The 115,313-nt window shown below is 35.8% G+C and overlaps 11 protein-coding genes, 1 long non-coding RNA gene and 1 pseudogene across 19 annotated transcripts; 5 read left to right on the top strand and 8 right to left on the bottom strand.

Annotated features, from left to right (window-relative positions):
* The first annotated feature begins 21,262 nt into the window (after window positions 1-21,262).
* LOC142619599 (uncharacterized) lies at window positions 21,263-31,965 on the top strand. 4 transcript variants are annotated; one of them, XM_075792759.1, is made up of 23 exons: window positions 21,263-21,633; window positions 21,725-21,853; window positions 22,287-22,454; window positions 22,542-22,625; window positions 22,904-22,954; window positions 23,697-23,753; window positions 23,845-23,927; window positions 24,054-24,177; window positions 24,264-24,323; window positions 24,814-25,056; window positions 25,347-25,427; window positions 25,554-25,701; window positions 26,201-26,328; window positions 26,635-26,682; window positions 26,813-26,943; window positions 27,074-27,156; window positions 27,757-27,860; window positions 28,373-28,443; window positions 29,124-29,428; window positions 29,534-29,720; window positions 30,203-30,523; window positions 31,183-31,257; window positions 31,433-31,965. In XM_075792759.1, the coding sequence occupies exons 1-20, from the start codon at window positions 21,382-21,384 to the stop codon at window positions 29,686-29,688; spliced, it is 2,505 nt and encodes an 834-aa protein (XP_075648874.1). In that variant the 5' UTR covers window positions 21,263-21,381; the 3' UTR covers window positions 29,689-29,720; window positions 30,203-30,523; window positions 31,183-31,257; window positions 31,433-31,965. The 4 variants fall into 4 exon arrangements, with proteins under 4 accessions (XP_075648874.1, XP_075648872.1, XP_075648871.1 ...); XM_075792757.1 differs by having other exon boundaries at window positions 21,264-21,633; window positions 30,199-30,446; XM_075792756.1 differs by having other exon boundaries at window positions 21,264-21,633; window positions 30,199-30,523.
* Window positions 31,966-33,218: 1,253 nt separating this feature from the next.
* On the bottom strand, window positions 33,219-34,507 carry LOC142618309 (uncharacterized). The gene is made up of 3 exons (XM_075791219.1): window positions 34,272-34,507; window positions 33,824-34,068; window positions 33,219-33,670 (listed from the first exon to the last, which is right to left on the bottom strand). Exons 1-3 carry the CDS (start codon window positions 34,434-34,436, stop codon window positions 33,367-33,369), a joined length of 714 nt encoding a protein of 237 aa, XP_075647334.1. The 5' UTR covers window positions 34,437-34,507; the 3' UTR covers window positions 33,219-33,366.
* Window positions 34,508-37,988: 3,481 nt separating this feature from the next.
* Window positions 37,989-39,315, bottom strand: LOC142620889 (uncharacterized). Its single transcript, XM_075794196.1, has 2 exons — window positions 39,001-39,315; window positions 37,989-38,731 (listed from the first exon to the last, which is right to left on the bottom strand). The coding sequence occupies exons 1-2, from the start codon at window positions 39,160-39,162 to the stop codon at window positions 38,177-38,179; spliced, it is 717 nt and encodes a 238-aa protein (XP_075650311.1). The 5' UTR covers window positions 39,163-39,315; the 3' UTR covers window positions 37,989-38,176.
* A 3,039-nt stretch (window positions 39,316-42,354) lies between these two features.
* On the bottom strand, window positions 42,355-44,863 carry LOC142618998 (putative ribonuclease P/MRP protein subunit POP5). The gene is made up of 4 exons (XM_075792071.1): window positions 44,757-44,863; window positions 43,514-43,701; window positions 43,258-43,395; window positions 42,355-42,727 (listed from the first exon to the last, which is right to left on the bottom strand). The coding sequence occupies exons 2-4, from the start codon at window positions 43,689-43,691 to the stop codon at window positions 42,579-42,581; spliced, it is 465 nt and encodes a 154-aa protein (XP_075648186.1). The 5' UTR covers window positions 43,692-43,701; window positions 44,757-44,863; the 3' UTR covers window positions 42,355-42,578.
* A 1,476-nt stretch (window positions 44,864-46,339) lies between these two features.
* On the bottom strand, window positions 46,340-47,392 carry LOC142620064 (uncharacterized; annotated as a pseudogene).
* A 4,584-nt stretch (window positions 47,393-51,976) lies between these two features.
* LOC142618758 (uncharacterized) lies at window positions 51,977-53,870 on the bottom strand. The gene is made up of 2 exons (XM_075791772.1): window positions 53,653-53,870; window positions 51,977-52,524 (listed from the first exon to the last, which is right to left on the bottom strand). Exons 1-2 carry the CDS (start codon window positions 53,812-53,814, stop codon window positions 52,006-52,008), a joined length of 681 nt encoding a protein of 226 aa, XP_075647887.1. The 5' UTR covers window positions 53,815-53,870; the 3' UTR covers window positions 51,977-52,005.
* A 4,671-nt stretch (window positions 53,871-58,541) lies between these two features.
* Window positions 58,542-62,915, bottom strand: LOC142618519 (putative ribonuclease P/MRP protein subunit POP5). 5 transcript variants are annotated; one of them, XM_075791466.1, is made up of 5 exons: window positions 62,762-62,915; window positions 60,822-61,009; window positions 60,566-60,703; window positions 60,158-60,329; window positions 58,549-59,400 (listed from the first exon to the last, which is right to left on the bottom strand). In XM_075791466.1, exons 2-4 carry the CDS (start codon window positions 60,997-60,999, stop codon window positions 60,181-60,183), a joined length of 465 nt encoding a protein of 154 aa, XP_075647581.1. In that variant the 5' UTR covers window positions 61,000-61,009; window positions 62,762-62,915; the 3' UTR covers window positions 58,549-59,400; window positions 60,158-60,180. The 5 variants fall into 5 exon arrangements, with proteins under 5 accessions (XP_075647580.1, XP_075647578.1, XP_075647577.1 ...); XM_075791465.1 differs by lacking the exon at window positions 62,762-62,915 and adding an exon at window positions 62,669-62,721 and having other exon boundaries at window positions 58,542-60,329; XM_075791463.1 differs by lacking the exon at window positions 62,762-62,915 and adding an exon at window positions 62,283-62,656 and having other exon boundaries at window positions 58,542-60,329.
* A 1,521-nt stretch (window positions 62,916-64,436) lies between these two features.
* Window positions 64,437-66,100, top strand: LOC142621267 (uncharacterized). The gene is made up of 2 exons (XM_075794585.1): window positions 64,437-64,580; window positions 65,395-66,100. Exon 2 carries the CDS (start codon window positions 65,457-65,459, stop codon window positions 65,895-65,897), a length of 441 nt encoding a protein of 146 aa, XP_075650700.1. The 5' UTR covers window positions 64,437-64,580; window positions 65,395-65,456; the 3' UTR covers window positions 65,898-66,100.
* Window positions 66,101-68,592: 2,492 nt separating this feature from the next.
* Window positions 68,593-70,086, top strand: LOC142621266 (thaumatin-like protein 1). The gene is made up of 3 exons (XM_075794584.1): window positions 68,593-69,222; window positions 69,345-69,609; window positions 69,748-70,086. Exons 1-3 carry the CDS (start codon window positions 68,739-68,741, stop codon window positions 69,932-69,934), a joined length of 936 nt encoding a protein of 311 aa, XP_075650699.1. The 5' UTR covers window positions 68,593-68,738; the 3' UTR covers window positions 69,935-70,086.
* Window positions 70,087-70,793: 707 nt separating this feature from the next.
* LOC142621265 (uncharacterized) lies at window positions 70,794-77,076 on the bottom strand. Its single transcript, XM_075794583.1, has 13 exons — window positions 76,814-77,076; window positions 76,449-76,539; window positions 75,340-75,655; window positions 75,043-75,104; window positions 73,544-73,814; window positions 73,230-73,285; window positions 73,093-73,146; window positions 72,563-72,680; window positions 72,045-72,091; window positions 71,836-71,862; window positions 71,537-71,612; window positions 71,258-71,391; window positions 70,794-71,105 (listed from the first exon to the last, which is right to left on the bottom strand). The coding sequence occupies exons 2-13, from the start codon at window positions 76,494-76,496 to the stop codon at window positions 71,001-71,003; spliced, it is 1,314 nt and encodes a 437-aa protein (XP_075650698.1). The 5' UTR covers window positions 76,497-76,539; window positions 76,814-77,076; the 3' UTR covers window positions 70,794-71,000.
* A 2,501-nt stretch (window positions 77,077-79,577) lies between these two features.
* LOC142620899 (chloroplastic import inner membrane translocase subunit HP30-2-like) lies at window positions 79,578-84,451 on the top strand. The gene is made up of 6 exons (XM_075794206.1): window positions 79,578-80,019; window positions 80,945-81,060; window positions 82,915-83,041; window positions 83,799-83,947; window positions 84,070-84,132; window positions 84,213-84,451. Exons 1-6 carry the CDS (start codon window positions 79,723-79,725, stop codon window positions 84,253-84,255), a joined length of 795 nt encoding a protein of 264 aa, XP_075650321.1. The 5' UTR covers window positions 79,578-79,722; the 3' UTR covers window positions 84,256-84,451.
* A 1,173-nt stretch (window positions 84,452-85,624) lies between these two features.
* LOC142618227 (uncharacterized) lies at window positions 85,625-86,528 on the top strand. The gene is made up of 2 exons (XR_012841220.1): window positions 85,625-85,919; window positions 86,028-86,528. It is a non-coding gene; the product is annotated as an uncharacterized LOC142618227 (long non-coding RNA).
* Window positions 86,529-90,808: 4,280 nt separating this feature from the next.
* LOC142618485 (protein RESPONSE TO LOW SULFUR 3-like) lies at window positions 90,809-91,559 on the bottom strand. The gene has a single exon (XM_075791426.1). The coding sequence runs from the start codon at window positions 91,505-91,507 to the stop codon at window positions 91,163-91,165; it is 345 nt and encodes a 114-aa protein (XP_075647541.1). The 5' UTR covers window positions 91,508-91,559; the 3' UTR covers window positions 90,809-91,162.
* Window positions 91,560-115,313: the final 23,754 nt, after the last annotated feature.

Below are 115,313 nucleotides of genomic sequence, written 5' to 3'. Positions count from 1 at the left end.
GAAGAATATCGCTTTTTAGAAAAGAGACCACAGGGTCAATCCAGCTAGGTCTAGGCCTTATCAGATGGATACGGACGGCACTTGCAGTGGTCAAAGTTGGTTTTAGCAAGTCTTCGACAAGGATAATCCTAGGTAAACATTGAGTCGAGGATGTCGCCAAAGTGGCCAACGAATTCGCATGTGTGTTTTCACTTCTAGAAACGTGAGAAAGGAAAAAAGAATCAAACTCGGATTGTAAACACTTGACCTGGGTCAGGTACTCTTGCAATCTTGGATCCCTCGCCTCTATGGTCCCCGTCACCTGGCCCACAACTAACTGAGAATCCGAGAACATATGAACTTCCTTTCCCCCCATTCTTCATACCATATTCATACCAACCAAGACCGCTTCGTACTCGACCTTGTTATTAGTGGCCGAGAACGCTAATCTCAATGATTTTTCAAAGACAATCCCTTCAGGGGATACCAAAACAAGTTCGACACCAGACCCCCTCTGGTTGGCTGCCCCATCCACGGACACTTTCCAAATCGGAGGTCCTTTGTCCGTGATCATGTCAACTGATTTTTCATCCATGTGTGATTCCTTCGCAGTTTCTTCTAACGATGGTTCAGCGAACTTTGCCACCAAATCCGCGAGAACCTGGCCCTTCATCGAGGTGCATGGCATGTATTTGATATCAAAAGCCCCCAAAATAATTCCTCACTTAGCTACCTTTCTCGAGTAGTTAGCACTTCGTAACACTGACTTGAGAGGCAGTTGGGTCAAAACCACAACGGTGTGGGACTGGAAATAGTAAGGAAGCTTCCGCGTGGCATGGACTACAGCCAGAAGTGCCTTCTCTAAAGGCAAATAACGCACCTCAACTTCATTCAAGAATTTACTGACATAATAGACCGGTCTTTGTACCCCGCCGTCCTCCCTTATAAGAACCAGGCTAATTGCATGGATGGCTATGGCTAGGTATGCGAACAGGATTTCATCGACCTCTGGTCGAGACATAATGGGCGGCCGGGAAAGATATTCTTTAAGTTGCTGGAAAGCTAAAGCACACTCCTCGGACCATTGGAATCCTTTCCATTTATTTAACAGTTGGAAAAAAAGTCTGCACTTGTCAGCTGACCGAGAGATAAATCTGTTGAGAGCAGTGGTCATCCCGGTCAACTTCTGAACTTCTTTTGAATTCCGAGGTGGTTGCAAGCCCTGAATGGCTCTGACCTGTGCCGGATTCACCTCTATTCCTCTATGAGTCACCATGTAGCCTAGGAACCTTCCGGAACCCACTCCAAAAGAACACTTTGAGGCGTTAAGGCGCAGCTTGTACTTCCTAAGTATTTGAAAGGTGTCGTCCAGATCTTTCACATGCGTAGGTACTGCCTTACCCTTCACTACCATATCATCCACATATACCTCAATGGTCTTTCCAAGTTGTGATTCAAACATTCTGGTCATCATCCTTTGGTAAGTAGCCCCGACATTTTTCAATCCAAACGGCATCACTTTATAGTGATAGTTCCCTGTTGGAGTAATGAAAGCAGTCTTCTCCTGATCACCCAACGCCAATGGTATTTGGTGATAACCCTGGAAAGCATCTAAAAAACTCATCCGAGAATGCCCAACCGTAGCATCCACAAGCTGATCGATGCGTGGCATCGGGAATGAGTCCTTCAGGCAGGCTTTGTTCAGGTCTGTGAAGTCCACACATACTCTCCACTTTTCGTTCTTCTTTTTCACTACAACAGTGTGCACCAACCACTCCGGGTAGAAAACTTCCTTAATAGCACCAGCCCTTTTGAGCTTAAGCACCTCTTCTTTGACAGCCTCGGAATGCTCTTTGAAGGAACGCCGAAGTGGTTGCCTCCTAGGAACAACGACAAGGTTGACGTTCAAATGATGGAAAATGAAGCTTGGGTCCACCCTCGGAGCCTCATAGGGATCCCAGGCAAAGACGTTGATATTTTCTTTCAAAAACTTCACCAATTCCATCTTCTCTTGGTGTGGTAACCATATCCCAACTTGAAAGATCCTTTCGGGGTCATCGGCTATGAGAAACCTCTCCAAATCTTCACACATGGCCTCCTCTGCTGTCACCGCATCTGGCGCATCCAGAGTTGTTAATTGCTATAAGTCCTTCACAGCCGAGGCCGAGGACTCTGAAGGCTGCCAAGAATTTCTTAGACGTCGATATGCATTGCCTGGCCACTGATTGGCTGCCAAGAATTTCTTCGATGAATCTCCCAGAAGGGAATTTTACTTTAACATGCAAAGTCGAAGAGACAGCACCCAAAGCATGCAGCCAAGGCCTGGCAAGAATGGCCGTGTATGGGGAATATGCGTCAACCATAATAAAATCTACCTCGACCGTTTCTGAGCCAAACTGTACAGGTAATCGAATCAGTCCCTTTGGTATAATAGTCTTCCCTTCAAAACTTATTAATGGCGAGTCATAAGAAGTGAGATCCTCTAGTTTTAACTTAAGCCCCTTGAATAAGTCAAGGTACATAATATCCGCACCGCTGCCTTGATCGATCATCACCCTTTTGACTTCATAATTCCCTATCCTCAACGTAACCACCAGGGCGTCATCATGGGGTTGAATAGTCCCAACCTTATCCTCATCAGAGAATCCCAAGACAGGCGCACTCCCTCTGACCCTTTTTGGCTTCGAGCCTGACTCCTCGGCCTGGGAGTGTGACACTTCCATCACCCTAGTAGGACGGGAGCCGGTCCTGCTAAGTGCAGCGAAGATGACGTTAATCGTCCCATGGGCGGCCGAGATGAGCTATTCTTCTGATTATTTGAATCTGATTGACTGCCTTGCCCGTTTGGTTGGTACAGGTGCTGCTTCAATTTTCCCTCGCTAACAAGCTACTCCAAATGGTTCCAGAGGTTCCTACAATTCTCAGTGGTATGACCCACATCCTGATGATATTGACAAAAGAGGTTCTGATTCTGCTTCGTGGGGTCCCCAACCATCTTACTGGGCCACTTGAAGTAGGGCTCCTTACAGACTTTCTCCAGCAGTTGGTGCACTGGTTCTCGGAATACAGTGTTAACTGCTTGAGGAGTGGCTAGACCAGATTGCCTAGAGTAATCTCTCCTCAGCTATTGTTATAGTACCTGTCCGACCTGAAATCCCTTCTCTCCTGTGGGATAACCTTCGCCTTACCCTTACCCTGCTGTTGATCTTCCTCAACCCTTTTGTACTCGTTAATGCGGTCCATGAGGCGACGTACACTCCGTACGGGCTTTTTGGTCAAGGATTTCCTTAAATCATGATCAGTGGGAAGGCCCACTTTAAAAGTATTAATCACCACTTCATCAAAATCTCCATCTATCTCATTGAACATCTCCCAATACCTGTCGGAGTATGCTTTCAATGTCTCACCCTCCCTCATGGCCATAGGTAATAGCAAGTCCAACGGCCGAGGAACTCTGCTGCATGTAATGAACCGAGACGCGAATGCCCTGGTAAGTTCCATGAAAGAACCGACAGACCTCGACTTTAGTCCATTAAACCATCTCATAGCGACAGGTCCCAGACTAGAAGGAAAGACTTTACACATCAAAGTTTTGTTCTAAGAATACATCGCCATCCTCTGATTAAAGTGGCTCACATGTTCCACCGGGTCTGTCCGGCCATTATAAATGGTAAAGGTGGGCTGGGTGAACCGTCTAGGGAACCTTCCCTTCTCAATCCTGCGTGAGAATGGTGATTTAGAGAGTTGGTGTAACGCTCAGCTCATAGCATCGTTCCCCAAGCCCCTGGAGGGAAGCTTCCTATGCTTACGACCCGGTAGGTCATCCCCTTCGCAAGAGAGGGTTTCGATAGGGGGAGTCCTGGACCTTGAACTGTAACTACTTCCCCGGGATTCCCCTGAAGAAGGATTGGATGGGGGTGAAGTCCTTCTTCGTCTGACATGGCGTAGCTTTTTCTTGAGGTGGTCAATCTCCCTCTGCATGGCCCTAGCATCATCCTCATGGGTGGCACTACTTCCGCCACGCGTATGACTCGCGCTAGGATATACAGTATGAACACTTCCCTCTTGATCCCTTCGGCGCTCAAGGCGCTCAAAAAGATCTTCAGGCTGGGATTCCTGAGATTCTGTATGATGCGAACCTAAGCTTGCCATGATGTTCCAATTCCTTCAACGCTAGATTTTTCACAGATGGCGCCAATTGTAAGTGCATAATTGTACCCGGACCCAAAAGCAGGTGATGGGCTCAGGCCCAACGAGCCTTATACAATGAAATTTGTAGAGTATGGATTTGAAACTTAGGTTTGGGATGTTGGAAGTTCAATTAACAGACTAGAGTGCCACAATCTATGCAAATGATAAACAAGTAAAAAAAGGAGACCTCCTCGGACGTAAGCCGAGAACAATTTATATAAATATTCTCTTTCTATGCCAAGTTTACAATTTTTAGTTCTTTTTTAGCTAAGGAGTCGCGCCTCCTCTCTTTCCTCTCTCGTCTCCTTATATACTTCTTCTTCTTCACTGGTTCCTCCACGTGTCATACAAATCTTCCCCTTAAATACTTGTCCCATCCACCACATTCTTGAAGTCTTCAACTAATAGCAGGAAGGCTGAATTCTACTGTTCAGAGGTCATTTCCCATTAATGCGGCTAGGGAGGTAGATGCAGGGCCTTTAATGTGGTGGTAGCAGCTTTTTCCTCAAATATTTCTCACACGCTCTTGCTTCTAAAGGGTGCTTGGATCACCCTTTTACCCATCAGTTTCTCCAGAATCCTACCTCTAACCCATTTAGCAAGTCCCAGGGTCATTGCCGGGCTTGTCCGAGAAGGCACTCCTCCTCGGACAACTCCTCGGACCTCTACAGTGCGGAATGACTTGTGGGCCTAGAGGCCTTGATCAAAACAAATTGGTGCCAGCCAATCAGGCCCAAAGCCCAAATGTTTATTAAAGAGCTTTTACCCCCCACATTAATTATTTCTCTTTTGATGTTGATTTAAACTCTAAAGATTGCAAAATAAGAATCAAAGGTCCAAGATATTAGCTATTCTAATTATTTATGTTTTGATGTTGATTTTCCAATATCATATCCGGAAAACAAACAGATTAAATGGTTAGCTAATTCATTTATATATATATGGTTATTTTTTTGAATTCATGACCATCTGTACGGCTTTCTAAATGTTTTTTTTTTAATTTAATAATTCTTAACTTAGCCGCATAAATTTTAAAATTAAATTATAATAATGATATTGATAAACATCTAGCGCGCTTTCAAAAAAAAAAAACATCTAGGGCTGTAAACGAGCTGAGCTTTGTCGAGTAGTGCTGTAAACGAGCCGACCTTTGGTTGAATTCAATCTACTACCAATCTAAATCACACACACAAAAATAAAATACAACACAAAGAGGGGATCAATACAAACATTAACCAACACTGCAACACAAATAATCAGAGAAGTTTCACAAATTTAAGTAAATACAATAATTGATTCTCTCACCTGCTACATTGTGTTCCTAGAAATATATGAAAAGCAAAAAAGTAAACCCAATATAAAATTACTTGAACGACCATAAAACAAAAAAATTGGAGAGAAATAAAGTAATATGTTTTTATTAAGTCTTAACTCTAAAGCTTGCACAAAAAGGAATCAAAGATCATAACTATTAGCTATTTTAATTATTTCTCTTTTGATGTTGATTTAAACTCTAAAGATTGCAAAAAAAGAATCAGAGGTCAAAGATATTAGCTATTCTAATTATTTATGTTTTGATGTTGATTTTCCAATATCATATCCAGAAAACAAACAGATTAAATGGTTAGCTAATTCTTTATATATATAGTAGATATCATGACCATCTGTACGGCTTTCTATATGGTTTTTTTTTTTTTTGAATTTAATAGTTTTTAACTTAGCCATATAAATTTTAAAATTAAATTATAATAAGGATATTGATAAACATCTAATGCTGTAAACGAGCCAAGCTTTGTCGGGTAGTGTTGTAAACAAGCCGAGGTTTGGTTGAATTCAATCTACTACCTGTGGGGACTTGAAGGACCTAAGTAAGCATTTGGGCCTTGGGCTTTATTGATGGGTGCTGGTTTGTTTTAGACTAAAGGCCTTTAGAACTGCAGGTTGGCCCATGGGTCGAGAGTCCGAGGACTCGTCCGAGGACAAGTCTTTCCTCGGACGAACCCGCGAAGGCCCTGGGATTCGCCAAGAAGATCAAGGCAGTGCTCTGGACGAACCGTTGGTTAAGAGGGAAATCTATATACTTTCTAGATGCCATGAAGTGAAGGAAATATCTTAGGAAAATGCTGCTACCTCCCCATTAAAGACTCTGCATCTACCTTCCTAGCCGCATTAATGGGGAAATGACCCCTGAACAGTAGAAGTCAGCCTTCTTGTTATCATTTGAAGACTTCCAGAGGGTGGTGGATAGGACAGGTGTCCCGTAGGGTAATTTGCATTACACGTGGATAAAGTGGGAGGAAGAAGAAGTATTTAAGGGAGAGAGGGAGGTGATTAAAAGGAGGAGGCATTGTAACCTGTAGAAGAAAAGAAAGAGAAATAATATACATAAATCTGCCTCGGCTTACGTCCGAGGAAGTTGATTTGCACCATTTGTCCATTGTTTGCAAATACTGTAACATCTTAGCCTGTTCATTAAGCTCCGAACATCAGCAAACTGGATTGCAAGCCCACACTCTACAAATTTCATTGTTTAAGGCTCATTGGGCCTAAGCCCACGTGTGTTTTTTGGGTAGAGGCGCAATTGTGCACTTACAATTGGCGCCGTCTGTGGGGATCTAGTTTGAAAAAGAGCTTGAACACCATGGCAAGCTTAGGCCTGTACCATGCAGAATCTCAAGGATCGCAACCTAAGAATCCTTTCCAACGTCTTGAACATCGGGAGGATCGAGAGGGTAGCGTTCACACTGAATATCCTAAAGTAAGTCATACTCACGGTGGAGGCAGGGCCACCCACGAGGATGGTGCCAAGGCCATGCAGAAAGAGATTAATCATCTTAAGAAGAAGCTGCGCCGCGTCAAACGAAAGCGTGCGTCATCCTCATCTAGTCCCTCTTCGGGGAGATCCCGGGAAAGTAGTTACAGTTCAAGGTCATGGTCGCCCTCCAGCAGAACATCCTCTTCTGAAGAGAATGCTTTGCCAGGTTATAGGCATAGGAAGCTCCCCTCCCGGGGCTTGGGGAACGATGCTATGAGCCGGGCGTTGCACCAACTCTCCAAATCACCATTCTCGCGTAGGATTGAGAATGGAAGACTCCCCAAAAGGTTCACCCAGCCCACCTTTACCATTTATAATGGCCGGACTGACCCGGTGGAACATGTGAGCCACTTTAATCAGAGAATGGCAGTGCATTCTCATAACGAGACTCTGATGTGCAAGGTCTTCCCTTCTAGCTTGGGACCTGTTGCTATGAGGTGGTTCAACTGTCTTAAATCTGGGTCTCTATGTTCGTTTGGGGAACTGACTAGAGCATTCGCGTCACGGTTTATTACATGCAACAGAGTTCCTCGACCCTTGGACTCGCTGTTGTCTATGGCTATGAAGGAAGGTGAGACGTTGAAAGCATACTCCGACAGGTATTGGGAGATGTTTAACGAGATAGATGGAGATTTTGATGAGGTGGCGATCAATACTTTTAAAGTAGGCCTTCCAACCGATCATGAATTGAGGAAGTCCTTGACCAAGAAACCAGTACGGAGTGTACGTCGCCTCATGGACCGTATTGACGAATATAAAAGGGTCGAGGAAGACCAACAGCAGGGGAAGGGTAAGGCGAAGGTTATCCCGCAGGAGCGAATGGATTTCAGGTCGGACAGATACCACAACAACAAGCCGAGGAGAGATTACTCTGTGCCGTCAGGCTCGGCGGCACCTCAGACAGTTAATACTGTATTCCAAGAACCGGTGCACCAGCTACTAGAGAAGGTCCGTAAGGAACCCTACTTCAGATGGCCCAGTAAGATGGCAGGGGATCCTGCTAGGAGGAACCAGAATCTCTTTTGTCAGTATCATCAGGACGTGGGTCATACTACCGAGAGCTGTCAGACCCTCTGGAACCACTTAGAGCAGCTTGTCAATGAAGGAAAATTAAAACAGCACCTGTACCAACCTAACGGACAGGGCAGTCAGTCTGGCTCGAATAATCAGAGGAATAATTCATCTCGGCCCCCCTTGGGAACGATCAACGTTATCTTCGCTGCGCCTGGCAGGACTGGCTCATGTCCCACACGGGTGATGGCAATTTCGCATTCCCAATCAGAGGAGTGGGGCTCTAAGCTGAAGAGATTGAAGCTGAGTGTGCCCGTCTTGGGATTTTCAGAGGAAGATAAGGCTGGACTATCCAACCCCATGACGACGCCCTAGTGGTCACTCTGAGGATAGGCAATTATGATGTAAGAAAGGTCATGATTGATCAAGGCAGCGGCGCGAATATCATGTATCATGACTTGTTTAAAGGGCTGAAGTTGAAATTGGAGGACCTCACCCCTTACGACTCGCTGTTAATAAGTTTTGAGGGGAAGGCTATTATACCTAAGGGACAGATTCTGTTGCCCGTGCAATCTGGCTCGAAGACGGTTAAGGTAGATTTTATTATGGTTGATGCGTATTCCCCATACACAGCCATCCTCGCCCGGCCCTGGCTGTACGCTCTGGGGGCTGTCTCCTCCACCTTGCATGTTAAGGTTAAGTTCCCTGCAGGGGAATACATTGAAGAGATTTTCGGCAGCCAATTAGTGGCCAGACAATGCATATCGGCCGTAGTGTTGCACCAGACCGAAGCGCAGTCTTCAGCCTCGGCCGTAAAAGACTTATAGCAATTAACGACTCTGGATGCGTCCGACGTGGTGACAGCAAAGGAGGCCGTGTGCGAAGACCTGGAGAAGTTTCTGATATCCAATGATCTGGAAAGGTTTTTCCAGGTAGGGGTACTTTTACCACACCAAGAGAAGGTAGAATTGGTCAAGTTTCTAAAGAACAACATCGATGTTTTTGCCTGGGACCCCTACGAGGCTCCGGGGGTTGACCCAAGCTTCATTTGTCATCATTTGAATGTCAATCCTGCTATTCCTCCCAAAAGGCAGCCCCCTCGGCGTTCTTCGAAGGAGCACTCCGAAGCTGTTAAGGAAGAGGTGCTCAAGCTCAAGAGAGCTGGGGCTATTAAAGAAGTTTTCTACCCGGAGTGGTTAGCGCACACAGTTGTGGTCAAGAAGAAAAATGGAAAATGGCGAGTATGTGTGGACTTCACAGATTTAAATAAAGCCTGCCTAAAGGACTCATTCCCGATGCCGCGCATCGACCAGCTAGTGGACGCCACGGTCGGACATCCTCGGATGAGCTTTTTGGATGCCTTCTAGGGTTATCATCAAATTCCGCTAGCGGCAGGGGATCAAGAGAAAACTGTCTTTATTACTCCAACGGGGAATTATCACTATAAGGTGATGCCGTTTGGGTTGAAGAATGCTGGGGCTACTAACCAAAGGATGATGACCAAAATGTTTGAATTGCAGCTTGGAAAAACCATTGAGATATACGTGGATGACATGGTAGTGAAGAGCAAGACGATATCTGCGCACATGAAAGATTTGGATGACACTTTTCAGGTACTTAGAAAGTACAGGTTGTGTCTTAATGCCTCGAAGTGTTCTTTTGGGGTGAGTTCTGAGAAGTTCTTGGGTTATATGGTCACTCATAAAGGGATAGAGGTCAATCCGGCACAGGTCAGAGCAATTCAAACCTTACAGCCACCTCGGAATCCAAAGGAAATTCAAAAATTAACCGGAATGATCGCTGCTCTCAGCAGGTTCATCTCACTGTCAGCTGACCGATGCAGGCCTTTCTTCCAACTGTTGAATAAGTGGAGGGGGTTCCAATGGTCCGAGGACTATGTTGTAGCCTTCCAACAACTTAAGGAATATCTTTCCCGTTCACCCATTATGTCTAGCCCTGAGGTGGATAAGGTCCTATTTGCGTATCTGGTAGTGGCTGTCCATGCGGTCAGCCTGGTCCTCATAAAGGACGACGACAGGGTACAAAGGCCGGTCTACTATGTCAGCAAGACGTTGAATGACGCAGAGGTGCGTTACCTACTTTTGGAGAAAGCACTTTTAGCCGTAGTTCATGCTACGTGGAGACTTCCTCACTATTTTCAATCCCACATTGTTGTAGTTTTGACTCAACTGCCTCTCAAGTCAGTATTGCGTAGTGCCGACTACTCCGGAAGAGTGGCCAAATGGGAGACTATTCTGGGAGCCTTTGATATCAAATACATGCCACGTACCTCGGTAAAGGGCCAAGTCCCTGCAAATTTAGTGGCAGAGTTTGCTGAACCTTTGTTGGAAGAAACTTTGAAGGAATCACACATGGGTGAGAAGTCAGTTGGCATGATTACGAACGAAAGACTTTTGACTTGGAACGTATCTATTGATGGGGCAGCTAACCAGAGAGGGTCTGGCATCGGGCTCGTCCTGGTATCCCCCGAGGGAATTGTCTTCGAAAAATCCCTAAGGTTGGCATTCTCGGCCACTAATAATGAGGCCGAGTATGAAGCAATCCTAGTTGGCATGAACATGGTACATAAGATGAGCGGAAAGGAGGTTCACATGCTCTCGGATTCTCAGTTAGTAGTCGGCCAAGTAGCAAGGACCATGGAGGCTAGGGACCCAAGAATGCAAGAGTACCTGACTGAGGTCAAACGTTTGCAACCTAAATTTGATTCCTCTATTCTGTCTCACGTTTCTAGGAGTGGAAATTCACATGCAGACTCTTTGGCTACCTTAGCGACATCCTCGGCTCAGGGTTTGCCTAGAATTATCCTTGTCAAAGATTTGCTAGAGCCAGCTCTTACCACTGTTAGTGCAATTCAGATCCACTTAATAAGGTCTGGACCTAGTTGGATCGACCCTGTGATCTCTTTCCTGAAAAACGACGTTTTGCCGGAGGACAAGTCTGAAGCTGACAAGATCCGTCGAAAAGCGTCGCGTTTCTGGTTGTCTGAGGATCAGAAATTGTACAAACGATCCTTCTCTAGACCATATTTGTTATGCATGCATCCCGAATCAACGGAGGCGCTGTTGGAAGAACTGCACGAGGGAATTTGTAGGAGCTGTACTAGGGGAAGGTCCCTAGCTCATAGGGCACTCATTCAAGGATATTGGTGGCCGAATATGCAGAGGGAAGCTCAAGACTATGCAAGAAAGTGTGACCAATGCCAGAGGTTCGCTCCTAACATCCATCAGCCGGGAGGAATCCTCAACCCTCTCTCCAGTCCTTGGCCTTTCGCTCAATGGGGATTGGACATAGTAGGACCATTTCCGAGGGCTGTAGGAAACAAAAAGTGGCTGCTTGTGGAGACCGACTACTTCACTAAATGGGTAGAGGCTGAGCCCTTAGCAAATATTAGGGACGTCGATTCCAAGAAGTTCATCTAGAAAAACATCATCACTAGATTTGGGGTACCGCATACACTCATTTCGGACAATGGCGTTCAATTTGATAGTAGAGCTTTTAGGAAATATTGTGGTGACATAGGCATCATAAACAGATACTCCACTCCAGCTTATCCTCAGGGAAACGGGCAGGCTGAGGCCGTTAACAAGGTTATAGTTAGTGGACTCAAGAAAAGGTTGGATGATGCGAAGGGCAGATGGGTAGAAGAACTACCACATGTTCTATGGAAGTATAGAACTACGCCACGTAGATCCACAGGAAAAACGTCATTCTCTATGACTTATGGTGTCGAGGCAGTGATACCTTTAGAGTCTGGTTTCCCCACATTAAGGACGAGTACTTTTAAACCAGAGAATAACAACGGCCTCCTAGAGAAGAGCCTAGATTTAGTTGAGGAACGGCGAGAAACAACTATGGTCCAAATGGCTTATTATCAGCAGAAGCTCAAACGAGGGTACGATGCACATGCGAAGCTCAGGCCGCTTGCGCCTGGGGATTTGGTTCTGAGAAAGGTTGTAGGTACTGCAAGAAACCCATCTTGGGGAAAACTAGGACCAAACTGGGAAGGACCATATCAGATTATTTTTGTAGCAGGCATAGGGTCGTATCGACTGGCTAATTTAGATAAAAAAGTTGTACAACGCCCATGGAATGTAAACAAACTTCGAAGGTATTATTATTAATAAAAGGCACTTTTGTCATTTGTGGTTTAAATTATAAGTGTATATAGGTTTAACAATTACAACTCTCCAAATATCAAACAGAAACTTGGTTATGTATGGTCCTCGGACTACATACCTAGTGAAAATTGATATCTTATTATTTGTTAAACAGAACCTTAGTTATGCCGGGTCCTCGGACCTTCTACTTTGGAGAAATTAACATCTTAAGTTACTATTCTGAAATATCAAACAGAAACTTGGTTATGTATGGTCCTCGGACTACATACCTAGTGGAAATTGATATCTTATTATTTGTTAAACAGAACCTTAGTTATGCCGGGTCCTCGGACCTTCTACTTTGGGGAAATTAACATCTTAAGTTACTGTTCTGAAATATCAAACAGAAACTTGGTTATGTATGGTCCTCGGACTACATACCTAGTAGAAATTGATATCTTATTATTTGTTAAACAGAACCTTAGTTATGCCGGGTCCTCGGACCTTCTACTTTGAGGAAATTAACATCTTAAGTTACTGTTCTGAAATATCAAACAGAAACTTGGTTATGTATGGTCCTCGGACTACATACCTAGTGGAAATTGATATCTTATTATTTGTTAAACAGAACCTTAGTTATGCCGGGTCCTCGGACCTTCTACTTTGGGAAAATTAACATCTTAAGTTACTGTTCTGAAATATCAAACAGAAACTTGGTTATGTATGTTCCTCGGACTACATACCTAGTGGAAATTGATATCTTATTATTTGTTAAACAGAACCTTAGTTATGCCGGGTTCTCGGACCTTCTACTTTGGGGAAATTAACATCTTAAGTTACTGTTCTGAAATATCAAACAGAAACTTGGTTATGTATGGTCCTCGGACTACATACCTAGTAAAAATTGATATCTTATTATTTGTTAAATAGAACCTTAGTTATGCCGGGTCCTCGGACCTTCTACTTCGGGGAAATTAACATCTTAAGTTACTGTTCTGAAATATCAAACAGAAACTTCGTTATGTATGGTCCTCGGACACATACTTAGTGGAAATTGATATATTTTTAAATTGATATATTTAGCGGAAAGTGAACAGAACCGTGATTAAAAGTGAGTCTTAAGTTATATATCTTTAAGTATCAGGCCGGAATTTGGTAAGATAGGATCCTCGGCCCCACATTTTACTAAAATTAGCATTTCAGGTCGCAAATCCTAAGTATCACATGGGTTTGCAAAATGAGGTACTGTTTACCAGCTAAACCAGGCTAGTCTTCGATAGGTTCTTTAACGCTTTACTTTAAAAGGCAAATATGTGTATTGCTGTGTGAAGTTTTAATTGTTCAACGCTTTCTTTCGTTGTGTACTAATGAGAACTTTTATGGTAAGCATAAAGATGAAAAGATGAAATAAACGTAATACAAATCAAAATCAAATAAAACTATCTTTCATTAATTATGTCGATATACATCATTGCATGGAAACATTCTAAGTACAAAGAAAAAGAAGCCCTATGGACGACCCTAAGCTTTTGGAGGAGGGTCTTGCTGAGAAGTGCTGGTAGCCTCAGTGTCTTTTAATTCCAACTCAAATGGAGATAGAACTTGTTTTCCTTTGTCTGTTGTATTGGTTGGAGGGATGACAGGCTCCACACTTTGGCTTAGGCCCTTCTCGGCACCCCCACTCCCTTCCTTCTCTTTGTTGGAACCTGAAGGTTCTGTAGGATCCGGAATGGGCTCTGGGATCACAGGAGGAAGAGCAGAAGGAGTTGTCTCAGGGGCAGGAATGGCGGCAGGAGCCTCTTCTATCTCCTGTATGTCCAGGGGAAGCCAAATGTTCTCGGACTTCCTCAGCTCGGAGGCTGAAGGAACCCCTGCTACGTTTAGGGCTTCCCCCCAGACCTACTTACAGTATTCTCGGCACATGGCCGCGAAAGCTTCTGTTAGCTGGTCTTCCGTTGCAGCTACCCCTTCCTTGTAACTTGCCTGCTTCGCAGCCTCCAAAGAATGCTTGAAGGTGCTAGCTTCCTCCTTCATCCGCGCAAGCTCCTTCTCCAAGTCTGAGCGTTCCTTCTGGGCTCGGGAGAGCTCATCATCCTTTTGATGAAGGAGCTTGCGCTGCCCTTCCACTTGAGTCCTCATCGTTCTCAGATTGGCCTCGACGCCGTCTCTTTCTCTTTTTAAGTTGGCCAACTGAGAAGAGAGTCTCTCGTTTTCTGCTAGGGCCTGGCCTAAGGACTTCTCAGTCTCCAGCCGAATCTCCTGCTCCATTCCGGCCTTTTTTCGAGAATCCTCCATAAATTTCTCGGCAGTAAAGACCTCCTGAATGGCCCGTGACAAAGAATTAAAGAGTTATATGTAGGAAAATACTTACTAATGATCCGATATTATGAAAAGGAAATGAGTAAAACTTACCAGGGCCAATTCCCTTTTTAAAGAAAGGAACAGCTGAGGCTGGCTCATTTTCTCCAAGGCATCCATATCCTTGGGCAGCAGAAGGGGACATTCCAACGCCTCGGCTAGGTGGTGAGTGTGGCCTTGTTGGAATGCCCTGATGTTGGACTAGCAAGAGATTGGTGCTCCGTCCAACCTCAAGTCAGGAGACCAGGTAGCCGGTGCTCGGCGCACTTCAGCCACGTCCCTAATCTCCCCACTTTCAACTGAACGAGCACGTCCTTTGCCTTTGTCCAGTTTCTGCTGCTGAGCTTGTTGTGGTTGCTGTCTTGGCTTTTTCTGCTTTTCGCCACCAGCCTCTTCGGCCTCCCCCTTTCTTTTCTTTTTGGGCTATTCAGTCGGAGGTTTAGGGTCGGCTGGAGGAGGGGAAGGTGGCAAGGGCGGGGGAATTTGGGCCCTTTCTGCTCTTTTTTGGGCGACTTTCTCGCCTCTCTTGGTTAGAAGGCGGCTAAGCACGCCCATTTCTTCCTCCTCGGAATCGTCGTCGGGCCGGGCAACTATTAAACCTGCAACCCCGGAGGCCTCGGCGAGCTCTTCTTCCTCGTCGGAGAGCACAACAAATTGGTTTCCTCGGGGTCTTTCGAAGTCCTCGAGCTGAAACTGATCTATCTCATCGTCCAACGTGTGCGAAGAGGACACGTGCTCCTCCGGGACGGCGATTTCTTGAAAGTGCGTCGAGAGAGGGATTGCTGCGATTGGTCGTGTGTACATGATGGTGTTGGGGTCGTCGGGAAGGTTGTGGTCGGCAAGAAAGTGCGGCCTCGCTACGTTGATTCTCTTGCACCTCCTGTCTCCCGCGATAATCACGTTCTCTATCTCCTGGAAATCTGAGGATATTGGGTCGTACCCTAGTATTAGGTGAGCTGCTCTAAGTTGCAGGTTTTCACTCACAAACACTTCTGAGCGAAGCACGCGGTTTAGGTCAGAAACGTTGCAGTGGCTCAGACGGGGGCGCACGAGTTGTTTATCTGCAAGAAAGAATACCAAAGAAGCCAAGTATGGTCAGATTTGCAATGCGTATAAGAAATCGAAATGGCCATGTGTAAAAGGAATCAAACAGTAGGGAATTTTGAGGTTAAAGTTTGGGTAGAGAAATTAACTCCTAAAGAGTCGCACCTGGGTCTCCCCATACGACTGGGCAGTGAGGGCCGTCGTGCCAGTTGCTTGAGGCGATGAGGTAGTCGTCCTTCATGCCTTTATTGGACTTGGGCAAACAGGAAATTAACCTAACTACACTGGACCGAGATTTAAAGTAATAACCTACGCCTTTAAATTTATGGCATTCATACATGAAGACAACATCATGCCAAGTGAGGCTTAAGCCCATCTGCTCATTTAGAGCGTCGACACTTCCTAAGATCCTAAAAACATTGGGTGTGCATTGGTCTGGGCACAACCTATGGTTGCGAAGGTATTCCCTAGTCACGCCTCTCATAGGGAGAGTCATCCCACCTTCTATGAAGGCAATCATGGGGATAATGACCTCTCCCATTTTCCTAGAACCACCTACGGCTTCCGCCGGACAGTATCTCAAACTCACGTCATTGGGAATGTGGTATTTGGCCCTAAAGCCTTCCATCCCAGTAGCAGTATCAACTAAACACTTAAATCTACCCATCTAAGAGAAAGGAAAGGGCAAGTTTCAAGAAAGAATGTGGTTAAGAAGGAAGCCGAGGAAAAAATTCGAGGAGAAAAAGTAGTAAAAGTAAGGACTTACGAGTTTGGAGTTATGCGAGTTTCCACGAGTTTCTGGAGAGGAAAGATGATGACCGATGCTCTGATGTGATAGAATTTTGAAGAAATGAATGAGGGCACAGATTTTTAGGCGTTATGACGTGTGGGAGGCGGCCTCGAGATTGGATGCGCCCCGCCCAAATTTTCAGGGGGTGACGAGGACCGTTGGATATTCATCTCACTGTTGAACGTGGGGAACAGGGTTTAACTTGCGGTCATAAATTCGCGCATTCTGGAAATCGAAGCGCCAAACGGCATTTTTTAGAAACGAAATGACTCTCACACGCGTGGTGATGTATGAAACGTGTGAAGGGAGATCTGGTTAGATCAAAACCCTATTTTCCTCCTTGGATGAGGAAAAATAAAGTTTTGAGGGGCTATTGTGGGGACTTGAGGGACCTAAGTAAGCATTTGGGCCTTGGGCTTTATTGATGGGCGCTAGTTTATTTTAGACTAAAGGCCTTTAGAACTGCAGGTCGGCCCATGGGTCGAGAGTCCGAGGACTCGTCCGAGGACAAGTCTTTCCTCGGACGGACCCGCGAAGGCCCTGGGATTCGCCAAGAAGATCAAGGCAGTGTTCTGGACGAACCGTTGGTTAAGAGGGAAATCTATATACTTTCTAGATGCCATGGAGTGAAGGAAATATCTTAGGAAAAGGCTGTTACCTCCCCATTAAAGACTCTGCATCTACCTTCCTAGCCGCATTAATGGGGAAATGACCCCTGAACAGTAGAAGTTAGCCTTCTTGTTATCATTTGAAGACTTCCAGAGGGTGGTGGATGGGACAGGTGTCCCGTAGGGTAATTTGTGTTACACGTGGATAAAGTGGGAGGAAGAAGAAGTATTTAAGGGAGAGAGGGAGGTGATTAAAAGGAGGAGGAGGCATTGTAACCTGTAGAAGAAAAGAAAGAGAAATAATATACATAAATCTGCCTCGGCTTACGTCCAAGGAAGTTGATTTGCACCACTTTTCCATTGTTTGCAAATACTGTAACATCTTAGCCTATTCATTAAGCTCCGAACATCAGCAAACTAGATTACAAGCCCACACTCTACAAATTTCATTGTTTAAGGCTCATTGGGCCTGAGCCCACGTGTGTTTTTTGGGTCCAGACGCAATTGTGCACTTACACTACCAATCTAAATCACACACACAAAAATAAAATACAACACAAAGAGGAGATCAATACAAACATTAACCAACACTGCAACACAAATAATCATAGAAGTTTCACAAATTTAAGTAAATATAATAATTGATTCTCTCTCTGCTAGGTTATGTTCCAAGAAATATATGAAAAGCAAAAAGTAAACCCAAAATAAAATTACTTGAAAAACCATAAAACAAAAAAAATTTGGGAGAAATAAAGAAATATGTTTTTATTAAGTCTCAACTCTAAAGCGTGCACAAAAAAGAATCAAAGATCATAAATATTAGCTATTTTAATTATTTCTCTTTTGATGTTAATTTAAACTCTAGAGATTACAAAAAAAGAATCAGGGGTCAAAGATATTAACTATTCTAATTATTTATGTATTGATGTTGATTTTCCAATATCATATCCAGATAACAAACAGATTAAATGGTTCGCTAATTCTTTATATATATATATAGTAGATATCATGACCATCTATACGGCTTTCTAAATGGTTAATTTTTTTTTTGAATTTAATAGTTCTTAACTTAGCCGCATAAATTTTGAAATTAAATTATAATAAGGATATTGATAAACATCTATGGCTGTAACAATCCAAGCTTTGTCAAGTAATGCATGTTCAAGCTTGGCTCATCAGGAAAAATCAAAAGCTTGAGCTTGGCTTAAGCTTGTGACAAGCCTAAAAATAGTGTTGGAGCTTGAGCTTGAGCTCGTGAGAAAGCCAAAAAGTTTGAGCTTGACTTGGCTTGGCTTGGCTTGATTAATTAGTCAAGTCAAACTCAAGTTTAATATCAAGCTCAAACTCGAGCTCAGGTCAAGTTTTTGAGCTTGTAATCTAAAAGAAATTACATTATTAAATGCTTAAATCTCTAAAATTAACAACAACAAAAATTGTATACTCATTTTATCATGCATCTAGTCCGACTTATGATTAGCCATTATTCAAATTAATAATTTACATAATTAAATTCATTCATTTATCATTCCTTGTCTACAGCTTCAGCAATTGTTCAAAATACAATTTTTACATTCACGTTAAATAGTGAAGAACTAGAAAAATACTTGTTTGTAACTGTGGGGAGTAAAAGGGTCTGAGCAAGTATTTGGGCCTTGGGCCTTATTGACAAGTGCCAGTCCGTTTTTGACTAAAGACCTTTAAGACTATAAGTTGGCCCACAGGGCGAAGGTCCGAGGATTCGTCCGAGGACGAATCTCCCCTCGGACAGACCCGCGATGACCTTGGAATTCGCTAGGAAGATTAGAGGCAGAGTTCTGGAAAAACTATTGGTTAAGAAGAGGATCCAAGTACCCTCTAGATGTGAGAGTGTAGTAGAAATATCTGGAGAAAAAGGCTGCTACCTCCACATTAAAGACTCTGCGTCTACCTCCCTGGCTGCATTAATGGGAAAATGACTCCTGAACAGTAGAAGTCAGCCTTCTCGCTATCATTTGAAGACTTCCAACGGGTGGTAGATGGGACAGGTGTCTAATAGGGTAATGTGCGCTACACGTGGAAGATGAAAGAGGGAAGAAGAAGAAGTATTTAAGGAGGGAAGAGAGTAAAGAAAAGGGGCAGAGGTAGCTAGACAAGAACTAAGAACTGTAATCTTTGAAAGAAAAAGAGAAATAATAAATAAATTGTCCTCGGCTTACGTCCGAGGAGGTTCATTTGCCCTACTTGTCTATTGTTTGCAAACACTATAACATTCTAACATGTTCATCAAGCTTCGAACACCATCAAACTAGATTGCGAGCCCACACTCTACAAATTTAATTGTTTAAAGCTCATTGGGCCTGAGCCCACGTTTGTTTTTGGATCCAGGCGCAATTGTGCACTTACAGTAACTATTATGAATGAGAAAATACTAACATGTTTCATAACTTTATTTTAGATGATTGATAACGAAGGATCATATGTGGCCTACTTAATTATTTATTTATTTTTAAATGTAATTATAGTCTAAAGTGGTTCTTGATCAGTTTAGAGGAATGAAAAAATTAGGTATTATAGGTAGTGGTCTCATGTTGGCGATGTCATTATTAAGTGTTGGGTTACACGTGTGAGTGAAGTCCCACATTGAATAAAGATAAGAAAAATGAGTAGTTAATATAACATAATTGAGCACATACCCATTGAGCTTAGGCCTTTTGGGTTAAAGTGTGTCTCTATATGTTATTTTAATTACTCAAAGAAACTCCCCAAGGTGTTTATTCCCCCTATAAATGGTATCAGAGCTCATAGTGGTGTGTGGCGAAGGTAGTGAAGTGTTCATGGTCCCTACCCAGTGGGGACAGAGAAAGCCTAAACAGCCCACATACAAAGATCCTGGAGAAAAAAAAAAATTAAAGCCCAACAAAGGAAAATTGCTAATGGTGCTAAATAATGGTGTGATGCAAGGTTCCCATGGATGTGTGTGCAAGGTTGACACATGGTTCTCATGGATGGTGTACAAAAGACCCATGGATGACGCATTGATAAAGTGAAAAGCCCATTAGGTAAGGGGGAGTGAGTAGGACTTGTTCATAGCTCACAGAGAGGTCTCGAAGCCCATAGAGAGGCAAGACTCACACGTGAGGGGGAGATTGTTGAGTTACACGTGTGAGTGAAGTCCTACATTGAATAAAGATGAGAAGAATGAGTAGTTAATATAATATAATTGAGCACATACCCATTGGGCTTAGGCCTTTTGGGTTAAAGTGTCTTTGGCCTTTTGGGTTAAAGTGTCTTTATATGTTATATTAATTACTCAAGGAAGCTCCCCAAGATGTTTATTCCCCCTACATTAAGATATATGTAACAAGTATATTTAGTTAACACATATAAACTTATAAATGAGTCTATACTTGAATTGTTGTGTATCAAGCTTAATAGCTCACGAGCTTGTTTATGAAATTTTTTTTTTTGCTTGGGTTCGGCTTGTTTATTAAACGAGCCTTAAACTAAGGCTCAATCTTGGCTTATTTATAAACAAACAAACATGAACAAACTTTTTATCGAGCCGAGCCCGAGTTATTCATGATCGGCTTAATTCATTTACAGCCTTATAAACATCCCTTGTTCTTGTTCTTGATAATAGCACTTAGATTAAACAAATAAAGAATTTAGTATAAATATATGAAATAATAATATTATTTTGAATAGAATCAAATATGAATGAGAATTATAAACATGGATTTGCAAAAGAGTCAAAAACTTTTGGTCATGATATTTACTATATATGAGAAAAGAAATAGTTGATCAAATCATTATTGAACAAGCTCAAGTTTGTTATAAATAAAACTAAAATTGAACATATATTCTAATTTGTTGATAAGTTTGAGCTCAATTTGCATTCAAAATAAAAATAAATTAACAATCCTTAATTTTTAATACATGACTCGACTCATTTTTTTTTGTTTTTATTTTTTAATAATTCAATAGTTATAATGGAAGATGACAATCAATTGAGCTACAAAGCTCTTGACTTCATACAAATCAGTTCATTTAGAACTCTAGTGACAATTGTAGTTAACTAATATATTTTTCCTTATTCAAAATATGAAAAATTTTAAAAAATTACTAATTCATTACTAAACTATTTATAAATTGATGTGATAATAAAAATAATTAACTAATTTCAAACACTATGCTAAATGAATTTCAAACAACAATTTTCAATTTTTAAACAATATTACATATATTTTTACACACTTCTTTATTCACACGTATTTCTAAAAAATCTTTTAAACTTAAAAAACGGTTGTTTAAAACACGCGTAACAATCCGGGCTTTAATTCTAAACTCTAAACCACTCGTTGCTCTTTCCTTCTATCCGAACACTACTACTACTGCTACAACTTTACCTCTTTCTGGTTCCAAGTAGTGTTTCAAAGTTTCAATAGCAAAGCCCACAGAACACACACACACACACACACACAGAGAAAAATGAATTGTTGTGCATTATTTCTCAACTCCACTCTTTTCCCAATTACCATTAATATCAAATCTGTTACATTCAAAAACCAATCATTTTTTCTCAGACAATCCTCAATTGTCTCCGCAAACCTTAGTACTATTACCAAACACAAATCCTTATCCTCTGTTCACTCCAACAGCCTCAGAGTTCTCGAATGGGACAAGCTCTGCGACTCTGTCTCTTCCTTTGCCACCACTTCCTTTGGCCGCGAAGCCACAAAGGTCTCTCTCTCTCTCAAACTCTGCTTCAAATTCTCAATGAATGTTTCATCACATTGCTTTGTTTTTGTTTTTGTTTTTCTATGTGTGTTAGGCACAGCTGTGGTCTCTGAATCAAACGTACGAAGAGAGTCTGAGGCTTTTGGAAGAGACCAATGCGGCCGTAGAAATGTACAACCATGGTGGTTGTAGATTGGACTTTACCGGCATTGATGTTGTTCTTGTTAGTGCACTGTTCTTAATTGGTTTTTGTTCTGTTTTTTATTTTAGTCAATTGTGTTGTTCTTCCTAAGTTTTATTTGATTGACCAACAAAATGCATGATTGTTTGTTGTTTTTGAAGGTTTTGAGTTTGAACACTCTCAAATTTCATTTTGGCATTTTGTCATATATGTAGTGTTCGTTTTGTGACTATTTAGAAGTAGGACTCATTGTAATTCGTTGTAACTTATCGTGGTAATATTTGTTCGGTAATTGTTCTCCCACATTCATTGATGTACACTTTGTACATACAACATTCATATTTTCACACGCGATGTGCACATTTAAATGGGTGATGTGTCCAGATGATGTACAATAAGGAGTATGTGAGAATCAATTCCCATATTTTCACACACGATGTGCACATTTAAAGTGCTTGTTATGTTGTCCTTGAAGGTGAAATCTGCTATCCAACAAGCACGGAGAAGTTTACCGGTGGATGGAAATGCAGCAATGGCTGTTGCAGCTCTACTACAGCATTGTGAAACTTTGCAGTTAAATTTAAAAGCTGCAATCAAGGAAGACGAAGATTGGTACAGGCGTTTCATGCCTCTCACAGAAGAGGTAAGTAGAGCGTTAATATTCAAACTAATTGTCTCCATGTTTATTGAATGCTTTCATGTGTTGACTTCTTCCCAACTTTGCATGCAGATAATTGGATTTGTTATAAATCGATCATTAGTTAAGTTGATACTGCAAATTATAGACGAAGATGGCTCTGTTAAAGATTCAGCGGTTTGTTCATTTTAACCTCACTGAATTTCACCATTGCTGTTTTATGCATATTGTGACACCGGAACTTTGTTGATTTCCTCTAGTTAAGATGGTTTCTGATTTTTCAGACAGCAGTTGTTTTATTGAAAAAAGTTTTTGAACATTTATATATATGCTTTTCTGCTCCACAATTTTTTGTTGGCTTGTTTGTCACTTTTCATATTGAAATGTTGTATCAAGAACCTAATTATTCTGGTCTTACTTTTTTTTTTTTTTCCAATTTTTGTTCCTGGTTTTAGAGTCCAGCCTTGAAACGATCACGTGAACAAGTGAGAATGCTTGAGAGAAAGGTAAATTTGGTCTTTTATTTATTTATATTATTTCCAAGTGGTGTTTTTGGTTAGATAGGTAGAAACTTCTAGTTATCACCAGCTACTATTTGATGAGGGCTAGCTAGCAAGAATATTGCTTAATTAAGGTAGTGTATTGCGGTCATCAGCCAGCAGATATGATAAATCGTTTTGACACTGAACATAAAAGAAACATTCACATAAACCAATGTCTTCCTTGTCATTGTGCAAAACTGTCATAGTGCTTCGATGGAAGTTACTTGAAAGTTGAATTTACACATATTGCTTCTAACCCTTTGGTTGGGTTTAGGTTTGCATGGTAGTGAAACTGTGCCCGGCATCTTGGTACGTAGCAGGGCTTGTCAGACCTGCTTGAGGTTTGGACAGCCCTTTGGGCCTTCTTTCAGGCAAATAAGCTGTTGGCAGAGCCTGAGAGCCCACTGAGTTTTGGGCAGCCCCTTCGGTGTAATTATTTCTGCGAAAACATATAGGATGAGCACTTTTCCACATGCTTCTAAAGTTCATATTTTAACATGGATTTATGTATTCTTTTTATTTTACATCCTACTTTCACAAGCCTGTCCTTATATTTTGAGTTGCAGTACCTTCTCGGTGGGTTTAAGTTGGCATATAAAGGTTACACATGTTGAATGCACTACTGGCCAAGAGCTTAAAAACATCATTACTCTATGTTCTTATTGACAATTTTATCTTAAAATCTTTTATTGTCTTCTCTGTTCAGATATATCAGTTAATGGACAGCTTGATTAGGAGTGAGAAGAATGAAACACCATTTCTGGTATGAAGCATGGGATCAAAGATGTATTTCTTTTGCATCTTCATGATTTTCTTTTTCCCCTAATAAAATAATTATCCCATTACTGGTTCAGGAAGTGAGTAACATTGATGGCAGGTGGTGTATAAAATCAGGGGCTGATCAACTGAAAGGCGTCAAGGGTCTACTGTTATACAGGTCCTCAAAATTATATTGTGTAACTTCCAAGATCATCACACATGCAAACACATTCTAGTTGATTTTTCTTCAAGTGGTAACTCATATGTTTTATTTGTTTCCTGAGAGATAATATGCTATTTGTAGTGGTTCAGGCCGAGGAAGCATTGTAGAGCCACTCTCTGCCGTTCCTTTAAATGATGAGTTGCAGCAAGCAAGAGCATCAGTGGCAAAGGCTGAGGCAGATGTGCTTTCAATGTTAACAGAAAAGGTTGCTTTATTATGTGATGAAATTTCTTTCCATTGGACTTATATGTATTTCATTCTTATGTTTCTGTGTTGCTGTTTTCTGCACAGATGCAAATTGATCTTGATGAGATTGAAAAGTTGTTAAACAGTATAATTCAACTGGATGTGGTAGGTATCTCACCTTTTTCTCGTTCTCTCTCTCAAAAGAGGCGTGGTCCCCTGCTTACTCTATGCACTTGCTTCTTGAATGACATTAGGTACATAAAAGATAGATTTAGAGTAGTAGTTTAACCAACTTAAAAAGTTTCAGCTGTGGTTTTGTTAAGTTGTGTTGTGGATCTCTTTATTGCTCATCAAGGAATTCTTCTAAAATAAAAAATAAATAAATAAAATCTCTGCCAAAACATTCTAGATACAATGTGTGATTGATGTAATGAAGGTCGGAAAACAAAAGGAATAATATTGGGTAGAGGCAAGAAGGCTACCTTTCTTTACCCTATAAGGATTTAGCCGCAAACATGGAGCACGCAAGCCATATGCCATGACCCTTTAAGATTATATATTCAAGCATGCCCTAGAGTCCTTGCAGATGTTTCATCATCTGATTGTTCTAGTTAGTGATTCATTAGTTGCTTATTTTGTGGTTCTTAATATGTAGGTCAATGCTCGGGCAACCTTTGGTCTTTCATTTGGAGGCGCATATCCTGATTTATTTCTACCAGAAGGCAGTGGCTCTTCTACTTCTGTTGTGTATCCATCAGGAAACAAAAATGCAAATGCATCATACCCCATTAAGAGGGAATGGACATTGTATCTGCCAAAAGCTTATCATCCTTTATTGCTTCAGCAGCATAGGCAAAATTTGCAGAAGGCCAGGAAAGATGTCAGTAATGCTACTTCTGTAAGTTATGCTGGACCCAAAAGTTGCTGACCTCTTCTTCTTGAATTAATTAATTTATTTATTTTGGGGGGGGGGGGGGTGGTGTTTCTTGAGTTAAGAGCACATAAATTACATTAAAATACTGCAAGTTGAGGTAGAATTTTCTTTTCCCAGAATGCTGTGGCAATTGACTTCTTTGAAGAAAAAAAAAAGTTATTCAGCTGGCTCTGGCTAGTCATTCTACCCTTAGTTTATCATTTATGCTAAGTTTTTATTTTGCATGTGGTATTAAACAGCGTTTTTTCCCTCAGGATATTAGGAGAAAACAGCAAGGTGAGATTATGGCACGAAAAGGAGAAAAAGATATAGATCTTCCATCCTTAAAAATGCAGGTAACGATTTCAAAAAAATGAGTTGGAATTTCATATTACCAGTTGCCTATAAATTTTCATTTTTTTATTGTACATCTCAAATTATAAGAATTTTTTTTTCAAGACAAATGCATTTCTGGTTTTCAGGTTACTGCACTAGAACAATCTCATCCAGTTCCAGTTGATTTTTTTGTTAATCATAAAACTCGAGTTTTGGTTATAACTGGCCCCAATACTGGGGGTAAAACCATTTGTTTAAAGACTGTCGGATTGGCAGCTATGATGGCTAAATCAGGTTCATGTAACTCCTCTTTTGTTTTTATGTAGTTCTATCTTTACATGGCTGTGGAATCTAAATACAAATCTCTCTAATCACAATCATGTAGAGACTTCTTATTCTATGTTAGCTACATTTTTGCTTGAGACTCTTGATATTTAGACAGTTATGGTAGGCTTCATATATTAATTGGAAATATAAACAGCTTGCCAGGCAGCACGGTACAGAATATTTATGGATTAAAAAATTAAGTCCACAAACCAAGATGCAACTTCCAACAACATATACCAAGTTTGCCCCAGACTTGCTGACTAGTTTTTCTCCTAATGTTGATGATAGAAACTTTGTGAAATCATAAATCCGGCCATGTGGCTCACAAATAATCCAAATAAGTTTAGTTAGTGAGAACAGCTGAAGATTTGCACTAAATGTTATACTAAATTTTTCCTTTTTATTTTATCATTTGGGGTTCTTTATTGTACCACCCACCATTGTAATAATTTCCTAAGTGTTGCAGGTCTTTATGTTTTAGCTTCGCAATCAGTAAAAATCCCTTGGTTTGATGCTGTTTTTGCTGACATTGGGGATGAACAGTCCTTGTCCCAGTCTTTATCTACCTTCTCTGGCCATTTGAAACAAATAAATGTAAGGATAATATATTTCCCAGAACATTTCTCACCTCATTAAATTAATAGTATGTGTTGATTGAAATTACTGGCTAGAGCACTATAAACTGCTTACAAGTTCCTTGAAATTAGTTATATGCCTTTTTCTCAATGCAATCCTTCAGCAAATTAGAGCAGCTGTTTAAACCAAGAGACTCTTGATTTCTCACTAGTTTTCAGTTAAATACTTCCTTCTGCAATCATAATTTTTTATATTTTGATATATTACAGTATTTCCTTTTTCATATGAGAAATTTACATGCAAGTTCTTTATAACATCTTGCAGGACATTCGATTACACGCAACGAGTCAGTCATTGGTGCTACTAGATGAAGTACTTTTTAAATTGGCTTGGTTAAAGTTTGGAAACATAATCACTAATTTTACAGAAAAGGAAAAAAAGAGAATAAAAGCTTACTTTTACAACAACTCTATATGGATTTTATTCTTTTTATATTTGTTAGGTTGGTGCGGGAACAAATCCCCTTGAAGGAGCAGCACTAGGGATGTCACTGTTGGAATCTTTTGCTGAAACTGGTGTTTTGTTGACAATAGCTACTACACATCACGGTGAACTCAAAACCCTGAAATACAGGTATGTGTACGTGTAAAGATGAAACCGAAATGTTAAAAATGTCATGTTTCAGTCACTTAACATGTCTAGTTTGAACAAGAAATCTAGTCTTATTGAAGTTAATTGAACTAAGTTTTTTTTTTTTTCACAGTAATGACACCTTTGAAAACGCATGCATGGAGTTTGATGAAGTGAATCTGAAACCAACTTTCAAGATTCTCTGGGGAGTACCAGGTTTTCGATATCGTTTTCGGACCTCTTTCATTCATGCTGTTACCTTTTCTTTTTCTTTGACTATTTTTATCTAGTTGCCATGGAAAAAATGTAAAATAAAATGGCATAGAGATCTATTACACATGGAATAGAGGTCGATATTGCAAATTGTATTTTATTTGTATCAGCAAGTTGAGTATAAATCATGTTAATGTCATCTCTAGTTTGTGAAAGTGGTAAATGCCCACATTTGGTTTTTTAAAATGGAGTTGCATTGATGGTGACTACTACTAGTACTGGAAGCATGATAGGCATAGAGCAGCGTGATGAATGGGTAAATACTATTTGACTTATTCAGGAAGTATGTTATTATTTAGTGTTTGACATGTTGCTAATTTTGGCAATAACTTGTAAAGTATTCCCGATAGTGTCAACTCTAGTTATATAAATAGAGCTTGCAGTTATCTTATAGGTTTACTACTAGAAGTGTGATTGTAAATTTTTGGGCTGCATGCACTTCAGACTGCATTTTTTCATTGGCCAAGCAGTGGTTCTTTGGTGTTTTTTTTTTTTGGTGATAACATTACTGGCTACAACTCAAGGAATGAAATTTTACTGTAGGGCGTTCAAATGCAATCAATATAGCTGAAAAGTTAGGAGTGCCCAGTATAATTGTGGATAATGCTCGTGAGGTATATGGTTCAGCTAGTGCAGAGATAGATGAGGTAATGTGCATTAGCTCATACATGTTTTTTTCAAATTTAGTTTTGAATACTACATGTTGATAGAGGCTTTATGATTTCTACTTTGAACTGGAGAATATAACATTATATTTCTTATATTCATTAAATATACACAAAATCTTCTTGCAAGGACTTGAGGTGCCCGTCTCAGCTAAAATAATCGCAGCTGTTCTTTTTCTATTGCTACCAGAAAAACAAGCTCTAAAATGACCTGTATGCTGTTCCAATTAAAATTTCTAGTTATATTTAAGTCAAAAGTGGAATTTTGTTACTTTGGGTTACATGATGTAGTGAATTTACTATATTAAAATAATGTAAATTTGTAATTAAGTAGCATAGATTTTAGGTGTTGGAAATTTGCAGCCCCTTGCTGTCATTTTAAGCTTGCATGTACTGAGAAGTACAGATACTAGATAATGATAGCTCATTGTTTCAGTCCTTTTACCAAGACGTCATCTATTTCAATAGAATTTATTTGTTATACTTTGATGCAGGTCATAACTGATATGGAAAGGTTAAAGCAAGACTTCAAGGAGTATTTGGAGGAAGCACAACATCACATGATGTGAGAATCTTTGACTAAAAAAAAAAAAGAACTTCTCATTTAGACTGTAGTGGCACAGTATTGTATATAGAAGTTTGGTATTCACCATGCTGTTATTTGCCACAGCTTAAAATTCTAACACTGTCCTTTGCTATTATTAAATATTATGTAATGAATGAAGGACACCAACTATAGGTTTAACCCCCACTCCAACCCCCCTTTCCTGTTTTTTCTCTGGTTAAACCAATTCTGTTCTATGTAATAAAGAAATTTGACTTTTGATGCCATATATAAACCGGGCACTGCACATATAAAATATTTGAGGCATGTGGATCTCCAACAAATGTCAAGAGACAACTATTGATGGGAAAAACTGTTTGGCACTGCGTACTCAGATAAATTGCATCATGATAAAAGCCCTCATTCTAAAATATGAAGGGACATTTGTAGAGGTCTCCTTGCTGTAGTTCAGTATCATGAATATTTTGGATTAATGATAAAAAGAATACAAGAACAGGTCAGGGAGGAAAAAAAATCCATATGGCCTTCATTTATCCCAATAAATATTATTTCAGTTATGTAAAACTTACTTGATGATTGATGCTCATCTATAATATGGCTAGCCTTGCTTTGTGAGTAACAGAAAATTCTGTACTCTGATGCATGCTTTATCTGATATCTCTTTGTATTTGTGACTATAGGCTCTCAAAAGACCTTTATGAAAATTTATTGGTTGCTAGAAGGAAAATAATGGAACATGGCACTAGACAAAGATTGAGGAAGATGCGTGAAATATCTGAGGCTGCAGCAATGGCCCGTTCTATTCTTCACAACAGAGTACGACAGCTTCGTGCATCTGCAATTCAATCTTCACAGCCAACTCCAGCTGATAAAAGCCAGCATGCATTGGCTATCAACAGACAGCATACTATGGCAGAATACACTGAACATCCTATGGCATATAAGAGTGCATCCTTTATTGAAGATATCAAGCAAACACCATCAGGTATTCATTATCAGATTTTCTTCTGCCAAATCCACCCTGCTTGTAGTTGAAAACCGTTTGAGAGACTTAATCTTGTATCTTTGCTTTCACCTAAATATGTTGCAGAGAAGCCTCAGCTTCCCAAGGTTGGTGATATGGTGTATGTTTCTTCCCTTGGGAGGAAGGGGACAGTATTAAGATTGGAGCCATCTAAAGATGAAATAGTAGTTCAAACCGGTAACATGAAGTTGAAGTTAAAGTTGACTGCTATTGAGAAGTGACTAACGAGGATTTATACATGTCCTGAGAACAAGTAAGCATTTTCTGTTTGTGCACCTCACTTTTTTGGCCTATCTCCATAACCTGTTCAAATTAGCAATCTAACACTGCCTGGGATAATGCTGGTCCTCAGTTCACTCTAAATTAGGCAATAATTAATAAGTAGGTTGTTAATAGGATACAGTGGCAAGGAAAGGGTGAAAGACTATCTTTATGATTAATTGGTTATAAATTTATAATACAATTTGAACTAAGGAAAAGTAATTTGCTTCATCATACTTCAAAATGTAGGAACTCATGATATACAGAAATGCTCCAAAGACGTAATAGACCAATAATTTTGATTCTCCAAAACCCCATTCTGTACTGGGCTTTTTCTTCTATTTTCTGATCTCAGCACTTGGGTAGTACTCAAGCATTGAAATATTCTCTTTCTTGTACCCATAATGTATGATTCTCTATCTCCTTTGCATTATGCGGGAATTTTCTTACTTATATGTCACATCTTTCAGGAAGGTGGGATTGTATTGAACACTGTCACCATCAGGTGCCCTCAAGAAGATAAACCATCAGAAACCAGAAGCATTCTGAAATTCGAATCTGAAGATTCAAGAAAACAAAGAGCTTTGACAGTTCAATGAGTCAAGTCATAGAGTTTTAAGATATTATCAGCTATACAAACCCACATCCTAGTGGAGACTCAATGATGGTTTACTGTGCAATTCTGGCATCTTGAGGATATTAAGGAAAATGGTGTAAGGTATACTTTTGTTTAACTTCATTCATGGGTTTCTTCACTGGCTTTGCTGCCCTCTCTCTCATCCACTTCCTCCTTCTGTAAGTTGGCTTCATTCATTTTTGGCTTTATTGCTCTCTATTGTTCGCTTTGTTTTCTCTACAATTCATTTAACCTTCCCTCTACTATAATTAATTAATTATAGAATTTTACTTTGAAATTTTAGAATAATTGATGCTTACTCTTTGTTTAAGTTGTCTTTGATTCACTTTAGGCTTGTAAATTACTTTTTTTTTTAAATGAATGATGTTTGAATTTCATTGTGCATAGCTAATTCATAGAAATTTGAAGTTAATCTTGGTTTTTTTTTTTTGTTGATAAACTTATTTGTATAATTTAACATTTATATTGAGATTTATTTGATTTTAGGTATCATTCTTTTGTAGGCTAATCTTTTTTGAGATGTTTTGATTAGGTCTTTCAAGTTCAAGTTTAGGACTATGAATGATAGGAATATTAGGCACTAGGAGTGTTGGCAAGATTTTTTGGAGTTGTATGCTAAACTCATAGATTTTAATTATGTTCAAGTTTTATTTCAACAATTTTGGTAGTCATATTTTCCCGTTTTGCTAATCCTCATTTAAAGGAATTCCTTACACTTTTTTTTGGTTAAACACAATTTCTATAGTTTTTTGTTGCTACTTGCTGGTCTTTTTGGTTTTCCAATTCTGTGGTGAATGTGAGAGCATGTTTATTTCAGGTGGGGATTTCATCTGGTGCAGCAGCTGCAATAAAAGTGGGAAAGAGGCCTGAAAATGATGGAAAACTTGTTGCTGTAAGTCTTATTGCCTTCTTCAAACCAATATAGAATCTCTGTTGCATGTTTTTGTATTATGATAGTCAGCTTAGGTTATTTTAATTCAAGCTTCACATCATAAATATAGAATCCCTTTAAATATATTTAAGATGACTCCTTTTGTATTCATACTGATGGTAACATAGATTTTCAGAAGGTTTTTGATCTACTCTTGGAAGTTTCTGAGGTTGAAAAGATAACCCATATAGGATGGTGAAGATAGTTTTTGTGTTTAGCAATGTGGGGTTCCAACGAGGAGGGGATAAGATATTGCCAGAGATAATGTTTTGGAATGCTAGAGACTTTGCTTCAAGTTTGCTGGCAAGGAAGAGAGAAGGTGTAGCCATGGTTTGTGGGTTTTGAATGGTTCACTGACTACATTGTTGGAGGAAAATGTGGCTCCATCTCTGGAGAATTTAGTGAAGTCAGTTCCAAAGCCAGAGAAGTTGATGGAGTCCGTCAGCAATTTCTGGAGAAGATTACTATGATCTTATTGTATTTGATTGATGTATCTAAAACATTGAGAAATTTTGCTTTTGCAGAATAGAATTTGATCTGTTTGCACTGTATAGTCTTCATTATTAGGAAACTGACATCAAGGATTCATTGATGTCAGCAGCATGTTTACTGTGATCTTTTTTGCTTTTTGTGTTTTATTTTAATGGATTGAATTTTCTTTGCATTGCATTTACTGTTTTGTGGCTTGATGAAAGTATAGTTTTAATGTATACAAGTTATTGAAAGTTAAGGAGCCATTATCTATTTCTGCTATAAATAATACTCCACTATAAGTAATTTGGTTTTGGTACTTTCTTTGTAAGCTAATCTATAATTTATACAGGATCTTATTAATTTCTTTGCAAGTTAATAATCTATTATTTTCTTGCAAATTAAAATAATACAAAACTCATAATACAACAAAATATGAAAATAAACGCTTTCACTTATTCAAAAAATAATAAATTAAAATAAAAAATAAATAACACTGATATTGCCTTGGGAACTGTATACTAAAAATCTTATATATATTATATAAGATTTGTCACATATATTATAAAAATCTTATTTTGAATCTATATCTATGAGGATTGAAGAAATTTACTAAGGAAAATAGTTTGTTTCCCAGTTTGCGCTTTAACATTAATATAGCATATCAACATATATTATCATAATTAATTAAAACCTTATTTAAAATTTTATTTAAATAAAAATCCCATTTATATCTTTGGTAGGTAGTTGTGTTTTTACTGAGGTGGAATCATGCACTTGGGAGTACCAACCGAACCCAAAAATATATGTTACACATTGGGTGCAATGAAATGTAGGTAGTGGAGGCTGCACTATACACATTTGTCTTGACTTTACTTCTTAAATATTGATGTAATAGAGACTTTTTTTCTCATCCTTTTTGGCACTTCCCCAGATGAACCCTTTGGAAAATTGTCTGTTCAAGATTTTCCACATACTAATCAGTGATGGTTTAAATTATCTCTAAACCCCATATAATGCAATTACACATGTAATCTGAGCAAGCATTCTCAATTTATTTCTTAATTATCATTTGCTTAAGACTGAAATTGCTTGGAAACTTCAACTCTTTAAGTGCTTTTGAGTGGCAAGGATATCCCAGTCATGCCAGGGCACGATGCCCACTAAAATTTAGAACAAAAAAAATAATGTTTCTTTCCCCAACATCTTGCAAAAGCCCCATTGAATCAAGTAATATCCATTATTTGAAGTGAAGATTCTCATCTCAAAGAATATGAGGATTGATTTAAAAATGTTCCTTATTCCTTAGTCTCACAGAATGTATCATTCTTGGCACAAGAAAATGCCCATTGTGTGCAAAATTGAAGACTTACATAGATAGAGAAACTAAATTAACAAAACATGCCAAAGTGATATGCTTATTATTCAAGACGATAATACAAGTTACAGAACCAGAAATTAATGCAAATTAATTCAACTTGGGGTTGAACTTTGAGTTGCTCTTTCTTTTCATCTTTGGGACTTACAAGCCTGGTTGTTGTTATTCAATACTAAGCTAACATCTATGCTAGATTGCCATAAATGATAAATTCAATATTTTTAAGCAGTTTCACTTTCACACCCAACTTCAGAAACAGCAACAACCCACCCACTCTCAAAACTAACATCCAGAAAATAAAGCATGAAAACCAGGAGAAAACAGCTCAAGAACATAGGGATGGGCCCAAAGATCCACAAAAACATAGGGAAAGAGAAGTAGAAGGCACGCAAGCCTAGAGACCAGAAATAGCCTCCCCTATTCACTGTCTTGGCAACATACTCAGTAGTGAGAATTTGATTGTGGTGATCTAGTAACATGTTCTTGAAGGGAACGTTGATAAGGAAACTTGCATGGCTGTAATACCTATCAAAAAATAGAAGAAATATACAAACAAACAAACCAATTCACATGTGAGTACAATACTAAAAGCACACATATATATAGATGGAAAATGTGTAGAGAAATACACAACCTACAATCTTACAAAAACTAATCTAAAAATACAGATTATAGTACCTTATCGACTGCATGTTGAAAAGGAAAGCAACCAAGAAGCAAACCAGAATAAGAAAGAACTTTATGGAGAAGACAAGCTCACTTTTGTCTCCAAACACAAGTAATGCTGATTTGTCCCAGTTGCCACTAGTCATCAACACAGCAATGAGTGAGCTAAGCATTATTGCTGTGGACGCCAATAGGGTCGATGCCATCATATTGTTTCTCAGTGTCTGTACAGCCAAAACACCATTTTTAGACACATCCTACAAAAGCCAACAAACACAAAATATATATTCATTGCATCACCTTTGCGATATTTGTATAAACTAAATTTGCTATATTCTAGCTACTAACAATATTATATGATATATTTCATTGTACCATAATGACATGCGTGTAAACAAATGAAAATAATGTGACAAAAGGAGGAGATAAAGAGTAAAAACCGTGGATGTGAAGTACGTACCTCCATCATAGCACGGACCCAGAAGCGACGATTGACGGCATTGATGCCGATGATAGTGTTGTTGGGGTGCTTCAGAATTCGGTAGAGAAGCCATATGTGGTATGACACCATTACAACAAGGCCTGAAGGAACTAATACGTAATCGAGAACACTTTTCTCCATCATGGGGTTGATTTCTTTCGTCTCTGTTTGTGTATAACCCTTTTTTTGTTTGTTTTGTTCTTGGACGGCAAAGAGAGAGAGAGAGAGAGTTCAGCTCTAATACGGGATTTGAGAGAAGTTAAGGTCAAGAGGCTTTTATACACAATACACATGGCTTGTTTTCTGTTTTTGAGCGAATCATACTCAAGAGTCAAGACTATGCTATCAATTTTATTTAATGTATTTTTTTATTTTATCAAACTTAAAATTTTTTTTTTGGTCCTTAAAAAAAAAACGGTTGAATAAAAGATTTGAGATTCAATCTCTGCATACACTGAAAACCGATTGGTGTTTTGGTCCGATAATAAAGAGCTATTATCAAGAGCAGATGTAATAAGCTGAAGCTCTCTATAAATAAAAATAAAAAAACATTTTTTTCCCTTTTTCTAGTAGTAGGTTTATAACCTTTATTTTGCTTTCCAAGCCCCCTAATGTAAATCACTTTAGTCATTTAGGTTTAAATTTTCCATTTAATGTAAATCATTTTAACCAGGAAAAAAAAAAGAGTCACAATTAATGGAGTACTTAAAAAAAAATTTCTATGCGCTTTTAAAAGTTTCACATGCCAAGAGTCATAAGGGCTTCTTCCTATAAGTTCTCACCACCCTCTCTAGTGCACTACACACACAAATAGCTAATACAACTACGGCTTCCTTCTCCCGCCTCCCAATTTCTTTCTTTGCCTATGCTTCCCTTCTCTTTTTTGCCACTCTCATGTGTTTGAGTAGTGCTTCAATTGAGCAACCATCTTCTATCAAGCCTTCGATTCAAGCATCACTTGAGCCAAACCATGATCAGCATGTAGTTGCTCCACTATCACTGGGTTCTAATATCTTCCCAGTTTCAGAGCCTATAAAGCCTCCAATTCAAGCATCACTTGAGCCAAACCATGATCAACATGTAGTTACTCCACTATCATTGGGTTCTAATATCTTCCCAGTTTCAGAGCCTATAAAGCCTCCAATTCAAGCATCACTTGAGCCAAACCATGATCAACATGTAGTTACTCCACTATCATTGGGTTCTAATATCTTACCAGTTTCAGAGCCAATAAAGCCTTCAATTCAAGCATCACTTGAGTCATACCATGATCTACATGTAGTTCCTCCACCAAAAATTAGTTCTGATATCTTACCAGTTTCAGTGCCAAGACCACCTCAAATTCAAGCACCAGTCATTCCTAGGAAGTTGAAGGTTTAACATAGAAGAGGAATGGTGTATAATTGCGTCCATCAAACTCGTATCTAAATAATTAATGTTTAGTAAGCATGAATACGAAGTATTGAGGAATGTTTGCTACTTAATTTTATCTTTACTTTATTCGCATGTTAAGTTTTGATTCCTCGTAAACAAATTGTGCTAGCTTTTAAAATGGTAAACACTAGTGAAAATCAAGATTTGACATTTTGTTCTTAAGTTTTGTCAATTGAAAGATAGAAATTTTATTTCATCAAAAGTAATACTGATAAATGAGTTCACAGCTATTACGCTAAGCATACTGTCATTTCACAATACATTAAGACATAGGCATCCCAGATTCTCAGTTCCACGGGTTATATTACAAGAACATTAGGTGATACTATCAATTGAAAAGTTGATGTCACTAAGACCAACAAACAAAAACTTAAATAGTAGTTCTGCATCTCAAAAGTAGTGAGATTAGATTTTAAATAATAAAAAAAATAAATCTTAAATATAAAAATATCTCACTTAAAATTATCGATTTAGTACAATGTATCAAGGCAGACCTTAAAAAAATAAACTACCAACATATTTATAAAATAAAAATAAAACAAGTGGTTAGGAGTATATGAAAAAACCTGAATATATAGTTTTAAGAACACGTAGAGGCTTATCAGGTTACAAATAATCTACAGAGTTTATTGGGTTTGACCATATTATTTGCCTAGATTGTTTAATCAAACATATATGGATTGATGCGTGTTGTGCAAGCGTGTCCAGAGTTTTGACATCTAATGTTTGCTGGATCAAATTCGGCTATGTTTCAGCCAAAAAAAATTGGGCTATTAAAGTAAACACAATGTGTAGGAGTGTGCATAAGTCAGGTTAGAAGGTTTTTTCAATGAGTAATTGTGCACTTGTGCTTATAATATGTTTCATATCTTGTAAAAAAGATTGGATTTTCAAAAACTACTTAAGCATTTTTTTAATAACAAAATTATTATAATTCACATAATATTAATTTCTATATTATTTTTAAAATTTTCAAATTCATCAAAACTAATTCTCAAAGTTCCAAAATAAATCAAACTTAAAAATTAAAATAAAGATAAGAAGATAATCTAATATATATGGTGGGTTGGGTTAAATTAGATGGATTTAAAAAACTATTAACCCAAACCCAACACAACCCAAGACTTAAAATCAAATTACAACCCAACATAGCCCACAAAAACCAACCCAAGGTGTTGGGTTAGGTTGATTTAGGTCTGTTTCTTCAAGTTGGTGGGTTAGATGCATATCCCAAACATGGAATTCCAATTGTAACTTGATTAGTCCTTTTGGGGATGTAGTGCAAATGTGATAATGCTTCATTAGGTCGTGACAAATGGTATCAAAAGCAACCTAGTAATGGCAATAGGTCATGACAATTGGTATCATAAGCAACCTAGTAACACAACATAGGATTTGATGAGGATGTTAGAAATTTTTTTAGGATAATTCGATAGTTGTGAGAGGAGAAATTTGGATTGATGATGTCTTTGTTATACACCAGGAAGTACAAATGAGATATAAGGTTCTTGGTTAACATTAGGAATTTAAGTGGAAGATATTGTGATACCTTAAATTTTGTGGATTGGGTTAGATAAAGTGTTGTGTGGACATTTAATAGTCCTATATTGAGTGTTTACTTTGTCATATAAGTGATTATGAGGAGTTATAATTGTGCCCTTTTGGGATATAGTACAAATGCAGTTAATAATGCTTCCTCTAGTTGTGATAAATACACACAGTTTTAAGAAATATGATGTGTGTGTGTGTGCGCATATATATATATATTCCATTAGGATAGTTATAGTGTGAAAGAATATGAATTTATTTGTTGTATTTATAAAATTTTTAAGAAGTATTATTTCTTGAAACTTTTAGGGACGACTTAAAGGGAAATTTGTATAATTTCTCCAAAAAATTAAGTGACAACTCGTAGAAGGGGAATACTTATTTTTATAAAAAGGGGGTGTTATAGCAATGTTTTTCTTAGGGGAATCATTTCGAGGATTCTTATCATATTCTCAACAAATTTACTTTTTATTTATTTCTTTTAAAAGATCCAAATAAAGTAGTTTATTTCTAATTTTTCATATAATATTTCTTTTCCCATATGCAATTCTCTGCAAAAGCTCATGGGAATCAAGTAATATCCTTTGCTTGAAGTGAAGATTCTTGTCTCAATGAAAATGGGGAGAGATCAAAAGAGGCTCCTTATTCCTTAGTATCACAGTACTTGTTTTTTTTGGTGCAATAAACTAACTGAAAAGCCCATTGTGTGCAAAGTTAACAAAGCATGCCAAAATGATGCACTTTTTATTCAAGATGATAGTACAAGTTAAAAGAACTTGATGTGCAACTTAATTCAACTTGGGTTGAATGTTTAACCTTAATTATATTGCTATGCTGTTAAAGTCTACCATCTATGATAAATTGCTATAAAGTATAAACCCACCGTATATAAGTGACCAATTTTAAGTTTCCCTCCCAAGTTCCTCATCCTTTCCTGCAGTAACAATATCAGCCCACCCAAGCTCAAATGTGACGTCTAGGAAATAAAGCATGAAAACCAGGACAAAGCAGGACAAGAACATAGGGATGGGCCCAAAGATCCACAAAAACAAAGGAAAGGAGAAGTAGAAGGCACGCAATCCTAAAGACCAGAAATAGCTTCCCCTATTCACTGCCTTAGCAACATACTCAGAAGTGAGATGTTGGTAATGGTGATCTAGGGACATCTTCTTGAAAGGAACGTTGATGAGGATACTTGCATGGCTGTAGTACCTTATAGACTGCACGTTGAAAAGGAAAGCAACCAAGAAGCACACCAATATGGAGAAGAACTTTATGGAGAAGCCAAGCTCACTCATGTCCCCAAACACAAGTAATGCTGATTTATCCCAGCTGCGACTTGTCATCAAAACCGCAATGAGGGAGCTAAGCATTATTGCTGTGGAAGCCAATAGAGTCGATGCCATAATATTGTTTCTCAGTGTCTGTACAGCAAGAACACCATTCTTTGACACATCCTGCACAGCCAGGCATATACACATGTATATCATCATGCATGAAATTTAATTTGCATACTCATTTGAAATTGATTGCATCATCATCATGACATGTATGTAACAAATAGAAATATATGAGAGGTCGGTCTAGCGGCTCTTAGACCCCATATGATGTAAGAGGTTCTGAGCTCAAATTCTGGACTTTTCACTTAAATTACATGAGAACAAAACAAGTGTATAGAAATGTGCCACAAAGACAAAGGTAAAATTCCATAAAGAAAAGAATTTACCTCCATCATAGCTTGGACCCAGAAGCGACGATTGAAGGTATTGATGCCGATGACAGTCTTGTTGGGGTGCTTCACGATTCGATAGAGAAGCCACATGTGGTATGACAACATTACAACAAGGCCTGAAGGAACAAATATGAAATCAAGAACTTTTTTCTCCATTAGTATAATATGCACAGCTCTTTAATTTTGTCCCTCAGTATAAACCTTTTGTTTGTTCTTGAAGGCTTGAGATGAAAGACAGACAGAGAGACACAGAATCCAACTCTAATACGGGTGTAGTGTATGTGGACTGAGTGAATTGGAAGAATGAGCAATAGAAAAGCAATGTAGAGTTTACTTTTATACACAGCACACAAGGCTCATGTGTACGTATTGCTTTTGTCTTTGTCTTTCGAGAGAGGCTTTAAATGGGATCCACGTATTTGTGGTGGGCTAGGAGTCTGTCTGTGATCCATTGATTAAGCCAACCCCAAGCCACTAAACTCACCAAACACCTATATGACTCTCTTTTTTACCTTTACTTTTTGTTAATCAATAGTGGTTTGGTCACTTTGAGTCAGTTTGAGTGTGTATAGGGTGACTTTTTATGGTTTCTTTCTAGTTCTAGCTCATGATGAGGTTAGCAAGCAGCGGCTAATGCTATGTCCAGTGTCCACATGAAAAAAGCCTGCTTTGAATGCATCAAATACTGTATCAAACCAATACTAGAAGGGTACAATGGTAGCCTCTGTCTCATGTTACCCTTTAGTACTAAATTCAAATGATAACTTTGTCAGTCTAGGTATATTATAATATTCGAAGTGGTTCATACATTCTTTAAAAGTTTTTTTTATTTTTTATTTTTTTTATTTTTGAGATAAGGTATCTTTAAAAGTTAAAACCAAGTTTTATGCCATGATTCTTTAAGAATGCCTTTGAATTCATTAATCAAAGAAACAAGCTTTTAACATTTTTTTTTTTTACATTAATCTGGGGTTTCTCAAAAAAAGAAAAGAAAAGAACGGAAAAGAAAAGAAACATGCTTTAACATTTTTCATTAAAGTATTTGACCACATCTCTTGAAGTGTTTTTAACTTACTATATTCCATTTCAGAATATTATGCACTGAATCGGATAAGTCATAGTGAACTATTTAGTGGAATTCATTGATGCTCTGTTTTATATTGATGAAATTTGAACCCCTCCCATCTTCCATAATCCATAGAACTCACAATAAAGTGAAAAATGGTAGCCCCCCGGCCATAAGAGAGTAAGACCACATTTCACAAATTAAGGCACTATGGTAAGACCAAAGGATCCACACTGAAACCAGTTAAATTACTACGTTTTGTAATCAATAAGCATAGTTGAAAGCTAATTTCCAAGAACAAAAGCATAGCTGAAAACTTAATTTAAATACATTTTTCCAATGTACTTGTAAATTGTAAGGCATAATTAATTTCAAGAAGTTGGTGGAATTAGAGCCACCTTGTAATGGAATACTAATTGCCACCTTTTCTACTCTGCCATATGATTTAAAATTTTATAAATTAAAATTAAAAAAAAAAAATTGAACATCCTCTATAAGACCCAAAGTGTATCCTTTTTTTGGCTAACGAGGTAGTTTAGAGCTCTATGAGCATTTGATTACTCCCCCGGGTATGTGTAATTCTCCCTTTCTACACATGAGGTAATTTTATGAGCAAAATCCCTTGAATCTCATTAAACTTTAGGAACCATAATCCAAAATGCATTCTAATTTGCTGTCTTATACTACCTATACATCCAACCACCAAAGTTTGTTCTAATTTTCTGTCTCATATATACTACCAATAAATCCAGCTGTATACATAGAAACATCCAAGATTATGCATACATAATAAGCAATAGTTTTATAATGGCCTTATTCTACCAATATGGAAAAAACATGCAAGATTATATAAACATCATTGATAATCTGGGATGTTTTTTCCATATTGGTAGAATAAGGCTGTTGTAAAACTATTGCTTATTATGTGTACATAATCTTGGTTCTTGGATGCTTTATATCTATAGCTGGGTTTATTGTTAGCATGAGACAAAATTAGATGTATAAGTAGTATAAGACCGCGAATTTGAATGCACTTTATATCATGGTTCCTAAAGTCTCATGAGAGCCAAGGGATTTTTCCATATAATTACCTTGTTTGCAGAAAGGGGGAATGTACACATACCTGTAATTAGTTACACATTGGTGACCATCTTGGATGAGAAATCTTGTAAAGTGGCTGGTGGAGAATGTTTCAGAAAAGAACTACAGGATATCATCTATGATACCAAATTGACATGGGGCAAATTGGAGAATTTGTATGCTTGTGCTTGTGCTTGTGCTAGGTTAAGGTTTAGGAGGTTTTGGAATTAGAGTCGAGGAGGTTTTGGGACTGAGGTTTAGTTGTTGGATTACCAACGTTCCATACTACATGTTCGTTATATTCTATGGCACTAGCAGCAGCAAGCAAGCCACTGGCAGTCAAGGAAGAAACCTAAAAATCATATAAAACCTTGTTTCTACTAGTCCACATTGCCCACATGATAGAGACCATAGAAATGAAAGGTTCGAGAAGGTTTTACAGGGAAAAAAACTATAACTTGAGAACTACTTAACTCAAAATCAGGAGTAAAAAGTTTAACCAAATCAGATGAGCTTCAACAAGTGACCTCCAAAACAGATAGTCTAAGATTTATTTCTCCTCTAGACATGGTGTACATCACTCTAATATCTTCATCCTCCTTTGGATAAACACCATTCTTACAGGGAATAAGTCTTTCCGTTAAGGATGAATATTTTTTGGGACAATTGACGACCTAATGTCTCTCCAGAATCTACAGGAGGAGATTAGAATTGTGCTGAAGAGAACAAAAGTGAGAGCATTCACTATGAAAACAATTGTAGCCAGACTCAATAAAACAGCCTCCAGATTGTGAGTACTGTGTATTGCCACATATAGCCATAAGAGGAAACTAGGATCCTTGGAATCCAATATTCCACTAGACTTAAAAAAATAATGCATCTAACAAGGATTTATTCCATGACTTACTAAGCTCGTATACAAGTTCTGAAACTTGATTGAATCAGATGTCTATATCAGGTTGTTCAATTAAATATTGATTTTGCAACCATCTTCCACATACCACGTGAGGACTTTATATAAGAGGTTTCTAACATAAATTATATACTTCTTAATACTTATGAGGCATACGATTAAGTAAAGTTAGGAAGAAAATGAACATCACTGACAAGAAACAAGTTAGAGAGAATAATCCTTGCCAAAAAAAAAAAGGTAAAACGCGATAAAAAAGCAAATTCTAGCATATTTTTGAAAGTATGATTAAATAAGACATAAGCTCTTCAAGGAATTATATATATATAAATTTTGGCCCCGAGGCGTCAGGGAAGAGTAGATTCAGCTCTTCCAGGACAATTGAGTGAAAGGCAAAGAAACAACACTCAATAATTTAGAGAAAGACTCTATACATAATCAGAAAGACAAAGAAATTTGAAACCAAAAGGCATTGTACACCAGACTAAGCAGCATGTCACCACAGATGCAGTACTTTCAATGCTCCAAAACTTTGATCTTATCAAGACAATTTTGCATCTGCTGAGCAGCATCAGCTGAGAGACGATCCCCAACAAGAAGTTTGTACTGCTCAAATTTTAGCTCATCACACTTCAAGGCTGCATTTCTACAAGCCTTTATACTCCCTAGTACAAAGAAAATAAATTATTAAATTCCTTTTTGATGGATGATAAAATCAAATAAATTTTCAGAGAAGTTCAATATGTTAGTACATAAAATTAGGTTTGCATCCTTGTGATGGTAATTGTGAAGTGATATAAGTTATGGAAGTATTGCAAACTATGATAAACAAAGCATGTAATCATCCAACTAGGAAATTATTGCACTCCTTATAGGAAATTATGACTCATCATGAATTTATAAATGTGGTGCTTGAATAAATAAATTCCAACAGCAAGCTATGAATAGGTTACATAGTACCTTTAACACATTTTGCACTTTTAAAAATAACCAAGTTTATAAGTTTCTTCAAACTTAATGGTGATAGAAGAACAATGCTGGTCAGTGTCCTGGTTTGATTTTAAAACATATGGATTTATTTTTTCTAAACTCAAATGTGCAAAAATCATATATTAAAATATAGATACACACACACACATATATAAGCATTATCAGTAGGCCAAAAGAGTATCCATCTCGCTGTTGTTTGACTTACCACTTAAGTCCAACAAGTTGCATAGAATAGGGCAATTTCCAATACTCCTAACCATGGTGATGGCAGACCAAACCTTTTGGTACTCTTCTCTTGAAGCTCTAATGATGCAAATCTTTGTGATGGGATTCACATACTTGACTACACATAAACCACAAGTTCAATGATAATTGAAGATGTGACACTGTATTGAAAGTAAAAGGCAAGTCTGCATAAACGGGAGAAAAGGCAAAATAATTACTGGCAATATGGTACTTACCTTGGAAGGATCCAAGGGATGAAGCAAGACCACACTCTCCAAAGTTTACAAGAATGCTATCCTTGATTGCCTTTGAGACATTAAATTGCGTAATAATGATGGGATCTTGAGCAGCAAGATCTCTATTAGGATCCAAGAAAACTTCCACAATCATGTACCTATTTTTAAATCCCACCATAATGCTCTACCTGGCACAACATTTGTAAGATAACAGAATTCAGCATGGAAAAGAGCTTCTTTTAAAAAAAAAATAAAACCAATAAGAGAATCTATCATCTACCACAAGTATATAGGAAATAGTCCTACAAAATATATTTTGGATTGAGCAATTCTAAGACGAAGAAAACAAATAACCTCGAACAGACATCATGGAGCATCACTGAATTGATTGTTGATGCAAATATTGATTAAACAAATAAATCAAAAAGTAAGTTTAGAAGGCAAAAAAACATAAACACGATCAGAAATTCCACTGGTTTGGAACTTCAACAAAATGTCAAATAAAAAATGATACAAAACTGTAGCTTAAGCCCTCTCTACAGGACAATCAAACAAACAAACATGAAACCATATTAAAAAATTCAAAGGTTTTGACTCCACTAGAGAACTTCACTCAAATTCGTTGCACATCTCAGAGCATACTGTACAACAACCCTCACTGTTAATCAAACTCCTACAGGCAACTGACCCCACACATCAGAACCCGTTACCGGGTAATTGACCGGCTTTTCACCCCTGAAGGCAGAGTTTGGTTCCATTCCACTAATGAAGTTCAAAAACAACCACAGTACTAAACAATCAACAAATCAGCAAATACCTCAAAAAAAAACACAAAGGGAAATAAGAACACACAGCTTGAAATTTTAAATTCATACCCATATCTAATCTCACAACCTGTAAGTAAAAAAAGCTAATCAAAGGCAATTACTTTTAGTTTAATAATTACTAATATTTGTTCAGCAAAAAAGAGTAACTCATATTCTTATCAAAATCAAAACAAAAACAAAAATGCAAGTATCCCTAAAACAAAGCATTGGCTATAACTGTGAGCTACAAAAACTGAACGTTAACACTCAAAATCCACATTATTCACAGAAGAAAAAAAAAAAATACTAACAACCACTAATAATAAATGTTAAACTCAAACCGTTTACTTTTCGCAAATTTTCCCAGTAACCAAACGAAGATTTTTTTTTTTTCTCTAAAACGAAAATAAATAAATTAAAAATTAAAAAAAACTCACCAATTTGATCGACAAAGCAGCGAAATTGCGAAGGCAGAGAGAGATTCACCGCAAACGATAATTCCCCAAACACTAATATTAGGTATTCGAACGAAAACGACACGTCGTACGACACTTTGACACCAAAAATTTACCTTTTCTTCTTCATGGTTAATTTTGGGCCTGAACTTAAGGCCCAAAATCATATGCCAATTTTTATTTTTTTTTGAGAAGCATATGCCAATTTTGGGCTATATATTCATTCTACTAAATTAATGCAGTAAAAAACTGAAGTAAGGTCTATTTGGATACTATTTATTATTAAAAATTGGAAACTTAAAAATAAAAATATTATAGTAAAATAATTTTTAAATGTGTAAATAGTGTCATGGGGTCCAGTTTTAAAGAAAAAGTTGTTAAATAAAAGTACTTGTGAGTCCCATGAACAGTGTACGGGCTCAAAGAAAAAATACTTTCATTTGAAAACGTGCAAAACACACTTTCCAAATGAAAGCGTAGTCTTCTAAACTCTCACAAAGGGTGCGGGTTCCATGGTAGGACCTAAGTATATATCTTTTGATTAAAATTTGAAAGTGTAGGGAAGGTTTGTGAGGCATGAGAGAAATGTAACGAGAGAGTGAATGACAGAGGTATGTGTTACTTACGGCTAATAGAATTATGGGCTAGGGTTTTGTCTATCAAGTCCCACTTATTTATTTAAGTTCTCTTGGTCTTATAAAGGAAACCTTGAAACAAAAACAAAAAATTAAAGGAAATCAATCCCAATTCATCTAACCTATGGTTTATTGAAATTATACAATTTAATCCTCAAAATCTTGATGTTAAAATTCTGGGGTGTTACATTTTTAATCTCAAATTGTTAAGTGTTAAAGTACAAAAATATCAAAATTTTTGCAAGTAATTTAGAAATATTGCACCGGATTGAAAACCTGCATCTTATTCCACTTTTGTTTGATATGTAATATATAGGCTAAATTAAAATTTACATTCTCTAATATTATTCAAAATTTAATTCAATCTTATGATTTTTAATTTATTCACGTCAGTCCTATAATTTTAAATTTTATTCTATATAGTCATTCCATCCACTTCATCAAGTGGATGCATCGTTCCCAAATCTGAAAACTACTCAAATTGATTCGTTTTTAAGTAACTTAAGGACACATTGTAAAGAGGGGGCAGAAGGAATATATTGAACATAAAAATAAATTAATTAATTAAAAAGTTATAAAATTGAAATAAACATATCAAACACTATATTTCATAATTAAATTTTACGAAGAATTAGAGTGTATAATTTGTAATATAATTATTAAAAAAAAGCTTAAAAAATGAAATTTAAACTTAGATAAGACACAGTGTCTATCAGAGAGAGAGAGAGGGAGAGAGAGTTAGGGAAAATTTAAATGAAAATCAAGTGAAATTTTATGTTCATTACAATAAGCATATTCACAATTCTATATAGTACAAGCTAAAAGAACTTGCTTTTTTTTTCTTTTTTTTCTTTTTTTTTTTTATGGGAAGCTAAAAGAACTTGCTATAAACCCATCAATGACCAAGTTTAAGTTTCCCTCTCAATTGAGTCATCGATCTAGTGTTCTTCTTCGGTAATCTTGAAAGTTTTTGTCATCGATGTAGTGCTCATCAAATGTGAAGTCCTGAAAATAAAGCAACACAAGAAGGAAGAAGCGGGACAAGCACATAGGGATGGGACCAAAGATCCACAAAAACAAAGGAATGGCGAAGTAGAAGGCACGCAAGCCTGAAGACCAGAAATAGCTCCCCCTAATCACCATCTTGGCAACATAAGCATTTTGATGTTTATGGGGAACAATATTGATGAGGTTACTTGCATGGCTGTAGTACCTTATAGACTGAACGTAGGAAAAAAAAAAAAAAAAGCAACCAAGAAGCACACCAATATGGATAAGAACTTCATGGAGAAGCCAAGCTCGCTTCTGTCTCCAAACACAAGATTTGCTAGTTTATCATGGTTGCCACTAGTCATCAAAATAACAAGGATTGAACTAAGCATTGTCGTCGTGGAAGCCAATCGAGTCGATGCCATAATATTGTTTCGCAGTGTCTGCACGGCAAGAACACCATCATTGGGCACATCCTGCACAATTAGCCATTTATATATACACATTATATAATCATGCATGAAATTTAATTTGCAACACTTTGGTAGTCACTGGAAATTAGTTGCCATTTATTCATGACCTGCACGTAACAATTAGAAATTTTTCAAGCCTCAAATGATCTATGAGGTCCTGAGTTTAAATCTTCTAACTTATACATGATCATTCCCTAGGGATTCGTTCTTGTAATTATCTAGTGTGTGAAACAAGAACTGCACGCACACCTTAAGAGAATAGAGTCTAGAAAGTCACATCAAAAAGTACAAAATAAGTATATAGAAATGTGCCACAAAGAAAAAGATAAATTCCTACATGGTAAAGCTAAAGAATTACCTCCATCATAGCGCGGACCCAGAAGCGGAGATGGACAGTATTGATGCTGATGACAGTCTTGTTTGGGTGCTTCATGATAAAATAGAGAAGGCACAAGTGGTACGCCGCCATTGCAAAAAAGCCTAAAGGAACAAGTGTGTAATCAGGAATTTTTTTCTCCATTAGTATAAATCCACAGTACGTATCAAATTATGGGGTCAATCTCCTTTGTCTCTCTGTACAACCCTTTTGTTTGTTCTTGAAAGCTTGAGATGAAAGACACAGAGAGACAGAGAGTCCAACACTAATACAGGTGTTATGTGTGTGGACTAAGTGTAGAAATATGTAGCAGCAAGAAGATACAGTTGATGAATAGAAAGGAAGAAATTCAGAGGGAAACCAGAGCAAGAGAGAGAGATCTTCCAAGAGTAAACTAATCTGTACAAGCAATCCTTTTATATCAGTGAGTAGGATTGTAAACCAGAAAATATTTACTCCTTACTACTCAAGCTTAATCTCTAAGAAACTTAACTGAATCTTTAACAAACTATCTAACTAGTCTCTGTTTTCACACTCAGTAAATTGGAAGAATGACCAAGAGAAAAGAAGTCGAGTGGCTTATGTACACAACACACATGGCTTATGTGCACATGTTGCTTTTCTTTTTGTATTCGCCAATGTTGTGTGATGTGAGGGTGGGCTGAGTGTCTGGGATCCATTGATTAAGCCAACCCCAACCCACTTTGATCTTAGCAATACTTTCAGTGCTCCAAAACTTCGATCATTGAAGTTTTGCATGCGCTGAATAGCATCGACGGAGAGACGAGCCCCAACTACAAGTTTGTACTGCTCAAATTTTAGTTCATCCTAGTACAAAGAAAAAAATGGTATATATTATATTCCTTTTTGATAGATGAAAAAATCTGATAAATTTTCATAAAAAAATTCAGTATAGCAGTACATAAAATTAGATTTGCATCTTTGTTATGCAAATTATGAAAAGATATAAGTTATTTAAGTAATGCAAATTATGATAAACAAAACATGTAATCATTCAATCCATTATAAACCTTCTGATGAACATTACGTAAAACATTGCGCTCCTTATAGGATATTATAACTCATCATGATATATAAGTGTGGTGATTGAATAAATAAATTCCATAAGCAAGCTAATATGAATAAGGTTTTTAGTATAATGTAGTACATTTAACATAATTTGCACTTTTAAATAGAAACAAGTTTTTCACAAATTCTACTTATCAAAAAAAAAAAAAAAAATGGTGCTGGTCGGTGTCCCGGTTAGATTTTAAAACTTATGGATTTCTTTCTTCTAAATTCAAACGTGCAAATTAACATTATGTATGTAAATATAGACACACGCATATCAGTAGGCCAATTGAGTATCCATTTTGCTGTTATTTGACTTACCACGTGTGTTTGAGTACAGTTTATTTTGCTGAAAACTGAAAACATTGTAGCAAATTAATTTTTAAATGTGTAAATAGTGCCATAAGACCTATTTTTAATGAAAAAATTGCTGAAAAAAGAGGTTTGTGGGTTCAGTGAACAGTGCACAGAACCCACTAAAAGTACTGAAATGCATTTTTCCAAAAAAATAAAATAAAATAATGCAGACATTGGATACCTCGTTTCGGATACAAGTTAAATAGCAAAGGGCAATTTCCAATACTCCTAGCCATGGTGATGGTTGACCAAACCTTTTGGTACACTTCCCTTGAAGCTCTAATGATGCAAAGCTTTGTGATGGGATTCACATACTTGACTACACATAAACCACAAGTTCAATGATCATTGAAGACATGAAACTGTATTGAAAAGGCAAAAACAATAAATGGCAATATGGTACTTACCTTGGAAGCTAAGGATCCAAGTGATGAAGCAAGACCACACTCTCCAAAGTTTACAAGAATGAATGTTGTCCTTGATTGCTTTTGAGCATTAAATTGGGTGATAATGATGGGGTCATGACCAGCAAGATCTCTATTAGGATCCAAAAAAACTTCCACAATTTGACACCAAAATCATAATTATATTTTCTTTTTCTTCTTCTTCTTCCTGGTTTAGAGGAATGTTGGGTCAGAGCTTAAGGCCCAAATGTCAATTTTAGGCCACTAAACGAGTGTCTAATTATTGATAGTCCACTAAAAGTACAAGTACATTACAGGCAAAATATTAAAAATTAAAAATTAATTTTTTTTATTAAAATTGTCTATTTTAAATCTCAATTGTTAAAAAAAAGAAGTTTAAAAGTTGAAATTTTTTTGCAATTTAGAGATATCACACCGGATCGATCCAACTCCACATCTTATCCCACTTTTGTTTGAATATAATATATAGGCTTAATTAAAATTTACATTCTCTAACATTATTCAAAATTTAATTCAATCTTATAATATTTAATTTATTTACTTTACTCCTATAACTTTAAATTTTATTCTATGTAGTCACTTTGTCCATCAAGTGGGTTGTCGTTAAGTTCCCTTCACCACCCACCGACCGGGGAGCACCCTTCAACAAACTTGGATCAGAGGATGTGGAAGAAGACATGGTCCATGAACGTCCCTCCCAAAGTTCGGACCTTTGTCTGAAGAGCCTGCTCTGATATCCTTTGAGTAGTGGGCTATGGTCGCTATGGAATGCACACAACAGAGTTCAGTCCCGGAATGCACAGTCTCACCTTGAGTAGATTTTTAAGCAAGCCACGTCTCTCATGGAGGAACATCATAAACTTGTTAGAGACCTTGTCCAACGATAGCGGACGTGATGTTTTCTGCTCCGCAGTCCTTTTATACTTTTCCTTTCTTTTATTATTAATATGACAAAGTTTAACTATAAAAGTGGTTATAGTTTAAGGTTACAACATTACTCAATATCATTTACATTACTATATATTTTGAAAATCTAATTGTTGAATTGTATGTTCTTTATGTTCTTAATACACATATCAAATTTTGTGTCAATTGGATATTATTTACTATATGATTTATAAGCTTACATTTTATGCATAATTTTAAATTACAAAAACTTACAATTTAAACAAATTATTGATGACATAGTTATTGATTTTTAATTTTATATAAATTTTGCAAGCATGGATGATATAAGAAGAAAATGTAATCTAATGGTGAATTTGTCAAAATTCACCTCTAATAAAAAGATATTAAGGTTATAGCCTTAAGATACAACTAATTTTGTAACTAAACTTTATCCTTATTAATATAATTTTATCTTGGATGTCAAAAAAAAAAAAAACTTAATAACACATGGTAACATAGGGGTGTAAGAAATACATCAATAGTAGAGTTAGAAATTTTTTTCATAAGAAGCCAAGCTATATATATATTGCTTATATATTTTTCTTTACATAAAGAAAAATATTTAAATCAAAGAAGTCTTTACATCTTTGCAAAACAAAAAAGTAAGTCTTGACATGTCTAAAAATATACAAGTAAATTTAATAAAAATAAAATATAATTAAATTACACGTGGTATACATTAACTGTCTGTTTGGGAACAGCTTATCTAGTTTTTTGCTGAAAATGTGTTAAAGTATACTTGTACCTTAAAAATAATTTAAAAATGTGAGAAAATACAGAAAAAAAATGAGGTTTTAAAAAGATGTACATAAAAACTAAAAATTGTTATCAAGCACACTCTAAATACGCTTTAATTTAATGAGCTATTAATTACATTTTCATTTAATGAGCTATTAAATACACTTTAATTTAATGAGTTATGCATGACGTAAGAGTTATTAGAGTAAATAAAAATGCATTACAACTATATAAATACATTACATGTTTTTATTACCAAAAATACAAGAGGAAGAAGGATTTTTGAAAAGTCAAAGGGCCATAAATACAATGAACATGAAGAAAAAAAAATTATAAAACTGAAATGAACATATTACCAAAAATTAAAGGGAATAATTTGTAATTTAATTATTGAACAAAGCTAAAAAATAAAATTTTAAACTTAGATAAAACGGTGTATATCTCTATGAGAGAGAGACAGACAGGGACTCATCTATATATTGACTAGGGGGCAATGGCACCCCCTAAATTTTTTTTAAAAAAATATTAATATATTAATAAGTACTAATTTTTGTAATTTTGTTCAATAAAATTACATTTTGCCCCCGATTAACAATACCATCAATTCTTTTAAGACTAATGTTACAGTTACACACTTTTTTACAACATTTTTCACAAACTATTGAGGTAGCAAATTTTTCTTGGTTCGCACACTTGCATCACTTTTTACTTATCAATAACCACTCACCACATTTGCAAGTTGTAAAAATTTTGTAGTTTTAGCATTTTTCACCTTTTAAAGGCCATAAAAATTAATAGATTAAATCTAAAACAAAATATACAAGTCCAAAAAATTAGCCCAACAACAAAAATTATCAATAATAAAGCTAAAAAAAAAATTAAGTCCAGTCAATCTATTTTACCCAAAATAAACAAGTTAGTCATTTAAAAAGTTCTAAACAAAAATCCTTAGTGATAAAGTAATAAAGTCAAAGGCCAGAATTGCCACACATAGCTAGTAGCAGAGCCACCCTCTAACTCCAAGTCCTGACTTTGTCCCTGGAGAGAGAATGAAAATGAAATTAAGGTGAAATTGTAAGTTCATTACAATATGCTTATTCAAGATTATATTACAAGCTAAAAGAAGTTGATGTGCAACTTAATTCAACCAGGGTTGAATATGAGTAGCTCATGTCTTATTCAGCAACAAAAAAAAAAAGAGTAGCTAGCTCTTTCCTCTTAATTCGGATAATGTTTAAAGTTTTCCTCATCGATGTAGTGTTCATCAAATGTGAAGTCCAGGAAATAAAGCAAGATAACAAGGGCGAAGCAGGACAAGCACATAGGGATGGGACCAAAGATCCACAAAAACAAAGGAAAGGAGAAGTAGAAGGCACGCAATCCTAAAGACCAGAAATAGCTCCCCTTAATCACTGTCTTGGCAACATAAGCTTTGTGGTGTTCATGGGGAACAATAGTGATGAGGAAACTTGCATGGCTGTAGTACCTTATAGACTGCACGCTGAAAAGTAAAGTAAAAAAGAAGCACACCAATATTGAAGAGAACTTAAACTTTATGGAGAAGTCAAGCTCGCTTCTGTCTCCAAACACAAGAAGTGCTGATTTATCCTGGTTGCCACTACTCATCAAAACAGCAATGATTGAACTAAGCATTGTTGCTATGGAAGCTAATCGGATCGATGCCATTAAATTGTTTCGCAGTGTTTGTATGGCAAGAATACCATTCTTGGACGCATCCTGCACAACCAGCAATTTTTGTATATACACATTTTATCATCATGCATGAAATTTAATTTGCTACACTTTGGGATTCATTTGAGTTAATTCCATTATGATCATGACATGCAGGTAACAATAAGAAATTTAATTTTTCAGAGGTTGGTCTACTGGTTTTTAGGCCACAGAAGTCAAATGATCTATGAGGTCCTGACTTTACATCTCCTAACTTATAGTACTATGGGTCCATTTGGATAGAACTTATTGCTGAAAATTGAAAACTGAAAACACTGTAGCAAAATAATTTTTAAATATGTGAATAGTGCCGTGGGACCCATTTGTAATGAAAAAGTTGCTGAAAAGTGAAATTTGTGGGTCCATGAACAGTGCACGGATGCACTGTTCATGAGGAATTAGTCAACAACTACGGCTTGAAAAAAAAAATTTGAAAACGCTGAAACGCACAACTTTGACGTGGACGGGCTATCCAAACGCCCTCTATGGATCATTCCCTTGTGTGTAAGGGGAACTACACATCAGTGCTCTAATTATCCATTTGGATTGAGGAGAAAGAATGAGGAGTAGAGTAGAGTTAGCCGGAAAATAGTCTATTTTTAGCCAATTTTACTCTACTTCCCTCCCCTTCTCCTCCCTTTCCCTCAATGTAAATACAAATCAACCACATCAGATCATGCATAATCTTGCAAAATACAAAAAATAATCAATTTTACACATTTTGAGCCAAAAAACACTCACATCAGTGACTGTAAAATTATGCATAAACGCACAAGTGCTACAATAACCATGCATATATACACGGTTACTGTAGCTCATGCATTTAATATTTTAGTATTTTTTGGTAGTGTTGGGCTTGTGAGAAAGAGGGGTTGTGAGTGGGGAAATAATAAAAATTATAAAATAATTAATATTTTATTAAATAGATGTGTAGAATAAATAGACTGATATGAGTATTTTGTAATAAAATGTATGTAAAATATAAAAAGTAATTTTTTTGCAAAAAATAGACAAAAAGTTTGCATGAGCTGATGCGGTTGCTCAATAGCCTAAATGCTCACATTAATACAAAGAATGCCACAAAGAAAAAGAAAAAGAAAGATAAATTCCATCATGGTAAAGCAAAAGAATTACCTCCATCATAGCACGGACCCAAAAGCGGCGATGGACGGTGTTGATGCCGATGACAGTCTTGTTGGGGTAATTCATGATTCGATAGAGAAGCCACAAGTGGTATGCCACCATTGCAAGAAGGCCTAAAGGAACTAGAATGTAATCAAGAGCTTTTTTCTCCATTAGTATAAAGCCTCAGTACTGTTGTATCAAATTATGGAATCGATTCCTTTTGTTTTTCTGTATAAACCTTTTGTTTGTTCTCCAAGACTTGAGATGAAAGACAGAGAGACTGAGTGAAGAAATATGTAGCAGCAAGAAGATACAGTTGCAGAATAGAAAGGAAGAAAATAGATAGAGAGAGAGAGAGAGAGAGAGAGAGAGAGAGAGAGATGAATGTGATTCTCCTTGATATTGAGACACTATTGTAGCAATACGATTTACTAGCAAGACAATAAACACAGTGAATGAATAAATTGACAATTAAACACCTCATTACTAGAGAAAATTTATAACCAATAGATTAAAGTTGGATAATCTATCTATAAAGAATATAATATATTATATAGAGAGAATAAATTCTATAAGGGTGTGTTGTAAAACTTAAATTTTACACCCACCAATCCCAATATATTAAAAAATAGGCACAATCACCCACAATTAATTTTAATACCCATATGAAAATCTAACCCAATTGGGAATTTATTAAGATATTATTAGACGTGATAGGATATATTGAATTTTAAGTAAAAAAACTGATGTGACAATCTCTTATTGAATGATGTAAAATATGGGTTTTGCACTCATCTTTACCAAATTCGTACTCTATTATAAAAGTTGGATCCTTATAAGTGGATACACAAAATTGTGACATGTGTCCCTTTGCGAAAGCCTTTAACAAGACATGTGTCATTTTTTAGAGTGATGTTAATGAGAAATTATTAAGTCCACTGATAGAGTTGCTAAGGTGGTCCTCTTAATCCTTCTAACCAATAAAAAGCGACCATTTATGCAAATGTGATATTACCTAGTGGCTTTTTATTTTTAATTCTTCTACTGATTAGAAATCTAACTCACATATTTACATAAGTGATATTATTTCATTGGTTGGGAGGACCATTTAGCAATCCTCCTAAAGGACTTAATAATTTCTCAATGTTAACATACAATGCCATATAGCAAATAATGATTTGTACACATCATAAACATTTGACACATCATAATGTCACCTTAAATACTCCTAATTAAATTACAGTTATACATATTTGGCATTTGAAAAGCTTATTGATTAAATATTTGTATTTAATTCAAGAGTAAATGGGTTTCCTTAAATTAAACCAATCATTTAACCTTCTTTAATTAAAAAAATACTAAATATGTTAAGTTTTATGCTTCTCCCCTTAAACCTATAAACAAAAGTATACTAAGTGGGTGTTTTTTTATTTAACTTCTTTTCATTACATGGTTTTTAAACTATACATATATAACTAGAAATTGAGAGATTAGTTTAAGTTACACTTACCTTTACAAGAGTTACACTTATTTAAGATCATTGATTTCAATTAGATCTAAGAGTAAAAACACTCATAATAATGTCATTAATGTTCCCTAAAAATTAATAATTTAGGCATTAATTCTTATTATTAAAGGGGGGGAAAAAACAGCATTAACTCTCTAGAGTCTAGTCTCCTCACATTATCTTCTTCTTCCTCTCATCCTCTCTCACATCTTTTAAGCTGATAATTCTTCAGAAGATTGTGTATTTGAGAAAGGGTAATTCGGAAATATTAAGACCAAGGCAATGTTGAGTCAGATTTTATAAAAAAAGGTACTGGATTCTTTTTTATAAGCAAATAGAAAGTCCCTGTCATTGCCAAAGGAATAGGGACAGAACTAGGATTCGAAGTTGAAGGAGGCAATTATAATTTTCTTGAGGGGGGAAATGTAATTTTTCTTAGACTTCTTTTCTAAAATTTTAAATATATACCTATAATTTAATATTTAAAAAAAAATTGGGAGGGGGGGGGGGCCCACAGCCCCCCTGTATGTGGTTCCGTCCCTACATAGGAACATCTTTAAAATGGTGTGACCAAATACTAAGTATTAGAAAATATGTGAAAGCTTTTTAAAAAATTTTAAGGATCAGATTTTTTTTTTTTTTTTTTGAGAACCAGGATCAGATTTTTAAAATGATGTGAAACATTTATAAATCTTTCACAATCAAATATGTAAGGATCACTCTAAGGAATTTCCTTTTCACAAATGGCTGGGCTCTGCCCCAATTGTTTTACTCAGTATACGTTTTGTTTCTTTTAGTTATTAATACAAATTCTTTGGACAAAATGAGCTTTTACCTATTTCTCACAAACTTTCCAATAAAATGTCCTATATTTGAAACTAATTAGGAAAATGCTCCTATTTTGAAACTCAATTTTCTAAAAATCGAGTTTCAAATGTAAAACTCGATTTTTGGAACATCGAGTTATAACGAACGTAAACTTAGAAAAAAAAATTCTGGAACTCGAGTTTCACTTGAATTTTTTCAAGGAACTCAAGTTCCATGAACTTGAGTTCCAGAAAAAAATAATAATAATAATTAATTAAAATTAAAATTTTCAATTTTCAATTTGCTATAACTCGATTGTTCAAAAATCAAGTTTTAAATTGAAATTCGATTTTTAAAAAATCAAGTTTCAAAACAAGAGCATTTTCCTAAATAGTTTTATAGGGCATTTTGTTGGATATTTAAAATAAAAAAAATAAAAAAAAAAGAAGGCAAAAGCCCATTTTCTCCCCCATAAACCTATAAAAATAAATTATGCCAAAAGTGGGGATTTTTTTATTCAAATTTTTTTCATTACATGGTTTTAAACTATATATATATATAACAAGAAATTAATGTATATAAAACATTTTCTAGATGGTTTTTAAACTATACATATAAAACAAAAAATAATGTATATAAGACATTTTCCTAATATTTAGCTTTTGAGATTTTTCAAAATTGAGCATTTTCTTATCCTTTAACTATTGAGATTCTTAAATTCCAAAAAAAAAAAAAACTATTAAGATTCTTTTATCAAGGTTGGGTTCCTTTTAGGATTCCCCACCACCCACAATTATTAGATTAACATTTTTTTAAAACAATTTTTATTTAAATAAATATAACAATTTTGAAGTTTAAAGCCAAATGGTATTCTTGCAGTTGAAGATCAACAACTTTTTCATATCCTCAATTTCTCTAGCACTCAAATGTTATGTGAAACTGCCCTTAAAAAGAAAATGTTATGTGAAGTTGGCATGAGAACCAAAAATGATGGAAGCGATACGATTTCTATTTGTGTTAATGAGGAGAGCAAGTTGATAAAACTATACGATAATGAGTTTGAGGAACTAAATTAAAAGGAAACACAGTGTATATTTTGTGAGTTTTGTTTAATTCTTTTAATTTTTTTGTATACTCTCTTTATCTATCTCTAGGGAAGAAATGAGATTATGTATATTTATGATTGAAATATTAACATTTGCAAGCAAGTTTAAGTTTAAACAATATCACAACATGGTTATTGTGTGGGTAAAAATGATTAGAACACGCATTTGGGCCTTGGGCCTGATTTGGCAGTGTGAGCTTGTCCGAGCAGAGCCTTTAAGGCCTACAAGCCAGCTCTTACTAGAAACGTTGATGAGCTTGTCCGAGGAGAGGCATCTCCTCGGCTGAGTCAAAGGAAGATCGTATGACACGTCATAATATTTGGGGAAAGAATTCTGGAAAGCTTGTTGGGTAAAGATGTGTTCCACAAGGTTATAGAGTGGGGGAACGTATGAGAAATATCAAGGGAAAAGACTGCTACTACCGCATTAAAGACCCTGCACCTACCTCCCTGGCCGCATTAATGGGAAAATGACCTCTGAACAGTAAATGTTCAACCTTCCAACTACTGTTTGAAGACTTCCAGAAAGTGGTGGATGCGACAAGTATCTAATTAGGTGATCTATGCTACATGTGGAAAATGAGAGGGAGGAAAAAAGGGATATAAGAAAGAAAAGAGGCATTAGGAAAAAAGAAGATGGAAGGAAAGAGAAAGGAAGAGATAGAGAGAGCACTGTACATATTATCTTCAAACTTAATCTTTTGTTTAAAGAAAGAAAAGCAATACAAGCGATTCTCAGCTTACATCCGAGGAGAGTTTCTGTTATTTTCATCCATTGGTGGCAATCTAGCCCACCTATCTGTTGTCCAATATCCGTAAAGCTTAAATTTCAAACTCACGCTTTACAAATTTCATTGTATAAAGCTCTTTGGATTTGAGCCCATCACTTGTTTGGGTCTGGGTACAAATTGTGCACTTACAATAATGATTAAGGAAATATCTTTATTCGTAACCATTGAACGTGTAAATGCAAATATAGTCATTTTTAACCATTGAACGTGTAAATGCAAATATAGCCATTTTTAAAAGTAAATAATAGAAGATGCAGATATAACCCTTTTTTTTTTTTTTTTTTTGAGAATGAGATGCAGATATAACTTTGATGTTAATAACTTCGTAAATGTGCATGAATTTCTTAAGTAGTGTTTTACTATTATTAATTTTGTAAAGTATGTAGTTTCCCCAAAATTTAAATTTGGATGTATACAAGTTTTGACATCTATGTCTATTTATTTCAGCCTAAGATATAAATTTTAAAGGATTTATAATCGCACATAATTTTAACATGTATAACTAGAGTGTATGTTATATTGTAAAGTGAAACTTTATTTGTTTTTATAAGGTTTTTTCTAATGTTAAAAAAATAAAAAGAAAGATTTTGTCATTGTGAAAAGTAAATTAATATTATTTTTATTAAACTATATCGTGCATCGCATAGGTCAAAGGTAATTTATTAAAAGGAAACCAGAGGTCATAAAAAATCATACACGTAATACACGCAACTAGCCAATCAGTTTTATGACAAGAAAAACAAAATTTTAGAAACTTGAAGATCTAATCAATAAGATAGATACCCTCATGCCCCATAAACAGAGAAATACAGAAACAAAATCATGTTCTGTTGTTCATGTTAAATAACAAAAACAAACACAAAAACACAATTGGCTCCACAGTTCTGACAGCAACCAAACTATACTAAAGGGGGGAAAAATCTCCATTGAAACATACAGAGTCCCCAAAACATTTTTTTTTATTTTTAATATCAGTAAGTAGGATTGTAAACCAGAAATATTTTACTAACTACTCAAGCTTAATCTCTGACAAACTGAACTGAATCTCTAGCTAAGTGTTAAACTGACTGAAACTAATTATCTTCACTAATCAATAATTACAACAACCAGTCATAGGCCAATATACTCTGAATAACAACACATCATTTCTCTTTAGAAACCAAGACTAAACCTTCAATAGAAAAAGACAACTCAGCAGACAATATCCACTCCAAAGCAGCATGTCATTGAGTGGCAGAGTTCATACTCACTGAGCTTTGCTTTAGTTGAAGGAACAACCTGCAGCTTATCCTCAACCTTAGCTTCATGTTCAGAACTAGTCTCCATTTTCACACTGAGTAAATTGGAAGAATGACCAAGAGAAAAGCAAAGTCAAGTGGCTTTTATACACAACACACGTGGCTCATGTGCACGTATTGCTTTTCTTTTCGTATTTGCCAATGGTATGTGATGTGAGGGTGGAGTACTGTGGAGGGAGGATTTAAATGGGATCAATTTATTGGCGGTGGGCTGAGAGTCTGGGATCCATTGATTAAGCCACCCCCAACTAGGGCTGTCCATGGGTCGGGTTGGGTCGGTTTTGGACCCAACTCGGACTCGACCCGCCGGCGTCGGGTGGAGGGGCGGAGGAACCCGTAACCGACCGTTGGAAAAATCGATTGAGTCGGTTTCGGGTGCGGGTGAGCGTCGGTTGGACCGGGCGGGCCAGGCGGGTCGCCGGAATAAAGAAAGGATCGAAATCTGAAAAAAAAGCGTCGCCGGAATCTGAAAAAACTCACTGGATTCTGCATTTTCTCGCCGGATTGTACATGTTTTTGCTGAAAATCGCTGGGCTTTGGCCGGATTTCCTCGAATTGAAGCTTGATCTCGTCAGATCTCCTCTATTTGAAGCTTGTTATTGCCGGATCTCCTTGAATCTAAGCTCGATCTTACCAAATACAGTCGAGTTCTCTTTAGATCTCCTCAAATCTAAGCTTCATCTTGCCGAAGTTGGCCGGATTTAAGCATATTTGAGTGAGGATTTGAGCGGATTTGAGTAAAGAAATGCCAAACGTCGCCAGATCGGAGCTAAGAAACCCAAATGTCGCCGGATTTCAGCTTCTTTTTGAGGTTTTGTCGGGCGGGTCGGGTAGATCGGGTTCTTGAGGACAAAACCCATCACTCGACTCGCCGGGGTCGGGTTCTGAAGACCGGGACCCGTCACCGACCTGTCGAAGGTGTCGGTCCGGCCGTGACGGGTCGGTTTCGGTCGGGCTGATCGGGTCCGGCGGGTCGTCGGGTACTCTGGACAGCCCTACCCCCAACCCCCTTTGATCTTAGCAATACTTTCAGTGCTCCAAAACTTTGATCTTGTCTAGACAGTTTTGCATGTGCTGAATAGCATCGATGGCGAGACAAGCCCCAACTACAAGTTTGTACTGCTCAAATTTTAGCTCATCATACTTCAAGGCTACATTTCTACAAGCCTTTATACTCCCTAGTAAAAAGAAAAAAATGGTATTATATTCCATTTTGTTAGATGAAAAAATCTGATAAATTTTCAGAAAAAAGTTCCGTATGGCAGTACATAAAATTAGATTTGCATCTTTGTTATGCTAATCATGAAGAAATATAAGTTATTTAAGTAATTCAAACTATGATAAACACACACACATATATATAAGCATTATCAGCAGGCCAATAGAGTATCCATCTCACTGTTATTTGACTTACCACTTAGGTCCAATAAGTTAAATAGCACAGGGCAATTTCCAATACTCCTAACCATGGTGATGGCAGACCAAACCTTTTGGTACTCTTCCCTTGAAGCTCTAATGATGCAAAGCTTTGTGATGGGATTCACATACTTGACTACACATAAACAAGAAGTTCAATGATTATTGAAGATGTGACACTGTATTGAAAGTAAAATGCAAGCGTGCATAAATAAGAGAAAAGGCAAACTAATAACTGGCAATATGGTACTTACCTTGGAAGGATCCAAGTGATGAAGCAAGACCACACTCTCCAAAGTTTACAAGAATGCTGTCTTTAATCCCTTTTGAGACATTAAATTGGGTAATAATGATGGGATCATGCCCAGCAAGATCTCTATTAGGATCCAAGAAAACTTCCACAATCATGTACCTATTTCTAAACCCCACCATAATTCTCTACCTGGCACAACAATTGTAACATAACACAATTCAGCAAAGAAAAGCAGAATTCTTTTTCTTTCTTTCTTTTCTTTTTTTTTTGGATACAGGAAGTAGTCCTACAAACTATGCTTTGGATTGAGCAATTCTAAGATGAAAAAAACAAATAACCTTGTACAGACAAGATGGAGAATGACTGAATTGATCGTCAATGCAAAAATTGATAAAAAGGAATAAATGAAAACGAAAGTTTAGAAGACAAATAAACATAACCACGATTTGGAAGCTCCACTGGTTTGGAACTTCAACAGAATGGTTATAAAAGAAATGATACAAAACTTTAGCATAAGGCCTCTACAGGACTACCAAACAAACACGAAAGCATGAAACGATATATAAGACTTCAAAGGTTTAGTTCCACTCATGAAGTTCAAAATCAAGTGTAGCACCAAACAATCAACAGGTCAGTGAATAACTCAAAACACAGATGGAAGTAAGAGCAAACCAGCTTGAAACTCGTATCTACATCCTAGGAAGCACAGACACTTTATTTAGGGTACCATACTCATGTCATATCTGTGTTATATCAGTGTTGTACCAGCTATTTTATGTTATAATTTTTCCAAAAATTTTTCGTGTTGCTGTGTCATACCCATACCCATACCATGTCCTTGCTTCCTAGCCTACATCTAGATATGCAATCCAAAAAATAAATAAGCCAAAGTTGATCAAGTTAATCGATCCTACGGCTTCACCAGAAAGCTGACAGAAGCTGGTCATAAACCATCAATTGAAGCTAAATTCAAGCTTTGGGTATAACTGATTAGTGATTAGGGATCCCCAAAAATTAGATCTGAATTCCAATATATCTCATACCAACAAACATGCTTAAAAAAATTTCATTCTAAACAAACCTATACTTCAAAAAAAGCTAATCAAACGCAATAACTCAGTTAAATAGTTACTAATATTTGCTTATCAAAATTAAAACTGTACAAAAATTCGTTCAAATATCACCCAAACAAAGTAGCGGCTCCAATCACAATCACAATCAAAATCAAATCCACACAAAAGAAAAATAACATCCACCACTACGAAAAAAACTTACCCTTTTGGGTTTTAAGAAATCGCTGCAAAATTTTCTCAGTAACCAAACAAAGAACCTAAAAAAAAAAATTGCTTATCAAAATTAAAACTGGACAAAAATTCATTCAAATATCACCCAAACACAGTAGTGGCTCCAATCAGATTCACACAAAAGAAAAATAACATCCACCACCACGAAAAAAACTTACCTTTTTGGGTTTCAAGAAATCGCTGCAAAATTTTCTCAGTAACCAAACAAAGAACTCTTTTTAAAAAATTGCTTATCAAAATTAAAGCTGTACAAAAATTCATTCAAATATTACCCAAACACAGTAGTGGCTCCAATCAAATTCACACAAAAGAAAAATTAACATCCACTACTACGAAAAAACTTACCTTTTTGGGTTTCAAGAAATCGCTGCGAAATTTTCTCAGTAACCAAACAAAGAACTTTTGAAAAAAAATTGATTATCAAAATTAAAACTGTGCAAAAATTCATTCGAATATAACTCAAACACAGTAGTGGCTCCAATCAAAATCACAATCAAATTCACACAAAAGAAAAATTAACATCCACCACCACGAAAAAACTTACCTTTTTGGGTTTCAAGAAATCGCTGCAAAATTTTCTCAGTGACCAAACAAAGAGCTTCAAAAAAAAGATTAAAAATAAAAATAAAAAACTCACCGAATCGAGATTTGGATCCAATTGCAACAAACAAACCCTAATTCCGCGCAATTAGGTGAAACGAAACGACACGTCGTTTTGAAAACCCAGGAAATTTCGGTTTGTCTCATATTGAGATGGTGGACCCGAATCTGAGGCCCAAATCTGAAGTAAATTTTGGTCCATATTTTTTATTCCACAAAACGAGGAAGAATTTAAAATTTATAAATTTTAAAAAAAGGAAAAAAGAGAAAAGTAAACGTGACCAGTAGCGTAGCTAGGATTACGGTGGGTAGTTAGACGTGTCAAGTGTTGATTGGATAATAAAAGTCTACGGTCTCATCAACAGAAAAGAGCGCGTTTGAACCGTTAAAAAAGGTAAAAAGATAGAGAGAGAACCGTTGGGACTGGACACGTGAGGAAAATTTAGATTAATCTAAAGTCCGTCACAGTCGTTGCACTTGCCTCTAATATTACCCACTTCTTCTTTTTTTTGCATATTTAATATATTTATTAAATAAAATTAAAAATTAGAAGAAGACGACAAAAAAAAAATTGAACTTTGAAGTGCCTTTTTTCCAATTATGGTCATTTTGGACGTTTTAAAATGTTTATTTTTGTTCTTTTTTTTGTCTGTTTGAATAACGCTTATTGCTGAAAATTGAATACACTTATAATAAAATAATTTTTAAATATGTAAATAGTACCGTGTGACCCAATTCAGAAGTTATATTTGCTGAAAAAGGTACTTGCGGGACCTGTGAACAGTACACATAAACTATTCAAGGAAACGCAGACGCAAATAGCAACGCGTTTGGATAGCCCAGCCTTTATATTGGTGTTATATGATAACCTTCCATGATTTTTTTTTTTGGGTTCTAAAATGTTGCCAAATACATAAATTACATTGTTGTTGATTGGAAAAATATATTATGAAGTGTTAGGTTACTAATGAATATTTAAGAAGTGATCTTTTTTTTACGAAAACAAAACCAAATATAAAAAAATGTTAAAAGTTATAATTTTTTTACAAACTAGTAATTTGGTGAGTAATTTTAATGGTAAGTTTACATAAGAATCAGTAAAAATTTACTATTACTCAAAAAAATAGTAAAAATTTACTAAAACAATTATTTATAAAAAAATATATTATAAAATAATTTGTGAAGGTAACCTTGCTCAAATAAAAATGGCCAAAAGATAAAGGATAAAGATAAATAAATAAATATATATATATATATATATATATCTGTCTCTCCCTCTAAGATATTTCTACCTTAAATGGTATTTATATATTAATAGAAAATTGAAAATTTAGTTTAAGGACCAAAGTGTCCCTTTTTTGTCTTTTTCTATAATAATAAAGATAGAAAGAGAAATGTCATGTACATTGCAATTTCATGTGAATTTCATTTGCATTCTCCCCTAAAGTCATCTCTCTAACTCTCTCTTTTCTGTGTCTCTCTCACACATAGACACACATTTTCTGTGTGTCTCTCTCACACATAGACACTGTGTCTTATCTAAGTTTTAAAGTCTCGTTTTTTTCTTTATTACTTGGACGTCAACCCCAACCCAAAACCCAACCACCATTCGAATAGTCCTTTAATATCTATAAATACCCACCCCACCCCATTCGCATTCTTCTCACATTTTTCCCCCTCTTCTATAGCTACTTTTCTTCACCTTATAGCCACTGTTTAGAGAGAGAGAGAGAGAGAGAGGGAGAGAGAGGGAGTCGTGTTATAGGCTTTAGTGTTTGTTTGGTTTGGTTTTTTTTTTTTTTTTTAATACAGGTTCGGTGGAGACTCGCCTGCTTCACTGTTGGAACGGCAACAAAGTATGTATCTTTATTCATAATTCTATGTCTATGTCTATGTCTAGGCTATTATTTTGTGTGTGCGTGTTAAAATTTTGGTTTTTTTGTTTGTGGGGTTGTTTTTTTTGAAATAAAAGTCCTAGCTTTTAACATATAGCCGACAACCCATGTATCATTTTCAGTTTCTTTGATCATTATGTGTTTGTTCTTTCAATTTTTGTGAGATTTTATGTTTTTGAGAGGTAGTTTCAGTTGGTGGTAGTACAGATCTGTTAATGAAAGTACTGTTACTTGATGAAAGAATGTACAATTAGGAAGAAAGGGTCCAATTTTTTTATGTAGTTCTTTTTTGGGGGGGCAAAAGAGGAATTCTTTTTGGAAGATCAGCTTCTATGAGTTGTACTGTGTTAATGCCACTCAAAATTTTCCAATTTTATATACAACCCATTTGTTTCTTTTCCTTGTATATACCTCTTATGTAAAATTAAATGTCCTCTAGGCACAGTTTGTTTCCCAAGAGAACAGAAAAAGAAAAAGGATGAGTGAGGAAATATTTTTATTGTTAATTGTTAAGTAGCTATCTGGTTTTCAAGTGGATATTATTTTATAATATAAGGATCTAGAATCTTAGACATTTAAGTTTATTTTATGTTTTTTTCATGATTTGAATAAGAGTGTAAGATCCTGTTAGATAGATTTTAGAGCTTACAGATATTTATCCGGAATAATTATAGAGGAATTCGTTTAAGAATGCCGAGAGCTAGGCATTACCATAAAGTCATCTCATTAGAGCGATGAAATTGACGAATTTTCTATGTTGTGTTGGGCTCTGCAGAGCGTTTGGGACTGGAATTCAGAATCTATAAAGTTTGAAACTTAAGAAGTCTGATTTTTGCAATGGAGGTGTGTGGCAAATCCATGGCGGTAGCAGGGCCTGCAAACGTTATTTTTCTGTCAACTATACTAGGCCGAGATGGGCCGACTGCTGTTCACAAATGCGACTGGAAATGTGAAAATGAGCGTGTTTGTGGAAATATGTACCGCTGCAAACTAACAGGACTGACTCACATATGTGACAAAAACTGTAACCAGAGAATTCTATATGATAACCATAGCTCCCTTTGCAGAGCTAGCGGGCAAATTTTCCCCCTTACACCGGTGGAGGAACAGGCTGTGAGAGGCATCCGGAGGAAGCTTGAGCCAGAGAATTCCCCTACTGATGGCTATGCCTGTAAGCGCAGACGGGATGCACAGTTTCATCCTTCTCCTTTTGAGAGGTCCTTCTCAGCTGTCAGCCCAATCTGCAGCCAAGTTGGAGATGGCATGGATATGAGCTAGATCTATGATATAACTGAAAAGACAAGTATCAATTTTCTTAATCATGTTCCTTTAAATTTTTCCCTTCTTTTTCCCTGGAACGATTATGGAGAATAATAGAACTTAATTCGCGTAACTAAATGGTGGACCAGATGTGTCCGTCCTGTCTGTAGGAACACTATATATTTCTAATCTCATTTACTGCAATTTAGCTCTTCCTTAAACAGGCTCTGTTACTTGTTTATGAAACTTGAATTGAATTCTGTTTCTTTCTTAGCTGGTCTGAGATTTGAACAATGATAGTTACAGGGTGCTTTTAGGTGACTTGAACCATGATTTTGATTCAACTTTACAGTGTTGATTGTAGTGGTACTTAATTTTGATATTTTCCCTCCCTTTCTGTGATCATTTTGGTGAATGTGTAAATTGTAATGTATAAAGGCAATTTATGTGGTCATATCATTTGTATTGTATTCACCTATATACGGTGACCCTTGATGGTTAATCAGTTCTTTTATACTGCTGAGCTGTACAGCACAGGTTTTTCCAGATTCTTCATATTAATGACATTTTTTTATTGTTGTCTGACATAAACTTAACTTGGTTATATGGCAGGTTTAAAAGGAATGATCCGGCTTTAACTCCTGTATATTATTTTCATCTTTTTATTACTTTTTGCCTTTCCTCAGTTTGAGCTGACATGAATTTCTGAAGTAATTTTTAGTTTTGCAGGTTTCAAGTCCACTATACATAAGAGTTTGAAAGTGCTTGTTGTTTTTATGAATCAGTTTTATCTGTTTTACAATTTCTCCAACTGATAATAAAAATTTCTGATATATGATTTTATTTCTTTCCTATGTAGGTGTCCTTTTCATGGAGATATAGCTCTTTTCTTGGTGGAGACGGGGATGCATTGGATGATGCTGGTGAACTGAAGAACAGTATCCTTCCTGTTCATTTCAAACATGTGGGTTGTTTGAGGGACTATATAATAGAAACATAGGTCAGCCTGCTGAATTTAATCTAAAATAATATTGCCAATGGCGTGTAGCAATATGGAAGAATTCCCAGTGATTAACAATTCCCTTAGTCATGCTCTTTGTACATCCTTGTTAGGGAAGGAAAATCGGAAGACCTTATGCTCAGCTATCCATAGACATGTTTTTTTTGTGATATCATTCTTTTTTATGGTTAGTTTTCTCCTGGGTTGCTGACTATTGTAAGCCATACTTAGTGGTAACTTTGACAAGCTACAGCCTATGTTGTATCTTTTCTTTGGATTATGTGGGATCAAGGACGTATTTTGTCACTACCTTACCCATCTATGGTCACCAGTATGACCATGGCTCCAACAAAACGGGTTTGAACTAGCCCAAGTATATTCTCTGATAATTGTTGAGCTGTACATCCTGTCCTATCATACATCCTCCTGGTTAGCCACAACCTCCAGTATGGCAGATCAGAAGGCTATTGTGGTAGGAAGACCTCTGCTCAGGAACTATTTGATTTGTTGATCAAATTGCTGGTATGGATAAATTTTGTGGCTGGCTTTTCTTGAAGTTTTATTGGGAGTTGGCTGGTAAAGGGAGGTCTTTATAGCTGATAAGCTGAACAGCAAACAATTGTTAATGGAAGCGATGGAACCTTGTGAACCTGGCTGAAGCAATGTTAATTTCCAACCAGCGGTATTCACCATGGTATTTGGTCCCTAAGCTATCTGTTTAAGCCCTGTTGAATCTACAGCTACTTGCCTGTAAGATATCACAAGGCCTAAAATGGTGGAAAAGTGCTTCCCTGTTTGTAAATTTTTTTTGCTCAATTTTTGTAGGAAATAGCAAATCCTTACTTTACCAAAGATTGTTCTGTAAAATTGTGTTTTAGACAGTTTTGTTTGCATCAAATTAGTTTGTTAATTTCTATTGATGCATTGAATTATTGGTCTACATCTATCTGTCCCCTGCTGCTTGTTCTTTTTATTATGGATTGGTTAATTGATTCAGAAGGTAGTGTCTTCATAAGACCATTTATCATAGTTGTTGCAAATATTAAGGAAGTGTCTGTTAAATTCTATGGAGAGTGGACCTGATTACTTCCTCTACTGGGAACAGTAGATCCAATTGCAAGGATAAAGTGGTCAGGTGAGTCAGGTGAAATGCACTTGACACAGTTTCTCACAGCAAACGATCTTTAAAGAGGTTGGTTACATGCTAACATCTACATGTGACCCTGTCTTTCCACTTATTGTTTATAATCTAGTACTATCATGAATAGTGAAACTAGATTGGATACTTTCCCTCCAATCTTAGGAGTTATTAAGAGGATAGAAAGTGATTTACCTTACTTTTTAAAGCAAATTCTTCTTTTGGGTCTGTAAAATAATATTGTTTCGTTGAAAAGATTAAATTAGAATTGATTGTCTGATTAAATAATGTATTGCTCCAACATGAAGAATCTGAGGTCACTTTTTTCAGGGGCGTTCCATCCATAATATTGCATTTTTCGAATCTGAACCACGCAATTGATTCGTCGAAAGGAAACCTATGAGATTCTGTGATTAGAGAGATCTCATTTGGCTTTCATCGTGTATAATGTGTCCCCATGCAATTGTTAAAGAAAGGAATTGCTTCTTAATGAGGCCATCCAATATAAAAGCAATTCTAAACCCAAAAAGATCATCTTGTGGCTGAGAATTTCATCAAAGCAACGTGACCCTTTGGTTTTGTATTGTCATTACACACAATTTATCCCCTACTCACAGATTCTTTTTTAAGTTACAAATATCCTTCTCCGTAGCTCTTCCCTCCTTCCCTCCTCTTCACCTGAAGAAAGTACAACTTAAAGAACAAACCAGAATCCTCAACAATGCCAATGATGACATCCTGGGTGTTCCCTACTGTCTTTCTTGTCATTTCTTTCTTTTTCTCTTGCTCATCTTGCACATTCACAATAACAAACAGCTGCCCCTACACCATATGGCCCGGAACCCTTGCGGGTGCTGGGACACCTCAACTATCATCAACTGGATTCCGGTTAGACTCGGGCCAAAGTGTCAGCATTCCAACTATTCCAGGATGGTCAGGACGACTATGGGCAAGGACTGGGTGCACTTTTGACGAGTCAGGAGCTGGAAAATGTCAAACAGGGGACTGTGGAGGAAGGCTGGAATGTGATGGCATGGGCGCCACTCCACCTGCATCCCTCTTTGAGATAACCCTTGGAACAGGAAATGGGTTAGATTTTTATGATGTCAGCCTTGTAGATGGCTACAATATACCACTTATTGCCGCACCAAGGGGGGCATCTGGAGCATGCAATGCCACAGGCTGCGCTGCAAATATCAACATGGGTAAGCTTTTAAATTACTTTTGCAATTTGCAAGTAGGAAATTAGATTACAAGATGATTTGGCTTCACTTATAAAATGATCAAACCTGAAACCCCCCCTAAATGCAACCATGAAATGAAACAGGTTGCCCAAAGGAGCTTCAAGTAGTTGGTGGAGAAGAGGAAGGAGGGGTGGTTGCATGTAGGAGTGCATGTGGGGCATTTGGATTGGACCAGTACTGCTGCAGTGGGGAGTTTGCGAACCCAACGACATGCCAACCCTCCTCTTATTCAACCATCTTTAAGAGCGCTTGTCCAAGGGCTTATAGCTATGCTTTTGATGATGGCACAAGCACGTTTACATGCAAGGCTAATGAATATGCCGTTGTTTTCTGCCCTAGTGTTAATGGGTACTGTTTCTCCCCTCAATTCTGTTAAATTCAACTGCTAAATATCATTTTTTCTATCACAGCAGCAGTTATACAAGAAGTGCACATGCTGCCACTCCTGCCTTGGAACCTGAAATTTGAGAATAATTTGTGACGCAGGGTGAAAAAATCTGATGATCCCATGGTTCCAATTGAAGAGCCAAGCAATGGGGAGGTAGTGAGCAAAGTTTCTTCCTCGAACATCCGCCTACCCCTTCCAATGCCAATCCTTCTACTCATCTTAAACTTACTCTTCGGAGTATACTATGACTACTTCACAGCATTTGACAGCATGGCTCAATCGTAGAAGAGAACCTTAATCGTGCCTTTGAAAGAAAATATTGACTGAATCAAGCACAATGGATTGCAAGACAGCATAAATGAGAAAGCAATTAAACTAGATGATTTCTTTTGTAGAGGAATTGACAGTGCATTCTGCTGAGTGTACCAAGTGCATGGTAGCAAATACATAATTCTGTGACCTGTTGTCAAAATGTGCTTAACCATGTATTTTAATTGTGTTGTGTCCGGAAATTAGACAAGATAAGGATAGATTCAAGTTAAATTCAAATAAAGTTCTTAAGTTGAATTCAAATAATATCATGTAGCTGATTAGGAGATTAGGATTGAATTTCATTTCAAGCTGTATTGAAATTTAAATAGGACTTGGTTCCTATTTGTTAGGATAAGATTGTGATGAGGTTATCTCATCCTTAGTTATATATGTACATGGAAGGCATTTATGAGAATTAAGCAAAAAATTAACCAAAAATGTCTATTTCCTCTTTCAAGTTCAAGATATTGATCATCTCAAATTGACCACACTCAATTTATATTTTATTTTCTCAACAAATTGCCACAATATTCATAATAATCTTGGAAGGAATGCAGCAGGCCAAAACTCATATTGCATGTCTTTCCAAATTGAAACAGTTTAAGATGTATCATTGAATATCCAATTAGTCAGACTCATAATGAGACACACATCAATATAATGGTTTAAGAAAGAAACAGTGGTACCAAAAAAATAGAGAGGGAAAAGTATAAATTTTCTATAAGTTTGATGAAGCAACTTTCTGGCTAACTAAATTGTAGCAATCAAAAGCAGAGTAATCTATTTTGAATATAGTAAGTAATTCATCAACCCACCAGCAGAAACAGTCAAATTAAAGAAACTAATAACAGCATATACTCCTTAAAACCTTAAATTTTATGAATTTAAGCACCAATGACCACCATTTTACTATAATCTGTCACTGAAATTAATACAAAGCAATTCTACCCCTACTCCTGTCAACTATCAGAACTAATATCTGGTCATTAATGGTTTATATCTTATGCCATGTATGCAAAATACAAAACGTATTTGTCTCTCATTTCTTGGTCTTGCCTTTCTTTGAAACTTGATTTTTCTTTCTTACTCTTTTTGGAGCTTGGGGCTTTCCGCCTGCAGTTTTGCCTCTCTTCCGGACACCCCCCTGCATACAGATTTCCCTCAAATAAGCATAAATGCACCACCATGTAACTTTTTTTTTATGGGAAAAAAAAAAGTTGGGAACTTGTTAAAACAGAAGCAGCGTAATTTAATTAATTTGAGATGCTCTATAAAGGAAGAAGGTTGGGAACATACCGATTTTTTCTCAGCTTTCCCTTTGATCTTTCCATTGGTTTGTCCTTCAATGCCCTGATCATTTTGATTAGAAATGGCTTTAGGCATCTTTTCGGCCTCATCTTCTGAATCAAACAAGAAACCATCCAGCGTTCCTGCTCAAATAAAATGGTGGATGTGAATGAAGAGCAATGTTTGGGATTTTTAAATATAAAAATAAAAATAAAAAGGAAAAGGAAAAGAAGAAAGTCAAATGATGAGACAAACACTGCATGGAAAATCTTGGAAAAAGAACCCAACCTTCAACCATAGTTTCAGCTTCATATACATTAGACTGTGGATTAAGCTGAATGAAGTCGTTCATGATAGCCTCTATCTGATCAACAAATATACAATGTTGAGCCAACAAATCAGATAACACTTCCTACTATTCTGCTATATATTTCACTGTACTCTCTAATGCATGCTACAATTAGGGAAATAGCACCAATAAGAAAGGGAAGAGATGAATAGCAAGACCAAAAAAAAATTCTCGGTAGTTTATCAACTACATATATACATCTTCCAAAGGAGATATCTTAAGCAAAAAATTAACACACCTTTGCCTCTGACTGACCAAAGCTAACCTGAACAAGAAAAGATCTGTGTCATATCATAGCAATGTCACTTTTAAGGATAAAAATTGAAAAGTAGTTTATTACGTAAATCATAACAGAGATTTCTGGTTTCTACAAAACATTTATACTGGTAACAATTTTTGAGACCAAGATGTTCACTACAATATTTTTTAAGGAGATTGATGACTTACAACGCAAAATGTCCTGGAAGGAACTATTGTTGTTTGGTATATGGTTCCTGAAATAGTAGCCAAAATTAAACCAATCAGAAGCAGGCTGTTATGTATGGAATATGCAAAAAAATAGCTGTCACGTAGTCTAAACAAAACTAAGGTCTACAAAAAATATTTATTTTTGATAAATAATCAACAAAAAATCTGTATAGGAAAATAGAAGAGATTAGCCGATTAGGTGCCGAGGGCATATACATTGAGAAAACATGTGGACAAACAATATAAGTGTAAAGTTAAGAAAAATATACTTATTCTTTGAAATTTGGTACAGATGATGTCTTTTGAGTTTTGACATTGTTCTTTTAATACTGAAAACACATTGCAGGAGAATTTTTTGATAGAAACTGAAAAAATGTCAATCTATATTATGGTTCTTTTATAAACAGAAAGAAATTATTATGTACACATATGGACGCAATGTAGAAGAAGACCATGGATCATCATCAACCTGAGGGAAACTGCACATTTCAATTTACCTTTTAAATCTAAATACAAGTCATGATTTCCTGACGATGTATCTGAAACTATTATTCGTCCTACAGCACCCATATCGCCACTCAAATCTATGGCATCCCCTTCACATTCAATAAGTGCCTGCACAAATGACAAATCTTAATAATTTTATTTTTTTTAGTGGGAATTGGAGTTTTTTTAATTGGGGCGGGGGTTGAGAAGGCAGCAGCACTACTTAAAAATGAATATGCGTAGAAATATTTCGCCAGAAAATCCATAGACTCATAGAGCATGGAATATGTAGTGAATCCACCTAGGAATCTAAGAAGGCAAGCAGAAATGAACCAAGTAAGTTCTCAGAATACTATTGTCATCTCACCCCTGGACAGTTAAACCCTAGTGTATATTTCTCCAAAGTATAAACCACAACGAAAAATTGACCTCACAGCATACTTAGGAAATTGATTACAGTAGCATTATTCATTTTGAAACAGCAGCTTAATATCCCAACATCAAATGACAAGAAAAGAATCAAGATAAGTTGTTATTCTACCTTCGTGCGCTGGACTTTGTCAGAGAGTACCAAAGGCAACCTTGAGGAGGAGGCCTGCAAGTTATAGATTGACAAGACATTTCATTAAGACAACGACTAGATAGGAAAGTATTACAGCAACTAATCATCTCTCTTACACGAGGTTCACTATGCGATGTCTCTTCCTCTGCAATTTCCACATTGCCACTCTTTCCTACACCATTAACAGATACTACAAGCATCAAAACTCTACAGACAGTACACACCTGTGTGTGTGTGTGTGTGTGTGTGTGTGTGTGTGTGTGAGTGAGAGAGAGAATCATGTTTGCATTCATTATGAAAAGGTTTAATATTAACCACTACCCTTTTTTTATAAGTTAAGTAAAGAATAAATGTATAAACTACCTTATTAGAGATTTTATTACTTTTTCTAGCAAAAAAAAATTCACCTGTCACAAGTTCCACTTCATACCTTTGTTTTCAATGTTCTCATTCATTTTTTTTTCTTTAATTGGTGTGTGACCCTCTACTTTTAGCCGCTTTCTCGGAGATTTTCCTTTTGAAGCCTTCTTAGGTGGAGACTCTCTATCACTGCCACTAAGAGCGTCATCATCAACCTTTGCTCCCCCTTGGAACTCAGAGGTTTTCTGGTCAGAAGATTCTCCATGATGAATTTGGTCCTCATTTACAGGGCTATAGCCTTGACCAGACTCAGAATCTGATGATAGTGTCAAAACTGGTTCCTGTTCAACATTAAGTTCTTGTCATCAGCAAAAGACAAAATGAAAGCAAGCTAGATTTATGCTTAAAATCAACCTAATTCCCATTAAGATATAACACCATTACAATTTCTGATCCACAAAGAGGTCTAGATATAACATTTTGCAAAATTTGGTAGATTAGCCCACTAAATTTTTGGGAGTTCTACCTACAGAGGAAAGTGGAACACCGAATGGATTTCAACAGTGTGCAAGCAAGGACTAACTGCACATGAAGAAGTTAAAAAACCAATTTACACCATAAGTAGGCCTTTCCAAGCAATTGTTCCATTTCTATAGTAATAAAATCCAGTTTACCTTAAAGTACTAGTGCCTCTTACTTTATAAACAACCCAGAGGCATCTAGCTCCCAAATATCTCCTTCAAATTAGTGAACTTGCAAGCGAATCAACATGAGATGGCAAAAAGAATGCGGTGTTATAATTAAATTGTGGTCAGCTCTATGGATCCTTGTCAATTAATGTCTTCTCATAATTATAATTATTTAGTTAAGAGAGATCATATTTTTTTCTAATTTAATTTAACAGGGATTTTTTTTTTTTTTAATAGGTAAAAAAAAAAAAAAACTCATCAAGTACATAGGGGTATACAAGAGAAGAGAGCTTTAAAAAAAATTAAATACAAAACAAGAAGGAACAAAACAATTATCTAGAACCCATGGAGTCCATGAAATCTAACAACCCCTCAATCAAAGAAGTCATTGAGCACCACTCATATAAAGACTTACTTTAACAGGGAAACACTAGATAAGTTCTCTTACAAGCAATTAATAATTTGAACATATGCAAAATCTGTTTTACTTTTACATGTGTTAAAAAGTCCTTGGCATGTCCAGGAGTGCTTAAGAAAACTTGATGATTAAGATAAAACAGAAATGCCTTCTCAACGCATGTACTATTAATTATTTACCTTAATGTTACAATTCCTTTGGTCAAACAACTAAACTTAGGCCATGCTCTATTTTTAAATTCATTTATTCAAGAAAACAAAATGCAATTGGTTGTTTTCTTGAATCAGATAGGCCCCAAAACAAAGTTAAAGGAAAAATGATAAGGATCAATCACAGCCTACTAATGAGTGAAGACCTTTGATCACTTAAAGCAAACTTGAAGAGGAGGCTGGTAATTGTTATACATCAAAGGCAATTCACCAAATTAAAGTCGTGAAGCAATGACTGGGTAATGCTTCTTACATGAGGTTCTGTGTTCTTCTCTAATGTTTCTTCCTTGGCAACTTTTTTGTCACTCTCATCTCCTGTATCATCATCAGAAAACAAATGTTATGGAATTCCAGGGAATACATTCTAAGTATCATAAATATAAAAGTATAAAACAAAGGCTTTTAAAGCTTTTGTCAAAAGACTTAAAACTAGAAATTCTTATTTTATTTGTATATTATCAAGGATTATGTGATTCATCTCTTTAAAGCCTCTCAATTTGGACTCAACATTCAGAGGAACATAAAATGGTTTTCCCAAACCCTAACATACCTCTTTTTCTCTTTTTGTTAGCTGTGCTCTTCTTTTGCTGAGGTGTTTGATCTTCTACTTTCAGTCTTCTTTTCGCAGACTTTGCTTTGGATGGCTTACTGGACGAAGAACCTGCACCACTTTCACCAAGAACGATACCTTGATTCATGTCTTTCTCTGGAATTTTAGATGATTTTTCCGGAGTTGGCTCGTCAAGATCAACTATGTCCGCCCTTGAAGGGCTACCTTTTGGTGAAGGCTCATAATCTGATGCAGGGCTACCTTTTGGTGATGGCTCAGAATCTGACGACAATGTCAGTGTTGACTGAGTTGGTGCCTGTTCAACAAAGCATGACTTTTACAGTTAGCACCAACATAGAGATGTAAAAAGGTAAAAGGGAACTTCAATAGCTGCACCATTAAGGGTTTCGAATGGAAAGTAACAAAGACGAACAATTCAATGATTGCGACCTTAAGATTTAGCGAGCTCTAGGAAGACCAACCACATGAATGGAATCCAATTTCATACAAGTATAACAATGTGATGCAAGATAATTACAAGAAGATTTTGATACATCACGTCCAAAACTGATACGTAATTTTAGCTTCACATATTCTGCAGGCGCCACTCATCAAAACAACACACAAACCCCACGACAGGTTTAGCTCTTACATCTATTTCAATCATTCTCGGAATATAACCTACGACCCTACCTACTAGCACAGCATCTATCACAACATTGCCAAACCCGAAAGCACCTTGAACCACGAAAATTAGCAATCTTCACCGTCACTTCAATTGTATCAACAGATATCAAAACTGTTCCCTCGAAAAAAAAGAAACACAGAAAAGTTTCACATGCAATGTCAAACTCTCCACATTTCACTTTCAACCTCAGACCTAAACATCTCCAACAGAAATGTGTTTAGCTCTTACATCTATTTCCTGCATTCTCAGATCACGACCTACGAGCTACGACCCTACCTACTAGTATAGCATTTTATCACAACATTGCCAAACACAAAATTACACAATTATGTAACCTCAACTTTAAATTAACACAATAATTAATCATTATGATTCTCTAGTTACTCAAAGTAAGGACTAAATTGGTTATTTTTTTCGATACCTGAAAAGTACGCAACCAATCCGGAGATTGCTCCCTTGAGTTGCTCATTCTAACCACAGCCGAAAATTCCAAGTCCTGATTCAATGTGGATCTACTTCCACCAAAACAGTAATAAATAAAATTCAACATACAAAAAAGTACTGTTACTTGTTAATGTATCATACAAAACTAATTGGTAAAAAAAGTAAAAACATGAAATTCGTAAAAAAATTAGCTGCATACATAATCAGGAAGCAGAAACACTAAGCCCTAACTTTTACTTTCCTGAAATTTTTTAAATAAAAAAAAAAAGTTGCTATGGAATATAGCAACTTTTTAAATAAAATAAAAAAATGAGAGGAATAAGAATAGGGATAGGATGGTACCGGAAATAGAGTGGGCGATTGTTTGTGCCGGAATAAGGGAGCTCCGGCTGAGTTTATGAATGAGGGAGGGAGGGAGGGAAATGGGAATTGGATTACGCGGGACGAGTTTTTTCTTCAGGGCGAGATCGTTTGTTTTCTTGGATTACACTATCCCCACTCATGGATGTGACTCATTATTAACAACTCATAAGGTTTTTGTTTGGAACGCATTGAAACCTTTATTCTGCAATGACCAGAATTCAGATGTCCATGCTTTCTCCTTTTCTTGGTTTTTTTTTTTTTTTTTTCCTCTTTTTTTAAGGGTAAAAAATGTTTGGAAATTAGGTAAATTTCATTAACTTATCTAAAACATTCAAATTTGGTCCCTAATAAGTAAGATAAAATTGATTAACGGGCCTAACAATGTTTAATGTTTAGGGATTAAATTGGGATTATGGACAAAATTGGCAAGTTTTAAAATGTGTTAGACCTGTTTGGCGTGAACCAAAATCTTACCATTGTGGGAAGTAAAAGGACCCAAACGAGCATTTGGGTCTTTAGGCTCTAGCAAGGAAGGCCGATCTGTTCTTGAACTAAGAATTTGTTAGTACTGCGAATCGGCCCATTCGCCGAGGGTCCGAGGACACATCCGAGGGTGAGTTTCTCTTCGGACAGCATCAAGAGAACTTGGAGATTCATTACGAAGGTCAAGGCAGAATTCCGGAAAGACCGTTGGTTAAGAGGGGAAAACCCTGAACCTTCTAGATACACCGGTGTTAGAAAAATATCATGAGCAAAGGCTGCCACCTCCACATTAAAGACTCTGCATCTACCTCCCTGGCCGCATTAATGGGGAAGTGACCCCCTGAACAGTAGAACTGAAACTTCTGGTCACTATTCAAAGGCACTAAGAGAAGAAATATCTAGAGGGGAAGGGGTTTGAGTAACACATGGAATAAAGTATCAGGAAAAGAAGTATTTAAGGGGGCCAGTCTGTAACCAATAAATAAATTAAGAATTGTAATATTTAAGAAAGAAATAGAAATAATACAGAAGTAGTCCTCGGCTCATGTCCGAGGAGGTCCATCTGCAATTATCATTCATTATTTACAAGTGTTTGCACACTATAGCCTGTTATCAAGTTCTCAGTACTTCTAATCTAGATTTCAGGCCCATACTCTACAAATTTCATTGTTTAAGGCTTATTGGGCCTGAGCCCATAATAGTCTTTGGGTCCAGGTACAATTGTGCACTTACAACCATCATAAATTTTATCCATCAACTACAAAGGAATGTATAATATCCACAATGGGACATATCGCACAAAACAAACATTAACATTAAGAACAAGACCTAGCATGTGAGGCAACGGACCTACCCATTGGTGTTTGGATTTAACTGAAATGGCGTTTTGCATTTTGAGTTTTTTTTTTTTTTTTTTTTCTTCCTGCTACACACGTTTCAAAGGGAACAAAATTTACTGTTCACGCACTGTTATGCACTGTTCATGTACTATTCACGTGACCTATAACCACTTTATTTGAAAAAAAAAATATTAAAAATGGGTCCCACGATACTATTCACACATTTAAAAATTATTTCACTATAGTGTTATCAGTTTTCAACTATATCCAAACGGATCCAGATCTATTTCTAATTATATGCCGAAAATAAACTCTCGTTAACTACAATTCGTTAGATGTCCATGCTAATTTAGGATACTATGATTCGCTTATGTTTGTGTCTTTGTGAGCTAAGTTTTATGGCACGACTTGTTTTTCTATCCAACTTAACTACCAAAATAGATGATATGGTTTAAAGTATTACTGAGCATTAGTTTAGGGGTTGATCTTGTATTCTTATAGTTCAAGGGTAAATGTAAACAGAGATTATAATTAAAGGAGATAGAGTGTAATTTTCCTAATTATACATTATTAAAAAATCATAATAAACTAAGTAAACCAACAAAGCCTAAGCCATTTTAGAGCTCATTGTTGTCTTACTTGGGATGCCCATATTCACATCTTCCAAATTCCATCTTTAGTGATTTTTTTGGGATGAATAATTCCATCTTTCATGGACCTATCCTCCATCTTTTTGTTTTGATGTGTGTAGTTTTGATGTATTTTTGTTTTTCCTATACTTTGTTGTGTGTTGTGTACTATAATTTACCTTATTATTCCTTAATAAAAGCTATCATGACTTTTGAATGAAATTTATGGTACATCTTTGTGTTAAAAGTTAGAACCTTATTCCCTTATCTTGTGTGTGTTTGTTTATGAAAAAGAAAAAAAAAAATTATACAATAAAACTAATAAGAACCATTATTTTACTCTTTATTGTTTTGAAACCCAATTCAAATCAAGCCGTTCAACCAAGTTAACCTCAAGAATGAAAAATTAATAAATATAAAGATAATTTAAGTACTAAATATATTAAAAAAATTACATAACAAATCACGGTTAAACCTCCTTCACCCTTAAAAACATTCAACCACTCCCTTTCAAACCCATGTTACTCTTTACCCAAAAAGGGTAAAAAATCCACTTGTGGGTTTTTATTTTAAATTCTTAGCTGTATTTATATCATGTATCTTATATTCAGCAACCTGTATTTTATTATTTTATTTTATTTACCTTATATAGTTAAAATAAGTAGAGTCTTGTTAACACATGTTTTTAGGGCATATATTAATAAACCATTTGAAAACATTTTTTATGAAAAAATGAAAAAATTCTAACCTTTTTTTTTTTTTCAATTTCCAGTAAAATATTTCAAATAAGTTGTAAGACCAGGGTTAGGTAGGTAAAAAAAAAAAAACCAGAAAGCCCTACTGTACTGTCATCGGTTATCTATCCATAAAAACACAACAAATAAACCATAGTCAGCACTCAGCAGCAGCAGCAAACGAATTGATTGATTCAAAGGAAATGGAGCAAGGAAAACAGGGAGTGATGGTTGCGAAGCTCATGCCTCAGCAGCAGAACCCAATAGAGCAGCTCCAGGCTCGTTTCAAGGAGTTGGAAGCTGGCTTCAGGGCTTGGCTAGCCAAGCAGTCCTTGCCCGTCGAGGCCGCCGTCGTCACCGCCACCAGCGCCGCCCAGGGCGCCGCCATAGGTGGCTTCATGGGCACTCTCACCAACGACGTTTCGTCTTCTATGCCAACCCCTCCTCCTCAGGCCGCTTCCCTCAACCCACAAGCCATGGCCTCTTTCAAACAAGCCCAGGTTTTTGTTTTTTTGTTTTTTGTTTTTAAAACTCAATTTCCTATCTTTGTTTTCGTGCTAGGTGAACAACGTTGTTGGGTTTTGTAGATTAGGTTAAGTTTTGAAGTTTAGGATTTGAAAATTTATGTTCTAACTGCTCTGGTACTATTTGAAAATCTTATTTTGACCCCCCAAATAACTAATCAGTGGATTTTTTTTGATCAAGTTATGGTTGGTTCCAAACAAAGTAGTACAAACAAACAGTTGTTTCAACTTTCAACCACAGTTATAATTCACCAAATTAATAGTATCAAAGATGTAAAACAAGCACATGAATCTGATAATGAACTGTGAAAACCAATGAAAAACCTATTCATTGGACAAAACCATTCCGAGTTTCACTCAAAAATTCATTATGGGCAAAAGGTCATCCACTCATTATAATTGAGCAAATTAAAACCTCATCTTCTTTGAGTAGCTTCTAACTTAGACTCAACCCTAACACAATTTAATCGATACAACCCAAATTTGATTCAATTACAACCCTTACAACACTTTGTTTTGACACAGGAATTTAGCAAACAATCTAAAACATAGCAAATTCATTTTCTTTTTCATTATTACTTCAAAACGTTCCTTATGTTGGATTAACTGAATGATTATAGTTTATTTAAAAGATTTAGTTTGTGTTGAAAAGCTGGTTTTTTTTATGTCATTGGGTTTTAAATGATTATAGCCATATTGTGAACTATCATGATTCTATCCATGGTTGTAAAATTGGTTTCACATCATATGAAAGTAAGTATCTAGTTATTAGTAATGCAAAAATTGAATTGAAGTTGGGATTGTAAAAACTTCTGGTTAGTTGAAGTAGTGATAAAGTTTAATATATGGAGGGGTTCTAGGATTTCGTTGATATATGAGAAACGGTTTACTTTGATTACAGGCTCTTGCTGGGGGTCCGTTGGTACAAGCTCGCAACTTTGCTGTGATGACAGGTGTCAATGCTGGCATATCCTGTGTCATGAAACGACTGAGAGGCAAGGAGGATGTCCAGTCTAGGTGAGCTTTCACTAGTTCTCCCTTTATTTATGTGGTATTGTTTATGATGTGCCAATTCCAATTAGATGGAATTTGGGCTTTGTTGACATTTTTTTTTTAATTGTTTAAGATATCCGTACTTACTTTCATGTGGTGTTACAGCTTCTTATTAGAAATTTTTACCACCTTGCATATTCTGTTTTGTCGTAGCAGCCAATGTGAAAGAGTTCTATGTTCTTGGGAAATGTTATAACTTTTTTTATTGTCTTTGGTGTGGAAGTGTCCTAAGCTAGTGAGCAATACAAATGTTAACAATGATGCTGCTCAGATCTAAATATCCCAGAGGAGGAACCTCCAAATGCCCCCTTAGTTTTTATTTTGCATCCAAGTTCTTATTATATATCTGCTTTTGTCATCAACCCCTACCCCCCCACACCAACCCAAAATAAATAAATAAAACCATGCTGCACTGCAAGAAAACATTCTACATCCATCCTTGCTTAGGACTACTGAATTGCGTATTTAGTTATAAAAAGTTATATGTAAATTGTGCCAATGAGCCCTAGCTTAAATGAAAATTCCTCCTTCCACAATTGTGAGTGGAGGGTGCATGTAACTCACCTATAGAAAAAAGGTTATATGTAAATTGTGAAAGAACCTTTTTTTTTTTTTTTTGCAAAGTAGAATAGTTTGTTTATTACTCTTGTGTTACAGACTGGTTCAGCGCAATAATTTTTTTCGGATATTTTGTTGTTTTCGTTGATTGGTAGGAAAGATCATGCAAAGTTTATGAATTGAAATTATATAATTCAGATTCAAAGCTGATTAAAGTGATATACATTAAGCATTTTTTTCCTTCCATACTCAATTTAAGTATTTAACACATCCATGGATTGAGCTTTCCTGATTGTTCTAGAAGGCATCATTAGTGGCTGAATGGGCATACATATGTATGTACAAAAACCATTATAGATAAAATGTTAGCCTTCCCACTGTTTGCTGAAAGCTGAAACCTATCAGAACTCATTGTTTTAGATAGGAGCTGCTTCTGGGGACTAATTTTTATTTTCTTAGGAGATTTTGGATATGCTGCCATAAAGCTTTCAAATTTTCTCTTTCTCTCTCTCTCTGTGGGCATTTCGTCTCATAATGGATTCATGTTAGGGTGCACTTCAATGTGACCAAAGAAATTTGTGTTGGGTCTCATTAGTGTATTGGTAAAAGAATCTTCTGAATGTATATGGGAAGATGTCCTTGGATACTGTACAAATAAATCTTACCATCGAACTCTGATGTATCAAGGGAGGGGAAGGGATTGGGACTGACCTTTTTTTTGGGCTAAAATTGAATTTAGTCCCGTTACTTTTACTTCAATTGTCAAAATAGTCTGTAAGGTTTAATTTTGTCAATTTTGGTCCTCACTTTGTAAAAATGAGTCATTCTGGTCCTTCAGTCCAAATTTGTTAGCAACTGAAACCATTTAAACATTTGTTATTATTACTTTTAAAATAATACTTATCCAACAACAAGATCTATTTAATGGCGCTTCTCATGAATGTGTTTTAAGCTAAAAAAATGTTTAAATGGCAATGTTTGCAAACAGATTTGAATGAAAGGACTAGATTGATTCATTTTGACAAAGTGAGGGACTAAATTGACAAGAAAATAAACCTTGTGGAATAATTTGATGATTGAAGTAAAAGTTGAAAGACTAAATTGAATTTGAGCCTTCTTTTTTAATAGGATGTTGCTCTCTTGTAAATAAGGAGAGGGGGGTGTGGGGATTGATCAACTGTCAACACAGTGTTTTAGTTATGTGTTGTCCTCATTCTTATCCCATGTACTTTCTTACAATTAGTAGTTTTATCATTGCAGCATGGTGGCAGCCTTTGGTTCTGGAGCGACGTTTTCATTGGTGAGTGGCATGGGTGGCCCAAATCTGGCAGCAAATGCTGTTACTTCTGGGCTTTTTTTTGCTCTTGTTCAAGGTGGACTTTTCCAGGTGAGTGGCTCATATTCTACAGCATTCTTATTTCTAGTCCTTAACTTTCAATAACTGCAACAAGAGGCATGATTATTGTAGAATCTACATACACATCACAGTGACAAGGTGACATTGCACATATCATTTATTAATGTGGAGTTCCCTGATGTTAGTCTAATATTGTAACATGAATCTGTGCCTGTGGTGGGGTAAAAGTTCTGACATTAATTTGTCAGATTGAGGTATGCTTGCAATCTAATATACACACACAAACACAAACACACTTACCTATAATAATAACAATAATAATAAAATTATATTTTTGTAAATGAGAGAATCTATGATGTGGTAGCACCCCTTCAAAATTGATAGGAAACCATCATCTTATGTACAAAATGACGGCTGCAATTGATTTTCTAGAACAACAATATATTATTGACCTCTACTATGAGTGATGACAAATACAAGTATGGAAAATGACCATCTTCATCAAGAAAATACATTTAAATATTTTGCTTCTATACGTTGTCTTAATGTTCACGTGAAAAAAAGGTAAAGATATATATCATCCTGCAACATTGATGTTGCAAAACTTGAAATATTCAATTTCTCAACAATGATAAATGTGAATGTTTGGGATCAATTAATGGTCTCGCAACTCACAGGTTGATGTATAATGGGTGACAAGGTGGCAACTCATCATAATTTTCCCTTTGTATGTATATGATATTGTAATATGTTTTTCTATTTGAGCACTTAAGGTGTGGTTATGCAGTTAGGGAAAAAGTTCTCTCAACCACCAACTGAAGATATTTTCTATTCCAAAACAAGATCTATGTTGAATAATCTTGGCCTCCAGAATTACGAGAAGAATTTCAAGAAAGGCTTATTAACAGACACCACATTGCCTCTGCTCACTGATAGGCTAGTAGTTGGATTTTCATCTTCTGTTATTCCAATATATTTTTATTGTCTTTCTAGTTCATTACTTATTAACAATTTGTTTTAAGGTAAAATCACCCTGACCTTGTCATGATGTGTTTCAGTGCCCTTAGAGATGTGAAAATACCTCCCGGACCAAGGCTTCTCATTCTTGATCACATTCAGAGGTCTGACTCATGATATATGCATATCAATACTTTACTTTGAATTTATGTATTTATCTCACCTTTGGATTAAATATTTGCAGGGACCCGGAGATCAAAGATAATAGGCGGGGAAGTGGTCGTTGAATATCATCTATCAATCTAATTTGCTGGCAACTATCTTTTACCCATTAAATCTTAGAAAACACAGGAGTCTTATGTTTTATATGAGAAGAACATATTTTTGTGGTGTAACAGATTAAATTCTGCCGGAGTAGTTTTGATTTTCATGGTGCTATGAATGGGTTCAAATAATGCTGTTTATGAGCTTGAATGCCAGAAAGTGGTATTATGGGTAAAGTATATACTGATAACTGAACTGGACATATTACTCTATAGTTCACATGGTGTTAACGTGATTGCCTCACTCACATGCCAATATTTAAATATGGATGAGAGCTCTATCAGAAAAATAGCGAAAACAGACTAAAAAATAGAAGAACGAGAATGACCGAGCAAACTATGGTAGAATTTTAAGATATTTCTCTTTTTCTTTTTTTTGGGGGGGGGGGGGGGGGGGAAGAGAGAGAGAGAAATAAGGGAAATCAGACTGGATGAGACTTAAATTGATATAGAAAAGGCGTATGATAGAATAGAGTGACCCTTTCTCAAGAAGGTGTTGGCAAATTTCAGCTTTCCTAAAATATGGATTCAATGGGTGATGTAGCGTGTTACCAATGCATTTTTCTGTCTTAATTAATGGTAGCTCTTTGGGTTTTTTCAAACCTCGAAGAGGACTAAGACAATGTGATCCCCTCTCACCCTTCCTTTTTGTTCTTGCATTGGAATTTCTGTCAAAACTTATAGAAAAAGAGGCCATTTCAGACAAAATCAATGGGTTTAAATTGGCAAGAGACCTGACCCCCATTACCCACTTGCAATTTGCAGATGATTTATTCATCTTTGCCCAAGCAAATATGGAGAATATGAATCTGATCAAAGCTTGTCTAGATACTTTTGAAAAGTGGTTGGGACAAAAAGTAAATTTTTTCAAATCTGTAATCATATTCAGCAAAAATATGTCTTAAGCTTACAAGAGGCGGCTAGCCAATATGATAGGTATTAATACCTCAAACAAAAAAGAGAAGTATCTAGGCCTTCCAATGGTTTTAGGGAGAGAAAAGAAGGCTGCAGCTAAGGATATCATAGAAAAGGTGAAACAAAGACTTCAAAGGTGGAAAATGAAAACACTTTCCCAAGTGGGAAGAACTACTCTTATATCCTTAATGGCAGTAGCCTTGCTAGCCTATCAAGCCTTGTCTCTACTCCTCCCCAAAAAGGTATGTGATAAACTTGACTCCCTCAATCACAATATTTGGTGGGGTTTTAGTGATGAGAAAAAACTTAGGCTCTATCTTAAGAGCTGGGATTCTATATGCACTCCAAAAGTATTAGGGGGTCTCAGCACAAAGAAAACAAAGGATATGAATCAAGCTCTCGTAGCTAAATTAACTTGGGAGGTGGCTAGTAATGCAGGGAAGCCATGGGTAAAGATGTTTCAGAAGAAATATGTGAGGGGTAAGAAAATGCCTAAATCCATCTCTTGGTCATCTTAAAGTATCTTTGGTTGCAGAGATGTGGTAAAAATGGGGTTGTGTCATAAAATTGGGAATTGGTGGAACACTTGGATATTGGATGATCCTTGGGTCCCTAAAGAGCTTGATTTCACTCCCAAAGTAAAGAGTGGAGTTGTTCTAAGTGAGCATTTGGTGGCAATCTCATAGACCAAGACACTTGCCAATGGGATTGAGGTAAGTTAGCTCAACTTTTTATCCCAGAATCGGTTAATAGAATTCTTGGAATTTATCTATCACACCAAGTCTCCCAAGATTAAGTATTCTGGTCTCTTTCTTCATCAGGGAACTTTTCAGTCAAATCTGCCTACAATTCACTAAGGTCAGCAGCACAAGCCCCCCACCAACACCTAAACAACAATGATTGGAGAGAACTATGGAAGCTCAAAGCAAATGCAAGAGTCAAACACTTGTTGTGGAAACTAGCATGGGGAATTCTTCCAACTTGTGTAGTGATAAACAATAGGTTCCCCATTCTTTCCACTAATTGTATTTTGTGCAAAAATGCCCTAGAAACTCTTGAACACGTTTTCCTTCAATGTGATTGGACATCTCAAATTTGGCTCCTTGCTCCTTGGCCTCTTAATCTTCAAAATATGGGTAACATCTCTATATATGACTAGATAAAGATAATTATAAATCCTAAAGCCCTCCTCGGTCTAGATGAGCTTGAAGCAAAGTGTTTCCAACTCTATGCTGTCATAGTATGTGACCAAATTTGGATGACTAGGAACAAAACCAGATTTGAAGGAAAGTGTTCCAATCCTTTGGAGCTTTCTAGACAAATATTGAGATGCTATGAAGAACAGAAGTAAGCTTGGAAAGACAAGCTACATAGTCCTATGAGAAAAGCAACCTAAAAGCCTCCCCCAAATGGGTGGGTTAAGCTGAATTTTGATGTTGCTGTAAGAGAAGAGAAAACTTCTCTAGCTATTGTGGGCAGAGATGATAAATGAGATTTGATTTTTGCTTGGGCTAAAAAAGTTGGACCGAGTACTCCTCTGGTGGGTGAAGCAAAGGCAACACTTTGTGCCATCAAGATAGCCATTGATAAAGGATTCTCAAAAATTATCGTGGAAAGGGATGCTTGTAATGTGATAGATTCGTTGAGAAATATAGGAATCAAGCCTCATTGGAGTATTGCAAAGGAGGTTGCGGATATTTTGGATCTTGTTAAGTGTTTTGATGGGTTTTCTTTTTCTTTTATGTACGAAGAGGGCAATGCTCCAGCCCATCTTTTAGCTCAATGAGTTGCTTTTGTAAATTGGGTAGGGCAAATTCCCATCTCTAGTTTCCCTCTCCTGGTTGTTCTGGCTATAGAGAGAGATGGTTCCAGGCCTTCCCTTCTTTTGTACTCTGATGACCATCAATAAAGTATTTATTCAGCAAAAAAAAAAAAAATACTTTCAATTAAAACAAACTAAGTAAAATCGGCTAAGAGATAGAGTTGATGTGTGGGGGAACATCCTCCATCCATACAAGAAGACTGTTAATATATCTAGCATGTCTAGTAAGATTATAAGCAACACAATTACCTTGTTTATGAATATGAGAAAAGTGATCGAAATTAAAAAAAGTCATACAAAGTTTAGCCTCTAAAATAAGATGATATTAAGTATAACACAATTAATATTTCTCATCTAATATGTCCAGCATGTCTAGTAAGGTTATGGGCAACACAATTACCTTATTTACAAATATAAGGAAAGCGACAGAAATTAAAAGAAGTTGTACAAAGTTTAGCCTCTAAAATAAGGTGATATTAAGTTTAGCTCAATTGATATTTCTCATCTTAAATAATATGAAAACGATACTAAGTGAATTTTTAGATTTATAATATTTATCTAAATTATGAATTAATCTATTTAATTTTCAAAATATAGAGGATCTTGCTCCAATACATTTTGTTACCCATTGCCCAGGTTCAACCCGGTCCAACGTTGTCCGTTTGAGCTTTTATTTAGTTAGTTAGTTAATTGGAATGCCTTCATCTCAATGAAGACAACGATAACTTTATAAACATATAACAACATGAAAATATTAAAACAAAAAAAAAAACAACATGAAAATTAATAAGGATACATGTATTTTATTTATTAATCTTGATAATATCTTCCACAGTACCACTTATAAGTTTCTCTCTCGTGTGACTACTCAGTCTACTCTCCCAATTAATGGGGAAGAAAAAAAAAATCTCTTAATTCTAAATTTCTAGTATTTAACAATTAACACACCAAAAACAAAAAATCTTTGGAGATATATCAAATGCCAAATAAAATTTTCAATTGTTATAATGCTGTGCTAATAATAAGATGTTAGGATTATATGTGCTAAATATATTTGGTATTTTTTATTCAATTTTCTCTCTCCCATATCTCTCTCTCTCTCAAATGGGGTCACATGATAAAATATATTTTTTTTGTTAATTTTTTTAAATATAGATGAGGTTTTTTTTTAGATTATTTAAATGTGTTATAATCATAAAATAGAAGATGTGATGTAGGGTGTATTGTAAAATGATGTGTTAAAATTAATAAAAATAATCTTTTGATATGTTAAAATAGCATTTTTTTTTTTTTTTAATTTGATGCCAATGCCCTTGCCCATCTATCAACTTTTTTATCTTTTCAAATTTTTACTCTAAAAAAGACTATAAAAAAAAAGTGATTAATAATGCACCAATTTCTAGCTAATTTTACTCTACTTTCCTTCTTTCCAACAAATTGAATTTATAAGTAAGAAGTTTAGGAATTTATAAGTCCAAGCATTTCTAGCCACAAATTTGAAAACCCCCCTTTAAGAAAAGTGAGTACAAAATTAATTTTGATGCAAATATCTTGAAGGTGCTTTCATCACAACCCTTTCTTGTGACCACTCATATCATCTTATCTTATGCTTGGACAAATATATAGTTGTGCAAGGTGGTCCTTTATGGGTAGAAGCATAGACAACTTTACTTGCCATTTTTTGGAAGCAGCAAAGTTGGGGCTTGCTTTTGTAACATGTTAACTAGATTCTCCTCATTCAACAAATACTCTTAAAATCACCCTGATTTCTCATAAGTGTTCTTGTTCTCAGGCTTGTTCTTGCCTAGAATCTCATTCTTCTCAGGTCTGTCACCAATTCACAACAAATGGTACATGGAAAAGATTAAGCTCGATTTTATAGAATATGAGTGAAACATGGCTAATTAAGGCACGTAGATGCCTAGAACATGCCACCCATTACATTACAAGTTTGATGTGGCTATGCATTTCCCAAGTGATGCCAAAAAGGCATGCCATTTTTTTTTTAATAATGTGCATAGCTGATGAGTTGTTGCATACTTTTTACATTTGTCTTTGTTGAATGACGTTTTACCAATATAAATTAAGATGAATTTAATATTTCATTAAAATGATAATTATATATACAATTTTTTTTAAAGTAAATTGTGGACAAATATCATAAGAGCCACATCGTAATGAGTTTGTGTACAAATCATAAATTATTGATAGATGTTTTAATTAAAAAAAAATCTACTTATTACATTTACAACTCATAATTAAAAAAAAAAATTTGAATAATATTATTCATTAACACATACTTAAAAACATTCCTAAGTAAAGACCCTTTTACATATGTTGATGGTGTCATCTTGGGATTTCAATATGCTTGAAACCTTTTTGTATCAATCATTCCGGTCATCTTTTTTTTTTCCTTCTATTTCATTCTTTCCCTTTCATCTTAATTTCTTTGTCACATATATGCTCTAATTTTTTTTAATGGGAACATATATGCTCTAATTTGGTGATGAATTCAAGATCAATCTAATCTTGAGTTGATTCTATAAAAAAATAAATAAATAAATAAAAAAATTCTTGAGTTTGAGACCAATTCAAAATTTATATGTAGTGTAAATACCATAAAAAGCTTTCGACCAATGTTTATCCCATTCCATTTCTATTGAATCTATTCCACTTCATTTCAGTGGCGTGTGGTGCCCATTTTTGGTTGGGGTCTCTTCAATGTCGATGGTAAATTTACATATGTAGCTTAGATGTCACTGATTTGATGGATTCTTTTTCATTATTATTTCGTAAAAAAAGATTATTCGTCGGTGTGGGTGGAGTGTTTGTGACTTTTTGTTAAGAATTAATTGATTGCCATCAATGAAAAACTCTCTTACCATAATGTCAAAAGTATTAGGTCCAAGGCCTCAATAAAAAAAGATCCAAAGCCTCATTTCACAATACTGTTCCCATTCTTGATATGCCAATATGGGTTGCTTGCTACCTCTAAACACTTACGGTAAAGACTTAAAGCACTCCTCTGGGGTCTCTGTTTTCTATCATTTTTGTCATTTGTGGAAATCATTGCTGAAATTTTACGCTAAAATACTATGGCCACAAAAAGAGTATCATTTTTAGTCACAATTTGTCGCGACAAATTGTGAGCGATGAAGGTATAATTCCACCATTTTACTTTACCATGACGAGTTAGAACAAAAGTTGTTATTGCCCGTGTCTATATCAAAAACCAAACCTGGCCCATGCATGAACTAACGGTCGTTCATTCCACTACTCCATTACGACCTTACATCAAAATCATTTTACCTTTTTCTTCCAATAGACAATTAGACATCTCGTGCCTTCTTATTCTCTTTTGAGTATTGACCATTACTTGTAACCAATTTTCTTCTGTGTCCCCTTCTTTCTCTTCATATTTTATCTTTACTTTGCCTTTCCAAATCTTCTTTCTTCTACACCATCCATTCTTCCCATCTCACAAGTCACAATTTGAAGACTTTACGCTAATTACGTACCAATGACGTTCTAGCGAGATTATTATTATAATCAAAACTTATCTAATAATTCATTTTTAAACAATTGATGAATTAAAAAAAAGACAAAGAACATACAGGCCTTGAATTGAATGCTTTTGATCAAGATGATCTTGAGGCTCCAAGAGTTTAACTGATAATTATTATTGTTTTTTAATAAATATACATTCAACATTAAATTTCATTTTCTCCACTGTAATTACAATTTATTAAGAATAAAAAAGTGAAAGAAAGTCTAGAGGCAGAAGTAAAATGAGAAGCTTGACATTAAAAAACTAAAAGATTAACATAATCATGAACAAAAATGACAAAAAAATTTTACATTAAACTCCTAAAATCACAACTTTACATCATTAATTACCACCACACAAATCTCTCTCAATTCACACGCAAACACACACACACACATAAGAAGAGAGGATGCATGAGGTGTTAATGATATTTTTCACCCAATAAATCGATAATTACAACCAAGAAAGGGTGATTTGAATCTGGACGTTTCTACATAGGTTCCAATTAAATTACAAAACTCTTAATATCTCGAACCCATTTGTATCGAAACAATGCCAATTAAATTACAAGACTCTTCGAGCCAGTTTCAGTATTGAAACAAGGCAGGAGAGGATGAGGTGGAGGATTGAGGGAGGTGGGTCCTTGAGATTTGGTCCATGAGAGAAAGAACACGAGCGTTGTACTCACGAGCCTGGTGTACAGACTCAGCCTCGAGCTCACCAAGCTGCGAGCACAGCCTCTCCTCAGCCTCCTCAGCAATTCTGAGTCTCTCCCATGCTCTCTGTAGCTCCTTCCTCATCTCCTCCTCTCTCTCCTGACTCTTCCTAAGCTCTCTCTCCAACTCCACGTTCCTCTTCCTAAGCCTAATCTCCTCTTCTTCTCTGCTCTTCTTCGCTTCAACAACTAGAAAAGCTCCCATTGTTGGTGCCATTTTTTTTTTTTCTCTCTCTCTCTCTCTCTCTCTATATATATATATCTATGCTGTAAACAGGTGGCTATATTTAACTGGTGCTTAGCTCTCTCTTTGCCTTTGTTTCTCTGTTTGGCTTATAATTAGGCTTACCAAGATGTTGAATATATAGACTTACAGATGTGTAGAACATGGGTGTCTAGGTTCAATGTACCTTGTTCTTTTCTAGATTCATTTTTTTGCTTACGTGTTTGCTTTGCTATCCGAGGTTGAATATCGGCGGTTTGAGATGATAATTGTGTAAAAAAGTTTTGAAAATATAATAAGGAGTAAAAAAAAGTCAATATTTTATCGTAGTAATACTTTAAGATATTCGTTAACATTTGCCTTTAACTAAAATAAGAACTCATAAACTACCAATCGATCTCGTTTCATTCAAAATAAGCCGAAATCTACTCTAAGTTATTTACTAATATGAGAACCATATAATAAAGTCTAAATCTAGAACAAATTAACAATATTTGTTACCAACCATCAAACACAACATTTTTAAAAAAAAAAATTGTAGTATGATAAATTGTTACAGATTCACTACTATAAAACAAAACATCTTACTTGGCAAAAAATATATATCTTTGAAATTATTCTATTGATCAAATTTTTTTTGGTAATTTTGATTAGTGGATGATAACTACTAACATCATTTTTATTCTCATCAATCATAATTTATAAACACAATAAGTTATGAATAATTGTGTCTAGATACATAACGATGGCTTACCATCAATTTTTGCTTTAAAGTATTTAACTTATTTGTTTATGCATAGTTTTTTAAAGTCTAATTATTTCCAATTACAATCATATTTTAGTCAAATTTCATCATATAAGCATTGAAAATAAAATAAAAAACTGCATCCAAATGCACATTTACTCAATTTTTGGGTTGGTTCAGTTAACAAAAATGCAAAATGTGTAAATGGAAATTGAGAAGAAAAAAAAATATTGTACTATATGATATTTAAAGAAGCATGAACCTTTTATGGGTTGAAGTATGATACATTTATAATTTGGGTTTGGCTTATCTCTAGTGATTTCTTAATCAAATGTTTTCTTTTGTTTTAGATATAGGGAAATTACTGTATACTCCTGTAGTACCATAAATGCGTACTCCCTCCTCTCACATGAATGGTGAGTCCCACTAATTAAATTCATGGTAGGACCCACCAATTATGTAAGAGGGGAAAGTATGCATTTATGGTACTCCGGGAGTACCTAATAATTTTCCTTAAATATATAATAACAAATGGTAGTAGATTTTAATCTTTACATTTTATTTATGGTACGTTACGTATGTTGTAATAACTTCTATAATGGAATAGTTATTCATGTGTAAAAATAATTCGGTCTCTCATCAAAAAAAAAAAACAATTCAGTCATTTGATTGCATATTTATTACATGGATTAACTATTACATTGGAATAACTATTCTTTAAATTGAAGGATAGTTATTCCTCTTTAAAATGGATGTAATAGTTATTCCTTAGTGCATATAATAGTTTTAAAATTAATATGTTTCCAACAATATAAAGTTTTCTTATACATCATCTTTTACAAGTTTTTTGTATTTAACAACCAAATTTAACAACCAAGTTTTTTGTCTTCCATTCCCACGAATAAATATTGCTATTCCTAATGCAATCTACATTTAGTCTACCAAACTTAGTCTTAGTTAGTAGATAATAAGACAATTTTTCATTAAAAAAATATTGAAAGTAAGTTAAAAGGTAAGTTAAACCCTTATAACTTCATAAGGCAAAAACATATTACCCTATTTTACGTAAATTAATTAATTGGATTTTAATTGGTTAAATAGAGAAGCAAATAATGCAGCTCATGTTCTAACGTGGTGGTCCTCAGATAGCTCTTTCCTAATTTGTTTGTTTGTTTGTTTTTTCCTCTTTGGAATGACTTGATCCACACATTTGTAAGTGTACTTTATGTGGAAGCTCGGTCTCTGATCCCTAGCCCTTTGGATCCTTCCTTGCTAGTTGATTTTGGCAATAAAACTTTTCTAGTTCATTAAAAAAAAAAAAACCCATAAAACATTAAAATATTTACTTGTTTGACATATCAATTTATCATATTTACTGAAGGATCAGTTGTTGGCTTGTTACAGGGTGGATGCTTATCTTGAAAAACTCAACTTTGTTGCACACACTACACAATCAAAGACAGGACAAAAGAGCTACGAGGTGACATCGGTGTGGCTCGGCGCAAAGATCCTCCAAGGATTAAGTCAAAAAGATTTGTCTTATCTTTTAGCGAAGAGGGAATATATGGGTTCTTGCTTATACCTTGTGCGGTTCGCTAAATCCTCAATTTATTAGGCTTTTGAGGCATTGATCTTGTTGATAATTTGCTATTAATTATAATTAATCACCTTAACCATTTGGAGATTAGTTATTTACGTTTGTATTTCTCTGTTCGAATATTGAACATGGTGTTGGTGGCTTATATAACTATATTAGCACATTAAAAATGTGCGTTTGTATAAGCTGTTATAAGATAGCATTTTGAGGTTAAAATAAGCGTTTAATAAAAAAGTTATGAGGAGTTTTTATTGTGAAACGGTGTTTTAGGTTTAAAAAAAAGTGTTTTTCAAATTGCTTAATCAAATAGACTCTAAATCGTCTTGTGGTATGGAAGATTTTCTATTAGGTAGACGATCTCATGCACCATCATTAGCCCCAAATTACTAATGACCTTTCAGTCTAATAGCACCAGCACCTTTGCAGTGGGTCAATGCTTATGATTTAATCCCTCCATAAATTTATCTAGCCAAAGAGATAAAAAGTGATATTAATCTTTTAACTCAATCAAACTAAATTGTTTGAATTCAATTTTGTTTGATTTAAAACACAACCAATTTTTTTTTTTAAATCAAATTAATCAGTTTGATTCAACTATACCATAACCAAGTTGCTCTCCCACTTGCTATCTATTTCTTCAATTTACTAGGTTTTATTTTTATTTTGATTGGTTATTTCAAAATATCTTCTAATAATTTATCTTGCGCCACTAACCTGAGAAGCACTATCTACCCCAATCAATGAATAAAAAAAATCTATATAATAATAAAAAATTGAATAAACAAATTTATTAGTGCTTTAGTACGTCAACAACAATTGGGAACATGATTATTATCAATATCATAATCATTGTTATTATTGGTTAAATAACTTAAGCATGAAAATGAAACACGTATGAATCCACAGTCCACACACATGATCCTTATTGGTTAATCTGATAAGTGTGAATGTTAATGAAAGATTTCTTGTAAATTACCATTTGATAAACTTGCTTAAATTTAAATTCAATTAGTTGAGATTGTGGAGTTTACAAAGTCAAATAGTTCTGTTTGAATTATTTACCGTTTATACTTTAAATTATAGACTCGTGCTCGACATTTTCATCAACTGTGCTTCAACTTTTTTGATGGTTCAGCTCCTTTTAACATAGTCATTTGCTTTTATATTCAAAATTCAAGATAGCACTTCTCTTTTTTATATGAAGGGTTTAGGATTTTTTTTTTTTAATAAATTTTTTGCCTTTCACTACATTGGGTTCTTTGTCATTAAAGTTTATATCATGAGTATGGTGTCAAAAGCTTCATTTACAACACAACATCTTGATCTTATAGCATATACTTTTTTCTTTTCTTTTTTGAGAAAGAGCATAAACTAATTGAAGGACCCTTTGTATAAATAAATAGTACTAAATAACCTCAAGTTATCTAAGACAAACAACTATTCCAATTAGCAAGATAGCTTACTTAAAGAAAGATACTGGAAAAAATAGAGGGAGAGGAAAAGAAAAAAAAAAACATTTGATGCAATTAAACTATTGGATTTTATTTTTATTTTTATGGAAAGCATCAAATTTTATTCATAATAAAAAGCAATAGATACATCATGAAAAGGAACTTATTGTATAAAATAAGGATTTTCTTCAATCCAAATAGAAAAATCAACAATACTTAAAGCAATTTTAGCTACAAATGGACGGAACGATTATTTTGTCTATATACATAAAAAATTTCAACCCGACGAAATTCATGCTTAGAGGATGTCATCCCATAAACTATTGGCTTTTTAGTAATAAAAGCTAATTAAGCTTGAGACAAAATCAATATCTACATCAAGATTTTTGTCACTTTGTGACACAAAATTAGACAACCTTCATTAACTAAACCAATCAATTAACATTTTAAGGTCTTTGACACAGTGATGAGTGATTCAATTGCTTGCTCTAGCTTTGGATGTTATGAGCAACTTCGTTTCCATGCTGTAGAATGTAGATTTGGGTGTCGTAAGAAACTTTGTTACTTCTCTGGCTTCCTGGCGAAAAATGAGCCACAAATCAAGTCAATTAATCAACATCTCCACGTTTATTGGCAATCGAATATGAATATAAAAATGGGTAAAAAAAAAAAAACTATATATTGCTGATCCAATTCGTGCGGCCTTGTTGGACTTGAAAGAAATCAGATTCTTGTTGGTTGTGGAAATGTGGTGACTGATGAGTACTAAATACAATTGTTAAATTCAAGGGCAAGGACCCTTAATTAAAAAATGGGTACCGGGTCCTTCTTTAAAGTTCTCTTTGTGGTTTTTTTTTTTTTTTTTTTTGGGGTGAGGGGAGGTGTGACTTGTGAGGGAGTAAAGATATATGAATTTATGAAAGTGTTAACTAATTATTTTATGTGAATTATAGTTAGCTTAATTAATAAAAAAATTGTCATTGAATAAGAGATCTATGGTTCAAATCACACTTCTTATTAATAAGGAAAAAAAAGAAGCTAAAATTCATTTTATTTTCGTTTAATTAAGTCATCTAAGTTTCAAATTTATCCATTCTCAAAAAAAAAAGTTTCAAATTTATCCATTCTCAAAAAAAAGTTTCAAATTTATAAAATACCAGTCTTTTGTCAAATTCCTTTTTTTTTTTTCAAAATGTTATCAATTAACTAATGAAAAAAAATTATCACATAGAAAATCTATAAACTATATTTATTAATTTTATAAATTCTTTTACGTGGAAATACTAAATTGAATAAATTTGAAATTTAGAGAACTCAATTGAACAGAAGTAAAATTAAATTATTTAAATGAATTTTAGCCAAACTTAAAGCATATAATTTGTATTTTAACAACCAAATAAAAAAAATTATATTCACAACAAATTGTTTCTAAGTATATATGTGTGTGAAGTTCACTATTAAAGATTTAAACTCTGGCTCTTACCTCCTACATCCCACAAACACTTATACTTGTAAAGTGACCATCACACCAAGGGTATGCAGTTATATAGTAAACGGTAAGTTATTATTAGTTGTTACTTAGTAAAAAAAAAAAATTTAATAATAAATTCAAATTAAAACTAATAATAATTTACTACTTATCATTTATTATTAAAATATTACTCCAAACTATTTATTTCTCATTTTATAATGGCCTTATTAGGCTCTTCGCCTTCGGAAAGGTCAAAGGAGTAAAAGAAATTTATTATTAAGCCGACAAAATTTGGATCAATTAAATCTGTGTTTAGAATAAATAAAGTAAAGATTTCATTTTCAAGTCAATATCCAAGCCTTTTTTTTTTTTGCCACCCAAACCCCACCATTAGAATATTACAAGAATATTCCAATATAGCCATTGGGGCTTTTGAATACACTTTATGATGATTCCAAAGTCACATTATCGTAAATTATGAATAAGGGCCGTCCTCCCCCATCAAGAAGGCCCAACGTCTAATGTCATGTACTCATGTCTTTGTCCACATATCGTATAAAAAAAAAAATTTCTTTCTTTTCATGGGAGGTGGCAAGTGGCAGCGTCTTCAACTTTATATTGACAGTATTTAGGGGCGGGATAGTGACATTATTCTAGTAGTGTTGTCTAATTGTTATGAAAATATGTGTGGATGAAAATTTTTTGTAAAAATACATGTTATATTGTTTAAATAATGAAAACTATTGATTCCAGTTTATGTAATTAGTAAAGTCTTTTATCGTCGAATAAGAAATCTAAGATTCAATCCTGCCTACACCAAAAACCAATTAGTATCTTAGTCGGATGATAAAAAGTTTTATCAAAATTGAACGCCATAGGTTAAAACTCTCTTCAAAAATATATGTTTGAGATCTAAGTTCAGTTCAATATATTGTATATGGAAATAAGAAGGCGAGTTTATGTTTTAATGCTGTCCCAAATTTAAAGTTTACAAATATTTTAATGAGTATGTAAAGTAATCAAAATACTAATAAGTAATAGCCTGATAGGTTAAATAATTGAGTGAATTTATGTACATATGTGATATGACTAATCAAATGAAAAGATTAAATATTTTTATTTTTAAAAGACAAACCTTTTCCTGAAAAGATTATGAGTTGTTCTAAAAACTCATGTTATTCCCACTCAAATAATTTTCCAAGTCAATAGAAGAATCATAACTTTTCGTTGTCTACAAATTTGGGGCTTGAATCATAGTCAAATAGGATATGATCATGCCCGCTCTAATATTCAAATCCCATTATAATTATAGTCAAATACACAACTTTGGTAAGTAATAGCCTAATAGGTTGAATAATTGAGTGAATTTATGGACATATGTGATATGACTAATCAAATGAAAAGATGAAATATTTTTTTATTTTTAAAAGGCAAACCTTTTTCTGAAAAGATTATGAGTTGTTCTGAAAACTCATGTTATTCCCATTCAAATAATGTTCCAAGTCAATAGAAGAATCATAACTTTTCGTTGTCTACAAATTTGGGGCTTGAATCATAGTCAAATAGGATATGATCATACCCGCTCTAATGCATCAAAATATCTAATATTCAAATCCCATTATAATTATAGTCATATACACAACTTTTGTAAGAAATCCTCTAAGAGTCCATTTGAGTACAGCTGAAATCTGAAAAACACTGTAACAAAATAATTTTTTAATGTGTAAAAAATACTGTTCACGCCTAAAATCACTGTTTATTGGCCTAAAATCACTATTCATGGCCAATGAATAGTGACAGGTGCGCGTCCAGCAAAAAAAAAAAAAAAAAACTGAAACACAGACGTGCGCGTTTCAGCCCAATCTAAACCCATCCTAAAAATAAAACTTCATATTTATGTCGGTAGTTGGTAACTTTGATAGTTTGATGCATCTTGGATGTGAATTGCATTTTTTTTCTTCGACATTTTTTTTTTGGTTTATTGTATTGTATAGGAACACACATTCTAACTTGTATCACATCTTATGATTAGTTTACAGTTAGTTCAATATTAGTCTCTCTTTATATAAACTTCCAATGGACTTACTGTAATTGAATAGAATTCAAGATAGTTAAGAAGTATCCCTAAGGATTTTCCACTGTAGACATAGGTCATAAGTTATGTACCACATCAATTTCATATGTGCTTTTACTTTTTCTTCTATTTTTCCACTCTTCTTACTTGCCATTAATCCCAAACCAATTTTAACATGGCATTGTAATCAAGCACATGTTTGGTGGCAAGTTTGCTCACCCACCTCACTAAATATTTGGCTTCTGTCTCACATATGCCATTCTTGATTCGCAATTTTCCTGTTGATGTTCCCTTGGCCACGAGTGTAGCTTAGGGGTGGCAAGTTGTATTCAAGTCATGTTGAAATAGGGATATTCATTTACATGATTTTACCCATGGCCCATTAACAATAGTATTTAACCCTAACATTACACATTTATTAGGTGGGTTAACACAACTTGACCAACATAATATTCTCAATAAATAGGTCACGTTGGATTGACAAAGACATGACTCATTTCAACCCATTTAAAAAATAGGACACAAAATTATTAAAATATTTATATATTTTGTGAGCACATAAATTGAATAATTATAAATAAATAAAATTTATAAATTTATTTCATTCTAAATCAATTAAAATAGTGATATCACAAATCTAAGAATAATTATTTCAACCTAATGAGGTTCCATTCAAATTTAGAAATACACAATTTAAGAAAAATAAATGAAATAAGCTTTTTTTTTCTCTTTATTTTGGATGAAAGGTTAGATGCATTAGAGTTTCACTTAAGAATTCATTTAATATGACCATTAAATTCTTGACATGTTTTTCTTAGCCCAATTTGGTTTATATGGAAAAATAGGTATTTGGGTGTCTAGGAAGGATTTAATCAATATTTTATTATGAACAATGCACAAGTTTCATAAAATAATTTTGTTAATTAACTAGGGGGTATACTTCAATCTCCCTTAAAATTTAAAACTATGTGATATCATCTCTTAAGTAAGATTGCGTGTGGGTTGGATTGGGTGAGTTGCGGGAAAATTTTCCAACCAAACTTGCATTGGCAAGTTGGAAAAATTCTACACCGCTACTAATCCATCAACTTCCAGGACCGGCAGGTCAATTGAAAATATGGGTTGTTTCAACTTGGCAAATTGGGTGGTTTAGCTTTAGTTATGTATTACATACTAAAATTTAAAAAAATTATTTTATCATTTATGGATAAGTTTCATTAGTTTTATTTGCTCTAAATCTTATAAACAATTGGTGGAAAACATAGAAAATAACCTATTTTTTCATATATCAAATTACATAAGTCTTAAACTATGACTAATGAGCATGATATCCGTATCATTATTTTGGCTAATGAATAATATGTTGGGACATGGATCTATTAAAGTCTAGAGGATTAAAGTGTACCCAATGGTTAAGGAGAAGATTGTAATTAACCCTAGAAAAAAGAAAATTTTCAAAAGCTCTCTAATTATGGGCTCTAGCAATCAAATTCAAATTCAATACCTAGTATAGTTGTATTATATTATTAGTAATAAAGGTGGTGGTGGCCTTGATTGGACTACTCTATAGCTAAGGTGCTCCTTTTGTCACGTGGGCCGTGCATATGACGAATCCATTAGAAATGGGTTGATTATCGGTGAGGTCTAGGCCCAATTATGATGAATCCATTAGAAATGGGCTGTTTTTTTTTTTTTTCCTCTTACATTTGATGGTTTCATTGTCACATTGGGTAGTACTAATATCTTATTTGACCGTACTTTTCTCATATTCAGTAGTACTTTAACTTTTACTCATATTTGACAGTTCCATCGTCATATCAGAATTCGAGTAGTACCCACATCTACATATAACCATATTTTTGTCACATTCAATAGTTCCCTTTTTTTTTCTCTCACATTTAATTGTTCCATTATCACATTAAATAGTACCAATATCACATATGACAGTACTTTTTCCACATTCGATTATACTCATATTTCTTTCTAATATTTGATGGTACGATCTTTAAATTGTGCAATCCCAAAATTTACATGTAACTGTACTTTTGTCACGTTTTGTGATTTTTTTTTTCCTCGTAAATGATGATTCTATTGTCAAAGATGGGACTTATTCCTGATTACTGGCGAGGTCTAGGCCCAATTATAAGCCCAGTTAAGATCCAGTGGCCCGGGTATTGTCACAACGGTCTGCACCACAGATTCAACGGGCTACATTTCATTGAAGGAGCCGAATAAAAATTCTGCTCACCAGGGACAGGTTTTAATCATAGCACTCGAAGAGTGGACCTAAAAATCCAACATGGGCTTTCCAAAATATAAAATAAAACTATCAAGGCCCACAAAAGAGCTAACAAGTGCCAACTGCCATGTAATAAACGCAAAAAAAATAAAATACATTCTTTTAATTTAGTGAATTGTCATTTAGTATATTAAATTCAAAATTTCTCATTTAATTCGTTAAATTTGTTGTTTTAGTCATTTTATCATTGTTGTTTGAAAATTTCCGTTAACTCTCTTAAAAAAAATACATTAGAGTTGTCAAAATTAATAGACGAAAAATAACAAAGTCTAAATTTAGTGTAATATAAAATGATAATTCAACACAATATATATTGTGTAAATTTAATCACGTCGAAATACAAAATTATGATTATAGATAATTAAAATAAATATTAAATTTTATTTTAAAATTTTGATAATAGTTGAAGAAATATTTTGAAGTTATTGAAACTTTTTTTAGTCAAAATTGATTGAAACTTAGATAATAGAATTATATCTACTATCATATCGATTCATAAAATATATAGAAATTTAGTTGAAATGTAATGTTTAATTTTTTAAATTTGAGTGATAGAGTTTCAACTAAATTAAACCAGCATAACAGTTTATAGAATATAAACTAATAAAATATAAAGTAATTTTCATTGTCTTGGCAGCGTACACGCGGGACTATCTATGCATACATCATACCCCAAAAAAAAAGTTATTTGGCATGCCAAGTGTAGCTATTTGTCACATAGTATGTAGGGTAATTTTATCGTACCATCTTTTTTTCTTTTTCTTTTTTTGGGATATGATATCTATTTGTAGGCAACCTGTTATACTAGGTTATCAAAACATTATATTTAATGGTATCATTCTCATATTGTGTAAAACTAACATCATATGTAACTGTACTTTTGTCACATTTTGTGATTCCTTTATTTTTTTTCACACATTTGATGATCTATCCTCACATTGTGAGGTACTAACATCACATGTGATTGTACTTTTATCATATTCAGTGGTTCCGTTATTTTTTCTCACATTTGATAGTACCATCCTCACATTGTGTAGCACCAACATCACATGTGACTGTACTTTTGTCACATTCAATAGTTCCTTTATTTTTTCTCACATTTGATAATTCCATTGTCACATTAGGCAATACCAACATCATATTTGATCGTACTTTTCTCACATTGGATGGTACTTTGATTTTTTTTTTCACATTTGATATTTCCATTGTCACATTGGGCGGTATCAACATCACATGTAACTGTACTTTTGTCACATTCAATAGTTCCATTATTTTTTTCTTAAATTTGATGGTTCCATTATCACATTGAGCAATACTAACGTCACATTTGACCTTACTTTTACTACATTCGGTTGTACTCGTATTTTTTTCTTATATTTGATAGTACATCCACAAATTATGCAGTACTAACGTCACATGTGACTGTACTTTTGTCACATTTTGTGATTCTCATTTTTTTACATACATTTGATGGTTCTATTGTCACATTGAGCAGTACTAATATCTTATTTGACCATACTTTTCTTATACTTAGTGGTACTTTAACTTTTACTCACATTTGACAGTTCCATTGTCACATTGAGATTTTGGCAAAACCAACATCTACATGCAATCGTATTTTTGTCACATTTGATAGTTCCGTTTTTTTTCTCACATTTGATGGTTCCATTATCACATTAAGTAATACCAACATCATATAGGACTGTACTTTTTCCATATTCGATTGAACTCGTATTTCTTTCTAACATTTGATGGTACCATCTTCAAATTATGCAGTATCAAAATCACATTTGACTATACTTTTGTCACGTTTGGTGGTTCAATTTTATTTTCTCGCAAATGATGGTTCTATTGTAACATTAGGTAGTACCAATATCATAATTGGTTGTACTTTAATTTTTTTTCACATTTGACGATGTCGTCTTCACATTATACAGTATCAACATCACATGTGACTAAAATTTTGTCACATTTGGGGCTCCTCTTATTTTTTTGTCACATTTGATAGTTCCATTGTCACATTAGACATTACCAACATCATATTAGATGGTATATTTCTCACACTCGGTGGTACTTTTGTCACATTCAATAGTTTCTTTTTTCTTTTTCTCACCAATTACCATAATACCCCGGAAACCTAAAAAATGACCGAAATACTCTTAGAAACTAAAAAATGACAGTTGACATAATCACCCTAAAACTTAAAAACAATTACCAAAATTACTATAAAACCCAAAAATTGACCGAAATAATCACGAAAGATTAAAGAGAATGACCGAAATACCCTTAGAACAAAAACAAATTCACCAAATGACCTTGAAACTTAAAAAGAAGACCAAAATAACCATAAAACCTAAAATATGACTGAAATAACAATGAAACCTAAAAAATGACCGAAATAACAATGAAACCTAAAAAATTACCAAAATACCCCTATGAAAAAAAAAATGACCACGTGACCTTGAAACTTAGAAATTGACCAAAATGACCTTGAAACAAAAAAGATGACTAAAATGACCTCGTAACATAAAAAGTGATTAAAATACCTTTAGGACCTAAAAAAAGACTTAAATATTCACAATCCACTTAATAATATAAAATTTACAAAAAAAAAAGTGAAATTTTTTTACCCAGTAATTGATTTCATGAAAGTAAAGTACAATGTAAAAAAAAAAAAAAAAAAAGATAAAGATAAATCACTCCACAATTCACACTCTAAATACTAATTACTATCTTAAATATTTATAATTCATTAAATAACATAAAATTTAAAAAATGAAAAAATGAAAAAAAAAAAATTTACCTAGTACTTAATTTTTAGAAAGTAAAGTGCCATACATGAAGAAAGAGGAAAAAAAATATAAAGATAAATCACTCCACATTTCACACTCTAAATAGTAATTACTATCTTAAATATTTATAATCCACTTAATAATATAAAATTTACAAAAGAAAAAAAAAAGTGAAAAAAATTTACTCAATACTTGATTTCTTGAAAATAAACTACCTTACAAAAAGAAAAAAAAAGAGATAAATCACACCATAGTCTACAATCTAAATACTAATTACTACCTTAAATATTTATAATTCACTTAATATTACAAAATTTCCAAAAGAAAAAAAAAAGTGAAAAAAATTACCCACTACTTAATTTCTTGAAAATAAAGTACCATACAAAAAGAAAAAGATAAAGAAAAGATAAATCACTTCACAATCTACACTCTAAATAATAATTACTATTTTAAATATTTATAGTCCACTTAATAATATAAAATTTACAAAAGAAAAAAAAAGTGAAAAAAAATTTGCTCAATACTTGATTTCTTGAAAGTAAAGTACCATACAAAAAGAAAAAGAAAAAAAATGATAAATCACTCCACATTCCACAATCTAAATATTAATTACTATCTTAAATATTTATGATCCGCTTAATAATATAAAATTTACAAAATAAAAAAAAAGTGAAAAAAGAAATTTACCCAGTACTTGATTTATTGAAAGTACCATACAAAAAAAAGTTAAAAAAAAAAATAAATAATAATAATAATAATAATAATAATAATAATAATAATAATAAAGATAAATCACTCCACAATCCACAATCTAAAAAAGCGATTTTTAAATATTTATAATTCATTTAATAATATAAAATTTATAAAAAAAAAATTACTCAGTACTTGGTTTCTTTTTTCTTTTTTCTCACCAATTAACATAATTCCCCGGAAACTTAAAAAATGACCGAAATGCTCTTAGAACCTAAAAAATAATTGAATATAGAATCACTCTAAAACTCAAAAACAATTACCAAAATTACTATAAAACCCAAAAATTGACCGAAATAACCATGAAAGATTAAAGAGAATGACCAAAATACCCTTAGAACAAAAACAAATTGACCAAATGACCTTGAAACTTTTTTTAAAAAAGTCCAAAATAACCACAAAACCTAAAATATTACCGAAATAACAATGAAACCTAAAAAATGACCGAAATAACAATGAAACCTAAAAAATTACCAAAATACCCTACGACAAAAAAATGACCACATAACCTTGAAACTTAGAAATTGACCACAATGACCTTGAAACCAAAAAGATGACTAAAATGACCTCGTAACGTAAAAAGTAATTAAAATACCCTTAGGACCTAAAAAAAGACTTAAATATTCATAATCCACTTAATAATGTTAAAAAAAAATTTTAAAAAAATGAAATTTTATTTTTACCCAGTACTAGATTTCTTGAAAGTAAAGTACAATACAAAAAGATAAAGATAAATCACTCCACAATTCACACTATAAATACTAATTACTATCTTAAATATTTATAATTCATTAAATAATATAAAAGTTACAAAATAAAAAAAAATGCAAAAAAAATTTATCTAAGACTTAATTTTTAGAAAGTAAATTACCATACAAAAAGAAAAAGGAAAAAAATATAAAGATAAATCACTCCACATTTTACACTCTAAATAGTAATTGATGATGCAAAGAAAATCAGTAGGCTGGATGTTTTGGACTTGAAAGAACTACTGGCTGTCTTGATGGTCTAAAAAAGGAAGAAAAACAATCAAAGGTAACCGGTGTCGCCGACCAAGAACCCTCCGATGACAAAGTTAGTTTTTCTCTCTCAAATTTTGGAGTTCCAACTTTTTAGGAAATGTAAGAAACGTACCTTTGTTTGGTCTGAATGAGCGTTTATATAGTATCCTAAAGACAATTATTAAACTCGTAACCTCCTCTGGATTTGAGGAGGTGTGAGAGTTCAGGGATAACTTCCACAACCGTTTAGGAGTTACGTTTTTCTCACATAACGGTCACTGGAAGTTATGCCTGTAATAAGGAGTCGTGGTGCATACTCAGGAATTTTCCTAAGTGCTAAAGGCTCATCCAGGGGTCCTCCTATCGAGCGTATTTAGCTTCCCAGTAAGGTCGTTCCCCTATGGACGACCTTGTAAGGAGGAGGTTCATGACTCCCTTGGACGAGATGGTGAAGTTTTGTAAAATTTGACCATGAGAACCTCGTCCAAGCATTCTTTTGCAAGGATACTCTCCCAGGACGAGGTTCTTTCAATATTTGCTTGCCTGGTCTTATCCTGGACGACCTCCATAGACAATGCTGGAGTTGCATTTTATCATACCCCAGCAGTTGCCCCCTTGTCTATGGGTCGTGTAGGACGTACATTAACTGGTGTCATCATTTGGGCACGTGTGTCTTTTTTTTTTGCTATTGTGTTTGCCACGTGTTGCAATTTCATTGGCAACTTGTGATGTTGATTTATTTTTTCGAGGGAAGTGCCACGTGGCGTGTCTTGATTGGTCACGTAATTCAAGACAACATTTTTCAACGCCTATAAATAGTGGAATTCCTCCTATACCCTCTGCACTTTCTCGAATTTTCTTCTTTGACATCCTCGTCTTAGCGCCTCATCTAGAAGTTTCCTGCGTCTGTAGTTCCCCTTCGTCTAGACTCAGGTATTTTCTCTATCCTCATCCTCAGGTTTTAAACTTTCTCAAAGAATGTCTAAAGTAGACCTTTCTTCGTCTAGCAATAGTGTTGACAAAGCTATAGACGAGTATCATGACCCTAGTAGTTTTAGTGGGTCTAGTGATAGTAGTAGTAGTGATTGCAATAGTAGTAGTGAGGGAAACACCACGGACGAGTATACGTCAGATGTCCCTGGGGTTCCCCTAGAGGTATTTCAAGAAAGCCTTAGGATGAGGGCTGAGTCAGGTTCTAAGGCTGGCACAAGCGCCCCTTTCATCTTTTGCTCAAGATGAGGAAGAGGTGGTTTATAGTTGTGCTATTAGGGTTGCTTCTAAGACAGACGAGAGAAAGTTAGGCATCCTTAAGACTTGGTACCAAATCCCTGACAGTTTAAATCCTAGGGTACCTGTGCGTGACGAGTGGTGTTGCCAACTCCGTTTTGGCGTTGGCATTTATGAGGCTTATCTCTTGGGGGGTTTGAGGCTGCCCCTCAATGCCTTTGCCAGGGAGTTGCTTTCTAGGTTAGGTTTAGGCATATGCTAGTTCAACCCTAATGCATGGAGGCTAATTGTCGCTATGCAAGTTTTATGAAGGGAGGTGTTTGAGGGGGATCGTCCTCTTACTGTGGACGAGTTCCTCTTCTGCTACAAGCCCTTCGAGATTAACCAATCCCTTAGGTTTTATCAGTTCACAGCCAAAGGGAGAGATTATAGGCTGATAAAATCCTTAGTCACCTCAGATAGGAAATGAACGACAGAGTTCTTCTTCGTCTCTGGCTTTTGGGTTGGACGCCCTATTGAGGTTGACAAGGATCCATTCCCTCCCTACACAGGATAGTTAGGGAACCTTCGTCCTGAAGGTACGTCTATGGTTGTCCCTTTACTTTTTGTTTCCTTTGATTGTAGTCGTCTAATCACCATCTTCTCTTTTTGTAGGTGCTAGACGACCTCATTTGAGCAGGTTTTACCTTGAACGCATGCAAAAGGCTCGTCTTCACCCTGAGAGGGATTTCCACTCCTTGGTCACTCTTCAACACCTTGCTACTTGGGGACTTCGTCCTGAGCCTTCTCCTAAAGCCACAGCCCACGAGCGTACAGTCCGTAGACGTAAGTTTTTACTACGAGTGATACCTTTTGTCATTTCTAGAAGTGATTCTAATAAATTTCTCTGCAGGAATGACTACCATGAAGGAGAATAAAGGGAAGGAGATAATGGACGAGGTTGTAGGGCCAGAGGTTCAGTCTCAACCTCATCCTACCCTCGGGGAGTCTTAGCCTCGTCCTATCCTTGAGGAATCTCAGCCTCGTCCTTCCACTGGGGATAAAAGGAAGAGCTTGTCCCTTGGAGTTGATTTAGAGAATCTTTCAAGCAGGCGTAAGGAAAAGAAGGTTAAGAGTAGGTCGTCCAAGGCTAAGGACGCTCAAACCCAAGACGATCAACCCAACCCTTTCCTCGTCCCCCAAGGTCATTCCACCCAAATTCTGGATGTTGATTCTGAACCTAAGGATCCCCCGTCCGTGCAAATCTCGTCCAAAGTTGCCCCTTCTTCCTCGTCTCAACCTTCTCAACAAGTACCTCAAAAGCTTCTTTCCAATAAGGACTTGGCTTAGGAAAGGTTCAAGAAGGTCGTGACAGACAAGGACGTATCGGCATGCTATGACATGTCATTGAAGGACTTCGAGCACTCTAGTGTGCATGACCTTTTTAAGGTATGTACTCTTTATATATATGTATACCTCGTCTTATTATAAATACATGTATATATGTTGTGATAAATTTTTTAATTTATGCAGGCAATGTCTAAGTTCATAACAGCGTCTAGGCAAGCAACTGAGTTAGACAAGACGAGGATTCTTCTAGAGAGGACGGTCCAAAAAAGGAGAGACGAGTCTAAGAGGTGGGCTGAAGCGGCTGCCAAGGCCATGGAAGATGCAAAGAGGCTCAAAAGCAATGTCGAGGAGTTGAAGACGGAAGTCAAAGAGAAGGACGCTAGTCTTGAACTCCTCCAGAAGAAGAACGACGAACTAAGTGCCCTTCTTTCAAAGGCTAAGGAAGATGCAGTTGCAGAGTTTCAGACTTCCAAACAATTCACTGATCTGCTAGACACCAACTATGCAACTGGGTTTGAAGATTTCAGGATGGAGGCAATGGAGAAGTTCCCTGAGATTGACTTCAGCCTTGTTAAACTTAACCTTAGTGGAGCTGCTTCAAGTTCCCTCCTCTAGACGAGCTCAGAGGACGTTAATATTGAGGACGACGCCTCTACAAAACTAGCTCAAGACGACCCCAATGCTAATGCCCCTTCTGCTTGAAGACGAGATTTTGATTGATTATTCAAAGTGTTTTTGTTTGTCTTTGTTTTGGTCCAATGTGGACCCTTTTTTAAGATGTATTTGAATACAGTTTTGTCGTCCAGAGTGTTTTGGACGAGTTTATTACAATTGTCTTTTGAAGGCTTATCTCGTATGAGATTTTGGATTGTGGTCGTCTACCCTCTTCAGATTATGAATATTTACTTTTAAGCATTATTTATAGCATAAACGAGTTTATCATTTATTTTCATCATTAATTTTATTGGCTTTTAAACAGTCTGAGCATTCTAAGTGTTGGATGGTCATCCATGCGTTTTTTTTATGGATGACCCACCTATGTATAGACATCTTTGTTAGCCATTTAAATTTTTCTAAGTGTGACTCATCTTAGAAACGTTAATAATGATTTTGCCAGTCCTTTACCTTGTCCTTTGGGCAATTGACACTTGTCTTTTTTCAAGACGTCTCTAGCGTTTGACTCGTCCTAGAATATTGGAACGTCTTAGTTAGATGCTCGTCCTTGGAACTTTATACTTTAATGTATGCCTTTTTTCTCATTCGTCTACTTTTTAGACGAGTATGCCTTCCATTTCGAGGAAAGCTTAGACGAGCAAGTCTTAGCTTTATTTTCCTTTGCTTTATCCTCATTTTGAGGAAAGCTTATGAACGTTACATCCCTACGTCTAGAGATTTTCATTCGTCTTAGGCTTTTGCCCCCTTGTGGGTATTATTATAGAAATTAAATTTATGCATAAAATACACTGGAAATCTAAACCATATCATTATATAAATATTGCTCACAAATATGGCATCTGCTTAGAAACTAGTGCCTTATGAAAGTACTTAGGAAAATACCTATACATAACTTTGTCTTTAACAAAAGTGTCTGTAGACGGTGCAAAAGTTGAAGAACTAGTGCACTTTTTATTCTTAAAACACACCATAGTAGTAATAAGAACACAACAGTAGATATGAGTAAACACATAGACCATAACTGTAACTGTCCATAGCATCAACCTCGTCCTTGGAAAATTTCGCCCAAGCTCATTACTGATAGCACCTCCTCAGGTGTTCCACGTTCTAGGGGTGCTCTAACTTTCGTCCGTCAAGAGCTTCCAGGTAATACGACCCCTGCCTTTTGTAGTTGATTACCCTATAGGATCCTTACTAATTGGGTCCCAATTTTTTGTAAGCTAGGTTCCTGGTTGCCAAGGATACCCTTTTAAAAATGAGGTTCCCGACGTTGAAACGCCTGGGTTTTACCATGGCATCATGCTGCCTAGCCATAAGATTCTTGTATCATGATGTCCTTTGCTCCGCATCCATCCTTACCTCGTCAATGAGATCGAGGTCAAGATGAAGTTGTTCCTCATTTTCTCTCTCCTGATACTTCATCACTCGATGGTGAGCCATATGAACTTCTGCCGGTATGAGTCGTCCTATAGGCCCAAACAACACCTGGTAACTCATCTGGCCATATCCCCTTTGTCCCCTCGAGCCGAGTCTTGATAATTTTCAGCAAGGATCAGTTCGCCACTTCTACTTGTCCGTTCGCCTGTGGGTGGGAGGGCGAGGAATAGTGATTCTTGATTTCGAACTGTTCACAAAAGTCCCTGAAAGGTGCGTTGTCAAACTGTCGTCCGTTGTCAGATACTAGTACCCTAGGTACTCCGAACCTGCATTGAATATTTTTCTAAACAAAATTCTTAACATTTTGCTGAGTAATTTTTGCAAGAGGTTCGGCCTCCACCTAATTGGTAAAGTAGTCAATCCCTACTACCAAAAATTTCCTTTGTCTCGTTCCTAGGGGGAAAAGATCCAGGATATCCAGTCCCCACTGTGCAAAAGGTCATGGGGCCATCATTGGGGTCTGGTACTCCGACGGCTGTCTAAGGACATTGCTATAGCGCTGACACTGGTCACACACCTTGACATAGACCTTAGCATCTGCCTAAATTGTAGGCTAGTAGTTGCCTACACTGACGACCTTATGGACAAGCGATCTTGCTCATGAGTGATTCCCACATGCTTCTTTATGAACTTCCCTCAGAACATAGTTTGACTAGTCCGGAGCCAGGCACCTTAGGTAAGGTTGAGAAAAGTCTCGCTTGTATAGTACTTCGTTTATGACGATGTACTTGGCTGCCCTGACCCTCAGCTTCCTAACTTCGTCCTTGTCTTTTGGAAGCCTTTCATCTTAAGATAGATTACTATTGGACTCATCCAATTTTCTCTCCCTTCTTTTTGCTGTATATCTGGGAGGTCTATGCTTGGCATGTATTGGATTCTGTTGTACGCGTCCATAACTTCTCCTCCCGAAGTTGCTTTCACCAAGGCATCTGCTTCCATATTTTCCTCCCTTGGAAGTTGAACTAAACTCACTTCCGTAAATTTTTGGACAAGCCATCTCACTTTGCTAAGATATTTCTTCATCCTATCTTCCTTAGCATCACAAATTCCATTCACTTGATTGATGACTAGCTGAGAATCTCCTTTGACTATTATTGATTCCGCCCCTAGGGACTTGGCCAATTCCAGCCCTTTAAGTAGAACTTCATACTCAACTTCGTTGTTGGTGGTTTGATACTGTAAACGAGCTGCATACTCCAGCTTGTCACCTTCTGAGGACTTGAGTATGACTCTGATCCTGCGTATAGTGTGGATGATCCGCCTACATTGATAACCAACCTTTCATCTCCTTCTTCTTTCTTCAGCTCGTCCTAGTTGGGAGTGAACTCCGCAATGAAATCTGCCAATGCCTGTGCCTTGATCGCGCTCATTGGAAGGTATCTGACAGCAAACTCGCTAAGTTCCACTGCCCTCAGGATTAGTCGTCCTGCAGCTTCCAACTTGTTCATTGCCTTCTTTATGGGATGATTAGTCAGGACATTGATAACATGAGCTTGAAAATAATGCCTCAGATTCCTAGAAGCCGTAATCAAGGCAAAGGCTAGCTTCTCCATCATCGAGTATCGTCCTTCTGCTCCTCTCAACACACGGCTTGTGTAATAAACTGGTTTCTGAATCCTCCCTTCTTCTCTAACCAACGCCGAGCTTACTGTATGTGGGGACACCGCCAAATACAAATACAGTTCTTCTCCAGGTACAAATGGACTTAGCAACGGTGTCGTCATGAGGTAAGCCTTCAGGTCTTGGAAGGCCTTCTGACACTCGTCCGTCCACTCAAACGCCTTTCTGAGGACTTTAAAGAATGGCAAACACTTGTCAATGGCTTTCGATACAAACCTGTTAAAGGCGGCAACTCGTCCGGTAAGAGACTGGACTTCTTTGATATTCTTCGGTGGTTCTATATTTAATATCGCCTTAATCTTGTCCGAATTTGCCTTAATTCCTTTGTGTGAAACCACGAACCCTAAAAACTTCCCCGACGAAACTCCAAAAGCACACTTACTTGGATTTAGCTTCATATTGTACCGCCGAAGTGTATCAAAGGTTTCCCCTCGTCCAAACTCTTTACCAGAATATCATCTACATAAACCTCCACATTTCGCCCGATTTGAGGACGGAACATGTGGTTAACCAATCTTTGGTAAGTCACCCCTGCATTCTTCAAACCAAAGGGCATTACCTTGTAGCAAAATAACCATTGACTAGTAATGAATGAGGTATTTTCTTGGTCTGCCTCGTTGATTTTTATTTGGTTGTAGCCTGAGAAGGCATCCATGAAACTTAGCAACCTGTGACCTGCCGTCAAGTCCACCGGCTGGTCAATATGTGGTAACGGATAACTGTCCTTGGGGCAAGCCTTGTTTAAGTCAGTAAAGTCCACGCACATTCGTCACTTGCCGTTGGCCTTCTTTACCATGATTACTTTCACCAACCAACCTGGATAATAAACTTCTCAGATGAACTTTGCGGTGATCAACTTCTGGACCTCTTCTTTAATGGCATTGTCTCGCTCAGGAGCAAAAATCCTCTTCTTCTGACGCACTGGTTTGGAGTAAGGATACACATTCAAACGGTGAGTAATGACACTTGGATCAATACCCAGCATGTCCTTATAACTCCATACAAAGATATCAAGGCTTTTCTTCAAAAATTGGACCAGAGAATGCTCTGCCGCTTCTTCCATACTCACCCCAATTCTAGTGAACTTCTCAGGTCTGCTCTCATCCAAAGGGACATCTTCTAACACCTCAGTGGGCTCCGCTGCTATCCTTCTCTCGTCTATACTCATTGTCTGTATGTGCTCGTCCATCGCCAACATGGCTAGGTAGCACTCTCTGGCAACTAACTGATCTCATTGTACTTGGCCCATTCCGTGCTCGGTCGAAAATTTGACAGACAAATGATAGGTAGAGGTCACCGCCTTCCAACTATTCAAAGTTGGCCTTCCAATAATAGCATTATATGATGATGCACAATCAACAATAAGGAAGTTTACCTCTTTGGTTATCTGCTGCGGATACGCTCCAACCACCGCTAGTAATGTGATGGTGCCCACAGGCTGCACCTTCATTCCTCCAAATCCCACTAATGGTGAATTCACTGGTTGGAGTTGATCTCATCCTAGCCTCATTTGTTGAAAGGCGGGGTAATACAGAATGTCCGCTGAACTGCTGTTGTCTACCAACACCCTCCTGGTCATATAATCCGCAATGAGTAGGGTAATGACTATCGCGTCATTGTGTGGGTGGTGAACTCGTCCAGCATCCTCGTCCATGAACGTGATGGCTTGCTTGTCTGCTTCCCTCGTCCTGGGAGGTCGTCTAGACAGTTAGACATTTTGCACCACCTTCAGGTATGTTTTCTTTGACTTGGACGACTGAGCTGCCGAGGTTCCTCCGATAATGACTCTTATTTCTCCAAGTGGGGGTCGTGATGACTCCTCCACCTTGGCTTTCAGCTTCTCATCTCTCTGATCTCGTCCAAGGAAGTTCCTCAACTTCCCTTGCCTAATAAGATTCTCTATCTACTACTTCAAATCAAAATATTCGTCCGTGTCGTGCCCATGGTCTCTGTGAAAGTAGTAATACTTGTTCCTATTGCGCTTGTTAGGATCTCCTTTCATTTTCTCTAGCCACTTCAAGGACGGATCATCCTTGATCTGCATAAACACTTGCTCTAGTGGCATATTCAGGGGTGTGTATTACTGATTTCTTGCTGAGGAACTCGCCTTCTTACCATCTTTTTCTTTTTTCTCTTCTGCCCGAGCCTTCATTGGACGAGGACCCTGATTTAGATAACGCTGGTGACCTGCTTCCGAGCGCTCTGATCTCTTTCTCTTCTTGGCTATGATAGCATCCTCAGCATTCATGAAATTTTGGGTTGAATGGACGAGTTCGGCCATGGTCTGAGGTTCTTGTTCGTAGAGCTTATGAATGAACAAGTCAGAGTTGACCCCATTGTAAAAGGCGGCCAATAATAATTTGTCATCCATTTCATCCACCGTCAAGGCTTCTTTGTTGAACCGGGTAATGAAGGACTACAAACTCTCATTTTTTCCTTACTCTATAGTTAGCAAACTAGAAGAGGAACGCTTATGGCGTTGCCCTCCAATAAAATTGTTGACGAACAACTTACTTAACTCCTCAAATGAACCTACAGAATTTGGGAGTATTTTGCTAAACCACACCCACGCTGGTCCCTTAAGCGTGGTGGGGAATGCTCTACACATAATCTTGTCCGGGACCCCTTAAAGATGCATGATTATTTTGAAGGTAGCGATGTGATCACACAGGTCACGATTTCCATCATATGAATCCAAAGAAGGCATTTTGAATTTCGGAGGTAAGAGGTGACTGTTGATGGAAACCGTGAAAGGGGAGTTCGTTCGGTGAACTAAATCATCCATGGGGTTCGCCTACCTCATATTCTCCTTCATTTCATCCATGGCTTTTCTCATCTGGTCCATCTCCCTCTCCAAGTGTGGCACTTTTCTTGAAGCAAAACCCCTTGACTAATTTTCGAACTCAATATTTTCTCCTCCACCCTCCTCACTCTGGGTTCGTCCTTCCATGTGCCCATCATGGCGCTACCTCCTCAAATTGATCTCCTTGGTCAATTCCGCCAAAGCTGCAGCCATGGACTTTATATGTTGAACAGAAGGCGGTTGCATGACAGGCGCTGACTGACGATCGCGGAGGGGATTACTAGAAGCATCCCTACTCTCTTGGTGGTCTGGGCTGATAGCCCTTGATCTTGTTCGAACCATTCAACCTTTTGTCTAGGAAAGGCTAATCGTTGAAAACAAATAATCGAACGAAAAGAACACTCTATTCCCCACAGACGACCAACTGATGATGTGAAGAAAATCAGTAGGTTGGATGCTTTGGACTTGAAAAGACTACTGGTTGTCTTGATGGTCTAAAAAAGGAAGAAAAACAATCAAAGGTGACCGG

The sequence above is a fragment of the Castanea sativa genome, chromosome 12, assembly GCF_040712315.1.
Source record: "Castanea sativa cultivar Marrone di Chiusa Pesio chromosome 12, ASM4071231v1".
NCBI classification, from domain to species: Eukaryota; Viridiplantae; Streptophyta; class Magnoliopsida; order Fagales; family Fagaceae; genus Castanea; species Castanea sativa.
The sequence above is the reverse complement of the archived record's forward strand: the minus strand, read 5'-3'. Positions and strand labels throughout refer to the sequence as shown.

Excerpts from the sequence above, each read along its gene's own strand:
- LOC142618758 (XM_075791772.1), bottom strand. The coding sequence starts at position 53,814 with ATGGAGAAAAAAGCTCTTGATTACATTCTAGTTCCTTTAGGCCTTCTT. Across the intron at positions 52,525-53,652 it reads GGGTCCGTGCTATGATGGAG|GATGCGTCCAAGAATGGTAT; the intron begins GTAATTCTTTTG and ends CTGGTTGTGCAG.
- LOC142620889 (XM_075794196.1), bottom strand. The coding sequence starts at position 39,162 with ATGGAGAAAAAAGTTCTTGATTTCATATTTGTTCCTTCAGGCCTTGTT. Across the intron at positions 38,732-39,000 it reads GGGTCCAAGCTATGATGGAG|GATGTGTCAAAGAATGGTGT; the intron begins GTAAATTCTTTT and ends CTGGCTGTGCAG.
- LOC142618309 (XM_075791219.1), bottom strand. The coding sequence starts at position 34,436 with ATGATGGAGAAAAGTGTTCTCGATTACGTATTAGTTCCTTCAGGCCTT. Across the intron at positions 34,069-34,271 it reads GGGTCCGTGCTATGATGGAG|GATGTGTCTAAAAATGGTGT; the intron begins GTACGTACTTCA and ends TGGCTTTTGTAG. Across the intron at positions 33,671-33,823 it reads TTCAACATGCAGTCGATAAG|GTATTACAGCCATGCAAGTT; the intron begins GTACTATAATCT and ends ATTTTTTGATAG.
- LOC142618998 (XM_075792071.1), bottom strand. The coding sequence starts at position 43,691 with ATGGTGGGATTTAAAAATAGGTACATGATTGTGGAAGTTTTCTTGGAT. Across the intron at positions 43,396-43,513 it reads ATCCCTTGGATCCTTCCAAG|TCAAGTATGTGAATCCCATC; the intron begins GTAAGTACCATA and ends GTTTATGTGTAG. Across the intron at positions 42,728-43,257 it reads CAACTTGTTGGACTTAAGTG|GGAGTATAAAGGCTTGTAGA; the intron begins GTAAGTCAAACA and ends TCTTTGTACTAG.
- LOC142619599 (XM_075792759.1), top strand. The coding sequence starts at position 21,382 with ATGAATTGTTGTGCATTATTTCTCAACTCCACTCTTTTCCCAATTACC. Across the intron at positions 21,634-21,724 it reads TTGGCCGCGAAGCCACAAAG|GCACAGCTGTGGTCTCTGAA; the intron begins GTCTCTCTCTCT and ends TATGTGTGTTAG. Across the intron at positions 27,861-28,372 it reads CTAGTGCAGAGATAGATGAG|GTCATAACTGATATGGAAAG; the intron begins GTAATGTGCATT and ends ACTTTGATGCAG.
- LOC142621267 (XM_075794585.1), top strand. The coding sequence starts at position 65,457 with ATGGAGGTGTGTGGCAAATCCATGGCGGTAGCAGGGCCTGCAAACGTT.
- LOC142618485 (XM_075791426.1), bottom strand. The coding sequence starts at position 91,507 with ATGGCACCAACAATGGGAGCTTTTCTAGTTGTTGAAGCGAAGAAGAGC.
- LOC142621265 (XM_075794583.1), bottom strand. The coding sequence starts at position 76,496 with ATGAGCAACTCAAGGGAGCAATCTCCGGATTGGTTGCGTACTTTTCAG. Across the intron at positions 71,863-72,044 it reads CTTCCAGGACATTTTGCGTT|GTTAGCTTTGGTCAGTCAGA; the intron begins GTAAGTCATCAA and ends TTTCTTGTTCAG. Across the intron at positions 71,106-71,257 it reads GGAAAGCTGAGAAAAAATCG|GGGGGTGTCCGGAAGAGAGG; the intron begins GTATGTTCCCAA and ends ATCTGTATGCAG.
- LOC142618519 (XM_075791461.1), bottom strand. The coding sequence starts at position 60,999 with ATGGTGGGGTTTAGAAATAGGTACATGATTGTGGAAGTTTTCTTGGAT. Across the intron at positions 60,704-60,821 it reads ATCACTTGGATCCTTCCAAG|TCAAGTATGTGAATCCCATC; the intron begins GTAAGTACCATA and ends GTTTATGTGTAG. Across the intron at positions 60,330-60,565 it reads TAACTTATTGGACCTAAGTG|GGAGTATAAAGGCTTGTAGA; the intron begins GTAAGTCAAATA and ends TCTTTTTACTAG.
- LOC142621266 (XM_075794584.1), top strand. The coding sequence starts at position 68,739 with ATGCCAATGATGACATCCTGGGTGTTCCCTACTGTCTTTCTTGTCATT. Across the intron at positions 69,223-69,344 it reads CGCTGCAAATATCAACATGG|GTTGCCCAAAGGAGCTTCAA; the intron begins GTAAGCTTTTAA and ends GAAATGAAACAG. Across the intron at positions 69,610-69,747 it reads TTCTGCCCTAGTGTTAATGG|GGTGAAAAAATCTGATGATC; the intron begins GTACTGTTTCTC and ends TTTGTGACGCAG.
- LOC142620899 (XM_075794206.1), top strand. The coding sequence starts at position 79,723 with ATGGAGCAAGGAAAACAGGGAGTGATGGTTGCGAAGCTCATGCCTCAG. Across the intron at positions 83,948-84,069 it reads TTGCCTCTGCTCACTGATAG|TGCCCTTAGAGATGTGAAAA; the intron begins GCTAGTAGTTGG and ends GATGTGTTTCAG. Across the intron at positions 84,133-84,212 it reads ATTCTTGATCACATTCAGAG|GGACCCGGAGATCAAAGATA; the intron begins GTCTGACTCATG and ends AAATATTTGCAG.